At 38.6% G+C, this 144,179-nt stretch overlaps 2 protein-coding genes across 3 annotated transcripts; one reads left to right on the top strand and one right to left on the bottom strand.

Annotated features, from left to right (window-relative positions):
- The first annotated feature begins 61,049 nt into the window (after window positions 1-61,049).
- Window positions 61,050-69,529, top strand: LOC135631185 (protein STRICTOSIDINE SYNTHASE-LIKE 4-like). The gene is made up of 4 exons (XM_065138648.1): window positions 61,050-61,591; window positions 61,859-62,166; window positions 68,844-68,976; window positions 69,078-69,529. Exons 1-4 carry the CDS (start codon window positions 61,151-61,153, stop codon window positions 69,342-69,344), a joined length of 1,149 nt encoding a protein of 382 aa, XP_064994720.1. The 5' UTR covers window positions 61,050-61,150; the 3' UTR covers window positions 69,345-69,529.
- Window positions 69,530-70,736: 1,207 nt separating this feature from the next.
- LOC135632139 (protein GRIP-like) lies at window positions 70,737-131,189 on the bottom strand. 2 transcript variants are annotated; one of them, XM_065140589.1, is made up of 23 exons: window positions 131,045-131,189; window positions 129,679-130,206; window positions 125,867-125,982; window positions 124,281-124,453; window positions 119,265-119,358; window positions 116,462-116,548; window positions 116,239-116,319; window positions 107,529-107,654; window positions 102,290-102,398; window positions 102,131-102,210; window positions 100,375-100,503; window positions 100,190-100,290; window positions 99,065-99,198; window positions 98,881-98,978; window positions 98,691-98,810; window positions 95,015-95,042; window positions 94,865-94,923; window positions 86,590-86,661; window positions 86,474-86,521; window positions 71,626-71,731; window positions 71,443-71,501; window positions 71,171-71,204; window positions 70,737-71,052 (listed from the first exon to the last, which is right to left on the bottom strand). In XM_065140589.1, exons 2-23 carry the CDS (start codon window positions 130,184-130,186, stop codon window positions 71,048-71,050), a joined length of 2,367 nt encoding a protein of 788 aa, XP_064996661.1. In that variant the 5' UTR covers window positions 130,187-130,206; window positions 131,045-131,189; the 3' UTR covers window positions 70,737-71,047. The 2 variants fall into 2 exon arrangements, with proteins under 2 accessions (XP_064996661.1, XP_064996659.1); XM_065140587.1 differs by having other exon boundaries at window positions 70,737-71,204.
- Window positions 131,190-144,179: the final 12,990 nt, after the last annotated feature.

The raw sequence follows: 144,179 nt of genomic DNA, 5'->3' as shown, positions 1-144,179 counted from the left end.
AGGACATGAACTCTTGCAGAGGCAAGAGTAGGATCATGTTGTTCCATGGGTCATTCATTCTATCAGAGAGGACTCATCTTACATGGTGCCAAAGATGAAGGGAGCTTCTGGGCACATGCACCTTATCTCAGAAAAGCATTTGATGGAGGAACTAAGGCGACTCAATTTGCGGAGACGAAGTTGGGTTCAGAAGGCCTTAGCACGGGGCAAGAGGACGCAGAGGCAGGTACTCTTGAAGAATATTCCATAGTGTTGCCATTCAAGTTGCCATGAAGGAAGCGGTGCGCAGCGGAGATTGTGCTGGTAGGGGCAGAGGCCCAGGATGCAGACAATGGTGCACAAATTACAGTGAAGTCGGTGGACTTCGGGAGCTACTAGGTGACGGACTGTCCTAGAGCGATGCTTCATCTAGGTGTGACTCAAGAGTGGGTGGATGAAGGTCGATTGCCAAAGGAGCGAACAAAATCGAAGGTGGAGGAGACCCTGCGATGTATTGACAGAGGCCACACATGGAGGGTTCACAATTCGAGTTTATTCCACAAGGATCAGAATGCAATGGAGATGTCACCAAGAGGCGACATGGTGCAGCGGATCGTGGTGGAACAGTTCGTGGCAATGCGAATACACACGACATAGTCCCGGGAGGGACTAGATCATATGGAGGTATGATCGGGAGCTACTGGAAGCTCCACTTCGGTGAATAACATGACGGCAAGAAGGGCTATGGATTCAAGGAGTGAAGGCCATGGTACCGCAGAGGCGGGTCTTCCGGGCGTGCATCGAATTTTACATCGAATGAAAACCTTGGTCATCAGCATATGGGGGCTGTGTTCCACTAAGGGAAAAGTTCGAATGCAAGTACTAGTGAGTCCCATGGGAGGGACTTGATCATGCAGAGGTATGATCGAAACAGTTGGAGAGTTGGACTGCTCCAGAGCTCATATTCGCTTAAGGGAGCCCGGCAAGTCAGAGGACAAGGCCGAGTAAGCGAACGTTGCTACCAAGGAAGCTAAGGAAAACAGAATCGGTGCAAACCCTACAACGTGATGGCAGAGGCCATGCATGGGAGTTGCAGTCTGTCTTTCCATCGACCAAACATACTGCTTGGAGAACACAGAGGTGTTGAAGCAGGGGGTCGAAAGGGGCGAGGAAGCGACGACGAGTCCAGAGGGACTTAGCTACCCAAATTCAAGCAATCAGTTATAATGGAGGTGAACTCGAAGGAGTGTCACGGAGGCATATCTTTTGATTGTGAAGAAAAGGGATGTAGATGTGAGGCGACGGATAGTAGTGCCATGGGCATGGCAGCGCCATGGTACCGTAGAGGCGGGACTTCCGTGAAAGTCATTGATCCCTTGCTCTCATGGAGGGAGAGCGCTTGGTCGTGAAAGGGGCCGAGGAGGTGGAGAATGCAGAGGCAATCTCCAAGTACCGGGACAAGGCTGAAGGGCAGAGGCCAAAGAACTTCGTAAGACCGGTGTCAATGTGCTTCTCATCAAGATAGCCGAAAGTGAAGGACTTCGGGTCATGCAAGAGTGCATAACCAAGGAACGAAGCAGGTAGTACGCGGTGCTGTACCTTTGCTACTCAGAGGAGCAGGCGGCAGGGTTGATGGAGAAGACGGTACAATCCCAGAGGCGACCAAACCTATGAGAGAATTACTCCAAGTTGGGGTGAAAACTTCCTGCATTCCAGAAGTTCGATGGCATTGAGAAGGTGAATCATAGTAACTAACTCAACGCAAGGAGTGCAAACACTTCAAGTGTTTCAAAAGTGTGAGCAAAGAGTAGGCGAAGGCTAGTAACCAGCTCGATGCATGAAGTACAACGTCGAGGAGGCGAGCGAAGTCAAGTAACCTTTGCCTTCTCAACTCTTAAGAGAATGGGCGAAACCGAGTACCCCAATTCTCTTAGCTATCCAGCAGAAGAGCTCTGCACAAGTTCAAAGACCCTTCAAAGATAATGGAAGATAATAGTTGTCAAATCCTCACCAACGGTGATCAGTGCTACTGAGAGTAGATTGTCCACTTCATTTCCCAACGAAATGCCAATCGAAAGCGAAAGTGATGCGAACCTACTTGGATATGACAACTAAGTGAAAGAAGAGTCAATGAGCAAATTTTATGGAGGAGGGACCCAAAACTTCAGCAATTTGCGAGACGATGCTCGTTAAAAGCTCCAACAAGCATCCACCCAGTTCAAGCAGCATGAGGAATTTGAGAGACTAGCGCAGTAAGGATGGTCTTTTCCTTCATATGGGGGATCCGCAGGAATCAACAATGATCAACACAACTCAGCCAACCCCACACCAGAGTGAGTCATTGGTGAGTTGAAACAGCATGGCGGATCAAAGGATTGACTACTCAGAAACAGCAGCGGAGAGTAGTTGGGAGTCAAGAGGCGCATTGTAACTGGAGCAGAAGATTGAAGACTCAGCAAAGGCGAGGAGTTACAGTGTCGACAAAGGCTTCAACGAGGACGTCAAAGGAATAAGTGGGGGAGAATGTCACGGACAAACTTCTAAACAAGATGTTTGATGTAATGATTATATATGTCCGTGTCTTTTGGCATGTTCATGCCTTGTACAACATGTAGAGGGGCGGCCGAAGGCTAGTCCCATTTTAGTTGGGTTGGTGGCCTCTTTAGGCTTGTAAATAAAGGTTGTGTCATGTGGACATGTGCGAGAGATTCTCGGTCTATAATGGACCATTTTACCCTTTTTTGTGCTACTGTTCAGAGCTTGTAAAGTCTGTTTGTAATTTGCATTGTCTATGAAGTGTTTTTCGGAGATGTTTGCTTGTGGATCCCGATTGAGGTGTTCTCTCTAACCCTTTCTCTCTTTTGTTGGTCCTAAGGGACAATGGGAGGCTTCGGGGAGGCTGACCTTTGCGGACGGACACGCAAGGGTGCCACACGACTTAGGCAAAACCAGCTAATTCCGTGACATAGTGGTAGATCCAGCGGCAATAGTACCGCCCAAGAATGACGGTGGTACCACTAGTACCTAGGAAACCTGGGATGAGATATTTTTAGGCTCCAAATTTGAATCAACTTGAAGCCTATAAATACCCCTCTCATCCCTGGTTAACTAACACAAGTATTGAGAGTAGAAAAGGAAAGAAACACTGTTGTAATCTTGTGTGAACTTTTCTCCAAGTTCTAAATGTTAGAATAATTTGACAGAGTAAGTGGGGGTATAAGGGTTATCTCCTAAACCCAGTAAAAGGAGAAAGAGCTATAAAAGGTAGTTGGTCTTCACCTATTGAAGGAAGACCGATAGTGGATGCCTGTGGTCTCGACGGAAGAGGAATCGATAGAGTGGATGTAGGTCACGACGACTGAACCACTATAAAAATCCGATTTGCCTTTTCTTTAAGCAATTTACCTTAATAAGCAAAATGCCTCTCTTTACTATTCTTTTACTATGCCTACACTCACATACGTTTTCAAGTTTCTGAAATCAGTTTTATCGTATGAAACGAAGAAATTTTCAGAACCGGCGTTATTTTACTGCTGCACTAATTCACACACCCCCCCCCCCTCTTATTTTTGACTCATTCCAAACAGTTGGTATCAAAGCCTCATATTTCTTATTTTGTTTAATACCGAAGAGAAATGGCTCTTTTCGGCTTTCAAGAGGGTCACTCTCTCATTCATCCTCCCTTTTTCAATGGGATGAACTACACATATTGAAAAACTCGAATGAGAGTTTTCTTACGTTCATTGGATTTGGATTTATGGAATATTATCAAAAATGGATTTCAAAGGTCTTCTCTTCCAACGAATCATTGGAATGATTTGGAGAAGAAGACTTTTTCTTTAAATGTGAAAGCCATGAATACTTTGTTTTGCACTTTAGATAAAACTGAGTTTAATAGTGTTTCAATGTACGGAACGACTTTCGATATTTAGCATACTCTTGAAATCACACACGAAGGCACTACTAGAGTCAAAGATTCTAAAGTCAATCTTTTAATACACGATTTAGAATTATTTCGAATGAAGCCGAGCGAAACCATTGTTGACATATACACTTGTTTTACCGATGTCGTTAATGGTTTAAAAGCTCTTGGTAAATACTTTTCTAAATTTGAACTCGTTAATAAGATTTTACGATCGCTTTCTAAAAATTGGAATTCGAAAATAATGGCTATTCAAGAATAAAAAAATTTGAATACTTTTTTGATCGAAGAACTAATTGGGTCTTTAATGACCTACAAAATGACCAATGTGGTACAAAACAAACTCGAGAACCACCTTCCAAAGAACAAGAAGGATTTCAGACTTAGAATAATCAAAGACCACTCGAACATAAGCTCAAGTGATGGTGAACTTGAACTCATCACTATGAAATTTAAAAAATTCATGAAACAAAAATTAAAGAATAAATAGGATGCAACTACTTGCTATGAATGTAAGAAGAAGGAAATACTTTGGGATGAATCAAGCTTCTCCGAAGATAAGGAGAAAATCAACAAAGGTGAGGTGGCAAACTACGCCTTAACGGCTTTTGACAATAAGGTAAACGAAACTCCTTTAATTTATTTCGAAATTACATGATGCTTTTAATAAGTTATTTTTAAATTAGTTTAATTATTTTTCTTAAAAATTATATGTTTAATAATATAATGAAAATGCTAAAAAAAAATTAGGATCATACTTATCCTTGTAATTTTGAAAATGATCATGAAAATTACATGTTTTATGATAAATGAACAAAAATGTTAGAATTAAATCTAATACTTAAGATAAATCCTATGTATATTTTAAGAAGCAATAATGTATATCTTGATGATTTTCATATTGATTTTCGATTTTGTTTGAAAATGCCTTATGCTCAATGAACCATGATTGATGAATATACTTTATGTTTAATGATTTCTTTGGCTTGTATGTCTTATCATGATGAATGTTTTGAAAATAAATATTTGTATCATACTTGATGATTTTTATGCATGAGGACTTGAAGTAATGATTTGAAATCATATATTTTGGAATTATATGTTACACTTTTTGATCTTGATGATTTTTTATCTTTCCATTTTAAACGTTGATGTATGGTTTTCATACGAAAAACTTGAATATGTTTATATGAAATCAATCACTTAAAATGAAACACATAAAAAGATAAATATATTATCATTGGAATTAAAATGATAAATCAAATATCTTGTTTAAAGGAGCCTTATGTTTAATATGTTATACTTTTTTGGTCTTGATGGTTTTCATGACGAAATCTACATTTCGATCCTAACATGATGCATGGTTTTGACATAAGAACAAATATTTGGGTATGCTAATATAAAGTCAATCACACATATTGAGACTAAAAAGTTTAGACATCTTTAAGAATCATTCAACATTATGTTCAACGAAACCATGCTTGATGTCTTAATGAAAATGTAATGATGATTTGAAAGCATACTTAACAAGTTTATATTTCAAACTTATGCATGATAGCTTTTGTGATCTTTTGAAAGTTCTTTTTTGGTGTTAATGATGTTAGGATCGAAGCGGCACTAAGAGGGGGGGGTGAATTAGTGCAGCGGATTAAAACGTTGATTTCGACAAATTTTTCGTACGATAAGAATGGAACTTGAAAAGTTTAACTTGAAAGCGTATTCTTAAAGTTGCGCAGCAAGGGTAATAAGGAACTAAAGCAGTAAGAAGATTTGCAGTAATGTAAATGACAATAATGAAATGCAAACCAGAGATTACGCCGATTTAGAGTGGTTCGGTCAAATGACCTACATCCACTTGCGAGGCCCCTCTTCGATGAGGCTCCCACCTTCCACTAGCAAATCTCTTGAAAGGGAAGGGTAAATACCCCTCTTACAACTCTTTACAAGCGGTTCACTCTCTTACAAATTTTTAGCAAGAATGAAGGAGGTGAACACTAGCAAAATGAAAACAAGATTAGCTAGGACTTTTCTAATGCCTTTCTCTCAAACACTTGCTGCTCAAAAAGTTGTTCTCTCAGCTGAGATTTGAGGGGTATTTATAGGCCTCAAGAGGATTCAAATTTGGGCTTCAAAATTTGAATTCTCTTTGGGTTCCCGCTGTTGGAGGTGCCACCGCCCAGCCAAGCGGTGCCACCGCCCAGCCAGGAGGTGTCACCGCCTAGCTCTCGGGCACTGGGCGGTGCCACCGCCCAGCCCAGGCGGTGCCACCGCCTACAGTGTTTTCAGCCCACTAGTTAGGCTTCAATCTTGCCCCAAACTAGTCCGAACTTGGGCCCAATTGGCCCCTACTTGGGTTATAGGATTAATACCTAATCCTAACCCTAATTAACATGCTAACTATGAATTTAAAGACATTTTCTAAGCTATTACAAAGTCCGCAAGTCAAGACTTCTTCCGGCGAACTTCCAGCGAACTTCCGACGGTCTTCTGATAAACTCTCGGAAACCATTATGTGGACTCCCGGCAAGCTCCTAGACTTCACGATTTGATCTTGGCGAGTTCCAACGAGCTTCTTTGGTAAGCTCCGATCTTTCTCGGCGAGCTCCGCGAACTTCCAACGAACTTTCCGGCGAGCTTCCGAAAAACCCTTCGGCAAGCTCCCTACTCATTCTCGGCTAGTTCCGATAGCATTCCCGACGAACCTTCGGACTTCCGTCGAACTCTCGAACTCCCAACGAATCCTTCGCGCTTAACTCCAGCCTTTGTTTCGCTTTATGTCTTCATCATTATCGTAGTTAATCCTGCACACACAAACCAAAACTCTACTCCGATCTAGACAACTATTATAAAGTGAATTGACATTCTGTTGCTCGGCACGTCATTGGTTGGCGCTTCGTCCGATTCTTCGGCGCATCGTCCTCTCTTGCGGCTTGTTGCCCAATCGGCGGTTGACCTCCACAACGCCGATATCCTTAGCGCAATTCCGCTCTTGGCCCGATGCCCGACGCCCGAAGCCTTCTGCCATCCAATATCCTGACGTGATCTCCTCCGACGCAACGTCAATTCCTCTTGCATTAATTGTTTAATCCTGATCGAGTAAACCTGTATCACTCAAAATGTAGTTAAACATTTAAACACAATCAATTAGTTTCATCATCAAAATCCGAGATTCAACAATCTCCCCCTTTTTGATGATGACAACTAATTGATGACTAACGGAGTTAACCTTAACTCCCCGGAGTTTAACTAAACTCCCCCTATCAATATGCCATTGATAAAACACTTGGATTATCCCAAATCCAAGTAACATTCATCACATGTTATGAAAAACATTTAAACTATCATGCAAATATATAAAATATTTAATTCAATGCATGAAGTCATCAATATACTTCTCCCCCTATGTCATCAACAAAAAGGAGAAGTAGCTCTAGCTATTTTAAAAGATATGCAAGTTTTTGCAACATAAAGCTAGATTTTCATCACAACATATAAGCACAAAAGTATAGCAAGATTCTTAAGTTCAATCATGGCAATTCAACACTTGCTTCTTGTGCAAGATTGCACTTTGCTTTTCTTTGCAACGTGCATGATAGTATTTCTTTGTAATATTCAAAATAGTAAATTGTACATCATGCTAGCTAGCATATTAAAGATGTTCAAGACAGTAAGTTTTTCTTCTCTTTTGAGAAGTGTTATTTTTGCTTCCTTTATAAAGTGCAAGCTAGCAAAGTATTTGAAAAAGTGAGCAAGTTTTGTAACATACAAGCTAGTAAAAATTTCAAAAGCAAATACAAGATAACTTTCTTGTTGAAGTGTGTAAGCTATCGATTCTTACTTCCTATTGCAATGTGCAGGTTGCAAGTCTTGCTTCTTGAGATGGGCAAGATAATGATGTTCAAGAAGACAACTTTTGCTTCTTGAAATAAGCAAGTTAGCAATCTTTGCTACTTAAGATAGGCAAGCAAGCAATCAAGTTTTTGCATCTTCTTGACTTGTGCAAGCAAGCTATCTCCCCCTTTGTCATTGTCAAAAAGAAGGGAAGACCCATTACATCAATTATGACAAAGGTAAGTATCAATCTTAATTGTGCATCATCATATTTTCAAATTAGAATATGCACATTTTCAAAAACCTTATATTCATTCATGCATGATATTGAATAAATCGATCAACATTATAAGGATATCATACATGATACTAAAATTTTTAACTATTTGTCAACATTTTGATCATGATACCAAATATTCATCATTTAGAGTATTCATGATACAAAACATTAAATCAATATTTATAATACATCATTTTAGCGACAACTCATAGTATTTTAAATCATGATTTACATCATATGTAATACATCACATCATAATTAGAAAGCACAAGTATTGCATATATCATTGCAAATCATAAATGTTTCATATCATGATGGTATCAATTTGTCAAATTATATCCTACCAAAAACTTATCCCCATTTGTATTTCATGCATAATTTCACATCATCACATTAGGAGTATCAAGAGGAATTAATTGGGTGATGAGATTAATATTTCACGAATACATGGAATTGTATAAAAAATTATATCATAAGTGTTTCATACATTTATATCATCACATGAAGGAATATAAACAAAAATTAGTGATGAGATCTTACTTCATGAATACAATAAAATTCATATAGCATATCATGGTTTATTAGAATTAGTCTTCCTTTTGGTGAATAGCAAAAAGAGTGGTAGGAGAGCAAGATCTCAATTCATGCATATCAAATATTCAATCATCAAAATCATGAACCATCTAGAAAATTCTCCTCTTTAAATATTCAAAGAGAGAATCATGATGAACATTCTTGGTTTACATAAAGTTTCAAAACATAATTGTCAAGATTATGAATACTAAAAGACTATGAAACATTTCGACAAATCTCCTTTTAAATAGAAAAGAAAATGTTGATTCATAAAGGATTTCATGTTATGAATTTCAAGAGATCAAGATCATGATTTCAATAAAAAATTATTCAAATTTAAATCATCAAAATCATTATCAAAATCCAAGAGATTCACAAAGATGATACAAATGGATTCATCAAAATCAATAAGATTGAGCAAAATAATTTTCAAGAATGTTATCCTCTTTTCGATTATTTCAAAACATATGATTTTGTTTCATTTATACCAAATAAAAACATTTATCATGTTTAAAACTGAAAGAGTAAGATTTATTACAACAAAAATCAATAAGGTACTTTCATTATGGTAAAAATCAATGATCCATAAATCGTAAAAGATTCATCATCCATAATTTCGAAATTTATTAAGCATGATCATTATGCATGACACTAAAACATGGTTTCAAAATGTTTAATATTTTCATTGCACAATTTAATCATTATGTATCATCATATTTTCAAATTCGAACATGCACAATTTCAAAACTATATCTTTTATTTTTCATGCATGATACAAATAAATCAATCATCAATTTCGGCATATCATACATGATATTCAAGCATTCATGATAAATCATTTTGGCAACATGATCATAGCTATTCAAATGATAATATCTAAATGTCAAAATTCATTACATCCTATCATGCATGATCATTAACTTCTTATTTGAATTTCATGCATTATTTTGTTTCATCACATAAGGAATATCAAGAAGAGTTATTGGGTGATGAGATAAATATTTCATGAGTACAAGGAATTACATGAAAATCATATCATGAAAAGATAATAATAGAAGACACGTTTTGTTTTGAAAAATCTCCTCTTAAATAATCAAGAAAAAATCTTAGGAGATCATGATATAAATAAAATTCATTCAATCTTAGAATAAGATATTAATTCAAGCATATAAAATTTCTCAATTCATTATGAATCATAAAAAGAATTGTGGTTCCGAAATATCACGATTCATTTAGAAAAATTTTCTCTTTAGTGCACGATAAGAAGAAATATAGCAATGATACCAATCATAATTCATTTGGATAATAGATGCTAAAAAGGAACATTGAGGATACAAGATCTTGATTTTTATAGAGTAAATCTCAAGTTATAAATCTCAAAAAATCAAGATAAAGCTCATTCAAATTCAAATCATCAAATCAAAATCATTTTCAAGATATTCATAAAAAGATGATAAAATAGATTCATCAAACCAAGAATTTTCAAGAAAAATACTTTTATCTATTTAGTTGTTTCATATAAGTATGCCTTTGTCCTTTTTGTGCCAAAAAATATATATATATCATCAATCATTTAGGATCGAAAAACAAATTTCTTCATAACAACCATCAAGATCATTATGTATAACTTTTAAAATCTCATGCATAAAATGGTATTAAAACATTTAATATTTTCATTCCATCATTTTGCATTTTTATTGAACATAATTTTGAATGATTCTTATAGATAACTAAAACTTCTTTAGTTTTAATTTATATGATTAACTTTATCTTAGCATGCTCAAATTTTGTTCATATGTCAAAACCATACATCATGTTTGAAAACCAAAGACAAGGTTCAAAAAAAAATCATCAAGCCTTCCATTCAAAAGTCATGCATCGTCATTGAAAATCAATATGGAAATCGTCAAAATACAAATTCTTGCTTCTCAATCACATATATAAGATTAATCTTACTAGCTGTATAAGCATTAGATTTATATCTAACATTTTACTGCATTAACATAACACATGCAATTTTCAAGAAAATTAATCCTAAACTAAATTAAAAATAACTCAAGAAAGTATTATGTAATATCGAAATAAATTAGTGGGATTTTGATTACCTCATTGTTGTAAGAGGGTGAGGCATAGTTTGCCACCTCGCCTTTCTTGATTTTCTCCTCGTCTTCGGAAGAGCTCAATTCATCCCAACTTTTGTTCTTCGTAGTTCCATTCTTTGTACTTTTTAATTTTTGTTTCATTTGTAGTTTAAGTTCACCATCACTTGAGCTTATGCTCGAGTGGTATTCATGTGTTCTATGTCCCAAATCCTTCCTATCATTTGGAAGGTTGTTCTCGAGTTTCTTTTTTGTCACATTGTTCATTTCGTAGGTCATTAGAGACCTAATAAGTTCTTCGAGAGGAAATGTTTTAAGGTCCTTGGCCTCTTGAATGGCCGTAACTTTTGGATCCCAACTTTTTGGAAGGGATCTTAAGATTTTAGTGACTAGTTCAAAATTAGAAAAACTTTTACCAAGAGCTTTGAGTCCATTGATGACATCCGTGAACCGGGTGTACATGTCTCCGATGGACTCACTTGGTTTCATCCGGAAAAGTTCGTAAGAATGCACAAGAATATTGATTTTGGACTCTTTCACTCGGCTAGTGCCTTCATGAGTGACCTCTAGAGTTCTCCAAATATCAAAAGCCGAGTCACACATCGAAACACGATTAAATTTATTTTTGTCAAGTGCACAATATAAGGCATTCATAGCCTTTGCATTTAGAGAAAACATCTTCTTCTCCAAATCATTCCAATGATTCATTGGGAGAGAAGACATTTCAAATCCATTTTCGACTATGTGCCATAAATTCAAATCCAAAGAAAGTAAGAAAACTCTCATTCGAGTTTTCCAATAAGTGTAGTCCGTCCCATTGAAAAAGGGAGGACAAATGAGAGAGTGACCCTCTTGAAAGCCGTAAAGAGCCATTTCTATTTGGGTGTTAAACCAAGGTAGAAAAATGTGGCTCTGATACCAATTGTTAGGATCGAAGTGGCACTAAGAGGGGGGGGTGAATTAGTGCAGCGGATTAAAACGTTGATTTCGACAAATTTTTCGTACGATAAGAACGGAACTTGAAAAGTTTAACTTGAAAGCGTATTCTTAAAGTTGCGCAGCAAGGGTAATAAGGAACTAAAGTAGTAAGAAGATTTGCAGTAATGTAAATGACAATAATGAAATGCAAACCAGAGATTACGCCGATTTAGAGTGGTTCGGTCAAATGACCTACATCCACTTGCGAGGCCCCTCTTCGATGAGGCTCCCACCTTCCACTAGCAAATCTCTTGAAAGGAAAGGGTAATTACCCCTCTTACAACTCTTTACAAGCGGTTCACTCTCTTACAAATTTTTAGCAAGAATGAAGGAGGTGAACACTAGCAAAATGAAAACAATATTAGCTAGGACTTTTCTAATGCCTTTCTCTCAAACACTTGCTGCTCAAAAAGTTGTTCTCTCAGCTGAGATTTGAGGGGTATTTATAGGCCTCAAGAGGATTCAAATTTGGGCTTCAAAATTTGAATTCTCTTTGGGTTCCCGCTGTTGGAGGTGCCACCGCCCAGCCAAGCGGTGCCACCGCCCAGCGCTCGGGTGCTGGGCGGTGCCACCGCCCAGCTAGGAGGTGTCACCGCCTAGCTCTCGGGCACTGGGCGGTGCCACCGCCCAGCCCAGGCGGTGCCACCGCCTACAGTGTTTTCAGCCCACTAGTTAGGCTTCAATCTTGCCCCAAACTAGTCCGAACTTGGGCCCAATTGGCCCCTACTTGGGTTATAGGATTAACACCTAATCCTAACCCTAATTAATGTGCTAACTACGAATTTAAAGACATTTTCTAAGCTATTACAAAGTCCGCAAGTCAAGACTTCTTCCGGCGAACTTCCAGCGAACTTCCGACGGTCTTCCGATAAACTCTCGGAAACCATTTTGCGGACTCCCGGCAAGCTCCTAGACTTCACGATTTGATCTTGGCGAGTTCCAACGAGCTTCTTTGGTAAGCTCCGATCTTTCTCGGCGAGCTCCGCGAACTTCCAACGAACCTTCCGGCGAGCTTCCGAAAAACCCTTCGGCAAGCTCCCTACTCATTCTCGGCTAGTTCCGATAGCATTCCCGACGAACCTTCGGACTTCCGTCGAACTCTCGAACTCCCAACGAATCCTTCGCGCTTGACTCCAGCCTTTGTTTCGCTTTATGTCTTTATCGTTATCGTAGTTAATCCTGCACACACAAACCAAAACTCTACTCCGATCTAGACAATTATTATAAAGCGAATTGACATTCTGTTGCTCGGCACGTCATTGGTTGGCGCTTCGTCCGATTCTTTGGCGCATCGTCCTCTCTTGCGGCTTGTTGCCCAATCGGCGGTTGACCTCCATAATGCCGATATCCTTGGCGCAATTCCGCTCTTGGCCCGATGCCCGACACCCGAAGCCTTCTGCCATCCAATATCCTGACGTGATCTCCTCCGACGCAACGTCAATTCCTCCTGCGTTAATTGTCTAATCCTGATCGAGTAGACCTGTATCACTCAAAATGTAGTTAAACATTTAAACACAATCAATTAGTTTCATCATCAAAATCCGAGATTCAACAAATGAATGATGCATGTATTTGACATAAAAGAAAAGAACATGCATGTATGAAATCAATCAATGAGTTGAAACAAAAAGAGGAAAGCATTTTTTCTTCTCAAATCCCTACCTTATCGATTTTTCACTAAGAGATCAATAAAATTATTTATGTCATTTTGAATCTCTTGAAAGTAATGTTGAGATTTTGATGAGTTTGATGATTTGAATTTGAATGAGTTTTATCAAAATCATGATCTTGGTTTCTTGGAATTACTTGAGATTTTTTGAATCAAGATCTCTTATTTGTACTCCTATGATTTTTTCTTGTTATTTTATTTAAAAAAGAGATTTACTATATGAATCATGTCTTTTGGTATTCACATGATCTCATCTTTCATGATATGATTTTTTGGTTTTGTATAATTCCTTGTATTCTTGAAGCATATCTCATCACCTAATTCTTCTTGATATTCTTCATGTGATGATATGAATGCATAAAATACTCATGATATTGTTTTGATTCTCTAAAATAATATAAATTTTATAGCTTATGAGTATCATGTATGATATGATGATTGATTTATTTTTAGTATCATACATAGAGTAAGGATGATATGTAAAGTTTTAAAATTGTGTATGTTGTAAATTGAAACTATAATGATGCACAAACATATCGAAATAATGATTGAAACATTGATGTAATTATGAATGATGATTTGATATTATGCATGCAATACTTTAACTTATGATAATGATACATGCAATGATCAAATATTCATGATGAAAAATTGTTTTGACATTCATAAATTGATTTTTCATCTTTGTTATTCATCCTTTGTCATGATTTGAAAATTATTGTAAAGGGAAAAAGAGATACAAAATTGTATTCTTTCCTTTTTTTTGACAATGACAAAAGGGGAGATAGCTAGCTTGCACAAGTCAAGAAGATGTAAAACATGCTAAACTTGTACATCTAGCAAAATTTATAAACTTGCAAAGCTCAAGAAATATTGCTAGCTTGCTTGATGGTATATGGAGAAAGAATTGCAAGAAATGCAAAAATGTTAGCTTGCATGTTTTAAGTAGATGCAAAAACACAATATCTTGCATATATCAAAAGGTGTAAAAAAGTTTACAAAAAACTCACTAGCTTGCATAATGCAAAACTTATTAGCTTGCTTCATATAAAACATTGTATCTTGCTAGCTTGTTATCTTGCATTATTTTTCAAAAATTTGCTAGTTTTCGTACTTCAAAGAGAAGTAACACTTGTCAAATTGCTAGCTTGCATGTTGTAAAATAATGTAAAATTTTGCTAGCTTGCACTTTGCAAAGGAAGCAAAAATGACACTTCTCAAAAGAGAAGAAAGAACTTGCTATCTTAAACATCACTATCTTGCCTATCTTAAGAAGCAAAACTTGCAACTTGCGCATTACAATAGGAAGCAAGAATCGCTAGCGTACACACTTCAACAAGAAAGCTATCTTGCATTTGCTTTCGAAATTTTTGCTAGCTTATATGTTGTAAACTTGCTATCTTACTACCTTGCATATCTATAACTTGATAGCTTGCATGATGTAACACTTGCTAAATTGTCTAGCTTACAAATTGCATGATGATAAAACTTGATATTAGGCTTAGTGTGATTGGTCAAGTCTCTCGAGATGATACTAAGATGCTAATTGGATCCCGATCCCTACTAGAAGTCTGCTAGAGACTTTCATTTCACATGCTAAGGGTCTCGCATGACTGACTAGAAAAATAGTGAGACTAGATTAAGATAGAAGTTTATATCTTATTTGTTTATTTTTTTATAAAATTTATATGTTATTTATTTCTATTGTATCTTTATTTTCAAAAAAATATCGCTTTCAAATCCCTTACATGGCATACTTGATGTTAACTATCTCATTGGTCTGAATTATACAAACTGGCTCCGCAACTTAAAAATTGTTCTCACAGTGGAGAAAATTACGTATGTCCTTGATATAATGATGCCTACGCCTAAGGAACGGGCAAGTGAAGATGAGATCGCTCGTTACGTGAAGTATATAGATGACTCCACTCTTACTCAGTGTGACATGTTGGGCTTCATGACTCTTGAGTTATAGAGATAGCATGAAAAGATGGATGTCAGATCCATTCTCCTACATGTCCGTAAACTATTTACAAGGAAGGACTCAGTGATATGAGATATCAAAAAACCTTTTCCACACTCGAATGACTAAGGGGACACTGATTTAGAACCATGTCCTAAAGATGATTGAGTGGATATAAAAACTCATAGGTCTAGGAATGGTCCTAGAGGATAACCTGTGTGTGGATCTTGTGATTCAGTCCTTACCAGATTTATTTTCATAGTTTATAATGAATTTTAATATGAATAAGCTTAAGATGACTCTCTCTAAGCCCCTCAATATATTGGGGGAGGTAGAGAGCACTATCAAGAAAGCGAAGCCAGTTCTTTATACTAGTGAGACCAGAAAGAAAATGAAGATAGAAAAGTTCCTTAAGAAGGACAAGGGCAAAGGCAAACCGAGTAAAGCAAGGGTTGCTAAGAAAGACCCAGCAAAGGACAAATGCTAATGCTTCCATTACGGTAAAGATTAGCTCTGGAAGAGGAACTGCAAAGACTACCTTGTAGAGAGGGTGAAACGGAAGCTTAGAGAAGATTCAAGTATATTCATGATCAGCCTCCATTTATCAGACTCTTATAATAACACATAGGTATTGGATACCGATAGTACTTATCACATTTATAATTCATTGTAGGTTCTGGCAAGACCTAGGAAATTGGTGAAAGGCGAGATGAACCTCAAGGTGGGCAATGGAACAAAAGTTACTACAGTAGCTATTGACGAGGTCACCCTATATATGCTTAGTGGAGCTATTATTATATTGGATGCATGTTATTTTATTCCTTCTATTATAAAAAATATTATTTTCACTTCATGTTTGATAGTTAGTAGATATAAATTAGTTTTTAAGAATAATTGTTGTTCAATAATATTAGATAATGAGATCATCATGAGAGGAAACATTGCATAATGGTTTGTTTATACTAGACACTACTCCATATATCATGAATGTAAGTGTGTCCAAGAGGATATAAGATGACATGAATAGTACATACTTGTGGCATTGTAGGCTAGGTCACATCTATGAGGGAAGGATTCAAAAGTTGCTAAAGAATGGATATTTATATTCATTCGACTATGAGTCATATATAACTTACGAGTCTTGCCTTCGCAGAAAACTGATAAACTCTCCTTTAAGTGGAACTAGAGAGAGAGAGTCACTGAGCTGTTGAAACTCATACATAGTAATGTATGTGGACCCATGTCAACTCATGCCATAGGTGGTTACTCATACTTTATTACTTTTATTGATGATTTCTCCAGGTATAGACATGTGTACTTGATGAAGTACAAGTTCGAGGTCTTTAAGATATTCAAAGAGTATATGAATAAAGTGGAGAACCAGACTGGAATGAGTATCAAGACTCTTCGATCAGATCGAGGAGGTGAGTACTTGAGTACAAAGTTCACCTAGTTCATCAAGGACCATGAGATCATATCCCAATAGACACTTTCTTATACACCTTAGCTCAATGGTGTATTTGAAAGGAGGAATCGTACACTATTAGACATGGTACGATCCATGATGAGATTCGTCGACCTGCCCATCATATTCTGGGGATACGCTCTAGAGACCGCAGCTTACTTTCTAAATAGAGTTCCAACTAAGTCGATAGTGTCTACACCATATGAGATATGGAAAGGGAAAAAGTCTGCTCTTAAGGTTGTTAAGATTTGGGGCTGCCCTGCCCATGTTAAAAGACACAACCCTAATAAGTTGGAATCGAGGACGGAGCAGTGCAAATTCGTGGGATACCCCAAGGAAACTTGTGGGTACTATTTCTATTGTCCGAGGACTAAAAGGTCTTTGTAGCCAAGAAAGTGGTGTTCCTTGAGAAGAAACATATTTTGGCGAAGACAATGGGAGCATGATAGAGTTGAGCGAGGTTAGAGTTATTGAATCTCGGATTTTGATAATGAAATCAATTGGTAAATTATTGATCTAATTTATATGTTAAGATAAGTATTGTAGGATTAACTACGATGGTAATGAAGGCATAAAGCAGATGTTGGGCCGAAGTCAAAGATCGGACAATATGTTGAAGATTCAGAAGATGTGTCGGAAGTTTGCTACAAGCTCACTAAGAGTTCATTGGGAGCTCATCGAGAATTTGTTGGAAGATCACCAAGAATTCATTGGGAGTTCACTAAGAGTTCGTCGGGAGTTTACCGAAAGTTCGCTGAGAGAACAATTGATATATCGGATAGAGATTGCATTTCTATTATTATCATTTACTTACTTTGTAACTACTTCACTTCCTCCCTACTTGGCTTTCACTACCCTTATGAACAATCGTGCTTTCAAGCAATCTTCCGAGATCGATTTTTATTTTAATGTACGAAGTTTTTTTTTGTTTAAATTGATGCTTTTATCCACTATAGTAATTCACCCCCTCCTCTTATTGCTGACTCAATCCTAACAATTGGTATTAGAGCTTGATCACTTTCGATTTGGTTTAAAACCCAAGAGAGATAGCTTTTGCTATCAATCAAGAGGGCCATTCAATTACACATCTACCCATGTTTAATGGGACGGATTACACATATTGGAAGACTAAAATGAGGAACTTTCTAATTTCAATGAATTTTGAGTTATGGAATCTTATGGAAAATGACTTTCAAAAATCTTCTCTTCTAATGAACAATTGGAATGAGTTGAAGAAAATAACTTTTGCTTTAAATGTCAAGGCTATAATGCCTTATTTTGTGCTTTAGATAAAAACGAGTTCAATCGAGTGTCTATTTGTGAAACAACTTTTGATATTTAGCGCACATTTGAAATCACTCATGAAGGCACTAGTAGAGTAAAGGAGTCAAAGATAAATCTTTTGGTTCACACTTATGAATTGTTTCGGATGAAACCAAGCGAAACTATTGTCGACATGTACACCCGTTTTGCTGATGTCGTCAATAGTTTAAAATCTCTTAGCAAATGTTTTTTGAACTTTGAACTTGTTAATAAAATCTTGAGATCCCTTTCAAAGAGTTAGGTCCTTAAAATAATAATCATTCAAGAGGCCAAAGATTTAAATAACTTTCCTTTTGAAGAACTTATCGGGTCACTAATGATCTATGAGATGACTTGCAATGCTCATGAAGAGTTTAAGAATAACCTTCTAAAGAATAGGAAGGATATGACACTAAGAACTCATAAAGACTACTTGAAAGAAAATTCAAGTGATGAGGACTATGATGATAAGTTGGCACTCTTAACAAGAAAGTTTAAAAAATTCATAAAAAGAAATAAATTTAAAAATGACACTAAAAATAAAATTCAACCCAAGAAAGAACAAGTTATATGCTATGAATGCAAGAAGCTAGGACATTTTAAAAGCGAATATTTCCAAGCAAAGAAGAAGCAACCAAAGAAAAAAAAAGCCCTTAAGTAACTTAGGATGACTCAAGTGTATCTGAAGAAGAGGAGGGAACCAACACAATGCAAGTTGCTCACTACACACTAATGGCCATCGGAGATGAGGTAAGCAATTCATTAGATGCAAATTTATCTTTTAATGAATTATTAAGTACTTTTTATGATTTATTTGATGAATGTAAATTAGTTAGTAAAACATATAAATTGTTGAAAAAAGAGTAAGCTTCTCTTGTTAGTGATTTTGATAGATTAAAAATTAAGCATGATGATAGTTTAGCTCCTTGCACAAAAAGTGATGAATTATAAAAACTTAAAAATTTATAACTACATGAAACCTTAGAGAAATTTGAAGTTGTAGCAAGTTCCTGAACATGATCCTTGCCAATAAAGGTCACGTTCATAGAAGAGGTAGAATCGGATTTGTGAGTAGCTCTCACCAAAATTCAACCACCTTTGTTAAAGGCCCTACCTTGAATGTATCACCTCACACCAAATGCAACTTTAGTTGCAAACTCAGACATGTTTTATACAAATGTCCATTTAAAAGATATAGTCCACATAAATTGAATTAGGTTCCTAAAGGAACCTCAAATGACTCTATGCAACATGATAAGTTGAGTAGATTGATTTTTGAGGCACCCAAGGTCAAATGGGTACATAAAAATCACCCTTTTTTTGTAGAAATGTTTACCATCACAAGTGCGGAGCAAGAGATGGTACCTTAATAGTGGATGTTCTGTTAGGAAAAGAGTCGGCACTAAGAGGGGAGGGGGGGGGGGGTGAATTAGTGCAGTGGTAAAATATGTCAGTTTTGAAAAATTCTTTCGTACGAAAAAAATCGATTTCGGAAACTTAAATTGAAACACGTGTTCGTAAATGTATTGAAGGTAGTAAGCAAGTAAAATGGTTTATAGTAAAGTAAATGGCAATAATAGAAATGAAAACCAGAGAATATGCCAATTTTATAGTGGTTCGGTCATCGTAACCTACATCCACTTCGTCGATTCCTCTTCCGTCGAGGCCACCGGTATCCACTATTGGTCTTCCTTCAATAGGCAAAGAGCAACTACCTTTCACACCCCTCTGCTCCTTTTCACAAGTTTAGGAGACAACCTTTACAAGTACACACACTCCTCTCTAAATAGAATTCTAAGTTTAACCTAGAGGAGAGATTTCTCAAGTGATTTTTATAGTGTTTTCTCACTTTTAAACTCTCTATGCTTGTGTATGTTACCCACAGATGAGAGGGGTATTTATAGGCCTCAAGTTGATTCAAACTTGGAGCCTAAAAATATCTCATCCCGGGTTTCCCGGGTTCGGGTGGTACCACCGCTTGTGCTGGGCGGTACCACCATTAGTGTCAATCTGACACTGACACTGCACTGGGCAGTACCACCACCTAGTTTGGTGGTACTACTGTTAGGATCGGAGCGACACTAAGAGGGGGGGGGTGAATTAGTGCAGCGGATTAAAATTTTGGTTTCGATAAATCTTTTGATACGATAAAATCCGAACTTGAAAAGCTTAACTTGAACATGTGTTCGTAAAGGTGTGCAGCAATGGTAATGAGGAAATAAAGCATGTAAGAAGGTTTACAGTAATGTAAATAGCAATAAGAAAATGCAAACCAGAGATCACGCCAATTTTAAAGTGGATCGGTCAAATGACCTACATCCACTTGCGAGGCCCTCTTTGATGAGGCTCCCACCTTCCACTAGCAAATCTCTTGAAGGGGAAGGACAAATACCCCTCTTACAACCTTTTACAAGCGGTTCACACTCTTACAAATTTTTAGCAAGAAAGAAGGAGGTGAACACTCTAGCAAATTGAAAATAAGACTTGCTAAGACTTTTCTAAGACCTTTCTCTCAATCAATTGCTTCTCAAAAAGTTGTAATCTCAGCTGAGAATTGAGGGGTATTTATAGGCCTCAAGAGGATTCAAATTTGGGCTCCAAAATTTGAATTCTCTTTGGTTCCCGATGCTGGCGGTGCCACCGCCTGTCAGTGTCTGACACTGACAGTGTACTAGCGATGCCACCGCCCAGCCAAGTGGTGCCACCGCCTGGCTCTTGGGTGCTGAGCGGTGCCACCGCCAGACCCTTCGGTTCACTGGTTGGGCTTTAAATTTAACCCAGACCAAGTCAAATTTTGGGCCTAGTTGGCCCCTAACCAGGATATAGGATTATCTTTTAATACTAATCCTAATTACATGTGAACTACATAACTAAAAACATCCCAAGCAAGTTTTCAACTGCGAACTTCCGAGTCTTGTTCCAGCGAGCTTTCCGACGAACTTCAGGCGGACTTCTGATATGCCCTCGGATTTCTTCCGACGGACTCCTAGCAAGCTCCCGATCTTGTGACGACTTCAACGAGTAGCCGAGTCTTCTCGGTGATCTCCGCGAATCTCTGATGATCTCTTCGGCGAACTCCCGAAAATTCCGACAGGTTCCCGATTTCTTCTCGGTTGGTTCCGACAGCATCTCCGACGATTCTTCGGACTCTTAAACGTCCACCGAACTTGACTCTGGTATTCTTGCTTTATGTTTTCTGGTTATCATAGTTAATCCTACACACTTAACTCAATAATATGGATTAGATCAATTAACCCATCAATTGATTTTATCATCAAAATCCGAGATTCAACAATCTCCCCCTTTTTGATGATGACAATCAATTGATGACGGAGTTAAACATAACTCCCCCTATCTATATGCCATATTATGAGAAGATAAAAACACTTGAATTCCATCCCATTGAATTCAAGCATAAATCGATAAGTTCTAACCGTTGAACTTATCATTATTCTCATTAAGCATAAGTAAATACGAAACTTCGATGAAAATCATTTTCAAGTCAAATGATAAGGGACGATTTTTACTACGACGGGAGATAAAGATTTTCAACATGAATTTCATGATATTGATGTAAGGCATGCTTTCAATATGATCAATCAATCTTGCGATATTCTCAAAGATTTTGCAAGGTATATAAGACATTCGTATCACACAAGCTTTTGTAATTCATATAAGTCATGCTGTCAAAATGGTACAAGTCATCACTTTTCTCCCCCTTTGACATCAATAAAAAAGGATGAGACTTTGAAGCACACAATCTGTGATCATAAAATCATTAGAGAAAGAATTCAGCATTAAGATTAATCATTTAAATTTGCCAAAAATATTTATCCAGAATTTATCTTAGATAAAATCAGCATTCATAAAAGAAAAATCAACATTCATTCAAAAAATCAGCATATATCCAGAATTTTTAAAAATATATCTAAAAAGAAGGTTCAGTTTTCGTTCAAAAGATGACAAGCTTCGAACTTGATATTAAGAGTAAACAGGACAGAATAGAAAGATACATCAATTAATCCTTAGGAGGTAATCCATAGTGCTGATACATAACATCTATTTTATGATTTATTTATCGTAGTTCCTTCAAAATTTCAATTTGCTGGAGTTGAATTTGTTCTTGCTGCGATTTGAGTTGGTCTTATTGGAATTTGATCTTAGACAGTTCTGCCATAATGAGTCCTTCAGAGGATGAAACAAGAGCTGAAGATGCTGTGCCAAAGGGACTAGGAGGAGGAGATTCATTTCCCCTAAGAATTGGTGTTTCTAGGTGTTCTACTAGTGGAGGAATAGGATCAGTCCTTCTAGGTTGCCTTACCCATATTCCATTGTTAAATGTGTACCTAAGTCTTTTCAGTAGATTTTTATTGATGATGTTATATCTATCACTTTGAATTGTTTCTTCATCGGGTGGGATACAAATATCATGGGCAAGAAGAAATCTAGTGATTAACCCCCCATAAGGCAACATAGTATCTTTAGCTATAATATCCTGCATGTGTTGCCAGATTGAGTATCCAAAACAGTTATGTTGACCGGTCATAATCCAATACATGGTGCTTATCTCTATTTGACTCATTTCATCAAGATGGAATTGCTTAGGGAATAGTATGCTTGTTATGATATGATGAAGAATTTTAGAGTTAAAAGGTAGTAAGTGTTCGCAACTCTTGGGTATTATTCCGAGGTCCGAGTTTGCAAAAATAGTTTCGACAGCTTCGGTGTAAGTTGCTCCAATTATATTAACATCTCATTTACCTCTAAAATAGTAGCCCCTATCTTTTTCAGTGATTCCAATTAGTTCACAAATAGTACTATCAAAAATCCTAATTTGTGTTCCTAAAAGGTAAGTACTTAGGCTCTCGTTATCTACCCATAAGTTTGCATAAAAGAGCCTAACTAACCTAGGATAAATTGGTTCATCTATTTGTAGGAGAGGTAGGGCCTCTAGTTGAGCGAACCACCTAATGGGTTCTAAGTTTCCTTCATCGAGATAAACATGTTTACCCTTATGGATACCTCTTGTTTCGAATTTTGGAAACTTAAGGGCCACTTCTTTGGATCTAAAAAGATCGTGATCATATGAATCTCCTTCAATCCTTTTCCCTTTTGATCTCTTAGGAGCCATTATCTAGACAAGATGATAGATAAAAAAAATATATGAAATTGTAATGAGTAGGTAAAACAATGAGAAGAGGAAGGAAAGATTTTACCTTATGGAGTGTTTCTTGGAGGATGGAGAGCTTAGACCAATAAGAATCCCTCTCCAAGACTTCTAGAGGTTAGAATGAGAGTTAGGAAGTTTTTGGGAGAGTTTGAGGGAGGCCTTCACGGGTTGGGGGTGGTGTCACCGCCGGCCCTAACCCTTCGGTATTTAAAGGGTGTCTCGGGCAGTGCCACCGCCAAACCGAGCGGTGCCACCACCTGGCGCCCGAGCGCTCAGGTGGTGCTACCGCCGGTTCTGGCGGTGCCACCGCTGCCATGCTGCAGAAGAAGAAAAAAAAATCCTCTCTTCCCCCTTTTATTTTTTAGAGGTGTTTGACTCAAGATAGGTTAAGATAATGAGTTGTACTTCAATATGTCATTTTGAATCGAAGGAGAATGATGAAGTCAAATCCATAGAAGAACGGAAAAGGATGAGATATTTTTTGGAAAATGTATTCAAACATGCTTATTTTCAGGGATAATTTAACATGCCTTGTTCCCTTCTAATGAATTCAAATTGGTCTTCATTTAAGGCTTTTGTAAAAATATCTGCCAATTGATGCTTTGTGTCAATAAATTCTAAAACAACATTATTGTTAAGGACATGATCGCGTATGAAATGATGCCTAATATCGATATGCTTAGTTCTAGAGTGCTGAATTAGATTTTTGGTAAGACATATGACACTAGTATTATCACATTTTATTGGAACGTTTTTGAAGTGAATTCCATAGTCTTCTAATGTATTTTTCATCCAAACAACTTGTACACAGCATGCACTTGCAACAATGTATTCGGCTTCCGTCGTAGATAGTGCAACTGAATTTTGTTTCTTGGAAGTCCAAGAAACAAGTGCATGTCCTAAAAATTGACATGTTCCGGATGTACTTTTTCTATCTATCCTGCATATGCCAAAATCGGCATCTGCATAAGCTATTAAATCGAATTTTTCAGATTTTGGATACCATAATCCTAAATTTGGAGTTCCTTTAAGATACCTAAATATTCTTTTAACACTCTTAAGATGAGATAATTTAGGATTAGATTGAAACCTAGCGCAAAGTCCTACACTAAATATAATATCCGGTCTAGTCGCGGTGAGGTAGAGTAGACTACCTATCATTCCCCTATATGTTTTTTGATCAAAATTTTCACTATTTTCATCTATATCTAACTTAGTCGAAGTACTCATAGGGGTGTTTATTGCTTTTGAATTATCCATGTTAAATCGTTTTAACAATTCTAATATATATTTAGATTGGTTAAGAAATATACCATCACTAAGTTATTTGATTTTTAATCCAAAAAAGAAAGTTAATTCACCCATTAAACTCATTTCAAATTCATGACTCATACATTTGGCAAATGATTCACATAGTGATTCATCCGAAGAGCCAAAAATAATATCATCAACATAAATTTACACAATAAGAAAATTATTTTCAAAATGTTTGATAAACAATGTAGTATCAACCTTGCCTTTATTAAAATTATTTAAAATAAGAAAGGAACTAAGCCTTTCATACCAAGCTCTAGGAGCTTGTTTCAAGCCATAGAGAGCCTTAGTCAATTTGAATACATGAATAGGAAGAAGAGAATTTTTAAATCCGGGAGGTTGTTCGACATATACTTCTTCGAAAATAAAACCATTCAAGAAGACACTTTTGATATCCATTTGAAACGGTTTAAAATTATTACTACTAGCATAGGCAAGGAGCATCCTAATGACTTCTAATCTTGCCACAGGAGCAAAGGTTTCTTCGTAGTTGATACCTTCTTCTTAGTTGAAACCTTTGGCCACTAATCTAGCCTTATTTCTAATCACGATACCATTTTCGTCTTGCTTGTTTCTAAAGACCCATTTGGTACCAGTGACTAAATGGTCACTAGGTCTAGGAACAAGCTTCCATACCTTATTCCTCTCAAATTGATTTAATTCCTCTTGCATTGCAATAACCAAAAATCATCTTTTAAGGCCTCGTCAATGCATTTAGGTTCGATTTGAGAAAGGAAGGCGATGTTAGCACAAAAATTCTTAAAAGAGGAACGAGTTTGAACCCCTTTTGATGTATCTCCTATAATTAGCTCCTTTGGATGAGCATCTATATACTTTCATTCCTTGGGTAAGGAAATTTCGGAAGAAGGTGCATCCAAGTTGCTATTTTGAGTAGGGGGTTCATTTAAATTCAAATTATCAAAACCAAGATCATCATCAAAATCATTTTTCTTTAAATAAGAAATTTCATTAAAAACTACATGAATAGACTCTTCTGTTACTAAGGTTCTTTTGTTAAAAACCCGAAAAGCCTTAAAAACGGAAGAGTAACCAAGAAAGATGCCTTCATCGGATTTAGCATCAAATTTTCCTAAGGCATCCCTTTCATTCAAAATAAAGCATTTACAACCGAAAACTTTAAAATAGGAAACATTTGGTTTTTTGTTATTCCATAATTCATAGGGAGTTTTTGATAGGGACGATCTTATTAGAACCCTATTCATGATGTAGCAAGTCGTATTCACAACTTCAGCCCAAAATTACTTGGATAGACTATGTTCATTTAACATCGTTCTTGCCATTTCTTGTAGGTTTCTATTTTTTCTTTCAACTACTCCATTTTGTTGAGGATTTCTCGAAGTGGAGAAGTTATGATTGTATCCATAAACTTCACAAAAATTTTGAAAGTCACAGTTTTGAAATTTGCCACCGTGATCACTCCGAATTGATGAAATCATGAAGCCTTTTTCGTTTTGAGTGAGTTTACGAAATTTAGAGAAACACTTGAAATAATCACTTTTGTGAGCTAAGAAATAGGTCCAAGTGTATCTAGTATAGTCATCCACAATTACAAACGCATATTTGCTTCCTCCTTGACTTGTCGTGTCAATTGGTCCAAATAAGTCCAAATGAATCAATTGTAATGGTCTAGTGGTGCTAATTTGAATTTTTGGTTTGAAACTAGTTTTTATTTGTTTACCTAGTTGACATGCATCGCATACTTTGTCCTTAATAAACTTCATATTTGGAATTTCTCGTACTAATTCTCTAGATAAGATCTTAGATATTCGTTTCATGCTTGCATGGCCTAGTCTCCTATGCCAAAGCCAAGCATCATCATTTAAAGCGGAGAAACACATTTCATTACTTAGTTCATCAAGGTTGATGGTGTAGAGATTATTTTATTTTAATGCAATCACAGTTATGTTATGGTTTGGTTTTTCAATAATACACACATTTGATTCAAATCTAACGATATAACATTTATCGCATAATTGACTAACACTCAAGAGATTATGTTTCAATCCATCAACTAGTAAGACATCATCAATAGAAAATTTTAATTTGTTACCTATGGTTTCCTTGCCAATGATTTTGCCTTGGTTGTTGTCTCCGAAGGTGACGTACCCTTCTTCTTTGCTAGTGAGCATAGAGAAATGAGATGGATCTCCAATCATATGTCTTGAGCATTCACTATCGAGATACCATCTCTTGCTCCTAGCTTGTGATGGTGTATGTTTCTACAAGAGGGGATTATTTTTAGGTACCCATTTTCTTTTGGGTGCCTTAAAAACTAATCTGACTTGTTTATCATATTGCATAGAATTGATCATAGTTCCTTTAGGAACCGAAATTAGTTTGTTCGGACTAATTTTTTTGAATGGACATTTATAAGTTTTATGTCCATATTTGTAACAAAAGTTGCAATTGCTTTGGTGTCGAACATGTAAGACAAGGCCTTTAACGAAGGTGTTTGGATTTTGGTGAGGACTTCTCACAAATCCGATTCCACTTCTTTTAGGAATGTGACCCTTATTTGTAAGGATCATGTTCAAAGACTTACTACCAACCTCGAATTTCTTCAAGGTGTCCTTAAGTAGCAAGTTCTCCTTTTGGAGAGTTTCTAGATCATGGCATGGAGCTAAACTATCATGATATTCAGTCTTTAATTTATCGAAATTACAAGTGAGACTATCGTGCTCCTTTAGCAATTTGTATTTTCTACTAATTGTCTTACACTCATCAGATAACTCATGGAAGGTATTTAATAATTCATGATATGGTAAATCTGCATCAATTAAATCCGTTACCTTTTCTCCAATGGCTATTAGGGTGTAATGAGCAACTTGCTCGGTGTTGGACTCCTCTTCTTCGGACGCGCTTGAATCATCCCACGTTGCCTTGAGCGCCTTCTTCTTTTATGTTCTCTTTTTAGCTTGGGGACAATTGTTTTTGTAGTGTCCCAGTTTTTTGCACTCATAGCAAATCACTTGGTCCTTCTTGTATTTAAATTTATTTTTTACATTATTTTTAAATTTATTCTTTCATAAATATTTTTTAAATTTTTGAGTCAGAAGTGCAATGTCATTGTCACTGTCCTCATCACTTGATATTCCTTTCAAGTGATCTTCTTGTGATGTGAGTGTCATATCCTTCCTGTTCTTTGGAAGAGGGTTCTCGAGCTCGTCATGAGCTTGACATGTCATTTCGTAGGTCATTAGAGACTCAATAAGTTCTTCAAGAGGGAATGTTTTAAGGTTTTTGGCCTCTTGAATGGCCGTAACTTTTGGATCCCAACTTTTAGGGAGGGATCTTAAGATTTTAGTTACTAGTTCAAAGTTAGTAAAATCTTTACCAAGAGCTTTGAGTCCATTGATGACATCCGTGAACCGGGTGTACATGTCTCCGATGGACTCACTTGGTTTCATTCGGAAATGTTCGTAAGAGTGCACAAGGATGTTGATTTTGGACTCTTTCACTCAGCTAGTGCCTTCATGAGTGACCTCAAGAGTTCTCCAAATATCAAAAGCTGAATCACAAATTGAAACACGATTAAATTCATTTTTGTCTAGCGCACAGAACAAGGCATTCATAGCCTTTGCGTTTAAAGCAAAAACCTTATTCTCCGATTCATTCCATTCGCTCATCGGAAGAGAAGATTTTTGAAATCCGTTTTCGACAATAGTCCAAAGCTCGAAGTCTATGGAAATGAGGAAGATCCTCAAACGAGTCTTCCAATAAGTATAATCCGACCCATTAAACATAGGTGGACGTGTGGTAGAATGACCCTCATGTATGCCAGAGTAAGCCATCTCTCTTGGGTATCAAACCAAATATGAGAGTGAGCCTTACTCTGATACCAATTGTTAGGTGTTAGGATCGAGAGCACTAAGAGGGGGGGGTGAATTAGTGCAGCGGAAATCTTTTTAGCGATTAAAAACAAAAGCTGCGTTCGTTCGATAAAAATCAGTTTTGAAGCAAAAGCCGATTCTAAGATAACTTATGATTAAGTGCAGTTTACGTCTAAATGTAGTTTACGTCTAAATACAATTTACGTTTAAATGCAGTTTGCGTCTAAACGCAGTTTTACGTCTAAACGCAGATTTACGTTTAAACGCAGATTTACGTCTAAACGCAGATTTACGTCCAAACTCAGTTTACGTCTAAAATGTAGTTTTACGTCTAAACGCAGATTTACGTCTAAACTCAAATTACGTCTAAAACGTCTAAACACAGTTTCGACAGTTTTACGTCTAAACGCAATTTTACGTCTAGACGCAGTTTCAAATGGATCTGAACTTAGAAACTCGTTCGTAAAAGCGCAGAAGACAGTTTTGCAGAATCAAGGCGTAAACATAAACTGCAATGTAAATATCGCACAAAAACACTGGTTTACGTCTGAAAACAGATTTGGAAAGATCAGCACTTAGAAACTTGTTCGTGAAGATGCAGAAGACAGTTTTGCAGAATCAAAACGTAAACGTAAACTGTAATGTACGAAAACATCGATTTACGTCTGAATGCAGATTCTGAAAGAACAGCACTTAGAACTTGTTCGTAGAAGCGCAGAAAGCAGTAGTTATGAAGGAGGTTTGCAGTAATGATAAAGTGCTCAAAATAAACGCAAACCGGAGATTTAGAGTGGTTCGGTCAGTCTTGACCTACTCCACTTTTGGCTTCCTCCACCGACGAGGTCACTGACGTCAACTAGAGGCCTTCCTTCAATAGGCGAAGGCCAACTGCCCTTTTACAGTTTCTCTCCTTTTGACAGGCTCAGGAGACAACCTTTACAGACCTTTCTCTCCTCACTTTACAACTCAAGAACTTGAAGGACAGAAGGAGGAGACTTAAAGGCTTTACAACACTTTTGAGCTCTTAGAATCACAGAAAAGATCAAGATTTCGGTGTAGGTCTGTATCTTTTCAGTGCTGAATGGGTGGGGTATTTATAGGCCCCAACCTAATTCAAATTTCGAGCTCAAAACGATCAAATCCCGGAATTCCGGGATCAGGCGGTTGCACCTCTTGACTGGAGAGGTTGCACCGCCTGGCAGAGCTCGAAGACCGAGCTCAGGCGGTGCCACCTCTCTGTTAGGAAGGTTGCACCGCCCAGTCTTGCTCGAAGACTGAGCTCAGGCGGTGCCACCTCTCTGTCAAGGAGGTTTTACCGCCCAGTCTTGCTCGAAGACTGAGCTCAGGCGGTGCCACCTCCCGGCTGGGGAGGTTGCACCGCCCAGTCTCGCTGGGAGGCTTAGCCCAGGCGGTGCCACCTCCTGGCCTAGGCGGTTGCACCTCCTGGTGCAATCAGGGTCCGAATGGTTAGTTCCATTCGGCCCAATTTCAGTCTTTCAGGGGCCCAATTGCCCCAAGATTAAGCCAAAGGGATCACCTCCCATTTTCCAACTTAATCAACGTGCTAACTACGATTAAATCTAAGACAATTTCTGTAGCTTTGCTTCGGTGTGTCAATCGCTTCTTCCGGCGAGTTTCCGGCGAACTTCCGTCGATCATCCGATGAACCCTCGGTGATGCTCCTGCGGACTTCCGGCAAACTCCTGGACTTTGCGACGATCCACTTGGCAAGTTCCGACGAGCTTCGCTTGGCAAGCTTCTGGACTTCTCGGATCTGTTCTCGCAGAACCTCCGACGACCGTCCGAACTTCCGTCGAACTCTCGAACTTCCAATGTGATCATGAACTTGACTCCGGCGCAACTCCTGCTGCTTGTCTAACTTTCATCGTAGATAATCCTGCACACTTATCTCAACACATAGATTAGACAACAAATGACAATTGACTTCATCATCAAAATCCGAGATTCAACAATCTCCCCCTTTTTGATGATGACAATCAATTGATAATTGAGTTATCCTTAACTCCCCCTGTCTATATGCCATAGTTGAGATAAGTCAATCTTGAATTCAAGACCTAAGAATTCAAGTGACGTATTGATAAGGTAGATCAATACTCCCATCATGATACTCATCATGATGTATCTCTTCAAAGATGATGTCAAGGCTTGACATACATCAACAAGTTTGTATGATTGTGTTTATAACTATTCATCATGTAGTTTAAACATTATCATATAAAGCTGTGAAACACTATTACATGATGCACACATTTGAAGTATTCTAGCAAGTTTTGCATTTTCTTCACATGATCAATTTAGGGCATAATGCAAACTTCAGCACATGTTCATATGTTCATATATTTCTTGATGATGCAAGGATGGCATAATCATAGCAGTGTTTATCAATTCATATATTTCTCCCCCTTTGTCATCAACAAAAAGCATAGTAATTATGATACCAGGAAAATAAATATTAGCAAGCTTATAGAGGAATTTTTTGTAGATTGCTTTAAAAAACTTCTTCCCCCTTTATAAAGATTGCTTTAAAAGCTTATAGAGGAATTTTGGAGTACATACATATCACTTCATCAAATTTATTCATGAAAGTGTACGAGAAAATCTGTTTTATAGCATTCGAATAAATAAGATGCATTCGGACAAGATTTTGTTGCAGATTTTCACATAGAAACATGGCAATCAAGTGATGCAATATAGTCCGAAAAATAATTTTAGCAAGTTTATCTATTCGGACATATCAACATTCCTAATTCTATTCTTATGAAATCAAATTGTTCTTCACTTAGAGGTTTTGTAAAAATGTCAGCTAGTTGATGTTTAGTGTCAATGAATTCTATGGTTACGTCATGATTAGTGACATGATCTCGTATAAAGTGATGTCTAATATCAATATGTTTTGTTCTTGAATGCTGTATTGGATTCTTGGTTAAGCAAATTGCACTCGTGTTATCACATTTAATGGGAATATCTTTAAGATTAACTTTGTAATCTTCTAAAGTGTTTTTCATCCATACAACTTGTGCACAGCATGCACTTGCTGCAATATATTCAGCTTCGGTTGTTGATAGTGCAACCGAGTTTTGTTTCTTTGATGACCAGGAAACAAGGGCATGTCCTAAGAATTGACATGATCCTGATGTGCTTTTTCTATCTAATCTACAACCAGCAAAGTCTGCATCAGCATAAGCAATTAACTCAAAATTCTCTGATTTTGGGTACCATAATCCTAGATTTGTGGTGCCATTAAGATATCTAAATATTCTTTTAACTGCTTTGAGATGAGATATCTTAGGGTTTGATTGAAATCTAGCACAAAGTCCTACACTGAACATGATGTCTGGTCTGGTTGCAGTGAGGTAAAGTAAACTTCCTATCATACCCCTATAGTTTTTTGATCAAAGCTTTCTCCACTTTCATCAATTTCTAACTTAGTGGAGGTGCTCATAGGAGTGTTACTAGCCTTTAAGTTGTTCATATTGAACCTTTTTAATACACTCATGGCATATTTAGTTTGACTAATAAAGATGCCATTGCTTAGTTGTTTGATTTGTAAACCTAAGAAGAATGTTAATTCTCCCATTAAGCTCATTTCGAATTCAAGACTCATAGTTTTAGCAAAAGATTCACAAAGAGATTCATTTGTAGAGCCAAAGATAATATCATCAACATAAATCTGAACAATAAGAAAATTATTTTCAAAATTCTTGATAAATAATGTAGTATCAACCTTGCCTTTTATGAAGTTATTTTTGATAAGAAAAGAACTAAGTCTCTCATACCAAGCCCTTAGGGCTTGTTTTAAACCATAGAGAGCTTTAGTTAATCTGAACACATGATTAGGGAGGCTATTATTTTCAAATCCAGGAGGTTGTTCAACATAAACTTCTTCGGAAATAAAGCCATTTAAAAAAGTGCTTTTAACATCCATTTGAAATAACTTAAAATTATTACTACTAGCGTAGGCAAGGAGCATCCTTATGGCTTCCAATCGAGCCACAGGTGCGAAGGTTTCTTCGTAATCGATACCTTCTTCTTGGTTGAAACCTTTGGCCACTAATCTAACCTTGTTTCTAACCACGATACCATTTTCATCTTGCTTGTTTCTAAACACCCATTTAGTACCAATTACTAAATGGTCATTTGGCCTAAGAACAAGCGTCCACACCTCATTTCTCTCAAACTGATTCAATTCATCTTGCATTGCGATAATCCATGAATCATCTTTCATGGCTTCATCAACGCATTTGGGTTCAATTTGGGAGAGAAAGGCGGCGTTGGCTCAAAAATTTTTAAAAGAAGATCGTGTTTGAACCCCCTTTGATGTGTCTCCTAATATTAGCTCCTTAGGATGAGCATCTACATACTTCCAATCCTTGGGTACGGATGTTTCGGAAGTGGATGCATTCAAGTTGCTAGTTGGAGAAGGGGTTTCATTTAAGTTTAAGGAATCAAAATTAACATCATCATCAAGATCATTTTTCTTAATTTCGGAAATCTCATTAAAAACAACATGAATGGATTCTTCAATAATTAAGGTTCTTTTATTGAAGATACGAAAAGCTTTAGAAACCGAAGAATAACCAAGAAAGATTCCTTCATCGGATTTAGCATCAAATTTTCCTAAGTTATCCTTTTCATTTAAGATAAAACACTTACACCCAAAGACTTTAAAATATGAAACATTGGGTTTTTTGTTATTCCATAACTCATAAGGAGTTTTGGTGAGTAATGGTCTTACTAGTACTCTATTCAAAATATAGCATGCAGTGTTTACGGCTTCGGCCCAAAAGTATTTGGGTAGGCTGTGTTCATTCAACATGGTTCTTGCCATTTCTTGTAGATTTCGATTTTTTCTTTCTACTACCCCATTTTGTTGAGGATTTCTTGGAGTAGAGAAATTATGGTTATATCCATTGAGTTCACAGAATTCTTGGAAATCGTGGTTTTGAAATTCTCCACCATGATCGCTTCTTATTGACGAAATCATAGAACCTTTCTCATTTTGAACAAGTTTACAGAACTTGGTAAAATATCTAAAGCATTCATTTTTTTGTTTTAAGAAGTAGGTCCATGTATATCTGCTATAGTCATCAACAATGACAAAGGCATATTTGCTACCTCCTAGACTTGATGAAGAGATTGGTCCAAACAAGTCCATATGGATCAATTGTAAGGGCCTAGAGGTGCTTATTTGATTTTTAGTCTTGAAACTACCCTTAATCTATTTACCTAATTGGCAAGCATCACATACATTATCTTTGATGAACTTGATATGAGGAATTCCTCTTACAAGTTCTTTAGATGATATTTGAGTGATTAGTTTCATGCTAGCATGACCTAATCTTCTATGCTATAGCCAAGCATCTTCATTTAAAATTGAAAAACACATTTTATTACACAAGTCATTGATGTCAATAGTGTATATGTTATTTTGTTTTAATGCAATCATAGACATGTTTTTATGGGGTTTTTCAATAATACAAGTATTGGATTCGAATTTGACAATGTATCCTTTATCACATAATTGACTAATGCTCAAGAGGTTATGTTTTAAACCATCAACTAACAAGACATCTTCAATAAAAAAGTTGGATTTGTTACCTATGGTTCATTTGCCAATGATTTTACCCTTGTTGTTGTCTCCAAAGGTAACATAGCCTTCATCTATGCTAGAGAGCTTAGAGAATTGAGATGGATCTCCGGTCATATGCCTTGAGCATCCACTATCAAGATACCATCTCTTGCTCCTAGCTTGGGATGGTGTGGGTTTCTACAAGAAAGGATAATTTTTAGGTACCCATTTGCTTTTGGGTGCCTCACAAATAGATCTATATTTTCTATCATGTTGCATAGAATTTGTCATGGTTCCTTTAGGAACCCAAATCAATTTGTTTGGACTTATTTTCTTGAATGGACAACAATGTGTCTTGTGTCCAAATTTGCAACAAAAGTTGCATTTGTTTTGATGTTGAACATGTAAGATGGAGCCTTTTATGAAGGTGGTTGGATTTTGGTGAGAACTTCTCACGAATCCAATTCCACTTCTTTTGGGAACGTGACCCTTATTTGTAAGGATCATGTTCAATGACTTGCTACCAACCTCAAATTTCTTCAAGGTATCCTTGAGTAGCAGGTTTTCTTTTTGGAAAGTTTCTAAATCATGACATTTGGTACATGAATTTAAACTATCATGACTTTCAACTTTTAACTTGTCAAACTCACAAGTAAGACTATCATGCACCTTTTTCAGCAATTTATATTTTCTACTGATACTCTTGCATTCGTCAAATAAGTCATTGAAAGCATTTAATAATTCATCAAAAGATAAATCAGCATTTAATGAATTCGTTACCTCCTCTCCAATAGCCATTAAGGCGTAATGAGCAACTTGCTCGGTGTTGGACTCCTCTTCCTCAGATGCGCTCGAATCATCCCATGTTGCTTTGAGTGCTTTCTTTTTTGTTGTTCTCTTTTTGTCTTGGGGACAATCACTCTTGTAGTGTCCCGGCTTTTTGCACTCATAGCAAATAACTTGATCCTTCTTGGGTTCAAGTTTATTTTTAGTATCATTCTTAAACTTGTTTCTTTTAATGAATTTTTTAAATTTTCTAGTTAGAAGTGCCAAGTCGTCGTCACAATCCTCATCACTTGAGTTTTCTCTCAAGTGATCTTCAGAAGTTTTGAGTGCCATATCTTTCCTGTTCTTTGGAAGGATGTCTTCTTGCTCTTCATGAGCTTTACAAGTCATTTCGTAGGTCATTAATGACCCAATTAATTCTTCAAGAGGGAAATTTCATAGATCTTTTGCCTCTTGAATAGCCGTGACTTTAGGATCCCAACTCTTAGGAAGGGATCTTAGTATCTTTTTAACAAGCTCAAAATCCGAAAAGCTCTTTCTGAGTCCTTTTAGACCGTTAACGACATCCGTGAAACGGGTAAACATGTCGCCAATGGTTTCACTCGGTTTCATCCGAAAAAGTTCGAAAGAATGTAACAGCAAATTGATTTTTGACTCCTTTACTCTACTTGTGCCCTCATGGGTCACTTCGAGTGTGTGCCAAATATCAAATGCAGTTTCACAAGTTGAAACACGGTTGAACTCGTTTTTGTCACGTGCACAAAATAAGGCATTCATAGCCTTTGCATTAAGAGCGAAAGCCTTCTTCTCCAATTCATTCCAATCGATCATTGGAAGAGAAGACTTTGAAAAACCGTTTTCGACAAGGTTCCACAGTTCAAAATCCATAGAAATAAGAAAGATCCTCATTCGGGTCTTCCAGTAGGTGTAGTCCGTCCCACTGAACATGGGTGGACGAGTAATAGAATGCCCCTCTTGGTTTCCGGCATATGCCATTTCTCTTTGGGTTTTAATCCGTTAGAGAGTTAACCTTGCTCTGATACCAATTATTAGGATCAAGAGCACTAAGAGGGGGGGGGTGAATTAGTGCAGCGGAAATCTTTTTAGTGATTAAAAACAAAAGCTGCGTTCGTTCGATAAAAATCAGTTTTGAAGCAAAAGCCGATTCTAAGATAACTTATGATTAAGTGCAGTTTACGTCTAAACGTAGTTTACGTCTAAACACAATTTACGTTTAAATGCAGTTTGTGTCTAAACGTAGTTTTACGTCTAAATGTAGATTTACGTTTAAACGCAGATTTACGTCTAAACGCAGATTTACGTCCAAACTCAGTTTACGTCTAAAACGTAGTTTTACGTCTAAACGCAGATTTACGTCTAAACGCAGATTTACGTCTAAACTCAGATTACGTCTAAAACGTCTAAACACAGTTTGGACAGTTTTACGTATAAACGCAATTTTACGTCTAGACGTAGTTTCAAATGGATCTGAACTTAGAAACTCGTTCGTAAAAGCGCAAAAGACAGTTTTGCAGAATCAAGGCGTAAACGTAAACTACAATGTAAATATCACACGAAAACACTGGTTTACTTCTGAAAACAGATTTGGAAAGATCAGCACTTAGAAACTTGTTCGTGAAGACGCAGAAGACAGTTTTGTAGAATCAAAACGTAAACGTAAACTGTAATGTACAAAAACACCGATTTACGTCTGAATGCAGATTCTGAAAGAACAGCACTTAGAACTTGTTCGTAGAAGCGCAGAAAGCAGTAGTTATGAAGGAGGTTTGCAGTAATGATAAAGTGCTCAAAATAAACGCAAACCGGAGATTTAGAGTGGTTCGGTCAGTCTTGACCTACTCCACTTTTGGCTTCCTCCACCGACGAGGTCACCGACGTCAACTAGAGGCCTTCCTTCAATAGGCGAAGGCCAACTGCCCTTTTACAGTTTCTCTCCTTTTGACAGGCTCAGGAGACAACCTTTACAGACCTTTCTCTCCTCACTTTACAACTCAAGAACTTGAAGAACAGAAGGAGGAGACTTAAAGGCTTTACAACACTTTTGAGCTCTTAGAATCACAGAAAAGATCAAGATTTCGGTGTAGGTCTGTATCTTTTCAGTGCTGAATGGGTGGGGTATTTATAGGCCCCAACCCAATTCAAATTTCGAGCTCAAAACGATCAAATCCCGGAATTCCGAGATCAGGCAGTTGCACCTCTTGACTGGAGAGGTTGCACCGCCTGGCAGAGCTCGAAGACCGAGCTCAGGCGGTGCCACCTCTCTGTCAGGGAGGTTGCACCGCCCAGTCTTGCTCGAAGACTGAGCTCAGGCGGTGCCACCTCTCTGTCAGGGAGGTTGCACCGCCCAGTCTTGCTCGAAGACTGAGCTCAAGCGGTGCCACCTCCCGGCTGGGGAGGTTGCACCGCCCAGTCTCGCTGGGAGGCTTAGCCCAGGCGGTGCCACCTCCTGGCCTAGGCGGTTGCACCTCCTAGTGCAATCAGGGTCCGAATGGTTAGTTCCATTCGGCCCAATTTCAGTCTTTCAGGGGCCCAATTGCCCCAAGATTAAGCCAAAGGGATCACCTCCCATTTTCCAACTTAATCAACGTGCTAACTACGATTAAATCTAAGACAATTTCTGCAGCTTTGCTTCGATGTGTCAATCGCTTCTTCCGGCGAGTTTCCGGCGAACTTCCGTCGATCATCCGATGAACCCTCGGTGATGCTCCTGCGGACTTCCGGCAAACTCCTGGACTTTGCGACGATCCACTTGGCAAGTTCTGACGAGCTTCGCTTGGCAAGCTTCTGGACTTCTCGGATCTGTTCTCGCAGAACCTCCGACGACCGTCCGAACTTCCGTCGAACTCTCGAACTTCCAATGTGATCATGAACTTGACTCCGGCGCAACTCCTGCTGCTTGTCTAACTTTCATCGTAGATAATCCTGCACACTTATCTCAACACATAGATTAGACAACAAATGACAATTGACTTCATCATCAAAATCTGATATTCAACATTAGGATCGGAGCGGCACTAAGAGGGGGGGGGGGGTGAATTAGTGCAGCAGATTAAAATTTTGGTTTTGACAAATCTTTTGATACGATAAAAACTGAACTTGAAAAGCTTAACTTGAACACGTGTTCGTAAAGGTGTGCAGCAATGGTAATGAGGAAATAAAGCACGTAAGAAGGTTTGCAGTAATGTAAATAGCAATAAGAAAATGCAAACCAGAGATCACGCCAATTTTAGAGTGGTTCGGTCAAATGACCTACATCCACTTGCGAGGCCCTCTTCGATGAGGCTCCCACCTTCCACTAGTAAATCTCTTGAAGGGGAAGGGCAAATACCCCTCTTGCAACCTTTTACAAGCGGTTCACACTCTTACAAATTTTCAGCAAAAAAGAAGGAGGTGAACACTCTAGCAAATTGAAAACAAGACTTGCTAAGACTTTTCTAAGACCTTTCTCTCAATCAATTGCTTCTCAAAAAGTTGTAATCTCAGCTGATAATTGAGGGGTATTTATAGGCCTCAAGAGGATTCAAATTTGGGCTCCAAAATTTGAATTCTCTTTGGTTCCCAATGCTACGGTGCCATCGCCTGTCAGTGGCGGTGCCACCACCTGTCAGTGTCTTACACTAACAGTGTACTAGCGGTGCCACCGCCCAGCCAGGCGGTGCCACCGCCCAATCTGGCGGTGTTACCGCCAGACCCTTCGGTTCATTGGTTGAGCTTTAAATTTAGCCCAGACCAAATCTAATTTTGGGCCCAGTTGGCCACTAACTAGGATATAGGATTATCTTTTAATCCTAATCCTAATTATATGTGAACTACATAACTAAAAACATCCCAAGCAAGTTTTCAACCGTGAACTTCGAGTCTTGTTCCGGTGAGCTTTCCGACGAACTTCAGGCGGACTTCCGATATGCCCTCGGATTTCTTCCGACGGACTCCCAACAAGCTTCCGATCTTGTGACGACTTCAATGAGTAGCCGAGCCTTCTCGGTGATCTCTGCAAACCTCCGACGATCTCTTCGGTGAACTTCCGAAAATTTCGATAGGTTCCCGATTTCTTCTCGGTTGGTTCCGGCAGCATCTCCGACGATTCTTCGGACTCTTAAACGTCCACCGAACTTGACTCCGGTGTTCTTGCTTTATGTTTTATGGTTATCGTAGTTAATCCTACACACTTAACTCAATAATATGGATTAGATCAATTAACCCATCAATTGATTTTATCATCAAAATCTGAGATTCAACAACTACCACCTAGCTCCCTGCTACTGGGTGGTACCACCGCCTAGACTACTGGTACCACCGCTTGGCACTTTGTTAGGGGCAATTCCACCACCCAAACTAGTGGTACCACCGCTTGACACAATCACGGAGACTGTGCCACGACGATGTCACCTCTTAGGGTACTATTTGGGCCTTTTCATTGGGCCCAACACAGTTCTTACATAGGCCCAACTGACCCCTAATTGGGTTGGCCCAATTCCAATCTCATTTATGTGTTAACTATGAAATTTAAGACTTTTCCTAAGCTAAACAAGTCTGTAAGTCTAGGTTTCTTCCAGCGAGCTTCCGGCGATCTTCCGACGAACTTTCGACGATCTCTCGGTAATGTTCCAGCGGACTCCCGACAAGCTCCTGGACTTCACGACGATCTTCTTGGAGAGTTTCGATGAGCTTCTTTGGCAAGCTCTTGGACTTCTCTATTGGTTCCGGCAGAACTTCCGATGAACGTCCGGACTTTTGACGAACTCTCGAACTCCTAATGAAATCGCATTTTTGACTCCGGGACTTTATTTTGCTTTATGCCTTACTATCCTAGTTAATCCTGCACATGTAAAAACACATTTCAATCTAGATAATTATTACTAAGCTTGAATCATGTTGTCCGACATGTCATTGGTCCATTGACGCTTCGTTCGATTCTTCGGCACATCGTCCTCTCTTGTAGCCTATTGCCTAATCATCCAATTGACTCCATAACTCCGATATCCTTGGTACAATATCTGCTCTTCTTGGCCTGATGTCCGAATCCATGGCCCGAAGCCTTTTGTCGATACGTTGACCAATCCTCTGACTCGATGTCTAATCTTTTGACATGTTTTCCTCTGGTCCAATATGATTCTTCCTACTTTAATTGTCTCATCCTGATCGAAGCATCCTGCATCACTCAAAACGTAGATTAAATCATAAACACTTATTAATTGATTTCATCATCAAAATACGAGATTCAACAATCTCTCCCTTTTTAATGATGACAACTAATTGATGACGGAGTTAACCTTAACTTCCCCTATCAGTATGTCATTGCAAATTTCATCATGAATATTTACAACCCGTCATCATGCATAACATGATCATACTTCTCCCTCTTTGTCATCAACAAAAAGGAGAAGTGTAACTTTCAAATGTTTGGAAATACAAGTTCAAATCATCGCATACTAAGCATAATCTTTAGTTTTATCATCATGCAAGCTAGCAATAATTTTACAACATTTTAAAACATGCAAGCTAGCAATTTTGAGATGTTCAAGAAAGTAACTCTTGCTTCTTGAAATATACAAGTTTGTAAATTTTGCTACATGTGTAAGTTAACATGTTTTGCTTCTTAAGATAAGCAAGATAGCACTTCTTTCTCCATGTAATTTGCAAGCTAGCAAATTTTTGCTTCCTTTGCAATATTTGAGCAAGCAATTTTGCTTCCTTTACAAAGTGCAAGTTTCTAAATTTTGCAGGATGAGCTAGCGATATTTCTCCCCCTTTGTCAATGTCAAAAAGAAGGGAAGAATACAATGTTGTAATTCTTTTCCCTTTACAACAATTTTCAAAGCATGACAAAGGTAAACAACAAAAATGAATGTCAAAAGATCATATATCATTTTTGATAAGACAACATATAGGAAAAATAATCTTGATTCAAAAAGAAGATTCAAGTCTAAAATTTGAGAAATCAAGATCATGATCTGAAAAAGAATGTATAAGGAGAGTTTATGCATTTTTTACAATTTGGCTAAATTTAACATTCAAACTAGCAATTTTCTCTCCCCTTTATTGTAATCAAGGAATAAATAGAGTGAAAGAATATAATTTTTACATCAATGCTCTACTTATAACATGAGGTTTACAACCACATCATGTCATGAAAGATAATATCAAATATCATGTGAATACTGATAGACATGATTCATTTTGATAAGTATTCTCTTTAATAAAATACAAGAAGTCATTTGAAAATAAAAGTGAGGGATCTTGATTTATGTAAAGAAATTATCAAGTTTTGATTCCGAGAATTCAAGATCAATGATATAGATAAAGATTTTCCTATAGCAAATAAAGTCACGAGAGAACACAAACAATCTCGATTCATAATAAATCTTAATTTATAAATATCAAGGAATCAAGATCATGATTTGGATAAAAATTTATTCAAATTTAAATTATCAAATCATCAAAATCATTTTCATAGTTCAAGAGATTAAAAATAATATAAATATATATTTTAATCTCTTATTCAAAACTCAATAAGATAGAGATGTTTCATTTTAAGTTAGTTTCATACAAGTATGCCTTTGTCTTTTTATGCCAAATAAGTACATGCATCAATCATTTAGGATCGAAAATAAATTTCGTCATAAAAATCATCAAGATCAATAAACCATAAATTACACAAAAATCATCATTTCTTCAAATCATCATGCATAGATTCACATTAAGCATGATATCAAACCACTTAACATTTTCATTAAGACATTACATAATTATGCATCATTAAATCATTAAGTATGATTTCATTAAACATGAAGCATCTTCAATCAAAATAAAAAAGAAATACGGAAATCATCAAGACACACATTATTTCTTCTTAAAAACCTGCATAGGATTTATCATTAGATTTAAATCTAACATTTTATTTCTTTATCATAAAACATGCAGTTTTCATTATCATTTTCACAATTACTAGCAAGATCCCAATTTTTTTATCATTTTCATTACATTATTAAACATGTAATTTTTAAGAAAAATAATTAAACTAAATTAAAAATAACTCATTAAAAGCATCATGTAATTTTGAAATAAATTAAAGGAGTTTTGTTTACCTCGTCATCAAATGTCGTTAAGGCGTAGTTTGCCACCTCGCCTTTGTTTTTCTCCTCATCTTGGATGAGCTTGATTCATCCCAATTTATGTTCTTTTTAAGTTTATTTTTATTTTTTGATTATTGTTTCATGAACATTTTAAATTTCATGAGGAGTTTAAGTTCATCATCACTTGAGCTTATGCTTGAGTGTTCTTCAATTGTTCTAAGTCTGAAATCCTTTCTATTCTTTGGAAGGTGGTTCTCAAGTTCTTCACGTGCATTGCACATCATTTCATAGGTCATTAGAGACCCGATAAGTTCTTTGATCAAAAAAGTATTCAAATTTTTTATACTTGAATAGCCGTTATTTTCGAATCCCAACTCTTATTAAGAGAACGTAAAATTTTGTTTACAAGTTCAAAATCTAAAAAACTTCTACTAAGTGCTTTTAAACCAATGACAACATCCGTAAAACAGGTGTATATATCTCCAATGATTTCCCTTGGTTTCATATGAAAAAGTTTAAAATCATACATCAAAAAGTTGATTTTTAAATCTTTAACTTTGCTGGAGCCTTCATGTGTGATTTCGAGAGTATGCCAAATTTCAAAAGCTATTTCGCACATAGAAATTTGATTAAACTCATTTTTGTCTAAGGCGTAAAATAAGGCATTCATAGCCTTTGCATTTAAAGAAAATGTCTTCTTCTCCAAATTATTCCAATGGTTCATTGGAAGAGAAGACCTTCGAAAATCATTTTCAACAATGTGTTAGGATCGGAGCGGCACTAAGAGGGGGGGGGGGGTGAATTAGTGCAGCGGATTAAAACTTCGGTTTTAGAAAAATCTTTCGTATGATAAGAACGAAACTTGAAAGACTTAACTTGAAAGCGTATTCTTGAAGTTGCGCAGCAAAGGTAATAAGGAACTAAAGCATGTAAGAAGGTTTGCAGTAATGTAAACAGCAATAATGAAATGCAAACCAGAGATTACGCTGATTTTAGAGTGGTTCGGTCAAATGACCTACATCCACTTGCGAGGCCCCTCTTCGATGAGGCTCCCACCTTCTACTAGCAAATCTCTTGAAATGGAAGGGTCAATACCCCTTTTACAACCTTTTACAAACAGCTCAACCTCTTATAAATTTTCAATAAGAAAGAAGGAGGAGAACTCTCTAGCAAATTGAAAACAAGACTTGCTAAGACTTTCTAAGACTTTTCTCTCAATCAAAATGCTTCTCAAAAGTTGTAACCTCAGCTGAGATTTGAGGGGTATTTATAGGCCTCAAGAGGATTCAAATTTGGGCTCCAAAATTTGAATTCTCTTTAGGTTCCCGAATGTTGGAGGTGCCACCGCCCAGCCAAGCGGTGCCACCGCCCAGCGCTCGGGTGCTGGACGGTGCAACCGCCCAGCCAAGGAGGTGTCACCGCCCAGCTCTCGGGTGCTGGGCGGTGCCACCGCCTGGCTCTCCGATTTCACTGGTTTGGCTTAATTTAAGCCCAAACCATATCTGACTTTGGGCCCAGTTGGCCCCTAACCAGGATATAGGATTATCTCTTAATCCTAATCCTAATTACAAGTGAACTACATAACAAAAACACATCCTAAGCAAGCTTTCAACCGCGAACGTCGAGTCTTGTTTTGGCGAGCTTTCCGACGAGCTTCTTCCGACGGACTCCCATCAAGCTCTCGATCTTGTGATGACTTTAACGAGTAGCCGAGCCTTCTCGGTGATCTCCGTGAACCTCCGACGATCTCTTCGGTGAACTTCCGAAAATTCCGATAGGTTCCCGATTTCTTCTCGGTTGGTTCCGGCAACATCTCCGACGATTCTTCGGACTCTTAAACGTCCATCGATCTTGACTCCGGTATTCTTGCTTTGTGTTTTCTGGTTATCGTAGTTAATCCTGCACACTTAACTCAATAATATGGATTAGATCAATTAACCTATCAATTGATTTCATCATCAAAATCCGAGATTCAACAATCTCCCTCTTTTTGATGATGACAATCAATTGAACAATCTCCCCCTTTTTGATGATGACAATCAATTGATGACAGAGTTAAACATAACTCCCCCTATCTATATGCCATATTATGAGAAGATGAAAACACTTGAATTTCATCCATTGAATTCAAGCATAAACCGATAAGTTCTAACCGTAGAGCTTATCGTTATTCTCATTAAGCAATAGTAAATGCGAAACTTCGATGAAAATCATAAGTCAAATGATATGGGATAATTTTTACTACGATAGGAGATAGAGATTTTCAACATGAATTTCATGATATCGATGTAAGGCATGCTTTCAATATGATCAATCAATCTTGTGATATTCTCAAGGATTTTGCAAGGCATATAAGACATTCATATCACACAAGCTTTTGCAATTCATATAAGTCATGCTATTAAAATGATACAAGTCATCACTTTTCTCCCCCTTTGTCATCAACAAAAAGAGAATGAGACTTGAAGCACATAATTTATCATACAAAGATTTTATCATTGATCATACATCACTCATCTATATTATCATTGATCATACAAAGATTTTATCATTCAAAATTAAGTATGCTAAAATATTTACGCAGAGTTCATCTTAAAGGAAAATTCAGCATTCATCCATATTATCAAATCTCTTCTTTTTATAAATAACAAAAATTGTAGATGTACAAAGAAGAGATTGGGATAAGAAAAAAAAATTTTAAGTAGTAACTCCAATAAGTCAAGATCATCATTCGAATACAAATCCATTCAAATTCAATTCGTCAACTTGAAACTCATAATCAAGCCATCAAAATCAATTTCGAGATTCAAATTATCATAAAATCATTAATCTTGATTAGATGGAAGCGGTGTTTGACTCAAGATAGGATAAGATAATTTAACAAGTCACCGAGGAACGGAGAGAGAATGAAAAACTTTACGGAAAATCCATTCAAACAAGTTTATTCTTAGGGACAATTTAACATACCTAATTCCCTTCTAATGAATTCAAATTGGTCTTCATTCAAAGCTTTTGTAAATATATCTGCTAATTGATGCTTTGTGTCAATGAATTCTAGAACAACATCATTGTTAAGGACATGATCGCGTATGAAATAATACCTAACGTCGATGTGCTTAGTTCTAGAGTGCTGAATTGGATTTTTAGTAAGACATATGGCACTAATATTATCACATTTTATGGGAATGTTTTTAAAGTGAATTCCATAGTCTTCTAATGTATTTTTCATCCAAATGACTTGTGCACAACATGCACTTGCAGCAATGTATTCGGCTTCCGCTGTAGATAGTGCAACTAAATTTTGTTTCTTGGAAGTCCAAGAAACAAGTGCATGTCCTAAAAATTGGCATGTTCCGGATGTACTTTTTCTATCTATCCTGCATCCGCCAAAATTGGCATCTGCATAAGCTATTAGATCGAATTTTTCAGATTTTGGATACCACAATCCTAAATTTAGAGTTCCTTTAAGATAACTAAATATTCTTTTAACACTCTTTAGATGAGATAATTTAGGATTAGATTGAAACATAGCGCAAAGTCCTACACTAAACATAATATCTGGTCTAGTCGCGGTGAGGTAGAGTAGACTACCTATCATTCCCCTATATGTTTTTTGATCGAAATTTTCACTATTTTCATCCATATCTAACTTAGTCGTAGTACTCATAGGGGTGTTTATTGCTTTTAAATTATCCATGTTAAATCGTTTTAACAATTCAAATGTATATTTAGATTGGTTAAGAAATATACCATCACTAAGTTGTTTGATTTGTAATCCTAAAAAGAAAGTTAATTCACCCATTAAACTCATTTCAAATTCATGACTCATACATTTGGCAAATGATTCACATAGTGATTCATCCGAAGAGCCAAAAATAATATCGTCAACATAAATTTACACAATAAGAAAATTATTTTCAAAATATTTAATAAACAATGTGTTGGGAAATCATAGGGGGGGCGACATCATATGCGCAGCGGAAGAACAAGAAAACAAAAATCCCCGATTCCCAAAAGGATGTTCATCGTCGTGCGAAGATTGGTGCGCAAAATCCGCAAAAACACAAAAACTGCGTATAGAGATTGTGTTACCTAGGGAGATCGTATATCCTTGTTTCCTTGCAGATCCTTAGGAGAGGGTGAAGGAGGTCAAGCGTCTTCCTCTCTAGCGGTGATCCACACAGCAGGGTTGCGACGACGCTCCTCAAAACTCCAGGCCTACTCTGAGGTGGAGAGGGAGAGGAGAATAGGAAGGGCAAGCAAAGACTCTAGCCTATGAGGCTGTGAATCCCTCCTATTTATAGAGATCCCGTGTCAAAACCCTAATGGGTCCTTTCCCTAGTGGGTATTGGATCTACATCCAATAAGACAAGGGCTCCGTCGGATATCTCATATCCGAACCTCTACTTATCGCAATGCCTACCATATGTGTGTGACCCTCTAGGCCCAATATCGAGCTGGCCGTGAGTCATACCTGTCAGAACCCTTTCTAACTAAGTGAATTATTATCTCTGTAATAATTCACTCGACTCATCGACTACGGAAGTACTAGGCCACTACGCCGTAGTCCCCAGACGATATAGGGGAATCCAATCCATTGGACCTGTCTGTCCTCAGTTACCATGTACCTATAGTCCCTCATCCATCTAATATCCCAGAGACCGTATATCGAGCATGGTGCTGTCAGACCCATACGGTTTCTACTCGAGTCTCGCTCTAATCGGATTCTCCCGGAGAACTCTTTCTCTCTCAACCCGAATGACCCTGGCCAGGGATTTGTCTGAGCAAGAACACATGGGATATTCCTCTCATGATACCGAGAGTGGATGATCCTCTATCGACACTCAATAGCCCTCGTAAGGTCGACTACCACTCCCAATGACCAGCTGTACTAGATCTGGGAACAGCCAAACCTATAAGTCTGGTATCAAAGAGTGGAGCACTCATACAGGACATCCTTGGTGTCTCAAGTCTAAGAACCAGATACACCACTAGGACTACGGAATCGTTGTCTGACAATAAGGCATCATCAACCATCCAGCATTCCGTAAGCGGATCAATCAGTGAACTCATTCTCCAATGAGCACCTGTACTGTATCCCTAGTGTCCCTACACGAGCAGCTATGAGACCAGCTGCATCCATCATATGGACGGGTATACAGCACACCAGTCTATCCGGTTATCACGATGTCCCTCTCGAGTAACCTATGACCGGGATTATTTAGGATATGTGTTTAAAGGTGAATCGATCTCATTATCGTGATCTCATCACGATCCGATTCCCATTGCACAAATCCAAGGACATCACAATATATATGCATTTATGCAATAGTTATAAAGTGATATATGCCAAAATATAATAAGCAAAAAGATTCTGTATCAAGTCACACGTGCCATCACTCACGTGATTGGCTTGCTGGGCACTTATGACTAGCAATCTCCCACTTGACCTAAAGCCAATCACCTATGTGTCTGATCCCCATCAGACCCCTGTGACGCTCAAAGACAATATGAGACAATGGCTTTGTAAGTGGATCTGCAATGTTATCTTCGGATGAAACTCTTTCCACTACTACATCTCCTCGGGTTACGATCTCTCTGATAAGTTGGAACCTCCTCAGAACACTTCTAATGAGTCCCGGGTTCCCTTATTTAAGTAATCGCCCCGTAGTTGTCGCATTATAAGGAAGTCGGATCCTCGTTACTCGGCACGACTCCCAAATCTGTGATAAACTTCTTCATCCAGACTCCCTCCTTTGCTGCATCCGATGCAACAATGTACTTCGCCTCTGTGGTCGAGTCAGCAGTGGTATCTTGCTTGGAACTCTTCCAGCACACTGCTTCTCCATTCAAGGTGTACACATACCCTGAATTCGACTTGCTATCATCGACATCAGACTGAAAACTTGAGTCAATGTAGCCTTCAACCTTAAGGCTATTACCTCCATATACTAGTAAAAGATCCTTAGTCCTTCTCAAGTACTTAAGGATACACTTTACTGCTTTCCAGTGCTCCAAGCCTGGATCCGCCTGATACCTGCTCGTGACACTCAGAGCATGCGCTATATCAGGCCTAGTACATAGCATGGCATACATGATAGACCCTATTGCTGAGGCATAAGGTATCATATCCATGTTCGCCCTTTCTTCTGGAGTCTTAGGGGACATACTCGTAGAAAGCGATATCCCATGTCTCATCGGTATGAGACCTCTTTTGGAATTTTCCATGCCAAACATTTTGACAATAGTTTCTATGTACCTGGACTGGGACAAGCCAAGCATCCTTTTGGATCTATCTCTATAGATTCTAATCCCCAAGATATAAGATGCTTCTCCTAAGTCCTTCATGGAGAAGTGTCTAGATAACCAAGCCTTTATTGTGGATAGCATTCCTATGTCATTCCCAATGATGAGGATGTCATCCACATATAACACCAAAAAGCTAATAGCGCTCCCACTTACCTTTCTGTATACACAAGGCTCATCTTCGTTCTTAACGAAGTCATAAGATCTGATTGCCTCATCAAATCTTATGTTCCAACTTCGGGAAGCTTGCTTTAGTCCATAAATGGATCTAAGCAACCTACACACCTTATCTGGGCAGTTCTTGGACACGAATCCCTCAGGTTGCATCATATACACCTCCTCCTCCAGGTTCCCGTTGAGGAATGCGGTTTTCACATCCATCTGCCAGATCTCATAATCATAGTGTGCTGCAATAGCCAATAGAATTCTGATGGATTTTAGCATTGCTACGGGTGAGAAAGTTTCGTCGTAGTCAACACCTTGCCTTTGACGATACCCCTTAGCCACTAGCCTTGCTTTATAGGTCTCTACCTTTCCATCTACTCCGATCTTTTTCTTAAAGATCCACTTGCAACCGATGGGTACAATACCTTAGGGTGCATCAACTAGGTTCCAAACCTTATTGGAGTACATAGAATCCATCTCAGAATTCATGGCTTCTTTCCACTTCCCGGAGTCTATACACATAATAGCCTCCTCGTAGGTCTGAGGATCAATATCCTCAGCATCCTCTCCTCTAATATGTCCCACATATCTCTCAGGAGGATGAGATACTCTATCAGACCTACGTAAAGTTGAAACTTGTGTATTAGGTACCTGAACAGACTCGGGCTATAGAGTGGTGCTTGAGCTTGGTTCTCTAACTTCGCTCAACTCTATCATTCTCCCACTGTCTCCGCCAAGAATGTGTTCCTTCTCAAGGAACACTGCTCTCTTAGCTACAAAGACCTTTTGGTCCTCGAGATGATAGAAGTAATACCCACAAGTTTCCTTGGGGTATCCCACAAATATGCATCGCTCTGTCCTTGATTCTAACTTATCGGGGTTGTGTCTTTTAACATGGGCAGAGCAGCCCCAAATCTTAACTACTTTAAGATCAGGCTTCTTCCCTTTCCATATCTCATATGGTGTAGACACCACCGACTTAGTTGGAACTCTGTTCAGAAGGTAAGCTGCGGTTTCTAGGGCATATCCCCAGAATGAGATGGGTAGGTCAGCGAAACTCATCATGGACCGTACCATATCTAATAATGTACGATTTCTCCTTTCAGAGACACCATTGAGCTGAGGTGTATAAGGAGGTGTCCATTGGGATAATATCCCATGGTCCTTGAGGAAGTGAGTAAACTCTGTACTTAAGTACTCACCTCCTCGATCTGATCGAAGAGTTTTGATACTCTTTCCAGTCTGGTTCTCCACCTCATTCTTATACTCTCTGAATTTCTCAAAGGCCTCGGACTTGTACTTCATTAAGTACACATATCGATACCTTGAGAAATCATCAGTAAATGTAATGAAGTAGGAGTAACCTCCAATGGCATGAGTTGACATGGGTCCACATACATCACTATGTATGAGTTCCAACAACTCAGTGGCTCTCTCTCCAGTTCCACTAAATGGAGAGTTGGTCAGTTTTCCACGAATGCAAGGCTCACAAGTTGCATATGACACATAGTCGAATGGATCTAGATATCCATCATTTAGCAACTTTTGAATCCTTCTTTCATGGATGTGACATAGCCTACAATGCCACAGGTATGCACTGTTCAACTCATCTCGTTTCCTTTTGGACACATTTATATTCATGATATGTGGAGTGGTGTCTAACTTAAATAAACCATTATGCAATGTTCCTTTCGTGATGATCTTATCATCTAATAATATCGAACAACCATTGTTCTCAAAAACAAATTTATATCCACTAACTGTTAAACATGAAATGGAGATAATGTTTTTGATAATAGAAGGAACAAAATAACATGCATCTAATGCAATAAAAGCTCCACTAGGCAGATGTAGGGCGACCTCGCTAACAGCTAATACAGCAACTTTTGCTCCATTACCCATCTTGAGGTCCATCTCGCCTCTCTCTAGTCTCCTAGGCCTTGCCAGAACCTGCAACGAATTACATATATGATAAGCACTACCGGTATCTAATACCCATGTGTTATCATAAGAGTCTGACAAATGGAGACTGATCATGAATGTACCTGAAGCTTCATCAAGCTTTTGTTTCGCCCTTTCTGCAAGGTACTCTTTGCAGTTTCTCTTCCAGTGCCCATCTTTACCACAGTGGAAGCACTGGCCTTTGTCCTTTGTTGGGTCTTTCTTAGCAACCTTTGCTTTACCTTGTTTGCCCTTGCCCTTTCCCTTCTTAAGGGACCTTTCTGCTTTCCTTTTCTTTCTGGTCTCACCAGTGTAGAGAACTGGCTTCTCTTTCTTAATAGTACTCTCTGCCTCCCTCAACATATTGAGGAGCTCTGGGAGAGTCACCTCAAGCTTGTTCATATTAAAGTTCATTATGAACTGTGAAAAGGAATCTGGTAGGGACTGAAGCACAATGTCCACACACAAGTTATCCTCTAGGACCATTCCTAGACCTGTGAGTTTCTCTATCCACTCAATCATCTTTAGGACATGGTTCTGAACCGGTGTCCCCTCAGTCATCCTAGCGCGGAAAAGGCTCTTGGATATCTCATATCGTTGAGTCCTTCCCTGTTCCTCAAACAATTTACGGACATGTAGGAGAATGGATCTGGCATCCATCTTTTCATGTTGTCTCTGTAACTCTGGAGTCATAGAGCCCAACATATAGCACTGAGCAAGAGTGGAGTCATCAATGTACTTCACGTAGCGAGCGATCTCATCCTCGCTTGCCCCTTCTTCGGGCGTAGGCATCACTGTATCAAGGACGTACACGATTTTCTCCGCTGTGAGAACAATTCTCAAGTTACGGAGCCAATCCGTATAATTTGGACCAGTGAGGCGGTTGACATCAAGTATGCCACGTAAGGGATTTGAAAGCGACATTTTCTGAAAATAAAGATGTAGCAAAAATGAATAACATGCAGATTTTGCAAGAAATAAACTATCAAGATATGGACTTCTATCTTAATATGCTCCCACTATTTTACTAACGAGTCACGCGACACCCTCAGCACGTGAAACGGAAGTCTCCAGCAGACTTCTAGTGGGGATCAGGATCCAATCAGCGTCTTAGTGTAACCTCGAGGGACTCGACCAATCACACTAAGCCTAAAAGGTAGACAACTCTTGCCGATCACAACTCCTTGTGATTCCCGTCCTGTTCGGCCTCCGAATCACCATGGCCTCGAGGGACTCGACCAACCATGATGCTCGGTTAAGTCAACACCTTCGTTACAAGATGAGTCTGATTTGATGATATACCCTCGAGGGACTCGACCAAGCATACCATGCCCTCAGGTCACCGGTGACATCTCTATGTCGTAAGTAAGATAGCGAATCGCGATATAGGTGAGTCTCGAGGGACTCGACCAACTCAACCTACACCGGGAATCGGTTCCTACTCATAACGATGGAAGGCCACGTGGGTCAATGTAATTGCCTCACGTTTACCGACTTAATATTATCGAGAAATGTTTCTATAATTTGGTCTCCTAATATGACATGTCACACATATACATATTTAATATATATCTACATCGCATGCAAATATATATACATATCTAGTATGTGTATAAGCAATCACACCAGATGATCATGGACCACAACCTAATATGATTAGGCCCGAGCCAGTAGGCCTAATCACTCACATCAAGATCTATGTGTGTAACGGTGCATCTCCATGCCCAGTGATCGTCCATCTCGTCCTCGTCGGTTCCGTCGACATCTTGATGCATCTCCATGCATCACGATCGTCCGTCTCGTGGGTCCCGCTATCGCATCCACGCTCCCGCTGCGCCTCCTCATGTGATTACAACTTAATCATAGGCACGCAGGCCCGACAATAAACGAGAAATATAATGGAGGTTCGCATACCTCAATAATAATAATCACAAGTACACACATCACACGGTCCATGATCATCCGTCCACTCATCATACATCACATGTATAAATAATCATCATCATGTAGGACTACTAGATAATAATAAAAATAATAATCAACTAAACCTTTTAATTAATTAATATTTTCTGAAATCAGGGATATATAGGGAATTTCTCAATTCCTAAGGGTATTTTCGTAATTTGGACAAAAGACAGAAACTGGAATTTCTCAAATTCCGAGGGGCAAAACTGTCTTTTGCGCAGAAAACCCTAATACCCTTTCCCCTTTTCGCTGTTGCCGCCGCCGCCACCCTGCCGGCGGCGGCCTGTGCGGCGGGGCGAGGGCACTGCCCTCGCCTGCAGGCGGCACGCCCGCTGGCGGCGATGCCGCTGCGGGTGGGCGCCCTCTTCGGGCGCCGCTGCCTCCGCAGGCGGTGCTGTCCCGCCGGGCGGCCGCCCCTGTGGGGGGGGTTTCGCCCGCGGGAGCAGCGGCGTCGCGCGTCGCTGCCCTGCGGCGGCAGGCGTCGCGCGTCGCTGCCCTGCGGCGGCAGGCGCCGCTTCCTTTCGGCGGTAGGCGCCGCTGCCCTGCGGCGCCTCTGCCCGTGGGTTGCCAGCCCCGCCGGCAGCAAGCCTGCTGCAAGCAGGCCGCCGGCCGGCTGCTGCAGGCCCAGCGCTTGCGCATGCGCCGGCGCTGTGCTGCCTGGCTGCGGCTGCGGCTGCCGCTGCAGGTGGCTGCAGGCATGCAGATCGAGGGCAGCAACTGTTGTTGCCCTTCCTTGCTTTTGCGTCAACGATTTTGACGTCAAAATTCTTCCTAAACACAATACACGCAGTTCAAAACCAATCATTCGCACGAACAACCTGGCTCTGATACCACTGTTGGGAAATCATAGGGGGGGCGACATCATATGCGCAGCGGAAGAACAAGAAAACAAAAATCCCCGATTCCCAAAAGGATGTTCATCGTCGTGCGAAGATTGGTGCGCAAAATCCGCAAAAACACAAAAACTGCGTATAGAGATTGTGTTACCTAGGGAGATCGTATATCCCTGTTTCCTTGCAGATCCTTAGGAGAGGGTGAAGGAGGTCAAGCGTCTTCCTCTCTAGCGGTGATCCACACAGCAGGGTTGCGACGACGCTCCTCAAAACTCCAGGCCTACTCTGAGGTGGAGAGGGAGAGGAGAATAGGAAGGGCAAGCAAAGACTCTAGCCTATGAGGCTGTGAATCCCTCCTATTTATAGAGATCCCGTGTCAAAACCCTAATGGGTCCTTTCCCTAGTGAGTATTGGATCTGCATCCAATAAGACAAGGGCTCCGTCGGATATCTCATATCCGAACCTCTACTCATCGCAATGCCTACCATATGTGTGTGACCCTCTAGGCCCAATATCGAGCTGGCCGTGAGTCATACCTGTCAGAACCCTTTCTAACTAAGTGAATTATTATCTCTGTAATAATTCACTCGACTCATCGACTACGGAAGTACTAGGCCACTACGTCGTAGTCCCCAGACGATACAGGGGAATCCAATCCATTGGACCTGTCTGTCCTCAGTTACCATGTACCTATAGTCCCTCATCCATCTAATATCCTAGAGACCGTATATCGAGCATGGTGCTGTCAGACCCATACGGTTTCTACTCGAGTCTCGCTCTAATCGGATTCTCCCGGAGAACTCTTTCTCTCTCAACCCGAATGACCCTGGCTAGGGATTTGTCTGAGCAAGAACACATGGGATATTCCTCTCATGATACCGAGAGTGGATGATCCTCTATCGACACTCAATAGCCCTCGTAAGGTCGACTACCACTCCCAATGACCAGCTGTACTAGATCTGGGAACAGCCAAACCTATAAGTCTGGTATCAAAGAGTGGAGCACTCATACAGGACATCCTTGGTGTCTCAAGTCTAAGAACCAGATACACCACTAGGATTACGGAATCGTTGTCTGACAATAAGGCATCATCAACCATCCAGCATTCCGTAAGCGGATCAATCAGTGAACTCATTCTCCAATGAGCACCTGTACTGTATCCCTAGTGTCCCTACACGAGCAGCTATGAGACCAGCTGCATCCATCATATGGACGGGTATACAGCACACCAGTCTATCCGGTTATCACGATGTCCCTCTCGAGTAACCTATGACCGGGATTATTTAGGATATGTGTTTAAAGGTGAATCGATCTCATTATCGTGATCTCATCACGATCCGATTCCCATTGCACAAATCCAAGGACATCACAATATATATGCATTTATGCAATAGTTATAAAGTGATATATGCCAAAATATAATAAGCAAAAAGATTCTGTATCAAGTCACACGTGCCATCACTCACGTGATTGGCTTGCTGGGCACTTATGACTAGCACAATGTAGTATCAACCTTGCCTTTGGTAAAATTATTTAAAGTAAGAAAGGAACTAAGCCTTTCATACCAAGCTCTAGGAGCTTGTTTCAAGCCATAGAGAGCTTTAGTCAATTTGAATACATGATTAGGAAGAAGAGAATTTTCAAATCCGGGAGGTTGTTCAACATATACTTCTTCGGAAATAAAACCATTCAAGAAAGCACTTTTGACATCCATTTGAAATAGTTTAAAATTATTACTACTAGCATAGGCAAGGAGCATCCTTATGGCTTCTAATCGAGCCACGGGAGCGAAGGTTTCTTCGTAATCGATACCTTCTTCTTGGTTGAAACCTTTGGCCACTAATCTAGCCTTGTTTCTAACCACGATACCATTTTCGTCTTGCTTGTTTCTAAAGACCCACTTAGTACCTATGACTAAGTGGTCACTTGGTCTAGGAACAAGCTTCCATACCTCATTCCTCTCTAATTGGTTCAATTCTTCTTGCATTGCAATGACCCAAAAATCATCTTTTAAGGCTTCATCAATGCATTTAGGTTCAATTTGAGAAAGGAAAGCGGCGTTAGCACAAAAATTCTTGAAAGAAGAACGAGTTTGAACCCCTTTTGTTGTATCTCCTATAATTAGCTCCTTTGGATGAGCATCTACATACTTCCATTCTTTGGGTAAAGAAATTTCGGAAGAAGATGCATTCAAATGGCTATTTTGAGGAGGGGGTTCGTTTAAATTCAAATTATCAAAACCAAGATCATCATCAAAATCATTTTTCTTTAAATCAGAAATTTCATTAAAAACTACATGAATAGACTCTTCTATTACTAAGGTCCTTTAGTTAAAGAAACGAAAGGCCTTAGAAACGGAGGAGTAACCAAGAAAAATGCCTTCATCGGATTTAGCATCAAATTTACCTAGGGCATCCTTTTCATTTAAAATGAAGCATTTACAACCAAAAACTTTAAAATAAGAAATATTTGGTTTTTTGTTATTCCATAATTCATAGGGAGTTTTTGATAGAGATGGTCTTATTAGGACCCTATTCATGATGTAACAAGCCGTATTTACGGCTTCGGCCCAAAAATATTTGGGTAAATTATGTTCATTTAACATAGTTCTTGCCATTTCTTGTAGGTTTCTATTTTTTCTTTCAACTACTCCATTTTGTTGAGGATTTCTTGGAGTTGAGAAGTTATGATTGTACCCATTAACTTCGCAAAAATTTTGAAAGTCACGATTTTGGAATTCACCACCGTGATCACTCTGAATTGATGAAATCATGAAGCCTTTTTCGTTTTGAGTGAGTTTATAAAACTTAGAGAAACACTTGAAGCAATCACTTTTGTGAGCTAAGAAATAGGTCCAAGTGTATCTAGAGTAGTCATCCACAATCACAAAAGCATATTTGCTTCCACCTAGACTTGTTGTATCAATTGGTCCAAATAAGTCCAAATGGATCAATTGTAATGGTCTAGTGGTGCTAATTTGATTTTTTGGTTTGAAGCTTGTTTTTATTTGTTTGCCTAGTTGACATGCATCGCATACCTTATCCTTAATAAACTTCATATTCGGAATCCCTCGTACTAATTCTTGAGATTAGATTTTAGATATTGTTTTCATGCTTGCATGACCTAATCTCCTATGCCAAAGCCAAGCATCATCATTTACGGCGGAGAAACACATTTCATTACCTAGTTCATCAAGATTGATGGTATAGACATTATTTTGTTTTAAAGCAATCATAGTCATGTTATGATTTGGTTTTTCAATAATGCACATATTTGATTCAAATCTAACGATATAACCTTTATCGCATAGTTGACTAATACTTAAGAGATTGTATTTCAATCCATCAACTAGTAAAACATCATCAATGGAAAAACTAAATTTGTTACCAATAGTTCCCTTGCCAATGATTTTGCCTTTGTTGTTGTCTCCGAAGGTGACGTACCCTTCTTCTTTGCTAGTGAGCATAGAGAAATGAGATGGATCTCCAGTCATATGTCTTGAGCATCCACTATCGAGATACCATCTCTTGCTCCTAGCTTATGGGTTTGTCTACAAAAGAGGATGATTTTTAAGTACCCATTTGATTTTGGGTGCCTCAAAAATTGACCCACTAATTTTGTTATTTATTATTGAATCCTTTATAGTTCCTTTAGGAACCCATATTAATTTTCGTGAACTAATTTTTCTAAATGGACATTTGTAGGCAATATGTCCGGATTTGTAACAGAAGTTGCATTTCATATAAGAGGAAACATGTAATGTAGGTCCTTTTATGAAAGTGGTAGGATTTTGATGTAATCCTTTTACAAATCCAATTCCATTTCTATTTGTGATGTGACCCTTGTGTGCAAGGATCATATCTAATCCTTTGCTACCAACCTTAAACTTGTTTAAGGTTTCTTTAAGAACAAATTTTCATTTTTTATTGCTTCTAAATGCTCACACTTAGAGCATGGAGGAATTTGAAGATTCTCAAACTTATCTTGTAGCAAAGCATACTCTTTCTTTAAGATACTTAACTTCTTGCTAACAATTCTACATTCATCAAATAATTCATGAAAAGCGATAGAGAGTTCTTCAAAAGATAAATCTTCATTAAATAAATCACATACCTCTTCTCCTAAAGCCATTAGCGCGTAATGAGCAACTTGCTCGGTGTTGGACTCCTCTTCTTCGGACGCGCTTGAATCATCCCACGTTGCCTTGAGCGCCTTCTTCTTTGATGTTCTCTTTTTGGCTTGAGGACAATCGTTCTTGTAGTGTCCCGGTTTTTTGCATTCATAGCAAATCACTTGGTCATTCTTTTATTCAAATTTGTTTTTAAATTTGTTCTTTCTTAAGTATTTCTTAAATTTTTGAGTCAAAAGTGCAATGTCATTGTCACTGTCCTCATCACTTGATGTTCCTTTCAAGTGGTCTTCTTGTGATTTGAGTGTCATATCCTTCCTGTTCTTTGGAAGGGGGTTCTCGAGCTCGTCATGAGCTTGACATGTCATTTCGTAGGTCATTAGAGACCCAATGAGTTGTACTTCAATCTGCGTTTAGACGTAAATATGCGTTTAGACGTAAATCTGCGTTTAGACGTAAAACTACGTTTTAGACGTAAACTGAGTTTGGACGTAAATCTGCGTTTAGACGTAAATCTACGTTTAAACGTAAATCTGCGTTTAGACGTAAAACTGCGTTTAGACGCAAACTGCATTTAAACGTAAATTGTGTTTAGACGTAAACTACGTTTAGACGTAAACTGCACTTAATCATAAGTTATCTTAGAATCGGCTTTTGCTTCAAAACTGATTTTTATCGAACGAACGCAGCTTTTGTTTTTAATCGCTAAAAAGATTTCCGCTGCACTAATTCACCCCCCCCCCTCTTAGTGCTCTCGATCCTAACAATAATAAATACACTACCAATGATTGTCAGGAATGGGGTCGACACTAAGAGGGGGGGTGAATTAGTGCAGCGATAAAATAACATCGGTTTAAAAACTTCGTTGCGATTAAATCTGTTTACATTGAAAACCGATTTCGGAAACTTAACTTTGAAACACGTTCATAAATGAATTGAAGGCAGTCAGCAATTGAAGAGGTTTGCCGTTAAAGTAAATTGCTCAAGACATAAATGCAAACCAGAATTTTATAGTGGTTCGGTCGTCGTGACCTACATCCACTCTACCGATTCCTCTTCCGTCGAAACCACCAACATCCACTATTCAATAGGCAAAGACCAACAACCTTTTACAACTCAATTCTCCTTTTACTGGGTTTAGGAGATAACCCTTACACCCCCACTCACTCCTCTCTCAAACTATTATAACACTTAGAACTTTGAGAGGAGCTCACATAAGATTGCAATAGCGTTTCTATACTTTTTTACTTACAATACTTATATCCTTTAACTAATGATAAGAGAAGTATTTATAGGCTTCAAGTTTATTCAAACTTGGAGCCTAAAACTTTTCCATCCTGGGTTTCCCGAGCATGGGCGGTACCACCGCCCAGTGTCAGTCTAACACTAACACTGCCCTGGGTGGTACCACCGCCCAGTCTGGTGGTACCACCGCTTGGGGGGCAGTGCTGTGCGGTACCACCGCCCAGACTGGCGGTACCATCGCCTGACATAGTTTCGAAGATTGTGCCATGACGGTGAGATTTCTTGGGGCACTGTTTGGGCCTCTCATTGGGCCCAACATAGTCCTTACATGGGCCTAGCTGGCCCCTAATTGGGTTGGCCCAAATCCAAACCCAATTACGTGCTAACTATGAAATCTAAGACATAATCTGAGCTAAATAAGTCTGTAAGTCTATTCTTCCGACGAGCTTCTAGCGAACTTCCGACGATCTCTCGACAATATTTCGACGGACTCCCAGCAAGCTCCTGGACTTCATGACGATCTTCTTGGCGAGTTCCGATAAGCTTCTCTAGCAAGCTCCGAGACTTCTCGGCTAGTTCTGACAGAACTTCCAATGAACATCTGGACTTCCGACGAACTCTCGAACTCCCAACTTGATCTCGATCTTAATTCTGAGACTTCATTTTGCTTCATGCCTTGCTATCATAGTTAATCCTACACATGTAAAACACATTTCAATCTAGACAATTAATACTAAGCAATAATCAAGTTGTCTGGCATCTCATTGCTCCCTCGACGCTTCGTCCGATTCTTCGGCGCATCATCCCCTCTTGCGGCCTATTATCCAATCGGTCAGTTGACTCTGCAACTCTGATATCCTTGGCATAATATCTGCTCTTCTTAGCCCGATGCCCGAATCCATGGCCCGAAGCCTTCTGTCGATACGTCGACCGTTCCTCCGGCCCGATGTCCAATCTTTTGATAATTTTTCCCCCGGCACAACACGATTCTTCTAGCTTTAATTGTCTCATCCTGATCGAAGCATCTTGTGTCACTCAAAATGCAGATTAAAACATAAACACATATTAATTGATTTAATTATCAAAATATGAGATTCAACAATGATAACAATCACCATATATCTTCGAGCATGATCCCAAGTGTCATCGTGTGTTATATTCCTACTAAGATTGAATAAAAATATAAGTTATAATTAGCCCTAATTTAAAATAACAGTATGCCATCATACCTGATCAATCTTATTTTAGCACTATAAATATGTTAATCAATCTAGTCAATATTAAATATATAGGTTTGACTTAACATAGGTCAAATTATGATAAATTTATAATTAAATATATTAATCATAATATTAAAAACACTAATTACTATCTAATTAGCCCTCTTTTACCATAATAAACATGTCAATTATTCTAATAATTATTAAAACATAAATTTGACAAAATAAAGGGTCAAATAACGATCAATTTATCATTAAATATACTAACTATAGTATTGTAAAATTTAATTAAATCCTATTTAAACTTATTTTACCACTATAAATATGTTAAACATCTTGGGGATATTAAATATATAAATTTGATCTAATATAAGTCATACTATAATCGAATCATCATTAAATATACTAATCACATCCTAAATATTTTTTTACCACTATAAACTTGTCAAACCCTCTATTAGGCATTAAAGATATTTAATTGATCCTTAAATTTTTCTTAAATTAACATTAAATATACTAATCATTATTAAAAGTATCTAGTTAGCCCTCTTTCACCACCGTCAAACACACTTATTAAAATTAATAATATAAAGATTTGATCCATTAAATACCTAGTTTCAAAACAATAAGTATTAAACAACATTAAAGGTATTAATTGCTTCCGAATTAATACTATTCTATCATCATAAAAATTTTAAATAATATATTAGACATTTAGAATATAGAATAGACTTAATAATATAATAAATCATCAAAAATTGATAAAAAAAAAAATACATATATTTGATTAGAGAGTTCTTTCTCTAACTTAGGTTTTAATTCTTCCCAATTAATCTTTCAAACCTGATCCAAATCATAAATCAATATCTTGTGAAGTTTTAAGAGACCGTAAATATGAGAATTAGAAAACAAATGAGCGAAAAAAAGATTGAGAGAAGAGGTGATAAAAGGGTTTAGAAATCTTTTTAAATAGATCTGATCATTTGAACTGGTTAGATATGAGCCAATAACAATTAAAATCTGATAATTACCAACTAATACGGATGAATACAAGTCGGTAATAATTATATTTTGATTGTTCCGATCGGTACAAACTCTGTCTCGAATGATACATCCTTTATCCAATCGATACGTACTGTATCAATATACCAAAAAGACTCTGAATAGAATATTATTTTAAAGAGTACTTTGTCCTGCTATCTCATCCATTAACACCACGTATTTTTAGATGCAAAAAGACAAGAAAGTTACGTGTATGGTTACATCCCATGTTGCGTTATCAACCTCTCGTTGATTTCCACGCAACCACCTTGCACTCGTCGTCCGTCCCACGCCACCGCTCCGTTCCACGCCTGTCTCTCTCTCTTCCAACGCATTTCATATCCAATTTGCTCGATCTCATCTCCTCCGTCTAATAAGTCTATTCCATACCCGCAGAGCTCAGCAGGAGGCCAGAGTTGCAGAAAGCATAGCTTCGATGGCAGATTCAAATCCTTCTCCAGCTGCTCCCGCTCCCAACCGAACTCGACGGAGGCCTTCCTGGCCTATTATTGGAGCTCTCCTCCTCATACTAGTGCCGATTGTGATCTCCGTCGTCGTTAACGATCCCAACGGCTTCGACCCGGCGCCGCTGCCGGCAGACTACTCCTTCAGCGCCTCCCTGGCCGTGGCGGAGCGCCACGACCGCATCCTCGCTTCCAGCAAGCGCGTAGGCGAGGGGCGCCTCCCGGGCCCGGAGGACTTGGCCTACGACAAGGCTCGCGGCTTCCTCTATACTGGGTGCAGCGATGGCTGGATCAGGAGGGTGAGTCTGAAGGATGAGAAGATGGAGGTGGAAGACTGGGCTTATGTCGGTGGCCGGCCTCTCGGAGTGGCCTTGGGACCTGGCGGCGACCTCGTCGTCGCGGAATCCAATAATGTGAGAAAGAAGTCCTTTCATTGTCTTCTTCTTCAACATGCCAGTTTAGGTCGTGAATTGAATTCCCATCAATTAAGCACAGGAAAGATTTGGAGTACTTTTTTCTGTTGACGATTAATAATATAAAATCCGTAGGAGGATTCTTTGTGTTTTTATGGTCAGTCCAAATTCAAGTTTCACATATTAGAATTAAGCCTTTCCTTTGGATGCAATCGAAGGAATAAAAAAATCAACAAGATGAAATGATGACAGTATTGTTCTTGGCAGGGGTTGATGATAGTAAAGCCAGATCAGAGTGTGGCCATGCTAACTGATGAAGCAGATGGACTAAGGTTTCGGTTGACCGATGGTGTTGATGTTGCGTCGGATGGCTTGATCTACTTCACAGATGCATCGTACAAGTTCAACCTCGATACGCACATACTAGACATTCTCGAGGGCCGACCCCATGGAAGGCTGATGAGCTTCGATTCTTCCACTAACCAAACCTCGGTGCTCCTCCGTGATCTCTACTTCGCCAATGGCGTCTCACTTTCGCCCGATCAACGCTCCCTAATCTTCTGTGAGACCACGCTGTAAGTCTTCATTCACCAAGTTAACTGATCATTTTTGCTCAGCTTATTTATTCGTCATACTTATAATATAGTTCATATGATGATGATGTAAGGAAGAAGAGAACAAAACGAAAAAGAAATATTCTGTAGATTTCACTACACCTTCATGAGGTCAGATTGGATGGATGGATGGATGGATGGATGGATGGCTGGCTAGAAACCGACCTTATATTATTTATGAAGAATTACATCATAAACTGCGAGTTGGAGTGTTTGTGACAATGACGAGGTGTAATAGGCCGTGGGGAGTAAACGGGATGAATTGCTACAGAGAACTAAAGAGAAAAAGTAGAGAAGCTTTTAGAGAGAGAACTACTAAAGAGAAACAATTAGAGAGGTAAAATTAAAGAGAGAACTTAGAAAATATCAAGAAGATGACATCGATGAGGAGCAGATTTGATTAACAACTATCAAAAAATGATATAACAAGATCAAGAAGACAATTAATGCCAGATTACGACAAAAGAAAGATTATTGATAGAAGAGACCGTAACAACACACTGATAATTAATTTAATGGAAAAAGATTTATAGATTAAAAGTTTGATTATCTTAAAAAAAAAAAAAAAAAAAAGATTGAAGGTGATAAATAGATAAGATTTCAATTGAGGAATTCTCTGAGCACTCAATTGCTTAGAGATTTCCTCAACTGTCATAAGGAAATCTTATACTTATCATGCCCCCGCAAGATTGAGCTTCCATCAAGGATACTGATCTTGGATCGATGAGATGAAAATAGTTTACGAGTGAGAGGCATTGTGAGTGAGTCTGCTAGTTGATCAGCCGTATGTACGTGAGAAACACGAAGTTGATGTCTGATAACTTGCTCTCGCACGAAGTGGAAGTCGATGGCAATGTATTTCATGCGGGAATTGAACACTGGATTGACACATAAGTAGGTAGCTCCAATATTATCACAATATATTGTAGGAATAACCGTGGAGTTGACGTTGAGTTCCTTAAGCAGATTAGTGACCCAATTGAGTTTAACAGCGGTGGTGGCGATGGCACGGTATTCAACTTCAGTTGTAGATCGTGCAACCGTCTTTTGTTTTTTAGAACTCCAATTGATTGGAGTAGCTCCAAGGAAGACAATGTACCCTGACGTAGATGTTCTATCATCAAAGTTCTCTACCCAATCAGCATCAGAAAAGGCATGGAGATAGAGTGAAGCATTTTTGTGAAGAAAAATGCCATGATTAAGAGTCCCTTTAAGATACCGCAAAATTCGTTTGACCACAAACCAATGCGTAGTAGATGGTCGATGCATGAATTGCGATAATTTATTGACGGCAAATGAGATATCTGGACGGGTGAGAGCCAAGTACTGTAAGGAGCCAAGGACTTGTTGATATTGAGTCAAATCTGTAGCAGGGCTTCCATCATATAATTTAAGTGATTCACTAGTAGAGAGAGGAGTTATAACCTCTTTTGCATTCTGCATATTTGTCATTGATAATAAATCTTGAATATACTCATTTTGTGATAGGAAGAGACCTGAAGATGTAAATGTTGCTTCCACTCCCAGAAAGTAACTTAAAGTTCCTAGATCTTTGAGGGAGAATCGATCGGCCAAGTGCTTTAGAAATGCCTGAGTCTTCAAAGGATCATTTCCTATGACAATAATATCATCCACATATACTAAAAGATATATTGCGCTTCTATTATGCTGGCAAATGAATAACGAGGTATCAGACTTAGAATTGATGAAGCCAATTGAGGTCAAAAACGAGCCAAGCTCGGTATACCAAGCCCTTGGAGCTTGACGAAGTCTATAAATAGCTTTTTGAAGTTTGCAGACTGCCTCGAATACTGAGGATAAACGAAACCAAGAGTTGCTGCATAAAGACATCTTCAGTAAGTGACCCCTGTAAAAAGGCATTGTTAACATCCAATTGTCGTATGTGCCAACCCTTTGAGATGGCCAAACTCAAGATAAGATAGATTGTTGTGGGTTTAACAACGGGACTAAATGTCTCTGTGAAGTCGACACCAAGTCGTTGATGAAACCCTTTGACAACTAGACGTGCTTTATATCTAGCAACGGATCCGTCTGGGTTCCGCTTAATTTGAAAGACTCATTTACACCCGATGATATTTTGTGTGTGATGAAAGGGTACTAAGGTCCATATAGAGTTATGAAGGAGAGCATCATATTCGTTACACATGGCTTTACGCCAGTGAGAAGATTTTTGAGCTTGAGTGATTGTAGTGTGTTCACTGGCCTCAGTGGAGGAATTTGTTATAGCATGTAAGTCAAGGACTTAACGTGATTTGAAAATATCACTTTTGGAGCATGTTGCCATTGGATGTCTAAGAGGATGGAAGTGACAGATTGTGTTGGTGGTATAGCCGAGGACGAGTCACTATCATGGACCGGGCCAACCGTCGGCACGACAATGTCACTAGGTCTAGGAGAAGGTAAAGCCAGTGGCAATGTTGCTGAGGGTATTACTTCATTAATAGGGGAAACTTGTGAGGAAGGGAGTGGGGAAATAGAGGGAGTGAGAAGCTGTTGAACTGAAGTAATAGTAGTATGCAGATCTTGAGGGTAAGGACTAGGCGGTGTCATGGGAGGTTCGTGTGATGAGATCGGAGGGATATTTGAGTGATGTATGTTTATCGGAGTAGCCTACATAGTAGGATTGTTTTGAAAAGGAAAGACGGACTCCTCAAAAATAACATGACGTGATATAAAGACTTTTTTAGTTTGGGGTTCATAGCATCGAAAAGCATTATGTTCAAGAGAGTAGCTTATAAAAATGCAAGGCTTAGATCGTGGTTGTAGCTTATGTGAGGCAGAAGGATGGAGCCATGGATAACATAAATAGCCAAAAACTTTGAGTTTATGAAGGTTTGGAAGCTTGTGGAATAATTTTTTAAATGGTGATTGGTATTGTAAGACTAGAGCGAGCATACGATTAATGAGATAAACTGCAGTTTGAAAAGCTACTGACCAAAAAGGTGGTGGTATGGATGCTTGATGTAGAAGGGAGAGACCAGTTTTAACGATATGTCGATGTTTGCGTTCGGCAGAGCCAACCAATTGGGGAGTATGTGGGGGTGGCTTGAGATGTTGTATACCGCAAGCAGAGAGACAGGATGTGAGGGCTTGATATTCGCCTCCGCCATTAAAGTAAACTGTTTTAATGGAAGATTGAAAAAAATTCTCGACCAACTTTCGAAAGTTGGTAAATACTGTGGAAACATCAGACTTATGGTGGAGAGGATATAATCATATGTACTTAGTAAAATAGTCTACAAAAATGACATAAAAGCGAAACTTATAAAAAAAAGGAATTGGGGTAGGGCCCCACACATTGGTATAAATGATTTCAAATGGTTTAGAGCAAGAAATGGAGGTTATCCCAAAAGGCAGTTTATGACTTTTATTGCAAAGACAAGTATCACAATGATTGACAGTGCTATTGATTTTCAAGGTAGGAAAAGAATAACGAGAAAGTAATTTTTGCTAGATAAAAAGAGAGGGATGGCCAAGACGACGATGTCATACATCAACCGGAGCTGCGACTGAAGAGTGAGCAGTAGGAAGGGTAATTTGCGAAGCGGATGGCCACTTATAAATATTGTCTTTGTTTTGGCCCTAGACTAAAGATGCTCCCGTGCTCAAATTCTTGACAAGAAAAAAGTTAGGAAAGAATTCAATGGAGGTATTATTTTGTTTACAGAATTGAGAAATGGAAATGAGATTTCTTTTAATGTTAGGTGCACACAGAACATCATCGTGTGTAAAAGTTGTGATAAGTGAACTAAGCATTGAGGAACCAGAATGAGTAATAGATTCTTTTGCCGTCATCGATGATGATATCTTCGTTTCCGTCATAGTTGTTGTGGATGGACAAGTTTTGAAGATCAGAGGAGATGTGATGAGAGGCGCCCGAGTCCACAATCTAATTAGGTTGGGTAGGAGTTGGAGTAGCCATGAAATTTGCCTGAGGCCACTATGACGGAGCAAGGAGTCTGGGGTGAGACCGACAGACTTTCGTGGGGTGTTCGACTTTATCACATAGTTGGCAAACGACTCGTTGGTGGCTTGTGAAGTCAGGACATGACGGCTGAGGATTATAAAAGTTATCACCTTGATATAGATAAGGGGGGTTTGGTCTAGGCCCCATAGGGCTAGGAGGCAGCTTATCCAAACCGTTGTTGATGTGCTTATTGTACTGGTTGCTCTTCCTCTTGGATTTTTGATTGACCTGAGCTATAATAGGTGGTCCAAGCAACCTATCATCATGCTTCAAGTACGTCTCATAGTCGATCAACTTATCATAAAGTTCTTCTAATGATATTGGTGAGTCGTGTGCCCGAAGTGCTGCTGTCAGTTCTTTATACTCGCCTCCGAGGCCATTGAGGGTATGGATTAAGACTTCTTCATCACTAAGAGAATGACCTATAAAAGCCAAATCATTGATGATAACTTTGATATTTTGTAGATAATCAGTAATAGTACTTCCCTCTTGTTTCGTTTTTATCAGATTGGAGAGAAGTCTGAGCATGCGAGTACGTGAGTGATTTGCCAAAGTTGTTTGTAACTTGCACCATGCTTCTGTAGAAGTCGTACATGAGGATATCAGTGGGGCAACGGATCCAGCAACGGAAGCTTGAATAGCTTGGAGGATGAGGTGATCTTGACGTAACCATAGTTTGTGGGCTAGATTTGGCACTGGACTAGGTTCGCTTGGGATGTTGACCATTTCAGGTGGATATTGGAGTGAGCCATCAACGTAACCTAGGAGATCATAGCCAAATAGAGGATTAGAAAGTTATGCCCGCCAGGATGCGTAGTTGCCGCCTTTTGATAATTTGAAGGGAATGAGTGTTGTAGCATTGATGGTGATAAGACTTTGAGAAGTGCTTAGAGTCCTTGCAGAAATAGGGATAGGAATATCGGAAGAGGAAAATGAAGACATCCCAGATATTTTGTGGCAGTTTAAGTGATCTTTACAGAAGATGTAAAGATATAAGAGGGAGGGAGGAGGAGAAAAGCAGATCGATGCGCTGCAGAGGAGGCTGCAGTGGTGAACTACAGCAATGAGGCTACAGTGATGAGGCTATAGCGATGAACTGCAGAGGAGTCTACAGCGATGAACTATAGAGGAGGCTGCAGCGTGATGGACTATAGAGGAGGCTGTAGCATGATGAACTGCAGAGAAGGCTGCAGCGTGATGAACTGCAGAGGAGGCTGTAGCGATGCACTGCAGAGGAAGCTACAGCGATGGGCGAGGAATCTACAGTAATTAGGTGAAAAAAAAAAAATCTGCAGCGATTAGGTGGAAAAATCTACAGCTGTTACAGTTGCTGAAGCTTGCTGTGGCAGTAAAGATTGTTGCGGAAGAGAAATTGCTGCGGTAGAGGGAAGCGGCTACAGATGGAAGCTGTAAAAACTACAATCGTTCCTGCTACCGCAGGAAGGCAGTGATGGCTATGGCGGGAGGTTCTTGTGAGGGCAAGAGGTGGCCGAGTAGTCTCCGACTCTGAAACAGGAAGCAACGGCGTCGGAGGAGAGGTAAGTAGCAGCACTGCCCTTTCCAACTGAACAGAAAAGAGGAATAGTAGAAGGCTTCGACAGAGCTGTCTACATCCGCAAGGAAGAAGGCTCTGATAATGTGATGGAAATCTTATCTACTTATCAGAAGGTATACATGCATGATGAATTCTTAAGTGGCAGTGAGGATATGTCTGACGTGGTCGCCTTGGAATGCATTGAAGATGAGATTAGGAAAAGGAGAAGATGTAAGAGATTGATCAAATAAGTCTCTTAAGGACGATATAAGATGATCAACATTAGGTTGATGGAAAAACGATCAATACAAGAGATCATCATGACATCGATAATTTGATAGACTTTATATGCAGATTAAAAGCATGATTACCTTTAAAAGAGAAGATTGAAAGTATGGATGAAGACATTTTTAATAATTTTTTTGCATCTCATTAGTAATAAGATTTGATGAAAATAACTACTAGAGATAAAAAAAAATTATAATAAGGGTGTAATCATATCAATACTAATGCATCGAATCTCATTAGGACTTCGAAATTAGGCATGCTTGGGCGAGAGTAATACCGGGCTTTTCGCTTTAGGACTATAAGGTTTAAAAAAAAAATTTCTTATATAATTTTAAAGATGTGATAATTGATATATATTTTGATTTCATGCATCTCTTAAGCAATAATAGATGAAAACACTATTTTTTGGATCTCTAGATCTAAGATAGGAAAATAAGCCTTCTACACTATATAGAAATAAATTTGAAGAAGTAAAACTATAAGAAAGTCCAAATATATAAAAAGTGAGTGAAAATTTCTTAGAGAAATAATATGAAGAAGATACCTTATCAGATATATGGTATATTCCCTAATAATATTCTTATCAAGATTGAAGATATTAATTTGAAGGTAAATTTGCCATATCAAAATGTGCTTTTTTTTTTTCTTTTTTTTTTATGAGAGGCTATACGACGAGAAATATATGAAATGATGAGAACAATACAGCAGTATCTATCATTCGAGTGTTAGTGCAAATAGAGTAGCGTAGTTCATGAAGAAAGACACAAATGAGAGTCCATGTATTAAATGCAAAATCTGCGTTATGGACACCAAAATCGATACGTGCAGGAGGAGATGCAGAAGATATCACATTCGGGGAGAGAAAAGGGGGACGGTCGATGAGTTCATCCAGAATCTACCGGGGTTTCCCGACAACGTTCGTTACGACGGCGAGGGCCATTACTGGATCGCATTAGCGGCGGTACCTGACCTGACTTGTTTCTTTCCATCATCTTCTTCTGCTCATCATACAACCTTAAATCTTGCTCATGCATCAGAGACTGTTCTCTTCTTCTTTTTCAGGGGAAGACACCGGAATGGGACGTAGTATTAAAGTACCCCTTCCTGAGGAAATTGATGGTCACCATTGAAAAGTTTGTAAAGATTCCACATTCTCAGAGGGACTCTGGAATCCTGAAAGTTGACTTGGATGGTCAACCGGTTGCCCTCTTCTCAGATCCAGGTTTGACTCTTGCAACTAGTGGGCTAAAAATTGGGAAGCATCTCTGGTATGGATCTCTTGTCAAGGACTATCTCAGCAGGATTGATCTAACTCAAGTAAGCAGATGAATGAACAGCAATTGAGGCAGATTAGCAGTTTCTGTAAAAGAAGTATTAACTTAAGCTTAAACATGAACCGATGAGGTTAGTTCATCGGGGGTGGTTAATCGGTCACTTACTCCGTCATTAATGGATCGGATATTGATTTTGACAAATATTTAAATTGATATTGTCAGATAAGTTTAACACTTGCAGAGATACGTTTAGATATCCGGATATGATTATACCTCAACTCATATTTCGAGCATATATAGTCTAAATTTGGATGAGAATATGATGCATACATACACCACATTTATGTACCTATATCGGCATCATATTCGGTTTATAGAGAATAATAATAAATCATACAAGTAGTAAGTTTTTCACCTTTTTTTAAAACCAAACCAAACTGTTTTATCATAATAAATCATATCCATCCAAACTAAAAAACTGTGGTCAAATTTGGTTGACGCCCTTTCTATAACTTGTGCTGTATATTTTTATGAGTTTTCTTTCTAAGCCATGAAGAAGAGTTAAGCCTTTGCACTCGATGGAAACATAAGCTGAGATTTTATATATTAAATATTATGTTCCGATTTTGACTAAATAATAACTCGAACAATTATATATATATATATAAATTAAAAAGACACTGTGTTTCAAACCAATCCTTGGAAATTTGGGCCGGACCACATTTTTCGATTTGATACTTTAAACGATAGAATAAAATAAATAAATTGACAAGTAAGACATGCCAAACTTATACCAATGTCGGTTAAGGCTGTGGTTTAACCTTTTTAACTGGTGGCGAAAGTAAATAGTAAAGAAAATGTTTAAATTGCATTACAATGCAGTTTGACAAATAAGGTAACCAATGCTCTCAGTTAGGTTGGCGCAACACCTAACCAATGCTACTTATCTAAGAATAGTTTGAATTGCCATTATATTTTACTCAAAATTTCCAATTCTCTATCCGATGTGACATTGCGTGGCCAATAACAATTCAGGGATATGCAATTGTTAGCATTCTATATAATTATTTTTAGTTTCTTCGGTGAATCTTTGTCCAATTATTTACTCCTAAGAAAAATTTAATAACGTACAATTAACAATTATTTTTGGTAATAAATCTCAAATTTTATTTCTTAACTACTCAAATGATTATATATAAGATGTTCGACATATATGGCTAGACATGTATATCTAATTTGTCATATCATTGTTTCATAAGTAAATTTTTATTTAATGATTTTGAATATCTTTCCCAAGCAGTAGTTTTCCTAGTGATAAGTTAAATTAGTTTCAAATAACTGGGAATTTCTTTTGCCATCAGTTTAGCTTCATAACAAAAAAATATAATCAATTTCCAACCAAAAATTTAATTCAGATTTTACTAAAATCCAAGACAAGCTCAAGTCATCCATCGTCAACTTACACAAACATCGACATTAAAGTATTCAATTCAACACACATCATGACAAAACCAAATAATCAATGATCATGTGAACTATTTAGCAGGATGTTTAGCCAACGAAGAAAGATACAGATGAATGGGTAGTACTCTCCATCTCGTTTATGTACAACATAATATTCTTACAAGCAGGTACAACAGCCATGGTCGCAAAAAAAACAAGCTGAGTGCAAGTCTTTCGAGTGTACCCTATTGGAGTTGTTTCCTTGAAACAGGATCAAGCAAGCGGAAAAGACGATGCTATTAAACTGTAATCCTCTCATCCTGAATTAAGCAAAAAGAATAATGCCATGGTATCTTCACTAAAATGAGAATCTAGAGAAAAGTGATCTAGGCGTAGATGCATCAGAATATGATGCTGCTGGACTGGAGATAACATCACCTGAGGAGCGGTATGGCTGCTGGCATTTCCTTATCTGTGAATAGATAACACGTAATAATGATAATAACAGAGATTAAGCATATGTTTCGTAAATTTATCAATTCGGTTCAGGAATAACATTATTTTTGTAAGGATTGGCATAATCACAAAACAACTAAGGAAATTTTATTTAGATAATTATATACTACATATAGCATGAATGAACATCCAAAGAAAATACAAAAATGATTTTCTACAACATCACAAATACTACAGTAGCAAGCGAAGGTTACCTCTTCAGGACTAAATTGTAATAATGTTGCAACCACTGGAAGTAAGGCTTCCACTTCACCTGTGAAAAATGACATGTTATGAAATCCCCATGGCCTTTCTTTCCTATACATTTCTAAATGAAAATGACATGGTTTGTCCAAGACGAAAAAGATTGAATGTTTTAGGTTGAGCTTTTCTTGTACCTGTTTCTAGCAGTTTTAATATAACATTTTTCAAATATGTCATGTCTATTCCTTCACGTTTGTGCGATCTTTCCATGTTCCGGAGCTCCTCCTTTAACATTGCTTCCTACAAGATATTGTGGAAAAGTAAAATGAATCTAAATCAGATAATTCTGTGTCTTAGGCATCATCATTGTTGGCAAATATACATGTCAGGGCCCACAGTCCAATAGACATACTAATCCAATAATTTGAATATAGCGAAACTTAAATCGCATGACCCAAAATACTTACGTTTCAGGTTATCAGTTAACTCAAAATGCTTGAAATTCTCAATGAAGTAATTCAATTTCTACAGTTACAAGGTAGGTCTAACCCGAGTACATCGACAAGGTTCTAAAACATGCTACCAGAACACATTAGTCCCATATGGGACCAATATTGTACCAGCAAACCAATCAGAACTGACCAGCATGGAATGAAAGAAAAAAAATAATGAAAAATGGAGGCGACGATGGACCACCAGAAAGAATAGAGAAAAGAAAATATGCAGGTCTTTCAATTCTGAACTTATTCTTCTTGATCATCCTCTTCTTACTCATTGATGCTTGTTGAGCTTGAGGAATGAAAATAGGCAAACTGCAATAGATGCTCTAGTCGATGCTTCAAGCAATTTATTCTTTTTTTTTCATCATTTAGTTTCTCAACCAGTGTAATGCTAAATTGGCCTAAACCGACCCAAATCCAGAAATAACATGTTATGGGAACTGGTTCTTGATGGGGGTCGAGAAAATACCAGACTAAGCTGGTCATATCAATCCAGCATTGGACAAATATCTTCCCTGTAAGAGCAGTAAACCACAACACTACTACATTGTATCTTGTTATGCAACAAGTAAGCCATACATATTTTAGGCCAAACGAAGTAGTCCACAGAAATGCTGTGACACCGATTACCGCAACCCACATGTAAAGAACATACCTACCCAATAACAGACGGAACCACACGGCCCTAAATGCTTATGCCCAAGATCCTAATAGTGAGAATAACAAACCTACTATCTCAAAACACATATCCTTATCATCCAAAATGGTTAGGACATTACAGATTATCACTCATAGGCACCAAAGAATTACTTGCCAGACAAGCGACAGCAAGGAATATATTTCAACTTTGCAATTAACTATGGCCTTAAGCAGTTTATATGAACCTGCTCAACTCAACAATGGTTGTTTCACATACCAAACCCATAATGGTTGCTAACCGAACCAGTACATATTGGCTGGTTACCAGTGTACTGACACATTGTACAATCAGTGTCTAAAAAAGCAAGAAGGAGAAAAGGAATGGGGTGGTGAAGGAAGAGGAGGACAAAACAAGGGGAAGGAAGAAGAGGAGACGATGGAGGAAGAGGAGAAAAAAAGAAAAGGAAGAAGATGAGCCGGTGGAGGAAGAGGACACCAAAGGAAGAGAAGAGGAAGCATAATTGCACATGGTAAGTAGTGGGCGGCAACACGAAGGGTTCAAGTTCGGGCGAAGTGGTGATGCAGAACCAACTTAGCTTTATCTTTTATTTGAATAAATTTGATTAATTCAGTGATGTTTCGCATATGTCATTAGTTGCCATATTGCAACATGTAATCTATATGAAGAAAAAAGAATCAAATACTAAAAATTGGAAGAAATCCGATTTGGTGTTGATTGAAGATCTAAAAGATTCTTTATCAATAAAAAATATCATCAAAAGGGACAAATTACTTTTCAAATCAAGTCAATGAATATTAATTTTGAAGAAACAAATAATATATTTGATTTGATGCAATTGAATTTTTTATTTTTGTATTTTCCCTTTTGTTCTTGTACTTGGGGCCTATATAATAAGGCAAAAAGATTATAGTTCACAGTATCATAGGTTGGATCAGTAAAATGTCCTTTTCCTAAATTATATATGTATATATACATATGTAAATGGTGCGAGATCACATTTGTTTTTCCGATGGTATCATTCCATCATCCACATGTAAGATGTGCATTTGTATCATAGCTTCTGGTTTAGCCTAGATGTTTTATCATCAAGGTCAATCCATATCTTACTTATATGTACTCGGAGCGAGTTCTTGCACAGCCGAGGTGTCTGATGCAGAACCAATTTATTTTTATCTCATATTTGAATAAATACGATTAGTTCAAGGGAATTTCACATGTTTCGTAAGTTGCCACATGGCAACATGTATCGAATAAGAAAGAAAAAGAGGAAATACACAAAACCGAAAGAAACATGATCCAGTCTTAATTAAAGATCTAAAAGATTCATCGATAGAAGTTTACTAATCAAGAATATCATAAAAAGGAAGATGTTATATATTTGATTTGATGCAATTATAATTTTTTTCCTTATTTTAGAATAGATTAGTAACTCATGTGTAAGTGGTGCAAGACCACATTTTTTTTTTGACGGCATGGTTCCATCGTTCAGATGTAAGACACATGGAGATATGATGCCTTCATCCCATGAGTTTTGCTCCTTGAGCCAGAGTAAGTCCAGTAGTTATCCATATATTTTCTTATTATCTCTTCATTATTTTCTTGCTGTTCTCTTTTTCTATTCCTCTATTATCAAATAAAGAAATTCACAGCTACTCTCTTACATCATATTGTTATTAGTAGCCCTGGTCTCGATTCTTTTTGAATCAGTAAATGTTTCAATGGCTCCAAACCAAGCCAGAATTGGGGTGATTCGGTTTGGTTACAGTTAAAATTGGCTAAGTTTTTTTTAAAAAAATCAACGATCAAAATTGATTGTGACAGACCATTTGGGCCTAATCCACTATTTGTTAGACTGGCATAGGCACCAAATGTTAGGGACAAGGGCAAATAACCAATCTGCCCCTTCCAACATCCCAATAAATACAAGTTGAACGGGCATTTTGGTCATTTCATAATAAAATTTAAAAAATAAAAAGACAAAATTGCCTCTTTCAATCGCTAAATAACATATAGTTAAAGAGGCATTTTGGGAAAGAAAATTGTCAAAAATTTATAAATACCTCCAATTCTCATTTTTCTTCACACCAAAGCCTTAAGCAATCTCTATACTCTCCCCCTAAGCTCTCTCTTATTGCAATCTCTTTTGCAATAGCATTCTCTACCCCTCCTAAGTTCTCACTAACTTGCTAATTTCAATGGCAAGTGGAAGTTTTCCAATTTCAGGAGGTGGATATAGGACATTTAGAAAGCATCTTGAAAAGAAACATCATACGTAAAGCTAATTTGGATAAAAGTCAAGTACCCAACAAACCCTTCTGTTCATTTTTCCCTGGAAAAAAGTCAAAGAATTAGCAAGATTTGTTTTCAACGAACACCTCTGTTTTTGTTTTGGTGAAAAATTAGATTTTGTGAATTATTATCAAAATACTTTAAATTCTGCTATAAGACGTGTTCCTCGATTCACTTACACTGTTATAAAAGAGGTAAAGAAAGATTTGCAAAACTTATTTCGATCTTTTGATGGACGTGTTTTAGTTTATTTTTATATTTGGAGTGATTATTAGCAAATGAACTCTTGCATAAGAATTACATATCATTGGATTGATAGTGATTAGAGCATGCAAAAGAGAGTAATTGCATTTAGAGTTTTGATGTACGAAATAATGTCGATAATATTTAAAGAATTATCAAAACTATTTTGGAAGAGTATAACTTGGTTTTAATTTTTTTTAAATTTCTTTGATAATGCATCTACAAATACTCCATCCTTGAGTTAGAGCAAGTTTGTCAATATTAGATATTCATGCCAGGTTTCAAGTTTGTGTTCAAGAAAGACTTCTCATTAAACAAGAAATTTCACGTTTGTGCACTCGTCCACAAGCAACAAAAAGTGAGCAAGTTTTTACAAAATAAATAGCAAAAGAACCAAAAAGATTTCCTCGTGATGTTCCTATCCGATGAAATTCAACTCAACAACTACTTATTGAGTTTTGAATATAGAGAATTATTATATACTTTTATTACAAATAATGTAAAGCAATTAAATTTATATCCATAAAATTGGAATGCTTGTAAAATAATTTTAGATACTTTAAAGTTTTCAATAATGCTACTTACACATTTATCTGGTGTTTATTATCCTACTCTCTATTTATTTTTAATTGAATATTATTGAAGCATTAGAATGATACCAAAAATAATAATTAATTGAATATGACTATTATGTGAATGGAAACTCAATAAATTAATTATTTTATAGATATTCCACATATTTACCTTGTTGCTTCTACTTATATTCTCATTGTCGAACAGATGGTTTGCATAATTATTTTAGTATAATTATTTTTATTTAGATGTTAACATTAGTGAAAAATTAGGAAAGTTAAAAATGGTCATTAACTTACATGACCCTTATGGTTTGACTTACTATCACGGCCTTAGCTGGAATTGCCTAAGGCGTGATGCACCCTTGCGGCCAAAGACGCGAACTTAGCTTGCGTTGCCTAAGTCGCGCTTCGCCCTTGCGATATTGCTCCGCAAAGATCAGCCCACTTGTAACCTCTCGCAGGTCCCGAAGGACCTGTAAAAGAGAAAGTTGATTAGTTCGAAAGAACGAGCAACGGACAAGTCCCGAAGTCTCGTGAAAAGGGGAAGCTTTACAAGCAATTCAGCAAGCACCTTGCGTGCACAAGAGAAAAGAGGGGGAGGGGGAAAACAAGGGCTTTAGAAGGTTGAACGAACAGCTGCAAGCCCACAAACAGCTGCTCAACAAGTCCCGGGCGCGACAACAAGTTCCCGTCAAGGCAACGTGCGAACTTGCGAAAGAGTGTTCAACGCCCGGTACTATACCGAAGCCCCATCCAGCCCTGTGCCACCCGGGGGGTTCAAAGGGGCTGAGATGGCTGACGTTTTGGTGAGCGGAAGTAGATTCCAGAAATCAGCCCGCGGCACGCGAAAACGGAGCTGTTTTGGGGCTATTTTGCTCGGTTCAGTGAGCGGTCGCTTTGTAACGCTGCAGCTTGTTTGAACTTACATTTTTACAAGCAAAATGACCCAAAACCAAGAGAAAACATGCTGTCAAGCAGGTGTACATGTAGGTGTGAGCGATGAACGGTTCGTTGAACGGAGTTGTTGCGAGTGCGCGACGACCGTTCGTGACATTCTCCCCCACTTAAACTGTCGACGCCCTCGTCGACGCTTGTTGGTAGTTGTTGATGATTTCTTCTTCATGTCGCAGGGCGTCTTCAGGCTCCCAACTGGCTTCAGTTCGGGGAAGTTTTCGCCACTTCACCAAGTACTCTGTCTGCTCAGCTCCGTTGGGTAGCTTTATCTTGCGGTCCGCTAGAATGGTTTTAACTCGCTTCTCGTAAGAGGCTGTGATGGGAGGTAGCCGAGTTGGAACACTTCGGGAAGCATCTTACGGATCCGAGTGGTAGGCTTTTAGGTTGCTGGCGTGAAGAACGTTGTGAATTTTGAACCATGCTGGCAGTTGTAACTTGTAAGAGACGTTGCCTACCCTGCTGATAATTGGGAAGGGTCCTTCATACTTACGCACCAATCCTTTGTGTACTTTGTTCCTAAAGAATTGGAGTGATGCTGGTTGGAGCTTTACCAACACCAAATCGCCAACTTTGAACTCTTGCGGTCGCCTTCCCAAGTCTGCCCACTTCTTCATCCTTTTTGCCGCCTTCTCCAAGTAAGCCCGCGCAATATCTGCATTTCGATGCCACTCCTTTGCGAAATGGTAGGCTGACGGACTACTCCCAGTATACCCAATGGCCATAGTGTGTGGAGTCAACGGTTGTTGTCCAGTTATGATCTCGAAGGGGCTCTTGTTGGATGCAGAGCTCCGCTGCAAGTTGTAGGAGAATTAGGCAATGTCCAACAGCTTCACTCAATCTCATTGGTTGGCACTCACGTAGTGCCGAAGATATTGCTCCAGGAGCGAGTTTATCCTTTTAGTCTGGCCATCCGTCTAGGGGTGGAGGCTTGTAGAGAAGTATAACTTTGACCCCAACAATTTGAATAGCTCGGTCCAGAATCGTCCCAGGAACCGAGCGTCTCGATCACTAATGATATTGTGTGGGACTCCCCAATACTTTACCACATCCTTCATCATCAGCTTGGCCGCCTCCTCTGCTGAACAGTGTAGGGGAGCAGCAATGAAAGTTGCATACTTTGAAAACCGATCGACCACCACGAGTATCGATCCGAGTCTCCCTACAAGTGGCAAGCTTGATATGAAGTCCAAGGAAATGCTCTCCCACGGTCTTTCTGGTACGGGCAACGGCTCCAAAAGTCCCACCGGCTTCCGTTGCTCCACCTTGTCTTGTTGGCAAGTGAGGCATGTTCGAACATATTCCTCCACATCAGTACCCATCTTCGGCCAGTAGAAGGCCCTCTCCACGAGAGCCAATGTTTTGTGAATGCCTGGGTGTCCAGCCCAAAGGGAATCGTGACACTCTTTTAAGAGTTCACGCCTCAAATTGTCCACTCGGGGAACATAAACCCTATTCCCTTTTGTGTAAACGAGTCCCTCCTGGACCCAAAATCGTCGTGCCTTGCCTTCTTTGATGAGCTGCATCAGGATAACTGCCTGGGGGTCGCTATACAATCCATCCCTGATTCGGGAAAGGAAGTTGGAGTGCAACTGACTTGCTTGGCCTCTGCCCTCCAGTTGTACGGCATTCACGCATTCCACTTTCCGACTCAGCGCATCAACCACGACATTCGCCTTCCCGGGCTTGTACTCCATTGCCATATCAAATTCAGCCAGGAAGTCCTGCCATCGCGCCTGCTTTGGGGAGAGCTTCTTTTGAGTTTAGAAATAGCTCAGAGCGATATTGTCCGTCCTCAGCACAAATCACGATCCGAGGAGATAGTATCGCCAAACTCGTAGACAGTGGATCACCGCTGTCATCTCCTTCTCATGCACTGGATACCGCCGCTCGGTCTCGTTGAGTTTGCGACTCTCGTAGGCCACCGGATGACCCTCCTGCATGAGTACTCCTCCAATAGCGAAGTCCGAAGCATCTGTATGGACTTCAAAAGGCTCCCCATAGTCTGGCAATTTGAGCACTAGTTCTTCCATAACAACAGCCTTCATATCTTGGAATGCTATTTCACATTTATCAGACCACTTCCAAGGCTGCTCTTTCTTCAGTAACTCCGTCAGTGGAGTTGCACGCTTCGAGTACCCCGCTATGAAGCGTCGATAGTAGTTGACGAAACCAAGGAAGGATCTCAACTCTAGCACCTTCTTTGGAGTTCGCCATTCCGCAACCGCTTGCACCTTCGACTTATCTATCCGAATGGAGCCATCACCGATTCGATGCCCCAAGAAAAAGATCTTAGTTTGAGCAAAGTAGCATTTCTCCCTTTTCACGAACAAAGTGTTCTCATTGAGAACCTTGAAAATTGTCCGAAGGTGTTTGACGTGCTCCTCGAGCGTTTGACTGTAGACGACGATATCGTCTAAGTAGACAACCACAAACTTATCCAAATACTCCTTGAATAGCTGGTTCATGAGAGTGCAGAACGTGGCCGGAGCGTTGGTTAAGCCGAAAGGCATCACCAAGAATTCAAACGCTCCATACCTGGTCACACAAGTAGTCTTCGCTTCGTCGCCTTCAGCAATGCGCACCTGCCAATACCCCGACCGAAGGTCGAGCTTCGAGAAATACTTAGCTTTGCCCAACTGGTCGAACAAGTCCGCGATGAGCGGGATGAGATACTTGTTCTTCACTGTCACTTTGTTAAGGGCTCGGTAGTCGACGCATAATCAGAGGCTCTCATCTTGTTTCTTCTGGAAGAGAACTGGAGCTCCGAAAGGTGCTTTAGAGTTGCGGATGAGACCACCGCTTAGCAATTCACCTAACTGCTTTCTGAGTTCCGCCAACTCTGGCGGGGACATGCGGTAGGGTGGTCTCGCTGGAGGCTTCACTCCTGGCTCCAGCTCGATGCTGTGATCCACACCTCTGCATGGTGGAAGAGTCTTCGGCAACTCGGGTGGCATAACGTCATTGAACTCTTTCAAGACGTTCACCACCACAGCAGGTTCTTGAATGGCCTTCTCGTTGAGTGGCTCTAGCTTCATAGCAGCCACGAATGTCAATTTGCCTTTTCGCACCCCTTTCTTCAGTTGTAATGCCGGTATGTGTTGGGGCTCCTTGGTTCCTCTCCGAGAGACGGGAACCACGCAGGGGTCATCGCCTCCCATCATACATAGGGAGTTCAAGAACGACATCGGCACCAACTTCACCGCATGCATAAACTCCATTCCAAGAATCACTTGGAAGTCATCCAGTGGCACGGCCATCATGTTGGTGTTCCCGCTCCATGTCCCGATTTTGATGGGAACTCCCTTCGCCAACCCAGAGATTCACCTGGCCTCCGAGTTCACCACCTTCATTCAGCTTGGGCTCTTCTCCAAGATCAACCCAAGTCGCTGTGCTTCTCGATCGGCTATGAAGTTGTGGGTAGCGCCCGTGTCCACCATTGCACGGGTCGTTTGGCCATTTAGCTTGATGTCCACATACATCAGCTCACTACTTCATGTTTTTTGTAGCTTTGTCTTGATGTTCTCCCCCACTTGACCCCGCATGGCGTTTAACAAACGCATTGCTCCCATTCGGGGTCCTTGCGACTCCTCGTCATCGCTGCTGGATTCAGAACTGCTCGAACTAAGAGCCACAGCTTTGCCCTTATCCGATTGGGGGATGGTGAATGGAAGCCGTCAAAGCATTGAGTGCCTGTTTTTGTGGGCACTCCCTCACCATGTGCGGTCCTCCGCACAAGAAACATCCTCCAGGTTTTGAGGTCTTGCCTTTTGGGTTTGGTCCTTTGTGGGAACTCTTTTTCTTTTGTTCGCTCCCGAGCTCCTTCCCTCGAGAATGTTTTGGAGGGCGATTGCCTAAAGATTGTTTCCTTCTCTCTAGGTCTTCGGAGGAAACAAAGTCGATGAGCCTTTCTGCAGCAGCAATTGCCCTGACCACATCGATAACATTCCTTCGATTTAGCTCCTGTTGAGCCCATGGCTTCAAACCATCGAGGAAGCTGAACAACTTGTCCTTCTCGGACATGTCCTATATGTCCAGCATTAGTGCAGAAAATTGTTTCACATAGTCTCGGATGGTGGTACTCTGGCGGAGTTGTCTCAACTTCCTTCTTGCGACGAACTCTGTGTTCTCCGGTAGGAACTGAGTTCTCAACTCCCGCTTCAAGTCCTCCCATGTGTCAACTCGACACCGACCTTGTTGGATCTCCTCCCGACGGGTTCGCCACCAAAGTTTCGCATCTCCGTTCAGATACATTGTTGCTATAGAAACTTTGGTATCTTCAGAATCGGGCCTCGTAGCTCAGAAGTATTGTTCCATGTCGAACAGAAAGTTCTCGAGCTCTTTGGCATCTCTGGCCTTTCCATATCCATGAGGCTCGGGTGCCCTCAAATTTTGTGGCGGTGCAACGCGGGTGTTGCTTCCTCCCACATTTAGTGTTCTTATGAGCATGGCCACCTTTGAAGCGAGTTCCGTCCAGTGATTGAAAGAGGCGCTCGGGCGCTCGCCTAGGCGCTCGGGCGAGGCGAGGCGAGGCCCGAGCGCCTCGCTAATGTCCCAGGCGGCGCGCTTCAAACAGGCGCCGCCTGGGCGCTCGCCCGAGCCCAGGCGCTGGGCCCTTCGGGCGAGCGCCTTGGTAAACCAAGTGACCGAACCAGGATTTTAGGTCTGGTTCGGTCCTGGTTCGGTTGTTAGTTGGTTCAATCGAACCAACTAAACCGATATAACCCTTACCCAACCCTAACCCGCTGCCGCTCCCGATCTCGCTGCTCGTCGCTCCTGCTCCCGCTGCTGCTGCTCGTCGCTGTCGCTGCTCGCGCCTCCCGCTGCTTGCGCCTCCCGCGAGCCCTCCAGCTGCTCGCGCCTCCTGCGAGCCTTCCCGCTGCTCGCGCCTCCCGTGAGCCCTCCCGCGAGCCTTCCCGCTGCTCGCGACTCCCGCGAGCCCTCCCGTTGCTCGCGCCTCCCGCTAGCCCTCCCGCGAGCCCTCCCGCTGCTCGCGCCTCCCGCTCCCTTTCCCTTTCCCGCTGCCACTCGTCGCTGCTTCCTCGTTTCTCCGTCAGGCTCAGTATACAGTATACTCTTAATATTAAGTTTATTTGAATTTTGAAATGATTAATTTTCAATACTATTAATAGATTAATAATATATTATTTTGATTTTAATGTTGTTAATTTTTATTTTGATGTAAAATTTTATTGTTTTGAATTTTGAAACTTTTTGTTAATGTGACATTATGATTTTGTATCTTAGATTTTCTTAATTTAATAGCATATTTTTATTTAAAATTTTAAATAATTATATTTATTAATTATATTTTATATTTTTATATTTTAGCGTCTCGCTTCGCTCGGGCAAGCGCCTAGCGCCTCGAGCGTTTTTTGATCTTGGCACCTAGCGCTTTTTAAATCACTGGTTCCGCAACAACATCCTGTAAGTGTTGCACGGAGTCTTTGGTGTTATCAAACAGTCGGTCGACTAGGGCCTCGACCTTGTCGATCCTGGACTCTGCTTCCTCCATGCTCGCTTCAAGAACATCCAAGCAGGTTTCCGCCGTTGTGAGTCTCTCCTTGTGACTCTTTTTCCCAGTTAGCGCTCCAGATTGCGCTTCCTCCGCTCGCGGAGAGTAGCCAACTTCTCGCTCATCATGTTCGCTACCGCGCTCCTCTTGAGCGGCTCCAACAGCATGAGAGCGAGTGTGCACATGCAGCCCACCTGCGACTGCTTGGGGCAAGGGTCCGGCTTGCCCCGTCTTGCTTGATTCGCCACGATGCTTTGCCATGGCGAAGTTGCGAAGTTCGTTCGCTGCTCGCTCGAAGTGCTTGCCCGCTCTGATACCACAATGTCACGGCCTTAGCTGGAATTACCTAAGGCGTGAGGCACCCTTGCAGCCAAGACGCGAACTTAGCTTGCGTTGCCTAAGTCGCGCTTCGCCCTTGCGATATTGCTCCGCAAAGATCAGCCCACTTGTAACCTCTCGCAGGTCCCGAAGGACCTGTAAAAGAGAAAGTTGATTAGTTCGAAAGAACGAGCAACGGACATGTAAAAGAGAAAGTTGATTAGTTCGAAAGAACGAGCAACGAACAAGTCCCGAAGTCTCGCGAAAAGGGGAAGCTTTACAAGCAATTCAACGAGCACCTTGCGTGCACAAGAGAAAAGAGGGAGAGGGGGAAAACAAGGGCTTTAGAAGGTTGAACGAACAGTTGCAAGCCCACAAACAGTTGCTCACCGAGTCCCGGGCTCGACAACAAGTTCCCGTCAAGGCAACGTGTGAACTTGCGAAAGAGTGTTCAATGCCCGGTACTATACCGAAGCCCCATCTAGCCCTGTGCCACCCGGGGGGTTCAAAGGGGCTGAGATGGCTGACGTTTTGGTGAGCGGAGGCAAATTCCAGAAATCAGCCCGCGGCACGTGAAAACGGAGCTGTTTTGGGTTGTTTTGGGGCTGTTTTGCACGGTTCGGTGAGCGGTCGCTTTGTAACGCTGCAGCCTGTTCGAACTTACATTTTTACAAGCAAAATAACCCAAAACCAAGATAAAACATGCTGTCAAGCAGCTGTACATGTAGGTGTGAGCGACGAACGGTTCGTTGAACGGAGTTATTGCGAGTGCGCGACGACCGTTCGTGACATTACACTAGACACATTACCTCCCAACCTTATTAATTTATCGATCAAGTTGGTGAACAAGGTAGTAGAATTAGTAGAGGAAAAAAATTGTTGTCTAAAGACAAAAGACAGACATCATTATTGAGCGCAAACTCTGAGCCTCATATTTATTTAACTTTTAAGTTTGGTGATAGCCTACAGGTATGCAATTTTTTATTCTTCAATGGTAGGTGCACATCATTCAACAACCTTCCCAATTTTAACAATTATTGTAAAACAAATTTCAAAAACTCCAGTATCAACAGTTACTGTGGAGCAATCTTTCAGCATTGAGTGAAGCATCTTGATGATACCCATTCAAGTATGAGCCCCAAATTAGTTGAGGCCCAAGCATATATTGATGAATAAACCAAAACGGAGCAACAGGGCCAAGAGATTGCCCACGAATGCAAGATATATCAACCAAAAGAACAATCAAGACATCCAACATAGGATAGATGCATCTTTTTGTCATTACATGTATAGAAACACATACACTTTGTGACTTTGATGAAAATTTTAAAGTAATTATGATTCTTTTAAGCTATAAATTATTTTTAATTACAAATTAAAAAATTAAATATTGAAAAATATTATTTTGGTTCGGGACCGAAACTGGAACTAACAATTAAAGAACCAGAGTCAAAGGTTATATAACCAAAATCGAAACCTTCAATTGTTCATGAACTTTCAATTTCAATTTAGGTTATGAACCAAAATCAAATTTTATTTTATTTTTATTTTTTAAATAGAACATAATTTATAATTGCAAAATAATCATAATTTTATTTAAAATTTTTAATCGAAGTCACAAAGTGGATGAATTTCTATACACGTAATGAAACTACCTAGTATCGATTTGGTTCCGATTCCCAAAAGCCTAAAACCGAAACCGTTGGTTACGAAATTGGGGCTAGGGCTAGGTACCAGATTTTTTAGTTTAGCCAAGATATTCTATCATCAACGTCAATCCGTCTTGATCCAAAGCAAGTTCCTACACAGCGAAAGCATATGATACAGGAACAATTTATTTTTATCAGATATTTAAATAAATTTGACCAGTTTAGGGGCATTTTGCATATGTCATAAGTTGTCATATAGCAACATATACTCAATGAGAAAAAAAGCAAATATTGAAAAAAAGAGAAAAAAATCTCATTCGATCTTGATTGAAGATCTGAAAGATTTATGTATTAAAGTTTATCAATCAGGAATATTATCAAAAGGGGAAGATTACTTTTCAAATCAAGGAATATTATCTTATTCGAAAGAAAGAAGAGATCATATATTTGATTTAATGCAATGATAATTTTTATTATTTCTATAATTTTCTTTTTATGCTTTGTATCTGGGGCCTATATAGAGGGGCGAATTCTTTTATCATATAAGAGTGGCGTGAGGACATATTTGTTTCCACTATAGCATGATTGCATCGTCCAAGTACAAGACTTGTGGAGGTGGGATGCCTTCATCCAAGAATTAGATTACTCCTTGAGGCAGAACGAGTCTAGTCGTTATCAATTTATTTTTTCATTATCTCTTTGTTTTCTTTTTTTGCTCTTATTCTATTCCTCTATAAAAAAGAAAAGAGATTTGCAAAGAGATTCACTGCTACTCATCTACATCAAGAAGGTACATAATCACGAGCCTTAAAGTATGTTTTTAAATATATCTTTTTGTATGGTTCAGACAGATTGTCCAAAACGAAGGCAGTCCAAATACCAATTCACATGCAGATCGATATGTATCACCTGCTTTGTACTAGTCCAAGCAAAATATCAAACTTTCAACCCTCATATCTTATGGATGGTAAACTCCAACCGAGTAGATAAAGACTTGAACCAAAACTTAGATAACATTTAAGATAACACATGCTTAAAAGAGGCTGATATACTTTAGTATTTGAAAGTGTAAACTTAATTTCTTATTATCAAACACAATTTCACCAACAGAAGGACTTCTATGCTGATACATGCCCTTCAAAATGGGTTGTAGCAGCAATAACAAGTGCCTACATGTGGTGCCCTGATAACATAAAATGGCTAATTTGTGAGCAATTAGTCTGATAAGGTATGGTTTGAAGAAAAAAAACCCATCAAGACCATTACTCCAATGTCCTTAGCCTTCTGGCTCTATATTGTGCTTCCTTTAAACATGCAATAAGACAACTTGCAAAAGAACATGGTAGAGTATTCAAAGAGATCCATGTTGATAAAATTTAAAATTTCTGGGAAACTAATTGCCTAAGTTAATCATGTATTGGACCACATTTTTTTTGTAAACAACTTGAGATTTTGTCAAGGTTATCATGAATTCAGTTTGCTGATAAAATAATTGGGGCAGTCATGGAGCTGCTTTTAATTCCAGTTTTTGTTTTCAGTGTTATAAGATTCTAGCATGAGCTTTAGGTCATCACAAGAGCTAAGATTAGAACACAATGGTAGAATATATTCATTGAAATTAGAGCAGCAGTCTGGTACTTGAGATAGACTTTCTTCAGAGAAACAAATGTTGTTCTTCCCTTCTTTCTAATCCTTAGATGACTGCTTTTCTCCTTGGTTCCGGTAGCATTGTAGAGAATAAACAGAGAGAACAGGAGGAAGGGCTGAGGAAAGCACATCTTATAGAAGGCTTATTAGGTTATCAGCAGGGTTCCCTACAACAAAAGATTATTTTTCTTGGTCCAAGGAAATAAAAATAATTTTTTATTACTATTATCGAAAATATGAAAAGTACAAAGTGAATCATCTAAAAAATTAAAATAGATATAAACAAACTAATTGGTTCATGTCTCTAACTTTAATTTTCCAATTAAAATAGATACAATAAAGTGATTCATGTCCCTAATTTTATTTCCAAATTTTCAACTTTAATGAGTCCCTAAGCACGTACTAAACTTTCTTTTTCACATTAACGCATTGCCTGTGAACACCTTTAAATGATCTACATTATACAGTTTACTATGTTTATCAAATTAACATACTGCCGGAGAGCACGGGAACAATCAGGAGAAAATAAATTTAAATATAACAAACTGCTTCGACCAATGGCAAAAAAGGCAACTACGAAGTCACATCAAACAAAAGATGGAAAATTGTACAATAGCTATGGTAAGATCAAAAACGTATTTTAACTAAGTTCATTGTTACAGAACTTGGGATGTACTAGGGTAATTGGACCAACCTGTTGATTATGAAGACGATTTTCATGTTCAAGCTCTTCAATCTCTTCCTGAAAAATATCAAGAATTAAAAATATTCTACAAACATAAGAAGAATACTAAACAGTTGAAAGCTTACTTGAAGTGCTAGAATATGCCTTTGTGACTGAGCCAGTTCTTCCTCCCTTTGAGCTTGTTGCCTAGCCAGAAGCTGAAATCAAAATCCCACAACCAAGAATCTCAGCACAGGAACATGTTCAAGCAAATGTATTAAGACTTTTATACTTAGAAATTACAATAATATCATATCACCATTTATCTGAAAACTTATTTATAAATAGGAACTTAAAAGAATGGACAATTAAGTCATACTAGAGAAAAGGAAACTAGAATGGATAATAAAGGCAGGTTCAAGCAAGGGGTTCCTCAGGCGGCAGATATGTTGAGGCTAATGAAGGCAGACTGTGAGGTGCTTGCCGTTATAGAGGGCATTCAAGTGGCAGTGGCTGAAGGGATCACTAAATTGCAAGTGGCATGTGATACATCCAATGTCATTCATGTGATTAGCAACCGCAAACCCCCTTCCATAGAGACAATTTAGTGTGTATAAGCAACCGGAAACCCCCCTCCATAGAGACAATTTAGTGAAGGGATCACTAAATTGCAAGTGGAATGTGATGCCTCCAATGTCATTCATGTGATTAGCAACAGGAAACCCCCCCTCCATAGAGACAATTTAGTGTGTATAAGGATATTTTTAAGCTCATAATGCTGTTTGGCAATATTACTTTTGCTTATATCTTCCGTGAGACTAACAAAGCAGTGATTTGATTGCTGCTAGTGCTAGACATTCTAGATCCACATTTTGTGGCAGAGAAACATGCTATAGATCTTTGTGATCTTGAATCCTCTGATGCTGACGGTAGTTTTTGTATCCATTCTTTGACTTAATGCAGTGACTTTTCGAAAGACCAGTTAGAATGACCAATTCACAACAGCAAGTCCCCTTCAGGTCGATATATGAGAGTCTTAAAATTTAGTCCGAGAGGCACTTAACAAGCAGTTGTAATAGGACCAAATGAAATTGGAACTGCAGATTGAAAAGAACCCCGATGCCAAGGATTTGATTTTTGATGAAACTATGGATCTTGACCATAATAACTCATTCCAATGAGGTGATGAGATGCAATGCCAGGGCTCTTGGGCCTTTTCCATGTAACATTTTGGCCCACAAATTTTCCCAATCCATTTGGTCCAGGTGGTCAATTTGAGTTTAGTATTAGACCACTTTCATCCATCTTGTAACAAAACCTGTCATGTCAACCAAGGACTATCGTACCATTCGAAATGGGCAGTATGTACCAATCCACGAACCTTTCCATTTCGGATGGAACGTAGGAAGTGGGGGGCCTACTGCTTGATACGCCTCCTGTATCATCCGATATGGTCAGATTTTGATTGTATCAATTCAATCAAATTAGGGGGACACCTCAGTCACTTTCTCACTCTAACTTGATTAAACATCTTATTCGGCGATTAAAGCAAATCATGCTCTTCTTTGGCAGGATTCAAATTTGGGATTCAATGGGAATTCTCTTCAATAAAGATATTTATACTCTTTCTATGTTTTAGTTAGTGTTTGACATAATTGGATGTTTATTATTTCATAATTATAAATAATTAAGGGTGATTAGTGTACTTCTCTTAAGAGTAGGCTCAAAATTCAGTGTTCGTAGTGCTGACCTATACCAGTCGATACATACCGGTCCAATAAGGGACCGGCACGCGGACCGCCCTGTACTGAGTGGTCCATGATAGAGGTATACCGGGCAGAACGATCGAAATCCGATCATTACCGACTTGTACCAATCGGTAATGGTCGGATTTTGATAGTTACTTATGAAGGGCTAAGATTTGTTGAGTTCCTATAGCCCATTTAACCATTTGAACCAGATCTGTGTGTTTTTAAACCCTTTCTACCCCCTTATTCACTCCCCTTTCACTCTCTCAAACACTTCCACTCTCAATCTCTCTCGCTCACATCTTTCTCTCATTCTCACATTTGCATTTTCTTAAACTCAACAAAGTTATGATTTGTGGAATGGATCAAGTTTAAGAGGCTAATTTAAGAGAATTAACACCTAAACTCAACAGTATGGCAATCGATCTTATGATACAGAGCAGCAGATCATTGGAGAAAGTAGAAGTTCTGGTATTCTCCAACCACCGCACAAATATATGCCACAATCATACTTGCCTAAGGAGCCACCTTGGACACGTGTGATTCACGACGAATAGACTCGGACCATCACCACATGGAGACATCAATGGGATATGGTGTATCAGTATGTTGTGGGATCAATAATAGGATTAGGTTTATCAAACATATCATATTGATAAACATATGCAAAATATCGAGGACCTCGATCTACCATCCATAGAGTCTCATCATTCTTTTTAGTAGTAGAAACAGATATATTCATCGATCGATCCATTTATTACTTTATTCATTTGAATCTTAAAGTTTAACTCAAAATCTAACAATTCAAAATATTTATTTCTATATAATTCAATAGCTCCTTAAAGTCGAAAGAAAATATGAGCCACTATTCTTACCTAATTTAGAATATTTTTGCTAAAATTATACTAAATTTATATTTATTTCCAACTTTAAATTCCTAATCTATGATTTTTCTATTTTTAGGTAATTTTAGAGTAATTTTTGGCCTTTTCTCTTTGCCATCAAGATGCCCGACCATGCCAACACTTCACACACCGGTGTAGGGTGGCACATACCGTGCTCCCAGCTAGCCAACACATCGGTTTGGACCAATAAGGCAAAAAAACAGCTCAAATAGTCCATTATCCTATTTTTAGGCCTAAATTGGAACTAATTTTTCCTAATCATAGCTGTTTAAGGGTGAATAGTATCTTTCTCTTTAAGTTTAGGCACAACTAGGGCCATTATCTTACATTTAGATCGAAATTGGGGTAATTATGTTCAATCACAGCTTGTTAAGGATGATGAGTGTCTCTTTTAATTTTAAGCTCAATTAGGTCCATTATGTTACTTTTAACCACAGATTGAGGATAATTTAAGGTAATTGGGCTTAATCATAGCTTGTTAATGGTGATTTGTATCATTTTTCAAACCTTTAGATTACCTATAATTTAGGTTTCATCACAGCTACTTATTAATTGTTTAACTATAAATTTAGTTGTTGATTAAGGCCTTATTTTTGTATTTAATATGATTAAAGTCAAATTAGAGCTAATTAGTATAATTTTCTTAATTTTGGACACAATTTTAGGGTCACTATCCATAATTTTAGGCTAAATCACAGCTTCTTATTAGTTGTTTGATTATGAATTGTGTCCATGTCTACAATCATCATTGATCAGTGATTTAAAAAGCGCTAGGCGCCAAAAGGCGCCAAGGTCCAAAAACGCCCGAGGTGCTAGGCGCTCGCCCGAACGAAGCGAGATGCTAAAATATAAAAATATATAATATAATTAATAAATATAATTATTTAAAATTTTAAATAAAAATATACTATTAAATTAAGAAAATCTATTAACAATATTGAAAATTAATCATTTCAAGTAAACTTAATATTAACAGTATACTGTATACTAAGCCTGCTGACTGAGAAACAAGGAAGCAGCGGCGAGCAACGGCAGCGGCAGCAGCGGCGGCAACGGAAAAGGGAGAGGGAGCGACGAGCAGCGGGAGGCGCGAGCGGCGACAGCGACAGCGTTTGCGAGCAGCGACAGCGGCGAGCAGCGGGAGCAGGAGCGACGAGCAGTGGGAGGCACGAGCGGCGACAGAGGCAGCGTTTGCGAGCAGCGACAGCGGCGAGCAGCGGCAGCGGGAGCAGGAGCGACGAGCAGCGGGAGGCACGAGCGGCGACAGAGGCAACGTTTGCGAGCAACGACAGCGGCGAGCGGCGACAGAGGCAGCGTTTGCGAGCAGCGACAGCGGCGAGCGGCGACAACGGCAGCGTTTGCGAGCAGCGACAACGGCGAGCAGCGAGATCGGGATCGGGATCAGGATCGGGAGTGGCAGCGGGTTAGGGTTTGGTAAGGGTTAGGGTTGGGTAAGGGTTATATCGGTTTAGTTGGTTCGATTGAACCAACTAACCAACCGAACCAGACCTAAAATCCTGGTTCGATCGCCTTGGTTTGCCCAGGCGCTCGCCCGAAGCGCCCAGCGCCCGGGCTTGGGCGAGCGCCCAGGCGGCGCCTGTTTGAAGCGCGCCGCTTGGGAGATTAGCGAGGCGCTCGGGCCTCGCCTCGCCCGAGCGCCTAGGCGAGCGCCCGAGCGCCTTTTTCAATCACTGTCACTGATACACTCCTTGATGCAGAAACCAACTCTATGGTTTTGTAGTTCATTTAACAAAAGAAACTTGGACTAAAAACAATCTCCACATCATAAAAATGGCTTGATTCTTGATATAACAATTCATCAGATAGGAACAAAGTGGAGTACATTCTGTCTACTAGATTTGGGATTCAATCTTTCAAATTGTAACAACGATCGACCCACTTTACATCGTCTTCCACAAAGTCGATTTGAAGAGGCCACAGATGGGCACTTTAACATATATGTTGATTTCAGCCAAGGAGGAGGTTAAAAAAGCATTGAACGATGAGTGGAAAGCTGATTGATATATACAAGTCATTGATTGATCACAAGTATATGACCCATATAGATCAAGATATTCAACGCAGGTATATTAAATTTTGACTTCATTTAGAATCTAAATAATATATGTTTAAACATTTTATATTGAATAAAACAAATCATTTGTCTTGCAATACCTAAATCCTGCTATTCAATATAGCCTTGCCATTAGATCAGACCCATTGTAGGCTCTAAGGAATATAATATATCGGCTCCTATCCGAAAGCGACAAGGCAACTGATGCTATAACGAAGGGCTGATTATTCTTGGAAGGTGTCAGCTCATTCTCTGATAATGTAGGCATATTGTGTCGATCTACTATGGAAACTAGTAATAGACACCCATATTTGATTGTAAATTCAACTAATCATTAATGATTTGTTATAATAATAATTATAAATTTTTAAATTTGAACTGATGGCTACATTTTGGAGGGTCGGCACCTAATATAACAAAGGTTGCAGCCTATGTGCTTTCACAAAAAACGACCAAAGATTTTAATTTCGTATTGTATCGCTCGGTACGGGTGATTTGTACCAGTTTGATAGCCTCTCGGCATGCAGACTGCCCGCTACTGGACAGTACCAAATTTTTTATCAATAATTTAAGGGCGGCAAAGAGGGAAGCAAGCCATGAAAGGAACAATTTTCATCGGTTCCTCCCCAAGATTCCCGATTGGAATAAGAACAGCCTCTTTAATTTGCTTCATTCTAGTTGATAACATAGTTTGGTTGATTTAGCTTTGGTGGTGGGTGGTTTCCAAGGAAGCTAGTTCTTGGAGCTGCGCTTATGGCGAAGAGGCAAAAGTTGTGGGTACAAATCTTTTGTGGGAAAAGAAGCTTCTTTTGATTTAAAGTGATAGCAAGGAGAGGGCAGTTTGGGAGTCGAGAAGAGGGAGGAGACGTGATGGACGGGTCTCCTTTGGCACGGCCGTCGAAAGATCTCAACCTTCCTTACCAGCCCGCCAATCCGTTCAGTGGATAAGGAACAATGAAAACCGAATCCGATCTCCTCTGCCGCCAGTAGCAATAGCAAATGAGCTCCGACCTCCTCCGATATCGATCAGCCCCGAGCTCCCTACTCGGTGAAGTCTGCAAGGACTTCCTCCCCATTAAAGCCTCCAGCCCCGAGACCGAGACCATGTTCGCCCGGTTCTTGGCGTCGGATCTCCATGACGAGACCCAGGACGACCCCTTCAGTGGAGCCGCCACTGCCAATGACCAGAGCACTTTCCACCACGGCCTTTTGCACAGGAGGTCAAAGAATAGCAAAGTAGAGAATTTACCGCTACCCTGCAGATGATATTCCATCCTCAACAGTAAGCAACTACTGCAACAGCGGCATATGTCGAGCCATAGCTCAGTGGAGATCTCATTTCGAGCCGTCATAGGATCATTGACGATGGAGGTGGCACAACTCAAGCATGGAGACTTCAGTAGCTCCTCCAATCTCATCAACCATGGAGACTTTACCCACTCCCGCTCGGTATGCCTCGGTGCGTATCGTACTAAACAAGGCTCGATATGCCGGTATGACATGAAATTACGAAACTTGAAGACGACATTGAGCAAATGCAAACATAATTGATCAACTTTACCTTGATTCACATGAAAGTCCACAACCGGCTATCATATAGATGCTTGGAGAAGCTAGTATATGTGTATTACACTGTTTTAAAGCTATTGTGAGTCAAGCTCAACAAAGAACTAAAGGAATCAAAGATTAATCATTTTTGACCTCCAATTACACAATGAAGATGCTTAACTGATGCTCGATGCTAAAATGTGCCAAAGTAGTAGAGAACATAAGGGATCCTTTACTTGATAAAGTAGGAGACCATCTCGTTTTATCATTGAGGCTATAGAAGGGGAACAAAATCCACAATAAGAGGAAGAGTGCCCTTAATCAGAACGTGGTGATGTACAACCTCAAGTCAATCTAATCGAGGTCGTGGCAGTCAACAATCAGAAGCATTCCCAACATACGAAGGAGAAGAGCAAGGGGAAGGCGGTACCATCGATCGATCCCTTGGAAAAGAATTAAAGAGCAATAATTTCAATCTAGCGATGAGACACCTCCCCTTTTCGTCTATAAAGCCTAGCGACATCAACAACAATGCCTCGACTAATAATGGCTAGTCGATTGTTCCGTTAACTCAACCTCATAGTGGAGCATTGACGGAGGATAAACATTTCACGCATGCCATTGAAGATTCAAATCACGGAGCTTGAGGATCCACATGTATCATTTATGGTCGAAAGGATAAAGGAAAGGAGAAGCCAATAGATGACTTTGAGCACATGCGATAACATGGTTCGCCTTACTAGTCCGTGCCGATGTATCAACCAATTGTCGATACGATACGTACCGAGCTATACTGAGTCATACAGAGCATACCAACACATGGTACATGGGAACGTACCGATGTACCACCGTTACATGACCCCTTGTCGAACCAGTACATACCGCTCGGTACACTATAATACAACGAACCTTGTGCAATAGAGCCTCTACAATGTCAACACAAATAGGATCCTATGCCCAAAACATGTAAGATGATAGCCAGTCATTTGTTCTCAAGTCCGATTGTTATAATGATATATAACAATAGGTTAATGATGATAATAGAGGTTCCAATGTACTCCAACCTCCCTACCATACATGCCAAAGTCATACTTGCCTCAAGAGACTCCTCAACATGTGTTGTTAGTGATAATCAAGCAATAGCTATTACTACATTAATGCATCAATGAAATATGATTTATCAATACAATATATTGGGAGAGCAGTTTCAAGATTGAGTCCAATAAACATACCTTATTGTTATACAAATTCATAGGATCGAGGATCCCGATCTATCGGCTATGAAGTCTCATCAATCATTTTGGTGGTAGGAGGTATATATGACTTCCGTTTATTTGGATAAAGTTTCCACATATAATCTACCGTCTCTAACTCGTATTTAGGTGATTCAAGATCAACGGAGGATCATGCCACAAAGTTACTCCTCGATGATTCAAAAAAGATAAATCCACTTTCTCCTCGTAATAACCAACAATTCCTATTCATTTATGACTTATTTACACTATTTTTATCAAAATACAAATACAAATACCATTAAATTAGGACAAAAACCATTAAAATGGTTTTTTTTTTTACTTTCAGCCATTTTTTGGCCCTTTTCCCTAAAACTGTACCCACATATGGTACAACGATACCAACTAGTAAATACCAATCGGGCCTAGTACTAATACCACTGATCAACATGAGACGATGGTCCTTGATGTCAACTCATTCAAGGGTTGTAGATCCAAATTCCACTCCCATGGCACTTGGAGTCCCATTTCTACCACTTATATACATGTTAGAGGGAAGGCATCGGGTAACTGGAGATGAATGTGTATTTTTTGGGTGTCAACAAAAAAGATTCCTGCTTAGTTTCTATATTTTTGAACTTTTTTATTTTTTTTTCCCATGTGACAGCACATTGCTAATAATCTCTACAGCATGCCAGCAGATGCCATTCCACAATCCAGTCAGCATGGATGATGCTAACTTCCATAATGGCCCATGCTGAACATATCAATATTATCAATAAAAGGACCGCAAATTAAGACATCCATAACATCAACATAAGCCAATTTATTCGTGATGTCACAGATGAAAAAAAAGTTGTTTGTTAATGAAGATTTAGAAAAAAAAGGCATTAAAATAGCTTCACTAGAATTACCAGAATTTGTTGTTCAGCTGCTGCTATGCTCAACAATTGTGCATCATCCTTCTGAGAAGCTGAAACTCCGACATAAAAAGAGAACATGAATCAACTATTTCAAACAAAAGTTTGTAAACTGATACCAAGGATCAGTAGACTTCTCATCACCTGAGTTTTGTTTTCCATTATGTTCAACCTGAAAAACAGTGTCAGATAAAATTCCTTTGTTAATATTAAGAAAATAAAAGGGGAAATGCATATAAAACAAATTCTTAATACTCAGCAAAAGAAAGAGACAACCAGTCAATCATAAATGAATAAAAAATAAGGTTTTTACAAGTAATAAAATGTACTATGCAACCCATGACATTTACAAAGCCTAATCCCCAAGAGATGCAGCCAAAGAAGTATGCTACTAGCAAGTATAAGAAACCAGGCAATACAAATCAACACTTAATTTAGAATACATTATGACATTTGTTACACCAGCAACTTGATAGATGCTAAAGGCATGAGCACATACTCGATAAATAGGAGCATAATGCCAATTGCCAGCATCTCAACTAAAATCTACCTAATAGAATATGGACCTTCTTTAGGTTCACATAGGAATAAAAAAACAATTAGATTTCTCCATACTAATCCCTTTCTGCTACTTTGTGTATCTTGAACTCAGACTCCAGAAGTTCGAGTTAAAAGGGAGAAATCTGGTATGGATTTTTATTGCTTTCTACAGCTCCTATGACAACCGTAGCATTGAGCCCATTCATCACCTCATCCATCATTATGTTGCTAGCCACAATCATCTAAAATGTCCTCCTAACCTATTTCCTCCAAAACTCTTCCCACTTCTCCCACTCTAGGTTGGTCCAACAAAAGAGAAAGTCAATGTTAATCAGATAATCTCGGTTTATTATGGTGTCTTGACATACCTAGAAGAGGAGCACCGTAAACTATTGAGTCAATCACGATCTTGCAGATATCCTCCATGGTTATAATCGGTGGTTATATAACCATTACATGAATAGACCATCTTTGATGATTCTCCCTCCATTAGGCTACACCTACTCTCTTTCTCAATTAAGCATCCTAATCGATGATTAGAGCTTACCATCGTTACCATTCATGATGTTCAGGGAGCAACCATTACCATGCTAATGCACAAACAGCATTCAAGTTTACCAATAAACTATGTCATGGGAGCAGTCTCAAGATTAGGTCCGACAGACATACCATATTGATATACAAATTCAATGGCATACTATTTCCATGCTAATGCACCAATGGCATACGGTTTACCAATACACTATGTCATGGAAGTAATTTCAATATTAGATCTAATATACGTATCATATTGATATACAAATTCATAGGATCGAGAACCTCGATCCATTGGCTATAGAATCTCGTTGTTCAACTTGGTGGTAAAAGCAGGTATATACAATTTGCTTCAGTTTAATACTTTAATTTACTAAAATCTTCAAGTTTTTACATGTAACCCAATGTTGCTCATACCTTTGTAAATGATTCAACATCAACAATAGAAGAAATGAAAGAACATGCAACAAAGTTGCTCCACCATGTAAAAAAAGATAAATTCGCTATCTCATCCTTATCTTGACTCTATTCCAATGATTTAAAAAGCACTAGGCGCCAAAAGGCGCCAAGGTCCAAAAACGCCCGAGGCACTAAGCGCTCGCCCAAACGAAGGGAGGCACTAAAATATAAAAATATATAATATAATTAATAAATATAATTATTTAAATAAAAAATATGCTATTAAATTAAGAAAATCGGGTACAAAATCATAATAAATAAATAAATCATAATAGTATATTTTTTATTTTTTTAAATAAAAAATATACTATTAAATAAATAAAAATTAATAGTATTAAAATCAAAATAATATATTATTAATCTAATAAATAAAAATACTATTATTAGTATATAGTTAGCAGTTTACTGTTAATATACTGTTAATAGTATAGTGAGAAGAGTGTGAGAAGACCGAGGCTACTGAGGCAACGATAGCGGTAGCAAACGACAGCTGTAGCTAGAGCGGGAGCAACGAGCGACAGCGGGAGTGGGAGCAGGAGCTGCGAGCGGCAGCGGGAGCGGCGACAGCAGCGGCAAGCAGCGATTGTGGCAACGGCGAGCAGTCAACGAGCAACGATTGTGGCAGCAGCGAGTAGCGACGAGCAGCGACAATGGCAGCAGCAGCAGAGAGAAGCGACATCGGAGAAGAAATCTCGGAAGCAAAATCGCGAGTGTCAAGATTTGGGAAGTCGGGGAAATCGCGAGAGGGAGCATGATATCGGTGATTTAGTTGGTTTGATTGAACCAACTAAAGCACCGGAGACCAACCAGACCTAAAAATCTAGTTCGGTCACCTGATTTAACCTAGGCGCTCGCCCGAAGCGCCCGGCGATTGGGCTTAGGCGAGCGCCCATGCGGCGCCTCTTTGGCCTCGCCTCGCCCGAGCGCCTAGGCGAGCGCCCGAGCGCCTTTTGAAATCACTATTTTATTCTTATTGAAATTTAATTAAAATTACATTAAATTATAATTAAAAGGCTCTAAAATAGTTCTTTTTTATTTTTTAAGTATTATTGGGGCTTTTCTGATGATTTTTGGGTTTGTCAATACATATTGACATACCAACATATGATATGCCAGGTTTCTTGATACCAAGGATTGAAATATCCTACCGTACCGAAGTTTCGACATTCTCTCGATACGTTACAGTACTGTATACCGAGCAGTTTATCACTCGATATATATATATATATATATATATATATATATATATATATATATATATATATATATATATATATAATGTGCGACGTTGCCTCTCTTCTTCCTAGGCGGGCGACGTCGCACAAAAACGAGGCGACGTCACCTATATATATATATATATATATATATATATATATATATATATATATATATATATATATATATATATATATATATATATATATATATATATATATATATATATATATATATAATCTTTTCTTTATATATCTATTTATTTATATATATATTTATATATATAAGTTAAAAAAAAAAATATGTGATGTCGCCTTTATATATATATATATATATATATATATATATATATATATATATATATATATATATTTATTTATTTATTTATTTATTTATTTATTTGTTTATTTATTTATTTATAAATAAAAAAATACCTCTCGGTAACAAACGATCCGTGTACCAGTTTACTGTCAGACCAGTACGTACCGCCCGTACCGAGCGATATCATTCGAAACTGTATACCTTGCTCAATACATACCAGCCCGAGCCAGGTTTGGCATCACCTATATGGCATGAGACGGCAAACCTTGCCTTATAAGGTATCCTTTTAGTAAAAAGGTTGATCGTCCAAAATTTTTTAGGAAATCCTTCATATATACAAGATGTTAAACGTGGAGGTAATACTTTTCTTACCATAACCATACTAGAATAACTATTGAAACACCCTTTGAAGAGCAACCTTCAGGCAATAAGTAACTCTCGATCTCAAATTTTTCCTCTCTCATATCACCGTTCCCTCTTTGCTTTTCTCTCGCATCAGATAAATTTCATAGAATGATCATCTCAAAAAAATCCTCATTGCAATGCTGTAGTCATATTTTCCGTTGTGCAAAAATCTCAAACATGCATAAAAGAACTCAAGCTCAAAATTTTATAACCAAATTAACTAGTGAAATATGATGTTCATCAGTTCACAGTTAAAGCAATAGAAAATCGCAAACTAAAATATAGCAGTAAACTGGAATATAAGTTACTGATTGTAGTAGAAAAAGGATGATAAGAATATATATACATGTTGCTTTGATTCCAATAAGTGACGAAGATTCTTATTATCTTCTATCAATTTGGCCATGTCCTTCTCTTTCTCTTCAATTGTTCTATCAGCAATATCACGAAAGATATCATGCTCTTCCTACAAATAAAAGAACCTTAGTTTGTAACAAGCTGGATTGAAACAAATTGCCAACATGAGTGCAAGATACCTTCAGTTTCTCATATCGTTGCTTAAGATCATCTAGCTCCTTTTGCATTTGATCTCCAGAATGTTCAACTTTTTGAGCCTCCAAGGTGCCATATTTTACTAAAATATCCAAGTCACCATAAATACACATGCACAAAAAACATATACAGGAAAAGCTATAGATCTGAGATGGTTTACAACTTTACATGTCCAACTTTCTTCGATACTCTCCAAATTTTTCTGCCACATATCTTTTTCTGACATGTAGCGAGCAGTGGTAGACTCAAGTTTCATGGTTATACTTCTTATTTGACCCTCTGCATCACTAAGAGCAGTATCCCTGATAAAAATATCAGGTTAAAATTATAAAACTCATGCATAGAAGTTACAAAATCATTTGTAGCTATCAAGTATATACTAGGGAAAACTACGTCCAAGCTGTTTAAGTTGAAAGTTCATGAATTCACACGCACCAGTGACAATAAATTCAAGGCTACATAATTAGTGGGAAGTTATATATTGTTGTTTCCTGACTATCCTACATTCTCATATCGTATGCAATCAAAAATCTTTTCTAGAACTTCATACAATTTAATTAACAAATTCCACTCAATAAACATAGTTACATTAGACAACACAGAAAAACATGATAACCGGCCAAGGGAAAGCAACTAAAAAACTTAGAACCTCACACTTATGAACATGGAAATATAGCCTTTCAGATAACAATATTTAGGATATCTAAAAAAATTTTTTGGAGGATCTACAAAAAAAAGATTCGACTTCTGACTTTCTGGAGAAGAAAATGCCCAAGGATTTGCCAAAGAAACATTTGGAATTACATGTAATACCCTAAGTTTTAGACTGTTCAGTTAACTGTAGCGAGCAAGGTTAATTTTGAAAACGAACTAAATTTAAATAATAAAAGAATACCAAATTCAGTGGCTTCCATGAAAATGGAGATGGTTGCCATCTCCTCTGACAGGCACAGGACAGCTTCAGGCTTACCTGTAAATGCCCATGGTTAAGGCACCTGGTTTTATGGATCTTACCTAAATTTTCTCTCTAAAAAAAACATTATCAGAGAATCTAACTCCTTTTCCAGCAAATAAGATGCTTATAAGTAATTTTCAAACAAATAACTAAAAGATGACCTTACAACAGTCACAAAGGTGGACCTGAATGCTGACTTCGGATTATAATTCATATTATGGTGCAGCACTAAATTATTCATGAAACTGAAAATGCCTTGGCGAATGCAATGATCAGTTAAAATCAGATGCAATTCAACAATCTTTAACCTCTACTTATATTTCCATCAGTAACTTTACCTCGATGCAATCTCTTTATCATGTTCCTTCAAAGCAACTTCAAGAGCTTTAACAGCTTTCTCTCTTTCTGCTAAGGTTATTGCTACTTCTGCTTCAGCTTCCTAAATAATGAGCAGCTAGTAACTTAGAGAACAGTTTCAATGATGTCAGTGGACTGTTAAAATAGAAGATAAAAAATTAAATACTTTCACAGCTTGTTCAAGAGATTTCAGCAATTCTGAGTTCTTAGCTTCAGCTAGCTCAGCATCCTTCTTCTGCAAAAGTGCATGTGCACGAACCTTATATGCGGAAAATTCATTTTCCAGTCGCATGATCTGCAAATATGCAAATTGTGAAGCAGATAAATTTTCAATAAAATCAAAAGTAACTATTGGAAAAGGCATTTACATTTGAGTATAAATTTTGTAAACTACAATTGTGCAAGGACTGGAATCGGGATGGATAACCAGGGAGATTTGTCCTAAAGATCCACTGCTTGTGAACTACTAGGCAATTTTAAAGCTATGATTTGTCTAATGTTAATTGTTCAAGGTGAATACAAGTAGATTTCCACAAATTTCCATAAGTTACAGCCAACTAAAATAAATCTAAAGGATAGAAATTTCACCTAATTGGATGCACCTGAATCTTTAAAATCAAATTTCTGTGAACATGCAAAGCATAATTGAAGGAAAACTAGCAACACTAGTGGCTTATTTTTTAGAAATTAAATATTGATGTAGAGCTAGCATCTTTTTCCTAGGCAAGATGTAGTTCAAGAGTGATGATCAAAAGAATTTAGTCATGTATCTCTACTACATATAATCTCAGGGTCTTTTTTTAATGACACTATTGACTTTCATTCAAAAATATATATATAGAAATATACTGCACATACTATATTTGCATGGTCAACAGCATGCAAATGAACCACACACCAAAATCCAAAATAACTAAATGATTCAATTAGGTTTGAAAAATTCAAACTCGGTGACTTATGGTCTAGCATACTTCGTGATTCGAAAAAATGCCCAGAACATACTGAACTTGATATCATAAATTCATATTTACATAAAAAATATAGTGGTAGTATAATTTACTCTCATAAATGCAGTGGATGATATTTTTCAACCATAATAAAATAGTTAAAATATAAAAAAAATAAACATATTATTGATCATGAATATATTTTATGTATATTTTAATCAATATATGTAGCATTTAGTTACAGTTTAGAAGCCAAACACAAGACTGGACCAAACCATACAACTTATGTTTTTTTCTTTATCTGGTTTCGAGTCTTGAGAAATGAACAATTCAGTAGGCTAGGAAATATTTTAAAGAACCAAACAAATTTGGAACTTGTGCACCCCTCTGTGGAGATGTCTCTTGAAATCTACATCTGCGAAACAATTGGTCTATCTGTCTTACACATACTGGATGGTGCCAGTGTGAAACTGGAAAATTAGAATGCTAATTGTAGATGCTTCAGAAATATCATATGAACGAGACATGTCCCCTCATTCAAGAATCTTTAAGGATGGTTGCATAGCAGCAAGATCTAAAGAAAAATTAAAGACAATTTCAACTACCAATTGAAGCTATAATGAAACAAAAGCATATAAGCCCATCATCTTATAAATTTCAGCAAAGTCATATTGATAATCATATAGGATGAAAATAAGTTACACCTACATATGAGTACAACCTATTCTTATGATTATAAGATTGCTCAAATTTAAAATCTCTTAAGTGATGCTTAACATGTTTTTGCTTTCTCCTTTTGTAACTTTATCTGTTTCTTTTATGGGAAAAAAAGCCCAAAATTCAAGACATAATCACCAGAACTCACCTTTCCAACCAAACCTCAAGCAAATTTATAGAATCTTCTTACTAAAACCTACCATGTTTACATAAGACTAAATATTGTAAAGCCCAATTGGCTAATAAAATTAATTGTACCTCATCTTTTGCAACTATAAGTTCAGCATCTTTTGCACTCAACATTTGGTATTTTGTTGATGATTCTAGTTCCAACTGACCTACAAAAAACAAACAAGAAATAACATCTACTTATCCTCATAAATTAAAATTTCTTAAACAAAGTTAAATGAAACATACTTCTCATTTTAGCTAATTCAATCTCAGATCGCAAACATGTGTTCTCAGATGCCTCCAACTTAGTTCGGAGAGACTGACAAGCTGCTTCCCAGTTTTGTTTTTCTCTATCCTGAAAGAAGATAAGCAAAGAAGGCATAGATGTAAAATACACTACAAGATGTTCAATAATTGCCAATTTGGAGGAACAGTAGCCTTTTTGTTTCTGCAGATCTATGACCATAAAACACAAAGGTGAACATAAACGGAACAATAACACAAAGGTGAATAAAAAGATTCTTCTATGCTTTTATAGATCAATTAATATTTATGCATTCAGGAATTCCACAACCTGAAAATTTTGCATCAAGAAATTTATGTTCACCCATACCAATCAACATGGGCCAGTATTTACAGGTCTAATTCTGAATGCTCAGTATTATTTCATATTGAGTTTAACAGCCAATATGGTCATCGGACCAGACTTAACACCTGGTTTTGATAAATGTACTAAATGGTATGTATACTGCCAGGTATCTGGATTCAATAGCTCTCACACGAAATTAAAGCCCTCATATTTTCACCAAGCACTCTCAATCTCACTCTACAAACTTGATCTTTCTTAAATCTGAGGTTGATCTCAAGTACATCAAGTCTCGTCATCAACAAATCATTCGAAATTAAAATCCTTGCCTCAAACACAAATTGGTGACTTGATGTCAATTGTAGTTGTATTCTTGTGATTTCTTTACCTTAAGGTCATGGTTTCATAGCTTTTAACTTAGATTTTAGCTTTCCCTCCCAAATCTGTGGATAAATGCCAGGTGATTTCTTGTCTAAGTGAGGCTGGACATGCACAGATCTAGCATATAGATCAACTTGATTCTATGTTCGATCACTCAGATCCAGTTACAATTTATCCAAATCCATTGAAATTTCATTCAGACTGAGCCAGAACCCATTCAAATCTGGCCTAGATGCACATAGATTTGGACTAGATTCACATAGACCTAGGCTAAATATGTACTTATACGACCTAAATTGTCATTGATCTAGGCTAGAATCATACCAATATGGCCTAAATTTTCTTAGATCTATGCTAGATATGTTCATATCCATGCAAATGTAGGCTAGATTTGTACAGATCCAGGTCAAATCTGTGTATTACATAGAGCACATTTAGGCTAGATCCACAGGAATCTGACCTAGATCCATGATGATTGAGCTTATACCTACGAAGATCTTATCTAGATGTAGGCAGTACTTGCATATTCCAACATCTGAGTCTAACTTCCATAATTGCTGCCTAAATCAGTTTGTTATTGTTTGTATAAAAGCGACAAAGTACCAATCCCATGTGATAGCGTATTCATTGCTTGGATGATTGGATCATCGCTAATCACTTGACAATGCATCCACCTGTGACTACATTGGTCGAGGCTTAGGAATATCCCAACTGAAGCAATATTTGGTTAGAGGATTCCCCAACATAACTAAATGTATGAAGCCTCTCCAAGAAATCAAATGAGATTTTCGGGCAGTATTGAATGTTTTAAAGATGCAGGAATAACCCAGAGGGAGGACCCGGACAAGTGGCATCTGAGCTGCCTGTTTGTGATGAATATGAGGATCAGATGGGCAATGTTAACGAGAATCCTGAGCTTGTAGCACTCATACATCATTGAAGCAACAGTACATGCAAGAGGCCATAAAACACCATGGGTTTGGTGATTCATCCTGATACAAATATGGCAGTGGCAATGATATTTGACCATCTCAGTTCAATTAGTTCTCCATAGTCAAAAGTGTCAACATGTGGTAGCAATAAGGTATGCAATACCGTACCACACTGGTATTTTGAGGCTGGCTTGGTACGGTACGGTACCATGAACCGAGCGGTACACCAGGGCGTACCGAGCGGTACACCTAATTTAGGTGAAAAACCCTTCAAAAATACCTGAAAATAAAAAAAAAAGTTAGGATAAGGTTTTTAAGTTAGAAATAAATATAGTAATAGCATAAGTTTAGCAAAATCAATATAAATTAGGTAAAAATAGTATCATATATCTTTTTCGAGCTTTGAAGAATATCTTATGCAATGTTCGTATTTCAGTCCATTATGGATTGTCCTTATGTAAACATACCTCTTGATTAGAAAGCTCTTCTCTTAATCTTCCCAAATTAACCTCGATTCAATTCCCAAATCGTTGTTTTGTAGAGTTTAGGAGAGCACAAATGTGAGAAAAAAAGAGTTTGAGATAGTTTAAGAGTATGAGAATGTAATAGAGTGAAATAGGGGAGAAGGATTTAAATACTATGAGAAGGATTTAAATACTAGAAGAAGGATTTGATCGTTGGAGCACTGTATCACTGTTACCGAGCGGTTTTAAATATTTCTTCCTCTTACTGTAGCACTGTAGCACGTTCCGTCCGATAGCGAGCGGTCCGCATACCGGTATGTCGTCGGACCGATACGTACCGCCGGGTACGAACGGTACCATTCGAAATTACATACCTTGGGTAGCATAATAATACTTATGAGCTATGCAAAAGTGGCAATACACAATGCTGTCGAGTTGGGGGCATAGATTACTACAGTATGTATCATGTGTCAGTATACCAACATAGACCAGACCTGTATTAGTCCAACCATGGACCAACATGGGTCTGGTACCAGAAATGACAAACTTTGGTGTAAATGTCATCAGTGCCATTAGTAATAACACCATATTGCTCTTGTACAGTTTAGCACATCAAGTCACGAAAAATTACTTAATGACCTTGCTCTAAGGCATCTATTTCAAGAAGTCTATAGCATATTAAGCAAGAACACTATCATTTCATGCCAATATATGGATCCTGGCATCAAAATTACAGTCTATAATTTGTTCGACTCAATCACATTTACGATCTTAACTCAATTGTCATTTTGTGATTTATAGGTGGGTACAATACGAAGGATCCACATCTCTCACTTGAGAACAATTACAATATGGTTCCTATCATACACCACATCATCCAATGGCTGTTAGTGTAATTAACCCATAATCTCGTTAATACGCACCAAAGTTTACAACTAGCTATTATGCAAACACTTGGAGAAATTGAAATGAGTCCACTATGACGTATCTTTGCAACTGCCCAGCCATGAGTTGGAATAAATGAAGCTTGAGTTAAATCCATTTACTCCACAGTCTTATCAAGATGATTGAGATCTGATGATAGACTTGTTGCATATAGAAGAGAACCTGGATGACACAATTATGGACATGGCGATCCACCACTACCATCTTGATTTATTTCTAAACAGATCAAGGAATACTAAGAAGACGCAAGTACTCGGTTCGAGTATGGTCGTATGTTAGGAAGTGATGCGGATCGAATTTCAAAGCGACGTGACGCGTTAAGTGAGGAACAATATTTTGCTCATGCCACCCAAGATGACAACTACAACACATAGATCCAGTCAATTGGTTTATGACCAGTGATTTAAAAAGCGCTAGGCGCCAAAAGGCGCCAAGGTCCAAAAACGCCCAAGGCGCTAGGCGCTCGCCCGAGCAAAGCGAAGCGCTAAAATATTAAAATATATAATATAATTAATAAATATAATTATTTAACAATATTAAAATCAAAATAATATATCATTAATCTAATAAATACAAATACATTACTGTTACTAGTATACTGTATAATGTTAACAGTATTCAGTATACTATTAACAGTAGTATACTGTTAACAGTATACTTTCGAAAGAGGAGAAGGAAGAGGAGTGTAAGGGAAGACCGAGGGTGCAGCGACAGCGATAAAAGTGAGCAGCGGCAGCGAGAGCAGCGAGCGACGACAGTGGCAACGGCAGCAGGAGCGGGAGCAGCAACGAATAGCGGTGAGCAGCGGCAGCGAGAGCGGCGAGCGACGACAGCAACAGCGGCGAGCAGCGGCAGCGGGAACGGGAGTGGCGAGCGATGACAGTAGCAGCGACGAGCGGCGACAGTGGCGGCGACAGCGAGCAGCGGCAGCAGGAGCGGGAGCGACGACAGCGACAGCGGGAGCGGGAGCGACGACAGCGATAGCAGCGAGCAGCGAGCGGCGACAACGGGAGCGACGAGCGGCGACAGCGAGCAACAGCAGCAGTAGCGTGAACGCGAGCAGGGTTAGGGTTGGGCAACGGCAGTTGATATCGATGTTTTAGTTGGTTTGATTGAACCAACTAAAGCACCGGAGACCGAACCAGACCTAAAACGTTAGTTCAGTCGCCTGGTTTAACCCAGGCGCTTGCCCGAAGCGCTCGGCGCCTGGGCTCGGGCGAGCGCCCAGGCGACGCCTCTTTGAAGCGCGCCGCCTGGAAGTGAAGCGAGGCGCTCGGGCCTCGCCTCGCCTCGCCCGAACGCCTAGGCAAACGCCCGAGCGCCTATTGAAATCACTGTTTACGACTGAAAAGACAAGGGCAAAGAGAAGAAAGTTCTTAGATGATATTGAGCTAGACAGTAAATCCTCATGCTTATAACTGCCTATCCGAATAAATCCCATGGCCAATAATATCAAAGAGATGATTGATCCTTTTTCTTATAATCTAATACTTCCACAAGAAGGTTTGAAAAATACTGGCAAATAGGATATTGTAAATATGCAGACAAAGATGTGTGGCACATGAAGGATTTGCCCTTTCCTTCTAGATAAATGGTAAAAGAAGTAGCACTATATAAGTGATCTCTCGCATCATTAAAATCCAACAATTAACAAAATGTCTCTTAAAATACAACCAAATCCAAGAACATCCAACTTGGTCATTCCTTGTCTAGCACTGGTATGATGTAAGCAAACCACCCTTCAACAGAGAAGATCAATTAATATCATTCAAGTGTCAGCTTTGCTTGCTTAACACAACAATTTCAACATGAACCAACTTACTTCAGTATATTGTTCTGTAAGAATCAAGTATGAGCTCCAAGATCTAGAAAATGTATAAAAAGGTAAAGAACTTTAACGTCCTCAATCCTAAGATGGTAATACATGATTGCCATCAGAAAACATAAGTTTTATGTCCTTGGTTTCATTCCAAGAATCCAGTTAAACAGTTCAGTCACATTCAAACCAACTCACTCCACTACAAGAACATTAATTTACTACTACAACAATTGCAAGAGCATATAACATTGCATTCATATGGAAAATGTGGTCAAGCAACACAGAATTTTATCAATCAGTTCCAAACCTATGTCCAATTCATATATCAACTAAAAGATCTGAAGGTTAAATTTCTTACTTGCTGGTCTCTAAGATGATTAAGCTCTCCTCTCATTTCCTCTAGTGCAGCTCCAAGTCTTACAGCTTCACCTGTTGACGCTGCATCCAACTCTGCTATCTTTGAGTCTTTCTCAGCAAGTAAGACCTGGAAAAGTCAAGATTGAGCACATTTGTTATCATCTTATCCATCCCAGTTTAATTGTAGTTCTAAGGACATTGCAGATTACTCATGTGAGTAAAAATTCAAGAAATGCATTTATAGAAAGCATCCAAAATAACTACAAAAACAGAAGGAATGTGTCACCAAAAGTAGGAAAATGAGTAAAATTTATTTAAATTAGAATGCATAAATTACCAACTACATGGTTTAATAAAAGGTTTTAACTTCCTAGTGATTTGCACAAACATCTCAAATCTTTTGTATGATAAATATACAGTGTCAGCCTAGACCTTAATCTTACACAAAGAAGAAAAAGTTAGAAAGGCGAAAACACAAGTAATATGCCACCTTACACACAAAATGAGCAAGATAATCAGGATTGCAAGCAATACAAAACAATTAGCTTTTGTTGACATAAAAGGTTATATCGCAAATAGACTCAATGGTCACACACAAAGGGGTCCGAAGGCAGGTGCAAGCCCAATATTCACCTAGCACTTTCGTCGAAAAGAAAAGAGCACACTAAATATGTTGCACCATCCGTAAGTCATATAACCAAGGCCTCAAATGTCTCAATGCCACCTAGGGTTCCAAGGGATTGAGACCAAGGTATGCACTTTCGAATAATACCGCCCGATACGGGCAGTACGTCAACTTACCGGTACACGGACCGCCCGTTACCATATATATAAATATATATAAATATATATATATATATATTAAAAGACGACGTCACGTCGCCTTTTTCAGCGACGTCACCTTATATATAAGAATATTTATATATAAATACATATATATATATAAATACATATATATATATAAATACATATATATATATATATAAATACATATATGTATAAATGAGGCGACGTCGCCTCGCTTGGGATAAGGAAAAGGCAACGTCGTCGAGACGACGCAACATCGCCTTTTATAAAAATATTTTATATATAAATATATATATATATATATATATATATATATATATATATATAAACGAGGCGAAGTCGCATCGCCTCGATGACGTCGCCCCACATGGGAGAAGGAAAAGGCGACACAACGTCATCTTTTATAAAAATATTTTATATAATATATATATATATATATATATATATATATATATATATAAACTCGACGACGTGGCCCCGCGTGGGAGAAGGAAAAGGCGACGTCGTCGAGGCGATGTGACGTCGCCTTATATATATATATATACCGAACGGTATACCGCTCGGTATACAATTTCGTACCGTACCGAGAGAACGTCGAAACTCCGGTACGATACGAAATTGCATACCTTGGTTGAGATAGCTTATGTTTTGTGCCTCAAGACCGTCAACCAGAAATCAGCATATGACCAGGGTATACAATTTCGTACCGTACTGGAGTTTCAATGTTCGCTCGGTACAGTATGAAACTGTATACCGAGCGATATACTGTTCGGTATACCGCTCGGTATATATATATACTCTCTTCTCCCAAGCGGGGTGACATCGCCTCGTTTATATATATATAGTGGTTCAGTCGTCGTGACCTACATCCACTCCACTGATTCCTCTTCTGTCGAGGCCACCGACATCCACTAACGATCTTCCTTCAATGGGTGAAGATCAACTACCCTTACAACTCGATTCTCCTTTCGACAGGTTCAAGAGAGAACATTTACAACCCCTTTTTACAAAGCTTCCCTCACACTCTCCCTTAGAATGGTCTCTAAACTTTAGGATGAGGGACTCTACACTTTACAAGGGTTTTCAACTTTAAAAACACAGAGTTTTTGATCACCTTTCTTACTACTCCATGCAGGAATAGCTGGGGTATTTATAGACTCTAAATGGCTTCAAAACTTAGAGCCAAAATTCAAATCCTCGAGATTTCGGGGTACGAGCGGTACCACCGCCTGCAGCCTGACACTGGGCGGTACCATCACCCAGTCTGGCGGTACTATAGCTTGGGAGACTATGTTTGGGCGGTGGTCTGGCAGTGACAGTCTCGGAGACTGAGTCTAGGCGATACCACCGCCCAGACCGGTAGTACCACCATCTGACACAGTCTCGCAGACTATGCCACGACAATTCCATCTGTTGGGTCACTGTTTGGGCCTTTCACTTGGCCCAACACAGCCCAAACTTGGGCCTAGTTGACCCCTAATTAAGTTGGTCTAATTACATTCTAAACTGACTCTATTAGACTCTAAACTAACTCGAACTAGACATAATCGATTACAAGCGAATCCTTTGTTGTCCGGCATGTCATTGGTTCTTCCAGCGCTTCGTCCGATCCTTCAATGCATATCCTCTCTTTCGGCATATTGCCCAATCAGTATATTGTCTTCTCGCAACATCTGATCTCCTTGGCGCAATGTCCGATCTTCTTGGCCCGATGCCCGAATTTACGGACCGAAGCCTACTACCGACACGTCGACCGATCATCCGGCTCAACGTCCAATCTTCTGACATGTTTGCTCCAGCCCAACGTCTGATTCCTCCTGCTTTAATCAATTTGCCTCTTCTGATCGAAGCTAGTCCTGCGTCACTCAAATGCACATTAGATAAACATTATCAATTGGTTTCATCATCAAAATTCGAGATTAAACAGCCATAAAGGAAGTGGTTGACAATGGAGATTGTGCTAGTGGGGGTGGGGGCAGAGGCTCAAGATCCAAACAATGGTGTACCAATTTCAGCGAAGTCAGTGGACTTCGGGAGCTGCTAAGCGATGGACTATCCTAGAGCTATGCTTCGTCTGGGTATGACCCGAGAGTGGGTGGACGAAGGTCGATTGTCAATGGAGCAAACATAATCGAAAGTGGAAGAGGCCCTACGATATGCTAGCAAAGGCCACACATAGACGAATCGCAATCCAAGTTCATCCCACAATGATCAGAATGCAATAGAGATGTCACTAGGAGGCGACATGGTGCAACGGATCGTGGTGGAATAGTTCATGGCAATGCGATACACACGTGGGAGTCCCGTGAGGGACTAGATCATACGGAGGTATAATCGGGACCTACTGAGAGCACCACTTTGGTGAACAATATGACGGCAAGAAAGGCTATGGATTCAAGGAGTGAATGTCATGGTATCACAGAGGTGGGTCTTCAGTATCGAATTTTGCATCGGATAAAAGCCTTAGTCATCAGCATATGGGAGCTGTGTAGTGAACCATCGAGAGAGAATTTCGAATGCAAGTACCAATGAGTCCCATGGGGAAGGAGAGGGGGGGGGGACTTGATCATGCAGAGATATAATCGAAGCGGTTGGAGAGTTGAATTGCTCTACAGCTCATATTCGCTTAATGGAGCCCGACAAGTCAGAGGAAAAGGTCGAATAAGCGAAAGTTGCTACCAAGAAAGCTAAAGAGAACAAAATCGACGCAAACCCTGCAATATGATGGCGGTGGCCATGTATGGGAGTTACAGTCCGTCTTTCCATCGACCAAGGGAAACTACTCAAAGAACACAAAGGTGTTGAAGCAAGTGGTCGAAAGGAGCGAGGAAGCGACGACGAGTCTAGAGGGACTTAACTACCCAAAACCAAGCATCGGTTAGAATGGAGGTGAACTCGGAGGAGTGCCATAATGCCACAGAGGTAGATCTATCGATCGTAAAGAAAGGGACGCAGATGCGAGGCGACGGATAGTAAGACTATGGGCATGACAGCACCATGGTACCGTAGAGGTGGGACTTCCATGAAATCATCAATCTCTTATTCTTATGGAGGGAGAGCGCTTGGTCATGAAAGGGGCTGAGGAGGTGAAGAATGCAAAGGCAAACTCCAATTACCGAGACAAGGCTGAAGGGCAGAAGCTAGGGAACTTCGTAAGACCGGTGTCAACGAGCTTCTCATCAAGATAGCTGAAAGTGGAGGACTTCGGGTCAATGCAAGAGTGCTCGACCAAGGAACGAAGTAGGCAGTACGCGGTGTTGTACCTTTGCTACTTAGAGGAATAGACAGCAGAATAATGGAGAAGACAGTACAATCACAGAGGTAACCAAAACTATTAAAGACCTACTCCAAGTTAGGGCGAAAACATTTTGCATTTCAGAAGTTCGATGGTATTGAGAAGGTGAATCACAGTAGCTAACTCAACGCAAGGAGTACAAACAATTCGAGTGCTTCGGAAGTGTGAGCAAAGAGTGGGCAAAGGCTAGTAACTAGCTCAATGCATGGAGTACAACCCTCGAGGAGGCAGGCAAAGTCAAGTAGCCTTTGCCTTCTCAACTCTTAAGAGAATGGGTGAAATCGAGTAATCGAGTACCCCAATTCTCTTATCTGTCTAGCAGAAGAGCTCTGCACAGGTTCAAAGACCCTTTGAAGAAACCTAAGGGAAGACAATAGTTATTAACTCCTCACCAATGGTGATCAGTGCTACTAAAAGTAGATTGTCCACTTCATTTCCCAACAGAATGTCAATCGAAAGCGAAAGTAATACGAACCTACTTGGAAGTGACAACTAAGTGAAAGAAAAATCAATAGGCAAATTTTGCGGAGGAGAGACCTAAAAACTTCAAAATCTGTGAAGTGATGCTCGTTAAAGCTCCAACAAGCATCTACCCAGTTCTAAGCGGCATGAAGCATTTGAGATACTAACGCATACAAAGGTGGTATTTTCCTTCATCTGAGAGATTTGCAGGAACCAACAGAGATCAACATAACTCAGCCGACCCCACACCAGAGTCAAAAGTCATTAGCAAGTTAAAGCAGCATGACAGATCAAAGTTTGACTACTCAACAACAGCGTCGGAGTGCAGTTGAGAACCACGAGGCGCATTGTAACTGAAGCAGAAGATTGAAGACTCAACAAAAGCGAGAAGATACAGCGTCTGCAAAGGCTTCGACTAGGACGTCGAAGGAAAATGTGAGGAAGAATGTCACAGACAAAATTGTAAATGTAAGTGTTTGATGTAATGCTCATATATGTCTATATGTTTCGGTTTTGTTCATGCTTTGCACAATATGTAAAGGACTGACAATAGACTTAGCAGCCTCATTTTGGTTGGTTTTGGTGGTCGTCTTAGGCGTGCAAACAAAGGTTGTGTCATGTGAGCACTTGTGAGGATTTCAATCTGTAGTGGACCATTTTGGACCCTTTATTGTACGACCGTTCATAGCTTGTGAAGTTTGTTTATAATTTACATTAACTATAAAATATTTGCTGAAATGATTGCTTCTGGATCCCGAGTGAAATGCTTTCTCTAACATATTTTCTCTTTTGTAGGTCCTAAGGGACCATAGAAGGTTTCGAAGAGGCTGACCTTTGCGGACGGACACGCAAGGGTGCCACACGACTTAAGCAAAACCAGCTTAGTACGTGACAAGGCGTTGCCCTCTAACTCGATGAAGGTCTCGAAGCCATCCATCCGACCGAAACGGAGCTCACCCATGAAGGTCGTATTGGAGGGCCATGAGAACTTTCCCTTTCTGGAAGCCTTCCCCCTCCGCCACTCCCCCTCGTGCATGCACTAGTCGGCCCCAAGGCACTTCGCCTGTCGATGGGGGGAGTTCTTCTCCTCCGCGTCCACGATCAGGTACAAAAATCCTAAATTGCTTCATGTTCTCCACTTGGTACGCCCTAGCGTACCGCTCGATACGTCGGTACGTTGGTACGCTGGTACGATACAAGATTAAAAACCTTCGATGGAACTCCTATTGAGCTCACAGTTCAGATCGTCGAGGGAGCAAAAAGTTGTCTTTCTCGAACATGTCTTGGATACTTAGCATCAATGCATAAAACTATTTCACATAGTCCCAGATAATAGAGGTCTGACGAAGTTGTCATAACTTCCGTCATGTAACGAACTATATTCTCTATCATGAACTGAATTTGAATTCCCTCTTCAAGGCTTCCCAAGTGTCGATGTTACAACGACCTTGCTGAATTTCTTCCCACCGTGTGTACCTCCACAATTTTCCATCATCGACAAGATATATCGTCACTAATGACACCTTCGAATCTTTTAATTCTGGTTGGGTTGCTCTAAAGTACTATTACAAATCGAAGAGAAAGTTTTCTAACTCCTTAACATCCAAAGCACCCTCATAGCTTTGTGATTCGGGAGCCCTTAATCTCGATAAGAGATAACTGCGAGACATTCCTCCGCTTGCATATGTAACTTGCATGAGTACTAACACTTGAGTCATCAAATCCCTTACCCTTGTAAGTATTGCACAGACTCTCATGTCGTCTGTCAACCTTTCGACTCAAACCTCCAGTTGATCCAGTCAAGATTGCAACCCTATTTACACAAACTCTACCATCTCAAGAAACTCCCTACTTCGTGGAGATCCATCAACTTTTAGTTGACAAGGTCAAGTCGTAGCTCTGACTCAACCAATCTTTCCTTTGGTGCCTCTATATCATTCAAGCTGCCCTTCAACTCATGCCTATTCTGCGTAAGAGAACTCTTGCGCTGCGAGAACATCGCTACAAATGCCACACTCCACTTGGGCAGCTTTGCTAGATTTCGCGCGAGTGCTCGTTCGTTTCTCCAAAACGGTCACACATTGCTACTGCCCATCATGTACAGCAATGCTAGTTTTGCCACGCTGCCCAACCATGGCAATTCAATGTTTGCTTTATCCGCTATGATACCACTATGTCATTCCCTTAGATGGAATTACCTATGGCGTGCAGCACCCAAGTGATATGTCAGCAAGGGTCAACCTAGACCTTAACCTCGTGCAGTCCACAAAAGACCTACACAACAAAGAAAAGGTTTAAAAGGCAAATGTGCAGACAATTTGCCGCCATCACGCATGAAAATGGCAAGATAACCGGATCCAAAGGAACACAAAGCAACCAGCATTCATTAGGCTTAAAAGGGTCTTGAAAACAGACTGAACAAGCACACATAAAAGGGGTTCTAAAGGTAAATGCAAGCCCAATGTTCACCTAACACTTTCACTAAATAGAAAACAGGCACAATAAAGAAGTTGCATCACCTATCAGACCCCTACTCAAAGCCCCATCCGCGTCGGTGCCACCTGGGGCGTTCCAAGGTATTGAGACGACTGACGTTACGCACCACTAGGTCATCAACAAAAAATCAGCCCGTGGCATGTAAGGACGGTATAGTCTTGGGCCATTTTTCCTTCGTGCGGCGTCGCATAGCGAAAATCATTTCCGAGTTTTACATGATGAAAACAAGAAATAAAAACACTGACAACAAACAAAAGTAGGGCAGACTATAGTGTTTTCTGCATGGTACAAGCTGTCCTAAAGTAAACACCAAATACATGAAGAAAACAACAGAAAACAAGAACCAAAAACCGTCATGGACAAGTGACGAAAACCTTGTCGACATTGCTTCATGACAGCTGATCCTAAGTCGCATATAAATTACAAAAGCAATAGATTCTAAGTTTATATTTCACTACAGAGAGAAACTCCTCAAAAACTAGCCTCTTGAAGCAAAATCCATGGAGTTTCCAACTAGAGTCATGACAAATTCATATTGTAATAGGTTATTAGGTTGCCCTTGTAATCAAGTATTAAAAATATTATTCTTCAAATCATTTGTTCGGTTATTCTGTTAAAGACAATTGTACTTATCAATTCTAACAAAAGCTTGCATTAAAAATTCTCCACTTCATTATTTAAATTTTAGTTGACCATTATAATTAATTCAAAAATCGATTCCACTGGGCCTAGCCCACACCTAGATAGCACAAGCTGAACATTGATGGTTCTTATGTGAAGATATCCTAAATTAGGGGTTTGGGATTTGTTTTTAAAACTCACACAGGGCAGTGTATTTGTGCAGGTGGCAAGTATATATTTGGAAGGGGAGCTTGTACAACAAGTTGACAGTGGTGCATGAGGGACTACAGCTAGCTAAGCAGGAGGGAGTGGAAAGGATAATGGTTGAAGTTGATGCCCAACTTGCAGTTAACATCCTGAAGGAGTTGGATCCTCCGTGGAACACAACAAACCTTGTAAAGGATATTTTTGGCTTCTTGAACTTGTTTAATGATTTCCATATCTCCTATGTGTTTAGGAAGGGCAACCAGTGTGCCAACTGGTTAGCTACCTCCATGAGGGCTATGGCCTCTAATTTTGTTTCGAGAGGGAATTGGCCTCAGGCCTTCCATTCTTTTTTGTTGGTGATCTCCATAGCATAAGGTGTATTCACTTTTTGATTCAATAGAATAACTTTTTCCTTTTGAAAAAAAAAAATCAATACTACTTAGTCTTTAATCTAGAATTGGTTATTTGTTTGCCAAACGTGTACTTAGATAAATATAACATTTAAGCTACTAAAGGATGAAGCTTCAGTAATAACTTATTCAGCCTCTTCATGCTATCACTGAATTTAAAAAGAAAAGCATTCCCGTAAGCAGAAAATCTTTCTCATATATTTGCATTATTCTTCAAGGAATGAGAGAAAGAGAGGATGAAATGCAGTACCACACATTTTACCTTTCAATACTTTAATTAGCAAGTCAATATAGTGACAGGCTCACAAACTTTGCATCTCAGCGATATGTATTGCACGATTTTACAAGGAGGGGGCATCATAGGTAAAACTAAGAAGCAATTAAAAATTAGGAACGTAGAAGTGCAACTGTACCTGGAGAGAAGAGTTTGTTTCAGCTGCTTTACTACTTTGTGCTAGAGCATCAGTAAGCTGTGCTTCTAAACTTTCTACTTGCTGGAAAAAGAAAAAAAAAGAAAGAGAAACAAAAGGTTCAGAGTAAAGCACAAATATGTCAAATATTTAGTTCCAACAATAATTTGAATTGGCTACAAAGATATTGCATATTTATGCCACTTGAACAACAATTTATTTCTACCTTTTGGAGCTTAGTAGAAAGCTCTGCAATTGATGTTTGTCTTTTCTCTTCTGAGGCTTGTAGCAAACCCCGAACTTGTTCCAACATCTGTAGAAAATTCAACCAGGGGAAACTTTTAGGCCCTGTTTGGTACAGAGATTCCATCGGAATTATGTATAAAATCTCAAGTTATTACAAAATCACACTGAAGTATTTCCATCATCAAGATCCCATACACCATATATGGCATTAATCCCACCCAAAAAGGATCTCGCCTCTCATTCTAGTTACAAGACCCACTACAAGTCCAAATTTTGCAAGGATTTAAGCCAAGTACCCTCAAAATTCCACTTTCTAAATCCCACCATCCAAAGCCTACCATCCAAATCATAGTAATCAAGTTACTCAAGGTAATCATGGAATTTACAAATCGTAAAATTTACAAAATCCAATTCATTGCTCATATTCCATTCCTAATATCCTGAAATTCATAAATCAAAAATAAAATTGTTCATTAATTGATATTAAAGATATCCTGGCTTGGACTTTAGATCCCTCCAATTCCAAATCCCCATACAAAACAGAGCTTTAGTCACCAAGCAGTTTGTTCAAAAGTTATAATAAAAGAATATATGCATGAATTCAAGTAGAATCATACTCATAAAAGGTATACTTTTAAAGTTTTAATCCATGATTTAAATACTGGCTAATACATATTAACTGATAATTTACCGGTCTGACCAAGCCCAGTAATCATACGTATAGTTTCAAACTGCTATATACACATTTTTTGTTTTTTTCAATGATACCTGGCAAGACGAGTCAATATACCACCATGTATACCAGTATCATAGTAGTCCAACAGATTATCAAAACTCATCAAACTGGTATTTAAATCCATATCTTGATCATCTACAATTCTACAATAAAAATGAAAATAAAATGTTACATAGACCATTGAATTTTGTGCATAATAAGGGCTGAGCACTAGATGCAAACTCTTGTCGAACCTTATTTTCCCAAAGCATGATGGGTCCAGCCCATGACATTGATTTCATCAGACCAATTGTATGGCTAAATATCAGCAATATGGGTTTATTTAAAGAAAAATTAGTAAGTTGATTTTCTTGTTTACACACAGCTTATGAGGTTCTTACAAGTTTCTAAGTACAATCTGTGAAAATAGAATAATAATGTCCTAATTCAGGTCATCATTACTTTACTATAATTCCAAAAGGCTGAAACAACACCTATACAGATGATTTTCTATATTTATGGAAATGTTATTCATAGGAAAATCAAACACTCCAGTGGAGTTGGTTAAGACACTGGAACTGTATGAGCCTTCTTCAGGAAATGTTGGGGGTGCAATACTTGTGCCAATTCACTTGGATTTCTTGACAGGTTTGCAGGTCACCTTGATAATGTGACAGGTATGGACACATGAAGCTGTTTGATTTTAGCACATGACCTCATACAGGGTTTTTGACTTGTCATAACAAATACTCAATGGAAAATCACATTGATCTCACAATATTTACCTAAAAAAGTTTTCAAATATTACCTCATGACAAGAGTATAAAAAGAAGTAAAACCTAAATCAAGACAAACATAACTGTAATAATCCAATCCGCAAATCAATGCACAGTGCGCACAACTCTGACAGGTTTCTGATGCTTCAATAAATTGCTGAGTGAGAGATAAACTTCCAGTAATGTGCCTCCTACAACCTCAATCAAGTGTGTGTGATGGTTTGGCATCCACCCTATTCTTTGTTTTCTCCACCCCATTCCAGTTGACGATTTTCTTGGCATATGGTTAACAATATATTTAGAAGAATTATTCATTATTTAGGCCTAAAAACTTAAAAGAAGGTTATTTATCGGGTCCAGAACTAGTATGGACCAATTGGTCCCATACCTTACTAGTCCGACCGATGGCCAGTATGGGGACCAGATTGAGATGTTAATTCTTGATTGTAACAACTTATGCAGAATCCACAATCAATACTAACCAAAGTTATATTAGAAGTCAAAAAATATTTGGAACAGTAGAAAGCAAAAAAATCTTGGAGCATGTAGAATAATGATGTCAAGGAGCTTAGCATAGCATTAGGAACACTTCTGTGCAATAGGACAAGAGTAGAACAGCACATCAGAAATATACTAGTAATGAATATTTATATCACAAAGCTGAGAGACATTAACGTTAGAAACGAGAAGTTTAGGGACAACACACTCATCTACATAATAATCAGATCATAAATATTAAATACAATAAACAACTAGCATAAGACATATGTTAAAACCAGATCCCAGACCCAGAGTGGATGTAGAAAAATAGAAGGATACTAAAGCATATCAAACAAAACCAAATGTAAGCCTTCTTATCAGGCACAAAAAACAACATGAAGCATCTTCAAGAACAACATTGGATAAAAACATCATCAAGCAATAAAACTGAAAGGTGAAAAATAATAAGATCATCAGCAATGCAAAAGGAGAAGAAAAAGGTTACAGCTTGCAATTGTCTCATGTCTCAAATTATTTCCATTTACGAGGGTATTGAATTTCATCATTTTATGTAACCCTAAATGACGTAATTATGCAAGATACATATAATACCTATGCCATCCTTCCACAGCACAATCAAGACAACCAAACTTAAGCCACATTGATATGTTGTAACACAGCTATCAATCTCATGTGAGCAGACTAGGAGGTTTAAAATGCTTAAATTCATTGAAATGAAGAACATAAGATTTGACAAAATGCTACAACAGCTTCAAGCAACTTGCAAACATTAAAAAAATAGCATGTAGTACCTGCTCTTTCTCAAAGATGGACTGGTGTAATGCCTCAAGTGCATTCTCTTTGGATTCTAATGAGCGACGCATTTCGTCAAAATTATCACGAAGTCTGAACATTAATAATAAATCAAATTATATACACTAGGTTGAAACACTGAAACAAGCAGAAAAGACAAATATATGAACCATCACGTAGACAACATTTTTAGACAGTCAAAAGACTCAAAACTTCATGTCTCGGATTGACATGAGATGTATTTTGCAGGTAACAGCTTTATCAAACATATCAAGATAACAAGAGTCCTGTAAACTTCACCTTATATGTTCCAATGATACTCAGATATAGAAACTTGAGCCTTAATTGCATTTTTCCAATGCATAACTACCATGATGATGGAAAAAAGAAAAACATTTATTAGAGGTAAATAAGAACAGTAAATCACCTAAGTAAAAGCTCCTTGATCAAGAGAACCATCAACCATAAATATTATAATCACTCTATCAACTGTTAAGGATATATTGATCCTCGTATCGATCCTCAAAGGTTTTCCGGAACCTAGTATGCCTCATAAATGTTTGGATGTCCAGCTAATATTCCTAATTACTTGTTTTTCATATATAGCAAGAGAAACCTAGAAAAAACTGTATCAAATTCTCAAACCTACTGAAACTATAGTTAAAATGTGATAATAATTTACATTAAGCTGAAACAAATTATGAAACAGATATCCAATTTATAAGTCCACAAATTGACTCACATGAAACAATATTTTAATAAACTAACTACTTGTTTGCCAATTTTATTTTAGGACTGTAATTGAAAATTGGCATGCCACAAAGATGATACCTATGTATCTTTAACTTCTTTATAGGAAAGTGCATTTGGGCTGGTAAAATGTTGCTAAATAGCAGGGTCTGCCGTACCGAACCGTACCGCCCAGTACGGGCGGTACGTACCGATCCAACAAGTTGTCGGTACGCGGACCGCCTGTTACCGGTCCGAGTGCACTGTAGCACTATAGCAGTGCACTGTAGCACTGTGGCAGTGCTACAGTACTCGGTACACCTGGGTGTACCGCTCGGTATACCATACCGTACCGGTACCGAGCCCAGGTCGAAATACCGGTACGGTACGATATTGCGAACCTTGCTAAATAGTATATTCTAGAAATCGATCCTGCTAATAACTCTAAGAATCCTATAAAAAAAACTCTAAGAATCACTAGCAGCAGCTCCTGATATGCATAGTAATTATTTTTTTTGCTTTTGTAGGTTTTTCCAATTGTCAAGAATGCCATTTCACAGTATAAGGTGCCAATATTTCTGGTGTTACATTAGTGTCGTATTAGTCACCAAAAACTTATGCTACCCAGTGATTTCAATAGGCGCTCGGGCGAGGCGAGGCGAGGCCCGAGCACCTCACTTCATGTCCAAGCGCCTCGCTTCAATGAGGCGCTCGCCCGAGCCTAGGCGTCGGGTGCTTCGGGCGAGCGCCCGGGTTAAACCAGGCGACCGAACCAATGTTTTACGTCTGGTTCGGTCTCTGATGCTTTAGTTGGTTCAATCGGACCAACTAAATCACCGATAGGCTCCCTCACACGATTTCCCCGACTTCCCCAACCCTAACACTCGCGATTTGCCGTCGAGATTTCTTCTCCGCTGTTGCTGCTCTCTGCTGCTGCTGCCACTGTCGCTACTCGCCGCTGCCACAATCGTCGCTCATCGTTGTTGTCGTCGCTCACCGCTCGCAACTCCCACTCCCGCTATCGCTCGCCGCTCCCGCTCTCGCTACCACTGCCATTGTCTTAGTAGCCTCGGTCTTCTCACACTTTTCTCACTATACTGTTAACAGTATATTAACAATATATTGCTAACTGTATATTAATAATAATATTTTTATTTATTAGATTAATAATATATTATTTTAATTTTAATACTATTAATTTTTTTTATTTAAAATTATTGTTAAGTTTCAGAATAAATGACAAGTGTACAGAGCAACTCAATAGATTTAATGTAAAATTTTATTGTTTTGATTTTTTAGACTTTTTATTAATATGACATTGTGATTTTGTACTCAATTTTCTTAATTTAATAGTATATTTTTTATTTAAATAATTATATTAATTATATTATATATTTTTATATTTTAGCGCCTCGCTTCGCTCGGGCGAGCGTCTGCGCGAGCGCCTAGCGCCTCAGGCATTTTTGGACCTTGGCGCCTAGCGCATTTTAAATCACTGATGCTACCTACAGCAGGCACATATTAGCCATCATATGTTAGCACCTCCAACATGTGTCAATGTGGCACGTGTGAATACCTTCCTAGGACAGTATGTTTTAACCAGTGCAGGCACTAATCAATAACCAAAGCAAATCTTGGTAGTCATTATCAGTATTCTATAGCTTTTGTACCCTTGCTACTCTTGTAAGATCACCTAAGCATGAAAATCAAACGCTAAAAAATCCTAAGCAGATGTATTAAAACTTGTATTCCTATATCTTGGAACCACACTAGCTTTTTAGTACTCATAAGTAGCTATACCCAAGAAAGTCATTGGACGCTCGCCAAGGCACCCAAGCGAGGCAAGGCAAGGTGAGGCTCGAGCACCTTGATGGTGGGCTAGGCAGGCGCCTTCAACTAGGTGTTGCCCAGGAGCTGGATGGCTTAGGTGCATGCTTAAACTAATCCTGGTTCAATCGAACCTGATGATGCTGGTTCGATCAAACCAGATGACCAACAGCTTACCACACCATCCCTCCCTCACGTGCAAGACCGACCCTAACCTCCTCTCTTGGTAACCTAGTGCTGACGACAATGAACTGCTTCCTCCTATGAAGTGACGAACGGCTTCCTCCTAAACCAAACAACTTCCTCTCATGGCAAAGGTGACAATCCACAATTGACAAAAACCTAGCACTATCGATCGGAACAAGAGGACACCATTCTCTCGCGATGCATCCAATGGCTTCCTCCCATGGCAAAAGCAGCAATTTAATGATTAGCGAGCAACTTCCTCTCATACGATGACCCTTTGAGAGCGTCATCTTCTCACAATATCACTCTCTCTCTCTCTCTCCTTCCTACCTCACTCTTTCTCTTTCTCCTCCCCCTCCGATGTCATCGCTGACCGTCGAGACTCCCCAATAGACCCCCTCCCACCACCATTCCCAACAACCCCACTACCCTCGCCATGCATCCCCAGACCCCAACTAACCCCTCTCCCTCCTACCTACTCATCCTTCTCCTCTCTGCTTCTTTTCCCTCCTCACGTAGTCCCTTCCCTCTTTCTCATTCTTCTCTGTGATTGCCCCCCTCTCCCCGATAGCTCCCCTCCTAACGGAGGGCCACTAAGTCTCCTCGAACCACGACAACCCCCTTCTCCTTCCTCCTCCTCCTCCCTCCTATCCTTAATTTTATATATACTTGATTTTAATATTTGCAAGCACTTCGCTTCACTCGAGTGAGCCCTAGGCATTCAGGCATTTTGGCAACTTAGCACCTTTTAGCGCCTCGCGCCATTGACTACACTGGTCATACCACAATATGGCTATAGTAGCAAACTCTATAGCTTTTGTGCCCTTCCTACTCATACATAATCACTTCACTTATGAAAATCATGTGCTAGAAAACCCTAAGCAGATGTATCAAAACTTATACTTCTCAGCACTAATCAAACCTTTTAAAAACCTTTCTGCTACAGTATGTTTTAACCAATGTAGGCACTCATCAATAGCCACAGAAGACCTTGGTAGTTTTTATCATTATTCCATAGCTTTTGTGCCCTTGATACTTGTCTATAACCACTTGAGCTATGAAAATCAAGTGCTAAAAACCCTAAGCAACTGTATCAAAACTTCTACGTACTCATACCATACGTATTAAAGATAAGACTACTCTTTTGCGACCTAGATGAGAAGGGTTCAACACATGATAAGGCTGCATAAATTGATCCATCCCGGTGGGACCATTATGTATTGAGTAGCCTCTTTTTTTTGTTTTTTTTATACCACTGTTTCCACTTTCCACACCAATAATCCTATTACATGGTATGGACTCAACAGGCTTTTCAATGGCTACAGTAACTAAATGTTACTGTCCACTAATGGACAATGGCAAAGGACATCAACCAGAAGTTTAAAACAAGCTAAATCCAATTTCAATATTTCTTTTTTTTTTTTTTGCATGCTGCCAAAACAATTGTCTTAAAGTATATGTATAACACAGCCTAGTGCAAACCACCAACTGACATGGTGGTATGCTAACAAAACCAATTTTTGGTTTACAACTACAATAATTTAATTAATTAAACAACTTGCTATGATGGGGCAACTAATTACAAAAACAATTACTATTAAACTAACAATACAACATATTTCATATGTCATTGGAGAAGAAATAAGTAATCACCAGCCTTTTATATTGTTCATGTCGTGATACTAGTTTTACTTCCTGCCATGGTATTTTAGTCTTTAATGAAAGCACATTGCACTTTTCTACATAAAATGAAGATAACTGATCAAGATCTTGATGGAGCTTGCTTTTAATTGAGTATGCAGATGTGAAAACCAAGTGAGAATTACTTGGTTAATACATCTTCAATGATGACCAAAAATGCTCCTCTTGTTGGAACCATATCCTTTAACATGACAATCAATATGCCATACTAATAATTTATTTGTATTTTATCCATCAGGAGATGAAATCAACTTGCACAAGAATGAGATATCAATAAGCTTAGTAATTATTTTACATCATCTGTGGACAAATATCCAATTTTAAAGTTTACATAAAACGATCTTAATTAGTCACTACCACTTCTAAAGTTTTAAAAGTTGAAGCTGACATTCAATTGGCAAGAAATGTCTGACCATAATAACCAGTTAGTCTTGCTTTGTTTCTCCAAACCCATTATAAATAAGAGAGCTAGCACAAGGTAAATTCTTGAACTAATCTAAACAAATAAAAAGTAAGCATCATAATACCAAGACAATGAACAGCAACCTCATACAACTAAAAATTTGCATTACTTGCTGTTAGCTGTCCGTAATTGCTGCCTTTCAACATCCATTAATCTCAATGCTTCATTGGCTTGTTGACGACTACGCTCCAGTTCCTGCTGTGCTAATGCTGCTTGCTGGGATGAAGCTTGCTCAATTTTCATATTAGTCTCACTAAAGCGTGCTTCAAGATCATCTTTCTCCTAGATAAAACAAAAGAACATAAAATCTACAAACTTGTCAACACTCGACTGCACCAAGAATAACAGAGAAGTGCAGAAGTTAGAAGCAAAGAAAATTGCATATGCATTCTTCAAAGAGTCAGATGGATGGATTCTACAACATTCTGATTTAAAATTAGGCCTGTCAGTCAACTTAAATGCTTAGTAGGAATATCATAACCAAGAAATAACTTTGCTGTGCACTATAGTCTGTAAAAGAATTATATAGGAACCAACGAAGTGTAACACAGATTTGAAAAGACAGCAATCACAGGTTCGACGGTCTGGATTCCAAATTTAGTGTTATGAAGAGAATACCAGATGACTAAGGTGATCAAGAATTCATGATGTGCTTAAGTGATCCAGCATATATTTTTTTCTCAGAAAAAAATTATGATAAGTATATGTCTTCTCAGTCAATGAAAGCAATGGTGATGTCATAAAAAGCAATAGAAGAAGAGAACCATCCCTTTGCAGCAAGAAGCATCACCACAAGACAACCATAGGCAATCTCAAGTTATGCCATGAACAATGAACAAATAGAAAATTTGTGAAATTCCTAACAGTTTGGCTACCATGGAAAACCTTAAGAACTATTGAGTCAATGAAAAATCAAGAACACAAACTTCCAACAAATCAAGAGTGTTCAAAGTTGAAACACTGTTTAAAAAGGAAACTAGTTGAATACATTTATCATCACTTGGATATTTTAAATCAATAGATGATTGTCATGTAGGTCTTCATCACTGATATTTTATCTTATTCAGATTCAAGAGCTGATCTCATTAAACAAGGGTGCCATTAGTTGACTGAAAAAGAGGTGCCAAGAATAATCAAAAGAAAAAAGGTACTCAAGTTGTCTTAGTGTTTCTTCCTTTAGCAGTATTCATCAATTACCAAACTAGCAAAAAGCCAAATAGTCAGGCTATCATAAAAGGGAACCTTCTGGTCCCAATCTTTCTTTGATCTCTTGCCCACTGCTAAAGTACATGTTTACTACAAAGTCAAGCCAAGAGTTTATATATCCATCAGTCTATGAACACCTCTAAAAGAATCAGTTTGGTAAGACACAAATTCTCTGAAGGAAATTTTTTCTAAATCATACCCAAAATTTAGAATCACCATGGGTAAGAGAGAATTATGTTAGGCTATAAACAGGAGTGCTGGACCTTTCCAACATCTTTCTCTGAATCTGAAAAAAGTTGATCAACCCTAGATCTAACAGAAGAAGGAACACAAAAATGAAAAAGATGTCCACTCTAAGTCATGCTAAGAGAAATGCTTGGTGTTGACCAGATACAGTCAAATACAATCTTCTTCAGCAATTAAAAGAGGATGTATGCACAGGAAAGACATGAAATCAAAAGGACAGACAGAACCATTTGACATGTTCACCTTTTGTAATTCTTGAATCCGTTGTCTTGCCCGTTTATGAAGCCTTCCAAACTTGGAATCTAGCTCAACATATTTATCATCACGCTCCTTTATTTCTTGTTCCATCTTCTGTTGAGCTACAAAATTAAAATGATATAATAATTAAAGACACCATAATGGGTTTAAGACAAGGTGAAAAAGCATTACAATATTAATACATACAGGGTACTGAAAAATCATGTTATTATAAGGGTATCTTACCATTCACTTAACCAACAAAATAGGAGAAAATTGTGATATATGTTGATCCAGAATCCAACTGAACTTGAAGCTCAGAAATTAAAACAAAATTAACATGCAATTGAATTGTTAAATTTGTTCTGTTGATCTCTGATTAATTCAATGTCTACAACAAATTTTTCAATTTTACCATGCCTCTGCAAGGAGAGCTAGAGATACTATTTAAGATTATTTTGAATGCTAAAAACCCACAAAAGATCCCCCCGTAAAGATGGTCTTTGACTTCCAAAATCTTGCCTTCTTAAGACAGGTATTCAGTAAATCATTTTAAGAAGAGACAAAGGAGCTAAAGAAAGACCTTAGTTACTTATTTACCAAGGCCCTAGTAGGTTATAAGCAATGGCAACAAAGCATAGCCCAAAACCAATCGACCTGATTTCTTTTATAATGGCTGATCACAATTGTGATCCTAATCATAATCTTCAGACCCTTGCTCTTGCAACAGAGTAAATGATGCAATAATATTTATTTAAAAATATTCATAAATTAAAGATGATCTTATTTTCTTTTCTAGCTCTTTTCTCTAATATATTTAATATCAATAATCTATCATAACAGAAAACACATAAGGCATAAATTGGTTAATATTACAAAAGGAACATTTAACTTCTCTTCAGTAATTTCAACATTAAAGATGTCATAATTGAACATCTATAACTAGTTTTAGTTTAAGGCTCCAAAATAGGTTAGTCTTCATCCTTGGCGGATATTAATGTTCTTTTCTTTTTTATCTTTAGGCAACAATATAATAATCTAATTAAGCAAATAAAACTGACAAATTAGAAAGAAGAAAAAATATCAGTAAATATGCAAGAGAACAAGGATGATTGACAGAGGGGTAAATATGGCGCTAAAAGCTTGCCATTTACAAGTATACCAAGAAAAAGAAGCAACACAGAAGAAACTTAAGTAAAACCTTCTTGAATAATATTCAAAGAGACGAACCACCAGAGAGCATTTACAGAAGATCTCAGGCAGCAGTCGACTTGTTTCTGAAGAGCTTGTTATTTCTAGCTTTCTGTAGTGGCCAACAAGTTATAATTGCAAAACTATCTCAGATCACTCTCCAGGAGAAGAAATGAAGAGAGCTCTACGTGCCCCAAGATCAACCAAGTTAGTGGGAGGAAAGTGGATCTTCAACAAGCCTATCACTTATCTCCAACTCTCTACTGCCACAGGATACGAGAAAAAGAAGGTGATTAGTGCTTTCAACCAGTGGGCCACATGAGAAGCAAAGAACAACCTCCAACATCTACTGATAGTTTATAGCAAAGATTGCAATTTCGCCCAAACTGATCCGTACTGACCGGTATTTATCGGTCGGGCATGAAACAGTATGTGGACCACCCCCATTTCGGGTGGTCCAATCTGGTCCAATTAAAAAATTTGCAAGTTCAATTAGGGTTCACAATTTTGTAAGCCCTCTTCTCCCTACTGCCCATCACACAATTATGCGAGCCTGCTACCGTCTCTCTCTATCACCCACCATGCATTGCTGACCTCTTTTCAGGTATGCTTCCTCCGATTCTTATCCTCCTCTTCCTTCTCCGCCTCGTCCTCCACCTTCCTTTTCTTCCTCCAAATTGTGAGCCCTCTTCCTCCTTCCAATTTGTGAACCTTCTTCCTCCTTCCTCCAAATTGTGAACCCGCTGCCGCCTATCTCTATATCACCCACTATGTACTGTTGGCCTCTTTCCAGGTATGCTCCCTCCTGCTCTTCTCCTCCTCTTCCTCCACCTCCTCCTCCACCAACTCTTCTTCCTTCCTTTTCCTCCTTATTCTTCCTCTTTGCTCCTCCTCTTCCTCAACCTCGTCCTTTTCTTCCTTCATCTTCCTCTTTCTTCCCCCTCTTCCTCCTCTTCTCCTTTCCTCTTCATCCTCCTTCCTCCATTGCCTCCGCTTCTTTCTTCCTCTTCCTCCATCTTCCTCCTTCGTCTTCCTCCTTTTTCCTTCACCACTTCCTCTTCTGCCCCCCTCTTCCTCCTATTCCTTCACCTCCTCTTCTTCTTCCTTCCTCTTCCTCCTCCTCCTTCCTCTTCCTCCTCCTCCTTCTTCCTATATGGTACACATCGATGTACCAACACTCTATACAATGGTACCGGCAATATGTACCAATCCGACCTGGAACCACTACAAGGGTCTCATACGAGATTGCATTACTTGGTTTATAGGATATTTTATATCATCAGTCTTCAAACCTTCATCCATCACCAAATCATCATCTAAACATTGTGTAGCCGATCATTTTGATAACACATCCTACCTTCTGTCTTGCATCCTCAATACTCAATAGCATTGATAGTGTCGCCAACTTTGTCTGAATTGCACATGCAAAGACAATTATAATTGCGTTGTCAAACTTGCTCATGAAAAGACAAATTCTGGTCAAACACTCCATTGCCATTTGCCTAAGATTGAGTATATATTTGTGGAACAGTTGACCAATTTCAATGCAACCTAGATAGATGGACATAACATAGACAAAATATGATGCAACCAAGAGCAATGAGCATACCAGATCTTAAGCAAAGTGAAAAATAATAGGAGTGTGACAAAAACAGAAGGAAAAAAGGTAGCCTAAAGAACTCAACAACAACTTTCACTTTACCATATTGCAGGATAAGCCTCAACTCTCTCACCATAAACAGAAAAAGCCTTTAAAATACAGAAATATGTGACCTACATCTCTTGAGACGTCGAGAGATTTAAGTAATGTTGTCATTGGCTGTAATTGAGTTCAAAATGATCCTAGTCTGAATAATTATAAAAACATTCTCTTCAGTGATTGCAGTTTGCATATTCATATTGATAAATCATTATAAACTAATCTTGAGGTTTGAAAAAGTAAAACAGATCAGTTAAAGTTTTAATCTTTAATTGGTCAATTTCAAATTGCTAGTCTTTGAATCAGATATTTATGTGGATTGTGGCTAATCTTTGACTCTCAGGATTTTAAACAACACTTCCTGAGCTTCTGTGTAGTCATTTATTCTTTTCTTCTTACATTCCTTCCAAAGCTATGTTTAGGGAACTTTTGCCAAAAGCTATCAACTTCAACAATAAATTGAGCTGTAATCATTTCAACCAAAGATAAAAGCATTGATATGTATACAAGCAATAAAATGAGCTAATTGTCATGAAAAGTCAAATCTAGCATAGACCAATGGAACATGGGCAAGATAAAAGATGACTGGACTTGCTATAAATATATTTCTTAGATGCAATGGCACATAATCAAGAAACAAAAAGAGCTTATCCACCATAAAACCATTGTCATTCTAACTTATAATTCTTATTGTCATTAGAGTTTCTGTCATAAAAAAGCTTAGGAAACAGAAGAAAGACTCTGGAGAAGAATAACAGTTGTATTCTGACTTATAATTCTTTTTGTCATTAGAATTTCTTTCATATAAAAAAATCAAAAGCAGAACAAGACTCGGAGTAGATTACTACTTGTTATGGGATGAAAAAATATATAGCAAGAGAACAAATATGCAGTTTTTGTAGATATCATATAGAAAATAATGACTAACCTTCAATGAGCTTTGTGGTAAGCTCTTGAACCTTTCCATCAGCCTCGGAGTAAGCCATCCTCAGATGCTCCAGAGCATCCTCAGCTGCCATTTGAGTTTCCTTCTGCGCCTGAATTTCCTTCTGTAAGCATTTTATCTGTTCATGGAGGCTGCTATCTTGCTCCAAAGACCCAACATGTGGGCCACTTTTTCTCTCCTCATCAGAAAGTGGCTTTGGCTTACACAGTTCCAGTTTTAAGTCACCTATTTCAGACTTCAAGTACTCATTCTGAAAACTGAGCTCGATAACCAGTTGTGTGAGCTCATCAGTACTTTCTTCATCATTAGCAAGGTTCTGATGAATGCCATTTTCCATATTGATGCTTGCATCACAACTATTTATTCTGTCAGCTACTTGAACTGGTTGCTCCAATGGATTTGCACTATCCTTCTCCTTAAGGCTTTGCTGTACAGTACCATCAATTATCTCTTCTTGACTCAGAGTGGATTCGTTCTCTCCAGTATCCATGTCAATAAAATTGGCCCAGCCTACAAATAAAAATCCAAGAAAGAACCAAATGTTGTGAGGACTAAGACGAAGAAGAATAAAGAAGAAGAAACAATTTACACAAATCACATGGGACATATACTTGGAGAAGGAAGAGTGACTTCCATCGCCAATCAATGACCATTACTAATCATCTAAAGAACCATACAAGAATTCAACTATAGAATTCTTGTTCTTTTCATCAAAACACCCCAAAATACTAATCAAATGTACTCAAATACAACATCTAGTTCCGATATTTCTTCCTTCGTCCAAAACCATAACCCCTCGAATTACGAACGGAAAAACTTCCATCAAGAAGAAGAAGAAACAATTTACACAGATCACGGGGAACATGTAAGAAAAGAAGGAAGAGTAACTTCCATCACCAATAAAAGACCATTACTGATCATATAAAGAACAATACAAGAATTCAACCATAAAATTCTTTTTCTTTTCATAAAAATACACAAATAAATTAATCAAATGTACTCATATCCAACATCTATTTCCTATATTTCTTCCTTCGTGCAAAACCATCGCCCTCCGAATCACGAACGGAAAAACATCCATCAATATTGAGTCAACCATACTCAAGATTGTATATGAAACCATGAAAACGTTTTTCGATGAGGAAATAAAAAGAAAATTGAAGCCCTAAACCACCATTTCTCCACAAGGAAAAGCGGAAAAGCAGGAAATTGTACCCATCGACTTATTTCTGCAAAGAATCGCGCATTGGTCGGAAACCCGGATCTAAAGCATCGGGGTTCCGGAAGAAAGAAGTCAATCGTTCAAATTAGATGGGGTGGGGTGAGGAGAGAGATAAACGATGCTAACCTGATAGAGATCTGAAGTAGAAGAGCTTGGAGAAAGAATGGAGGAGTCTTCTTGATCTCTTCCCTTTCGTTTCTCGTCGCCCCACCGACGCTTGGACTGAAACGAGTTTCTCTTTGTTTGGGTTTGGCCTTTCAAGGAATATAAGACGAAGGGTGCGGATCTTGCTTTGGCCATCACTTAAATATATATTTACTAATTAGACCTTTTAATGTTTTATTTTAACCCTGATATTATTTAAAATTACGCGTATTACATTCCAACATCGATTTTTTTTTTTTTAAATCCACCTTGCGGGTGCCAAAAACACTAAACATAACGGTACTAGGTGTTCTCTGTGCAGGAGAAACTCTTTCGATCGGGTGATGTCTTACGGTTCTTAAACTTGGGGGCGGCCCCGCGCCCCGCGGGGAGGGGGGCGGTGGTGTGTGCGCGCGAAGGGGGAGGAATCATTGTTGATTTTTTCGTAATATAATAAATTACTTAAAATACACAAGTATACATAAATTACTTCAAAATTATTCATTTCATTTTTATTCGTCTAAATTTGGCTGTAGCATACCTAAATAAACCTGATAGAGATAAAATTGTTCATCTGACAAAAATTATGTGTAGCATACCTAATTAAAAATTCTCTCTCAATATTAATTATAATTTATATTTTGATACTTATACCTTAAAAAGTAATATTGCGTCTCTAATTTTCCTTACCTAGTTAACTATGAAAAAATCATACTTTTCATGTTCAAAAATATAAATATAATAAATAAAAATATAATTTTATTATCTTTTAAATTATTATTGATTTCCTCTATTCTTTCCTACCTCTTCACCCACCCATAATCGTTTGCTCGTCGAACCATGCATTGCATCTACTAGGGCCAAAACGATTATGAGGGAGGCTTACAAGAAGCTTATGCCACCGGCAACTACAAGTACGTTCTCATAGCCTTCTTCAACTAGTTCGATGGCAATCAAGATCTACAACTAAACCTCATCGCCCATTGTGTTGAGAATCGATTCATAGTAGTTATCTAAGTAGTTACCATGTTCTAGGTAGTTATAAGTATGTTTTAAGAAGTGGCCCATGATATAGAAGTTATAGGGTAATTCCTACACCTAACTCAATCATGGGTGACATAGCGAAGTGAGATAATTATCACTAGGTCCTATAAATAGGACCATAGTTGATGAAGCAAGATAAGGTGTATACACTTGAGAATATCTTATAAGTGTTCTATGTTAATCCTCTTATTTAAATACTACATCGATTTTCTTTATCGAAATGATTCTTTTTAATTACATCGTAGTATTTTGTTTTTATCGTTTCCTTGCTCCTCCATCCCCAACATTTATGGTATCAGAGATAAGTTTCTATATGAACCCTTTATTCCCATATTCTCGAGTAAATACTATGAATTTTGGAGTATCAAGATAAAGACTCTATTCAAGTCTCAAGATCTTTGAGACTTAATACAGAATGGATATGTAGATCCAGATGAAGAAATCAGGTTGAGGGAGAATAGAAATAATGACTCAAAGACATTGTTCTTCATTCAACAAGTTGTATATTAGATAATCTTCTCAAGAATTGTAACAGCGACAACCTCAAAGCAAGTTTGGCTGATACTTTAAAATGAATTTCAAGACTCATCAAAGGTCATTATGGTAAAACTTTAAACCCTTCATCGTGAGTTTGAAATTTTGTTTATGAAAAGCAATGAATCGGTGTAAGATTTTCTTTCTCAAGCGATTGAAATTGTTAGTCAAATGAAATCTTATGGTGAACATCTTCCTGATCATATAATTATTGCAAAAGTTTTGAGAAGTTTAACTCTGAAATTTGATCATATTATCGTCGCAATCGGGGAGTCAAAAGATTTATCTATATTTTTATTTAATGAAGTAATGGGTTCCTTGCAAGCACATAAAACAAGATTGAACAGGTCACTTGAAAAAAATGAAGAAAAAGTATTTTAGATTAAGGAGGAGTCTTATACTTCAAAAGAAGATAAAAAATCAATAGGAAGAGGATATGACAGAGGAGGATTTCAGGAAATGGAAGAGGAAGATGACACTTTGATGGGCATGATGAACAAAAGTAATTAAATTATGATAAAAAAAATTACAAGAGTGGAATTCAATGTCACTATTGTAAAAAGTTTGGTCACATGAAGGAAAATTGTTGGAAAAGAGAAAAGCAAGCAAGTTATGTGGAAGAAAATGAAGAAAATAGTAAATTATTTATGACTCATTAGTGAAATCTCAAATGATATTTGGTTTTTGGATAGTAGATGTTATGATCATATGTTAGGCATAACATCAATGTTTAGAGATTTTGATGAAACTCATAAGTTGAAAGTTAGACTTGGAGATAACAAACAAATCCAAGTGGAAAGGAAATGAACAATTGAGGTGAAGACAAATCAAGAGAAGGTAAAATACCTTATGTTGTTCTCGTATTTTGATGACAAAACCAATTGATAAGTATTTATGATTTAATTTATGTTTTTAGTGATGTAGGATGCTTCGATCAGGATGAGACAATTAAAGCAGGAAGAATCATGTTGGGCCGGTGGAACATGTCAGAAGAATGGATGTCGAGCCGGAGGATCGGTCGACGTATCGATAGAAGGCTTCGGGCCATGGATTCGGGCATCAGGCCAAGAAGAGTAGATATTGCGCTAAGTATATCGGAATTGTGGAGTTAACTGGCCGATTAGGCAATAGGCCGCAAGAGAGGATGATGCGCCGAAGAATCGGACGAAGCATCGATAGACCAATGACATACCGAACAATATGATTCATACTTAGTATCAATTGTCTATATCAAAGTATATTTTTACATGTGTAGGATTAAATACGATAGCAAGGCATAAAGCAAAATGGAGTCCCGGAGTCAAGAACGCGTTTTCGTTGGGAGTTCGAGAGTTCATCGGAAGTCAAGATGTTCGTCGGAAGTTCTGCAGGAACCAGCCGAGAAGTCTCGAAGCTTGCCAGAGAAGCTCATCAAAACTCACCAAGTAGATCATCGTGAAGTCCAGGAGCTTGCCGGGAGTCCGTTGGAACATTGCCGAAAGATCGTCGGAAGTTCGCCGGAAGCTCGCCGGAAGAAAACTTGACTCATAGGACTTGTTTAGCTTAGTAAATATCTTAGATTTCATAGTTAGCACATAATTGGGATTGAATTTGGTCCAACCCAATTAGGGGCCAGTTGGGCCCATGTAAGGACTAGGTTGGACCCAATGAAAGACCCAAATAGTGATCCAAGAGGTGGCACCGTCGTGGCACAATCTCTGAGATTGTGTTAGGCGATGGTACCACCCAGACACAGCCTCCAAGAGGCTGCAGGCGATGGTACCACTAGTCTGGGTAGTGGTACCGCCCAGCACAGCCTCCCAAGTGGTGGTACTACCCAATGCATTGTTAATATTAGATTAACACAGGTGGTGGTACCGCCCGAACCCAGGAAACCTGAGATGAGATATTTTTAGGCTCTAAGTTTGAATCAAATTAAAGCCTATAAATACCCCTCTTATCCCTGATTAAACTACATAAGACTTGAGAGTAAAAATAGAAGGAAACACTGCTGCAATCTTATGTGAACTCCTCTCAAAAGTTCTAAGTGTTAGAATAGTTTGAGAGAGGAGTAAGTGGGGGTGTAAGGGTTATCTCCTAAACCCAATAAAAGGAGAATCGAATTGTAAAAGGTGGTTGGTCTTCGCCTATTGAAGGAAGACCGATAGTGGATGCCGGTGGCCTCAACGGAAGAGGAATCGATAGAGTGGATGCAGGTCATGATGATCGAACCACTATAAAATCTGGTTTGCATTTCTTTCTTGCAATTTACATTAATTGCAAACTACCTTCAATACTTTTACAAACATGCTTTCAAGTTAAGTTTCCGAAATTGGTTTTCAATGGACGAGATATTTTTCAGAACCGACGTTTTTACCGCTGCACTAATTCACCCCCCACCCCTCTTAGTGTCGACTCGTTCCTAACACCTCGATAATGTTTTCTTTATTCCTAGTTTATCACATAACTTGTTGAGTGTTGGACAATTGATAGATGATGAATATTTAGTTATATTTGATGATGGTTCATGCACTATTAAAGATAAACATTTAGTTTGATTACGATAAATGTTTGCATGATACAAAACAAGATGTTTTCACTTGATGTTTCAAATGTTGAAAAGCATGCTCTTACCACAACTCAAAAGAATAAGTCTAATTTATATCATTTAAGATATGGATACCTTAACATTAAAGTTTTAAAGTTGTTATATAAAAAAAGAATGGTTTTCGGATTGCCCAAAATTAATACACTTAATGTATGTAAAGGATGCATTTATGGCAAATAAAGTAAAAATTCATTTCCTGTTGGAAAAGCATGGAGAGCATCTAATTGTCTTGAATTAATTTATGCTGACTTATATGGATCTATGAATACAAAATTATTTGGTGGAAGTCAATATTTTCTATTATTTATTGATGATTATAGCCGCATGAGTTGGGTATATTTTCTGAAACTAAAATATGAAATATTTGATAATTTTTAAAAATTCAAGACACTTGTAGAAAGCCAAAGTAGTAGATATATAAAGACATTTCAGACAAATAGAGGTGGTGAATTTTTATTTAATGAGTTTAATTCTTTTTGTGAAAAAATGGTATTAGAGAATTCACAGCACCGTATACACCGGAGCAAAATGGTGTAGCTGAATGTAAAAATCAAACTATTGTTGAAATGGTAAGAAGTTTGCTTAAAGGAAAACACCTTCCAAATCAGTTTTGGATAGAAGTAGTTGCAACAATAATTTATTTGTTAAATATTTTACCAACAAAGGCTGTTATGAATCAAACTTCTTTTGAGGCTTGGTATGATATGAAACCAAGTGTAAGCTATCTAAGAATTTTTGGTTGTATCACTTATACTTTGGTAAATTCATAAAATCATCACAAGCTTGATGAAAAATCTGAAAAATGCATCTTAATTAGTTATTCCTTACAATCCAAAGCATATCGATTATATAATCCTGTTAGTGATAAAGTTATTATTAATAGAAATATTATGTTTAATGAAAGGGTAAGTTGGAATTGGGAGACCAATAAAGGTGGAACACAAATTCATATTCCAGTAGAACTAGACACTCCACAGAATCAAATGACAGATCTTGCTCCAACAAGTTCATCGTCAACCTCATCCAGTATTAGTTCAAATTCTGATTCCTCAGATGAAACCCCTCTAGGAAAATTTAGATCACTAACAGAAATTTATGACTTAACATTTGCTTTATTTATTTCAGATCCTATAATTTTTTAGGAAGGAGTTAAAAAAGAGGAATGATGAAAAGCAATGAAGGAGAAAATCAAGTCAATTAAGAAGAATGAAACTTGGGGGCTAATGGATCTACCGAAAGAAAAGAAAGCTATTGGATTAAAATGGGTGTTCAAAATAAAGTTTAATGCAGATAGAAGTATCCAAAAGCATAAGGCTCAACTTATAGCAAAAGAATATTTATAGCAACAAGGCATTGATTTTGATGATACTTTTTCTCCGATTGTTATATTCGAAACTGTGAGAACTTTCTTGGCTTTAGCTGCTCACTTGAGTTAGCTTGTTTATTAATTTGATATAAAATTTATATTTTTAAATGAAGATTTATATGAAGAGCTTTTTGTTACTCAACTTGCAGGTTTTTTAGTTAAAGGACATGAAGAAAAGATGTATAAGCTAAAGAAAGCTCTTTATGGGCTTAAACAAGCTCCAAGGGCATGATACAGTAAAATTGATTATTATTTTTAATAAAATAGATTTAAAAGGAGCAATAATAAACCTACTCTTTATCTAAAGAAGGAAGGTGGATATAATATTCTAATGGTTTGCTTTTATGTTAACGATATTATATATATGGGTTCATCTAACTCTTTTGTGGTAGAATTTAAAAAATACATGATGAATAAGTTTGAAATGTTAGGCCTACTTCACTATTTTCTTAGGTTAGAAGTGAAGCAAGGATCAAATAAAATTTTTATTTCATAAAAAAAGTATGTAATGGATCTACTCAAAAAATCTAACATGATTAATTGCAAAGCTGCAACAACACCCATAAATGTAAATGAGAAATTGAACTTAAAGATGGTATATGTCGGACAAATGCAAGATACTAAAGAAGTTTGGTTGAAGGTTTGATTTATCTAACTCATACTCGACTAGATATTATCTTCTCTATTGGTGTAGTATCTAGGTTTATGCATAGCCCAAGCAAACATCATCTCGGAGCTGTTAAAAGAATTTTACGTTATATTGCTAGAACTACAGATTATGGTATTTGGTATTCTCATAATTTTAAATGTAAATTATTTGGTTTCACTGATAGTGATTAGGCAAGAGCTTTAGATGATAAAAAGAGTACTTCATGTAATATTTTTAGTCTCGGATCAAGAGCTATATCTTGGAGTTCAAGAAAGCAAGCAATAACTACATTATCGACATCGAAAGCAGAATATATAGTCGTAACATCAGTAGCTTGTCAAGCAATATGGTTTAGAAGACTTCTAGAAGATCTTCATCAAGAACAAAAAGAAGCAACGGAAATATTTTGTGACAACAAAGCCACAATTGTAATAACGAAGAATCTAACATTTCATGGAAGAATGAAACATATAAAAATACGCTATCATTTCATCCGAGATCTTGTAGCAAGTTGAGCTATAGCAATGAAGTATTGTGGAACAGATGTGTTGAATCTCGGATTTTGATGATGAAGTCAATTGTCATTTGTTGTCTAATCTATGTGTTGAGATAAGTGTGCAGGATTAACTACGATGAAAGATAGACAAGCAGCAGGAGTTGCGCCGGAGTCAAGTTCATGATCACGTTGGGAGTTCGAGAGTTCGACGGAAGTACGGACGGTCGTCGGAGGTTCTGCGGGAACAGATCCGAGAAGTCCAGAAGCTTGCCAAGCGAAGCTCGTCGGAACTCGCCAAGTGGATCGTCGCAAAGTCCAGGAGTTTGCCGGAAGTCCGCAGAAGCATCACCGAGGGTTCATCGGATGATCGACGAAAGTTCACCGGAAACTCGCCGGAAAAAGCAATTGACGTACCGAAGCAAAGCTGCAGAAATTGTCTTAGATTTAATCGTAGTTAGCACGGTGATTAAGTTAGAAATGGGAGGTGATCCCATTAGCTTAATCTTGGGGCAATTAGGCCCCTGAAGAACTCAAGTTGGGTCGAATGGTTCAACCCATTCGAACCCAAGAAGCTGTGGGAGGTGCAACCGCCCAGGCAGGGAGGTGCCACCGCCCAGGCTAAGTCTCCCAGTGAGACTGGGAGGTGCAACCGCTCCAGCCAGGCGGTGCAACCGCCCAGGGCTCAGTCTCCAAGCGAGACTGGGCGGTGCAACCTCCTCTGTCAAGCGGTAGCACCGCCTGAGCTCAAGTTTCGAGCTCTGCCTGGTGATGCAATCACCGAGCTCAGTCTTCGAGCTCTGGAAGAGAAGTACGACCTCTCTGGCCAGGAGATGCACAGCCTAAGCTCAGTCTTCGAGCTCTGGCAGAGAGGTGCAACCACCTCTGGCAGAGAGGTGCAACCACCTCTGGCAGAAAGGGGCGATCACCTCTGGCAGAGAAGAGAAACTTCTCTGGTCAGGAGATGCACCGCCTGAGCTCGGTCTTCGAGCTCTGGCAGGAAGGTGCAACCACCCCTGACAGAGAAGGTGCAACCGTCTGAGCTCAGTCTTCGAGCTCTGCCAGGCGGTGCCACCTCTCCAGTCGAGAGGTGCAACCGCCTGAGCTCAGACTTCGAGCTCTGCCAGGCGGTGCCACCTCTCCAGTCAAGAGGTGCAACCGCCTGATCCCGGAATTTCGGGATTTGATCGTTTTGAGCTCAAAATTTGAATTGGGTTGGGGCCTATAAATACCCCACCCATTCAGCACTGAAAAGAAACAGACCAACACCGAAATCTTGATCTTTTCTGTGATTCTAAGAGCTCAAAAGTGTTGTAAAGCCTTTAAGTCTCCTCCTTCTGTTCTTCAAGTTTTCAATTGTAAAGTGAGGAGAGAAAGGTCTGTAAAGGTTGTCTCCTGAGCCTGTTAAAAGGAGAGAAATTGTAAAAGGGCAGTTTGGCCTTCGCCCATTGAAGGAAGGCCCCTAGTTGACGTCGGCAACCTCGTCGGTGGAGGAAGCCAAAAGTGGAGTAGGTCAAGGCTGACCGAACCACTCTAAATCTCTGGTTTGCGTTTATTTTTGAGCACTTTATCATTACTGCAAACCTCCTCCATTACTACTGCACTCTGCGCTTTCACGAACAAGTTCTAAGTGCTGTTCTTCCGAATCTGCATTTAGACGTAAATTCGTATTTTCGTACATTACAGTTTACGTTTACGTTTGATTCTACAGAACTGTCTTCCGTGCTTTTACGAAAGAGTTTCCTTGCAGTTTACACTTACATTTTGATCCTATTGATAACTGCAAACTGTCCTCTACAATTTTACGAACGAGTTTCAACATTTAGACGTAAAACTGCATTTAGACGTAAATCGGCTTTCCTCTCACAATCATCAGTTCTCAGTTCACGTTTACGTCTTGATTTCAACTGCATATTGCCTTCTGCGAGTATACAAACGAGTTTCAAAGTTTAGACGTAAATCTGCGTCTAGACGTAAAACAGCGTTTAGACGTAAATCTGAGTTTAGACATAAATCTGCGTTTAGACGTAAAACTGCGTTTAGACGTAAATCTGCGTTTAGACGTAAAACTGCGCTTAGACGCAAACTGTGTTTAGACGCAAACTGCGCTTAGACGCAAACTGTGTTTAGACGCAAACTGCGCTTAGACGCAATCTGCGCTTAGACGCAAACTGCACTTAGATACAAACTGAGAATTAGCTTTTGCATCATAATAGTTTTTTTATTGAACGAACGCAGCTTTTGGTTTTTAATCGCTGTAAGATTTCCGCTGCACTAATTCACCCCCCCCCCTCTTAGTGCTCTCGATCCTAACAATTGGTATCAGAGCCCGGTTAACTCTCAAAAGGATTAAAACCCAAGAGAGATGGCTTACGCCGGAAACCAAGAGGGCCATTCTATTACACGTCCACCCATGTTTAATGGGACGGACTACACCTACTGGAAAACCCGAATGAGGATCTTTCTTATTTCTATGGATTTTGAATTATGGAATCTTGTCGAGAATGGTTTTTCAAAGTCTTCTCTTCCAATGATCGATTGGAATGATTTGGAGAAGAAGGCTTTCGCTCTAAATGCAAAGGCTATGAATGCCTTATTTTGTGCACTCGATAAAAACGAGTTTAACCGTGTTTCAACTTGTGAAACTGCATTTGATATTTGGCACACACTCGAAGTGACCCATGAGGGCACAAGTAGAGTAAAAGAGTCAAAAATCAATTTGCTGTTACACTCTTTCGAACTCTTTCGGATGAAACCGAGTGAAACCATTGGCGACATGTTTACCCGTTTCACGGATGTCGTCAACGGTCTAAAAGGACTCGGAAAGAGCTTTTCGGATTTTGAGCTTGTTAATAAGATACTAAGATCCCTTCCTAAGAGTTGGGATCCTAAAGTCACCGCTATTCAAGAGGCAAAAGATCTACGAAATTTCCCTCTTGAAGAACTAATCGGGTCACTAATGACCTATGAAATGACTTGTAAAGCTCATGAAGAGCAAGAAGACATCCTTCCAAAGAACAGGAAGGATATGGCACTCAAAACGTCAGAATGCCACTTGAGAGAAAACTCAAGTGATGAGGACTGTGATGATGACTTGGCACTTCTAACAAGAAAGTTTAAAAAGTTCTTTAAAAGAAACAAGTTTAAGAATGATGCAAAAAATAAACTTGAACCCAAAAAGGACCAAGTGATCTGCTATGAATGCAAAAAGCCGGGACACTACAAAAGTGATTGTCCCCAAGTCAAGAAAAGAACAACAAAGAAGAAGGCGCTCCAAGCAACATGGGATGATTCGAGCGCATCTGAGGAAGAGGAGTCCAACACCGAGCAAGTTGCTCATTACGCCTTAATGGCCATCGAAGACGAGGTAACAAATTCAATAGATGCTGATTTATCTTTCGATGAATTATTAAATGCTTTCAATGACTTATTTGACGAATGCAAGAGTATAAGTAGAAAATATAAATTGCTGAAAAAGATGCATGATAGTCTTACTTGTGAGTTTGATAAGTTAAAAGTCGAACATCATGATAGTTTAAATTCATGTATCAAATGTCATGATTTAGAAACTATGCAAAAAGAAAACCTGCTACTCAAGGACACCTTGAAGAAATTCGAGGTTGGTAGCAAGTCATTAAACATGATCCTTGCAAACAAGGGTCACATTCCAAAAAGGAGCGGGATTGGATTTGTGAGAAATCCTCACCAAAATCCAACCACCTTCATAAAAGGCTCCATCTTACATGTTCAACACCAAACCAAGTGCAACTTTTGTTGCAAATCTGGACACAAGACACATTGTTGTCCATTCAAGAAAATAAGCCCAAACAAATTAATTTGGGTTCCTAAAGGAACCATGATAAACTCTATGCAACATGATAGAAAATGTAGATCTATTTATGAGGCACCCAAAAGCAAATGGGTACCTAAACATCATCCTTTCTTGTAGAAAACTAAACAATCGCAAGCTAGGAGCAAGAAATGGTACCTTGATAGTGGATGCTCAAGGCATATGACCGGAGATCCATCTCAATTCTCTAAGCTCACTAGCATAGACGAAGGATATGTCACCTTCGGAGACAACAACAAGGGTAAAATCATTGGCAAAGGAACCATAGGTAACAAATCCAACCTCTCTATTGAAGATGTTTTACTAGTTGATGGTTTAAAACATAACCTCTTGAGCATTAGTCAATTATGTGATAAAGGATATATTATAAGATTTGAATCTAATGCTTGCATCATTGAAAAACCACACAAAAATATATCTATGATTGCATTAAAACAAAACAACGTATACACTATTGACATCAATGACTTATATGATGAAATGTGCCTTGCCGTTATGAATGGGGATGCTTGGCTATGGCATAGAAGATTAGGTCATGCTAGCATGAAACTAATCACTCAAGTATCATCTAGAGAACTTATAAGAGGAATTCCTCATATCAAGTTCATCAAAGATAATGTATGTGATGCTTGCCAATTAGGTAAGCAAATTAAGGGTAGCTTCAAAGCTAAGAATCAAATAAGCACCTCTAGGCCCTTACAATTGATCCATATGGACTTGTTCGGACCAATCTCTACATCGAGTCTAGGAGGTAGCAAATACGCCTTTGTCATTATTGATGACTATAGCAGATATACATGGACCTACTTCTTAAAACAGAAAAATGAATGCTTTAGATATTTTACCAAGTTTTGTAAACTTGTTCAAAATGAAAAGGGATCTATGATTTCGTCAATTAGAAGTGATCATGGTGGAGAATTTCAAAACCATGACTTCCAAGAATTCTGTGAACTCAACGGATATAACCATAATTTCTCTACTCCAAGAAATCCTCAACAAAATGGGGTAGTAGAAAGAAAAAATCGAAATTTACAAGAAATGGCAAGAACAATGTTGAATGAACATAGCTTACCCAAATATTTTTGGGCCGAAGCTGTAAACACTGCATGCTATATTTTAAATAGAGTCCTAGTAAGACCCTTACTCACCAAAACTCCTTATGAGTTATGGAATAACAAAAAACCCAATGTCTCATATTTCAAAGTCTTTGGGTGTAAGTGTTTTATCTTGAATGAAAAGGATAACTTAGGAAAATTCGATGCTAAATCTGATGAAGGAATCTTTCTTGGTTATTCTTCGGTTTCTAAAGCTTTTCGCATCTTCAATAAAAGAACCTTAATTATTGAAGAATCCATCCATGTTGTTTTCAATGAGATTTCAGAAATTAAGAAAAATGATCTTGATGATGATTTTGATTCCTTGAATTTAAACGAAACCCCATCTCCAACTAGCAACTTGGATGCATCCACTTCCGAAACATCCTTACCCAAGGATTGGAAGTATATAGATGCTCATCCTAAGGAGCTAATCCTAGGAGACACATCAAAGGGGGTTCAAACACGATCTTCTTTTAAAAACTTTTGTGCCAACGCCGCCTTTCTCTCCCAAATTGAACCCAAATGTGTTGATGAAGCCATGAAAGATGATTCATGGATTATCGCAATGCAAGATGAATTAAATCAATTTGAGAGAAATGAGGTGTGGACGCTTGTTCCTAGGCCAAATGACCATTTAGTTATTGGTACTAAATGGGTCTTTAGAAACAAGCAAGATGAAAATGGTATCGTGGTTAGAAACAAGGCTAGATTAGTGGCCAAAGGTTTCAACCAAGAAGAAGGTATCGATTACGAAGAAACCTTCGCACCTGTGGCTCGATTGGAAGCCATAAGGATGCTCCTTGCCTACGCCAGTTGCAATAATTTTAAGTTATTTCAAATGGATGTTAAAAGCGCTTTTCTAAATGGTTTCATTTCCGAAGAAGTTTATGTTGAACAACCCCCTGGATTTGAAAATAATGGCTACCCTAATCATGTGTTTAGACTAACTAAAGCTCTCTATGGTTTAAAACAAGCCCCAAGGGCTTGGTATGAGAGACTTAGTTCTTTTCTCATTGAAAATAATTTCATAAAAGGCAAGGTTGATACTACATTGTTTATCAAGAATTTTGAAAATAATTTTCTCATTGTTCAGATTTATGTTGATGATATCATCTTTGGCTCTACAAATGAATCTCTTTGTGAATCGTTTGGTAAAACTATGAGTCTTGAATTCGAAATGAGCTTAATGGGAGAATTAACATTCTTCTTAGGTTTACAAATCAAACAACTAAGCAATGGCATCTTTATTAGTCAAACTAAATATGCCATGAATTTATTAAAAAGGTTTAACATGAACAACTCAAAGGCCAGTAACACTCCTATGAGCACCTCCACTAAATTAGAAATTGATGAAAGTGGAGAAAGCTTTGATCAAAAAACTTATAGGGGTATGATAGGAAGTTTACTTTACCTCACTGCAACCAGACCAGACATCATGTTCAGTGTAGGACTTTGTGCTAGATTTCAATCAAACCCTAAGATGTCTCATCTCAAAGC

Source organism: Musa acuminata, chromosome BXJ3-2 (genome assembly GCF_036884655.1).
Source record: "Musa acuminata AAA Group cultivar baxijiao chromosome BXJ3-2, Cavendish_Baxijiao_AAA, whole genome shotgun sequence".
Classification (NCBI taxonomy): Eukaryota; Viridiplantae; Streptophyta; class Magnoliopsida; order Zingiberales; family Musaceae; genus Musa; species Musa acuminata.
Note: the sequence above shows the minus strand (reverse complement) of the source record. Positions and strands in the feature narration are given on the sequence as shown.

Coding starts and splice junctions, on each gene's coding strand:
- LOC135631185 (XM_065138648.1), top strand. CDS start 61,151: ATGGCAGATTCAAATCCTTCTCCAGCTGCTCCCGCTCCCAACCGAACT. Junction 61,592..61,858: donor TCGTCGCGGAATCCAATAAT/GTGAGAAAGAAG, acceptor TGTTCTTGGCAG/GGGTTGATGATAGTAAAGCC. Junction 62,167..68,843: donor ATCTTCTGTGAGACCACGCT/GTAAGTCTTCAT, acceptor CGATACGTGCAG/GAGGAGATGCAGAAGATATC.
- LOC135632139 (XM_065140587.1), bottom strand. CDS start 130,186: ATGGATACTGGAGAGAACGAATCCACTCTGAGTCAAGAAGAGATAATT. Junction 86,522..86,589: donor GGCATATTCTAGCACTTCAA/GTAAGCTTTCAA, acceptor GATATTTTTCAG/GAAGAGATTGAAGAGCTTGA. Junction 71,502..71,625: donor ATTAAAACTGCTAGAAACAG/GTACAAGAAAAG, acceptor CATTTTTCACAG/GTGAAGTGGAAGCCTTACTT.